At 42.4% G+C, this 135,153-nt stretch overlaps 5 protein-coding genes across 14 annotated transcripts in view; 4 read left to right on the top strand and 1 right to left on the bottom strand.

Annotated features, from left to right (window-relative positions):
- Window positions 1-27,221: 27,221 nt before the first annotated feature.
- palmdb (palmdelphin b) lies at window positions 27,222-68,747 on the top strand. Of its 3 annotated transcripts, XM_031796420.1 has the most exons (9): window positions 27,222-27,757; window positions 41,292-41,343; window positions 43,026-43,106; window positions 44,773-44,903; window positions 54,388-54,502; window positions 55,128-55,152; window positions 55,257-55,394; window positions 55,999-57,147; window positions 58,461-58,998. In XM_031796420.1, the coding sequence occupies exons 2-9, from the start codon at window positions 41,299-41,301 to the stop codon at window positions 58,499-58,501; spliced, it is 1,725 nt and encodes a 574-aa protein (XP_031652280.1). In that variant the 5' UTR covers window positions 27,222-27,757; window positions 41,292-41,298; the 3' UTR covers window positions 58,502-58,998. The 3 variants fall into 3 exon arrangements, with proteins under 3 accessions (XP_031652280.1, XP_020364688.1, XP_020364689.1); XM_020509099.2 differs by lacking the exons at window positions 55,128-55,152; window positions 55,257-55,394; window positions 55,999-57,147; window positions 58,461-58,998 and adding exons at window positions 65,112-67,224; window positions 67,364-67,455; window positions 67,584-68,747 and having other exon boundaries at window positions 27,483-27,757; XM_020509100.2 differs by lacking the exons at window positions 27,222-27,757; window positions 41,292-41,343; window positions 43,026-43,106; ... (3 more) ...; window positions 55,257-55,394; window positions 55,999-57,147 and adding exons at window positions 65,112-67,224; window positions 67,364-67,455; window positions 67,584-68,747 and having other exon boundaries at window positions 58,512-59,542.
- frrs1b (ferric-chelate reductase 1b) lies at window positions 68,748-92,441 on the bottom strand. 7 transcript variants are annotated; one of them, XM_031796423.1, is made up of 17 exons: window positions 92,318-92,441; window positions 92,086-92,145; window positions 74,584-74,779; window positions 74,085-74,239; window positions 73,735-73,829; window positions 73,399-73,555; window positions 73,073-73,255; window positions 72,833-72,931; window positions 72,507-72,657; window positions 71,955-72,068; window positions 71,645-71,760; window positions 71,360-71,446; window positions 70,383-70,480; window positions 70,205-70,263; window positions 69,860-70,003; window positions 69,236-69,303; window positions 68,748-69,125 (listed from the first exon to the last, which is right to left on the bottom strand). In XM_031796423.1, the coding sequence occupies exons 3-17, from the start codon at window positions 74,777-74,779 to the stop codon at window positions 69,033-69,035; spliced, it is 1,815 nt and encodes a 604-aa protein (XP_031652283.1). In that variant the 5' UTR covers window positions 92,086-92,145; window positions 92,318-92,441; the 3' UTR covers window positions 68,748-69,032. The 7 variants fall into 7 exon arrangements, with proteins under 7 accessions (XP_031652283.1, XP_031652281.1, XP_020364692.1 ...); XM_031796421.1 differs by having other exon boundaries at window positions 92,086-92,396; XM_020509103.2 differs by lacking the exons at window positions 92,086-92,145; window positions 92,318-92,441 and adding an exon at window positions 87,874-87,989.
- On the top strand, window positions 86,472-117,805 carry LOC109909980 (glycogen debranching enzyme). Of its 2 annotated transcripts, XM_031796418.1 has the most exons (32): window positions 86,472-86,593; window positions 92,394-92,546; window positions 93,522-93,732; window positions 94,290-94,459; window positions 95,029-95,232; window positions 97,714-97,895; window positions 98,049-98,160; window positions 98,394-98,520; window positions 99,434-99,777; window positions 100,802-100,989; window positions 103,359-103,482; window positions 103,942-104,105; window positions 105,018-105,119; window positions 105,316-105,471; window positions 105,828-105,978; window positions 106,179-106,303; window positions 106,625-106,737; window positions 106,911-107,045; window positions 107,266-107,396; window positions 107,590-107,726; window positions 108,068-108,201; window positions 108,388-108,563; window positions 108,831-108,933; window positions 109,148-109,373; window positions 109,688-109,799; window positions 109,913-110,048; window positions 110,215-110,327; window positions 110,542-110,753; window positions 111,124-111,221; window positions 112,022-112,109; window positions 114,353-114,486; window positions 117,128-117,805. In XM_031796418.1, exons 2-32 carry the CDS (start codon window positions 92,465-92,467, stop codon window positions 117,243-117,245), a joined length of 4,608 nt encoding a protein of 1,535 aa, XP_031652278.1. In that variant the 5' UTR covers window positions 86,472-86,593; window positions 92,394-92,464; the 3' UTR covers window positions 117,246-117,805. The 2 variants fall into 2 exon arrangements, with proteins under 2 accessions (XP_031652278.1, XP_031652279.1); XM_031796419.1 differs by lacking the exons at window positions 86,472-86,593; window positions 103,359-103,482 and adding an exon at window positions 102,715-102,838 and having other exon boundaries at window positions 92,434-92,546.
- Window positions 117,806-122,746: 4,941 nt separating this feature from the next.
- On the top strand, window positions 122,747-131,381 carry LOC109909983 (putative ferric-chelate reductase 1). The gene is made up of 16 exons (XM_020509108.2): window positions 122,747-122,960; window positions 123,403-123,586; window positions 123,770-123,903; window positions 125,230-125,327; window positions 125,485-125,644; window positions 125,812-126,006; window positions 126,261-126,362; window positions 126,582-126,726; window positions 128,143-128,250; window positions 128,373-128,485; window positions 129,863-129,949; window positions 130,151-130,242; window positions 130,335-130,393; window positions 130,519-130,656; window positions 130,890-130,915; window positions 131,038-131,381. Exons 2-16 carry the CDS (start codon window positions 123,403-123,405, stop codon window positions 131,125-131,127), a joined length of 1,731 nt encoding a protein of 576 aa, XP_020364697.1. The 5' UTR covers window positions 122,747-122,960; the 3' UTR covers window positions 131,128-131,381.
- Window positions 131,382-131,504: 123 nt separating this feature from the next.
- eif1b (eukaryotic translation initiation factor 1B) overlaps window positions 131,505-135,153 on the top strand; it is a 4,975-nt gene continuing 1,326 nt past the window's right edge. The window contains exons 1-4 of the mRNA XM_020509109.2: window positions 131,505-131,722; window positions 132,279-132,442; window positions 133,112-133,213; window positions 133,987-135,153. The exon at window positions 133,987-135,153 is cut by the window's right edge and continues 1,326 nt beyond it. Coding sequence (XP_020364698.1) covers window positions 131,692-131,722; window positions 132,279-132,442; window positions 133,112-133,213; window positions 133,987-134,031 — 342 coding nt within the window. The 5' untranslated portion in view covers window positions 131,505-131,691 and the 3' untranslated portion in view covers window positions 134,032-135,153. The remainder of the gene's footprint in view (window positions 131,723-132,278; window positions 132,443-133,111; window positions 133,214-133,986) is intronic.

The following is a 135,153-nucleotide window of genomic DNA, read 5'->3' as shown; positions in this document are numbered from 1 at the left end:
CACACGGTTGTGAATGTGTTATCCAATGAGGATTGTGTCACTAGTTGATTATGTATAAACAGCCTGCCATGCAATGCCCTCTATACCTTGGGCATGCTGTCATGGTCATTCATGGTAAGTAGAAAGAGGATCCTTGTGTGTTGGGTTAGAATGAAACAGGAGCAGGGTTTCCTCTGAAAGACAACCCTAACCCTTGACCATGCTAGTGCTGCGTAGATGTGTTTGTGGTAGTTCTTTGGTCAGTAATCTAATGTACTGTATTTGTGCCATTTCACAGTCCGTTTTACAAAGACACAAAGCCTTGGAAATAAGCAATTCTTTTTCCTGGCTGTATAACTTTTAGATGTGTATTTGGTTCCTTCCATGCTCTGGTTAATGGTGTGATAGTACCCAGTATGGCAGCTTCTTACAAAGCGCCACACAGCCAAGTTCACCCGCCCACTCTCTGGACGCAATATAGGCCAGGAAGTAATGCACTCTTAAATAATTTGGCAAACCACGCATCTTTATGAATGAGATAGTTGATATTTAGAATGTGTACTTTTAAATTATGAATCGTAGCTCTTTGAATAATTTACTGTTCACTTGCCGTCAAGATAAGTCTCGTTTGGGACGCTGTTTGATGTCTTATTCAAATATGTATATTTCTGAGGAACTATTCAATCAAATATATTTGAACTACTTTGATAGAATTAAGTATTAGGACATTGCTTTTATCAGACTCAACTTGGACAGCAGGTTTTTGGCTCTGCTAAACCATCTTACAGACTTATGCAGACGTGCAGAATGTGCTTCACGCAACCTCTTCTGAAGGTACTAGGAATGATAGAATGTCTTTGGAGCCGAATGATTTGACAGACCTCCTGGTTTACTTCCATGACAACGCAACGCAAGTGCAACATTTGCCGAAGGGATTTACATCAACCTTTATCAAATGACCTTATTGAGCCATTAAATGGATGCATCTGATTACACTGTCGCCATCTCTGTATAATGTCATACTACTTTACAACTCGTCTTATTTTGGACTCAATATTTTACCACACAACTGCCTATGGCTGCTGTCAGCGGTTAAAGGTTAAAGCACAATTTGCATCCCAAGAACATCTCGAGTCTCTGCGCTAAATGGACCGGTCAACAGTGGAGGAGTCAAGGAAAATGGTGTGCCAATGATGGCGGAATGTAATTGGTTGTCCTATGCTCCACCAGTGAAGCCAATTTGTCATGCTCCAAGGGTACCAGGTCAGTCCCACAGTGCTGCAGTCACAGATGGCTTCTTCACAGTGTGTTGGACTGAAGGTCTCTCTCTGGAGTCCTAGGCACTGACTGTAGCCTAGCTTGCTTTACGTACACATCAGTGCAGGCTAATTTCACAAAAGCGCAAATGTTTTCAGAGAGGATATGCTCTACACGTAATTTATATCATCACACTTCTGGCCATTGTACTGAGAGGCTTTGTGGCACAGAAGCAGCAGTACAGAGGCATTTGAAGAGTCTTTGAGTGTGTCCAGTGAACTGTATGTTTGTTGCAATGATACTCTGTGGACTTAGCCTATTTAACTATTTCCCCCATCGCTGGAATTGTCTGCTTACATGCTCTGAATCTAAAACAGATTTCTCCAAGGCTAAACAGATGCAAAGGATGACGTAGAAGAGAAGCACAAGCACAGACATGCCACAATGTTTGGCCTTGAGGGACAGTGATTATATAATAGACATAGATAATCATGGAGGGTTCCTGCAGTCCCACTGGGGTGGCTAGGATCAGCCTGATTAGAATGGACAGAGAGCAAAGCACGGGGGCCCAGGTAGATTACCTACTGTTTTATTATAGTAGCTTTGTGTTTTCTGGTCAACATATATGCTTATGGGTGTTTGTTCTACAGATTCAAGTTTTCAGGCAAATTGTCAATGTTGTTTTTATAAGACACTGAAAAGCTTTATAAGCCAGAGCCTCTCTTTGATTCAAATAGGATAGTGGAAACACAAGTGTTCTAATCTAGAACACAATGAAAATCATTGTGTTCTTTTTTAATCATCACCATTATCTTCTCACAAAAACGTTTTAAAAGTCCAGTGATGCACTGTAACTATAGAAACCGGGTTGCTGCCACAACTGTGTGAAAAACTGTCTACAGAAGCTTTGAGGATTTCTGGGCTGGATCACAGATTATATTCATCTCCCTGACCAACTTTATGGATTTCTGGGCTGGATCGCAGATTATATTCAGCTCCCTGACCAACCTCATGGATCGCTGGGCTGGATCGCAGATTATATTCAGCTCACTGACCAACTTTATGGATCGCTGGGCTGGATCACAAATTATATTAATCTCCCTGACCAACTTTATGGATCGCTGGGCTGGATCGCAGGTTATAATCAGCTCCCTAACCAACCTTATGGATCGCTGGGCTGGATCACAGATTATATTCATCTCCCTGACCAACTTTATGGATCGCTGGGCTGGACTGCAGGTTATAATCATCTCCCTGACCAACTTTATGGATCGCTGGGCTGGATCGCAAATTATATTCAGCTCTCTGACCAATTGTATGGATCGCTGGGCTGGATCGCAGATTATATTCAGCTCCCTGACCAACCTTATGGATCTCTGGGCTGGATCGCAGATTATATTCAGCTCCCTGACCAACTTTATGGATCGCTGGGCTGGATCGCAGATTATATTCAGCTCCCTGACCAACTTTATGGATCGCTGGGCTGGATCGCAGGTTATATTCATCTCCCTGACCATCCTTATGGATCGCTGGGCTGGATTGCAGATTATATTAATCTCCCTGACCAACTTTATGGATCGCTGGGCTGGATTGCAGATTATATTCATCTCCCAGACACTTTATGGATCGCTGGGCTGGATTGCAGATTGTATTCATCTCCCTGACCAACTTTATGGATCGATGGGCTGGATTGCAGATTATATTCAGCTCCCTGACCAACTTTATGGATCGCTGGGCTGGATCGCAGGTTATATTCATCTCCCTGACCAACCTTGAGGATCGCTAGGCTGGATCGCAGATTATATTCAGCTCCCTGAACAACCTCGAGGATCGCTAGGCTGGACTGCAGATTATTCTCAGCTCCCTGACCAACTTTATGGATCGCTGGGCTTGATCGCAGATTATTTTCAGCTCCCTAACTGAATATACCTTTTTGGGGGCTGGATTACAGATTATATTCAGCTCCCTGACCTTGGGAAATGTGACAATGACACGGAATATTTGAAGAAATTATCTTCAGAGTTTTAATATAAAGCTGACCTCAATATTACAATTACAGCGTAGAAACTATTTTGAGTTAAGGCTTTTATTGTTAAGGCTTTTATTGTATCCCAATTCATATACAGTGCTTTCGGGAAGTATTCAGAGTGCTTCCCTTTTTCCACATTTTGATACATTACAACCTTATTCTAAAATGGATGAAATAAATTTTTCCTCATCAATTTACACACAATACCCCATAATGAGAAAGCAAACAGTTTTTTTTAAAATGTTGCACCTTCATTTAAAAAAACAACCCAGAAATTCAGACCATTTTCTATGAGGGTGGCAGGTTAGCCTAGCGGTTAGAGCGTAACCAAAAGGTTGCAAGATCGATTCCCCGAGCTGACAAAGTAAGAAATCTGTCGTTCTGCCCCTGAACAAGGCAGTTAACTCACTGTTCCTTGGCCGTCATTGTAAATAATAATGTTTTCTTATTAACTGACTTGCCTAGTTAAATAAGTTGATTTGGAAAGATATACACCTGTCTATATAAGGCCCCACAGTTGACAATACATGTCAGTGCAAAAAATAACCCATGAGGTCAAAGGAATTGTCCGTAGAGCTCTGAGACAGGACTGTGTCAAGGCATAGGGGAAGGGTACCAAAACATGTCTGCAGCATTGAAGGTCCCCAAGAACACAGTGGCCTCCACCATTCTGAAATAGAAGAAGTTTGGAACCACCAAGACTCTTCCTAGAGCTGGCCACCTGGCCAAACTGAGCCGTCGGAGGAGAAGGGACTTGGTCAGGGAGGTGACCAAGTAACCGATGGTCTATCTGACAGAGCTCCAGTGTCCCTCTGTGGAAATGAAAAAACCTTCCAGAAGGACAAGCATCTCTGCAGCACTCCATCAATCAGGCCTTTTATGGTAGAGTGGCCAGACAGAAGCCACTCCTCAGTAAAAGGCATATGACAGCCCCCTTGGAGTTTGCCAAAAGACACTGAAAGGACTCTCAGACCACAAAGATTCTCTGGTCTGATGAAACCAAGATTGAACTCTGGCCTGAATGCCAAGCGTCAAGCCTGGAGGAAACCTGTCACCATCCCTATGGGGAAGCATGGAGGTGGCAGCATCATGATGTGGGGATGTTTTTCAGTGACAGGGACTGGGAGCCAAGTCAGGATCGAGGCAAAGATGAACGGAGTAAAGTACAGAGTGATCCTTGATGAAAATCTGCTCCAGAGCACTCAGGACCTCAGACTGGGCCATAGGTTCACATTCCAACAGGACAAAGACCATAAGCACAGAGCCAAGACAATGCAGGAGTGGCTTTGGGACAAGTCTCTGAGTGGCCCAGCCAGAGCCAGGACTTGAACCCCATCGAGTATTTCTGGAGAGACCTGAAAATAGCTGTGCAGCAAAGCTCCCCATCCAACCTGACAGGGCTTGAGAGGATCTCCAGAGAAGAATGGGAGAAACTCCCAAATACAGGTGTGCCAAGCTTGTAGCGTCATACCCAAGAAGACTCAAGGCTGTCTTCACTGCCGAAGGTGCTTCAACAAAGTACAGAGTAAATGGTCTGAATAAGCAAACATTTATAAAAAACAGTTTTTGCTTTGTCATTATGGGGTATTGTGTGTAGAATAAGGCTGTAAAGTAAAAAAAAAGAAGGAAAAAGTCAAGGGGTCTGAATACTTTCCGAATGCACTGTAGTTTATACTGAATAGGCATCTAGCCTTGAGGATAGGCCTATTTAGAGCTGTCCTTATAATAGACATGACCCCAAAAATGTCATTTAGTTTTTATCCGTTATTCTACCAGATAAGTTGACTGAGAACACATTCTCATTTGCAGCAATGACCTGGGGAATAGTTACAGGGCAGAGGAGGGGGATGAATGAGCCAATTGTAAACTGGGGATTATTAGGTGATCGTGATGGTTTGATGGCCAGACTGGGAATTTAGCCAGGACACCGGAGTTAACACCCTTACTCTTACGATAAGTGCCATGGGATCTTTAATGACCGCAGAGAGTCAGGACACCCATTTAACGTCCCATCCGAAAGACGGCACCCTACACAGGGCAGTGTCCCCAATCACTGCCCTCGGGAATTGGGATATTTTTTAGACAAGAGGAAAGAGTGCCTCCTACTGGCCCTCCGACACCATTTCCAGCAGCATCTGGTCTCCCATCCAGGGACTGACCAGGACCAACCCTGCTTAGCTTCAGAAGCAAGCCAGCAGTGGTATGCAGGGTAGTTTAATGAACCAAAGCAACTGCAGAATTTCTTTCTTCCTCACTCCTCTGGGCGATACAGTAGCTAAACGTGTCTTACTTTTGTGACCAACACCTTCAAAGGCAAATAAACGCTGCTAGAGGATAAGCCCACTTAGAAGAGAAGAGAGGGAGCGATTGTGCTAATTGCAAACCGTCAGTCATGCTGGAGGTTATCTCATTCAGTTAACTACCCCCCAACACCCCCTCAGCTACTGTACTGAAGGCTGTACTGCATGTGTACATGCTGACAATCCACCATTTTTTAAATTTAACTAGGCAAGTCAGTTAAGAACAAATTATTATTTACAATGACGGCCAAGGAATAGTGAGTTAACTGCCTTGTTCAGGGGTAGAACGACAGATTTTTGCCTTGTCAACTCAGGGATTTAATCTAGCAACCTTTCATTTACTGCTCCAACACTCTAACCACTAGGCTACCTGCCACCATACAAACACATTCAAAACCATGCTCTTCTAGGGAACAACAGGACAATACAATAAAATAATCTAAACAGAATTAAAACTATAGAAGAATCATGTAATCACCTATTTAAATGATTTCTGTGGGTGAGAGCAAACTCTGTGATAAACCTGAAAACTATGGTAAATCATGAGCAATTTTTTTTTTTATATAACCCTGTTAGTTTATTTGGTATTAAATAGGCACTTACTATTATTATTTTTTAAACCGCTTGAGATAGGAAATCGTGTTTTTTTAAATTAATATTAACATGTGCAATTCATGACAGAATGCTAATATCAGGTGAAGTATATATATATTTTTTTACCAAGTTACCCTTCTCAAAAGGCACTGAATTGGTGGAATGACCCTCATGCCACACTCTCCTTGACTTAGCGTGAAAGCTAACGTGTGTGCTTTTAACACAAAGAAACTACAAAAACAACAGTGTCCAGAATTCTGATGCCACATCTCTGGCAGTCCAACCTGAGCTGAATTGTTCCAGAAGGATTCTTGTGTGCCCTGTTAAGCTTCAGAAAGCCCGTAAAGGTCGTGGACTTTTGTTAATGAAAACTGTGCCATGTTCATGTGGCTGAAAGAAATCCAAATCCGCTGTGGCTCCGCAAGTCAATCGGTTCCCTAAAAACTAGGTCAGCCAATGGGAGAGCAGTATGAGGATGAGTTTATTATGAATGAGTGGAATATACACACGTCACCCCAGGGACCACTAGTGCCTCAGGTTGTGTCTCAATCCCATTTCCACTGGCAACCAGCATTGCAACCAAAATAACCAGTTTCTCAACATGCACAATAGTGTACAAATGTCATAGTGTATTTTATATATTCAGCACCTGATGTCTGTATTCACATGTAAAGTACGGTTGCCCATTGCTTAACTCATGTAGTCTAATGACTAATCCCGATTTCTAGACTTGCATGAATATGTCATGAATAAGTGGGTTTGTTCAAGGTTAGGCTATGTGTGACGTCATGTTAGATTAGATCCCACACACATCACAGCCACCTAAAATAGTCTGTAACCACAGGCTTTATGGAGATGAAGATGTGCTTTTATCATGGGAAGGACCTCCAGGTCACCATAGGCCACAGTTGTTGATGCCACAGGACAAGTTTCCACATTATTCTAAATCCTGATAGCTTAAAACATCAGGGCCCGTATTCTTAAAGCATCTTAAAGTAGGTTTACTGATCTCGGATCAGGGCCATCTGTCCATGTGATTTTATTCTTCATGATCTAAAAGGTTAAACTGATCCTAAATCGGAAATTCTACTCATAAACGTAATATTATTGTGGATCCTCTGTCACCATAGCTAATATATGGAACGTTAGCATACCTGCTGTTGGCCCAAAAAATAGAACCGATCCCTCAGAAACAGATGCCTCGAGAACAAGGGCTACATCTCAAATGCCACCCTATTCCACATTTGGTGCACTACTTTTGACCAGGGCCCATAGTGATCTGGTTAAAAGTAGTGCACTATATATGAAATAGGGTACCATTTGGAACACAAATCAGGCCTTCAGAAACAGATGCCTCAGCTAACTTCTTTCCCCTAGGGACAGCCTCGCAGGAATGATGTCTAAGCATTTTGGAGAATCACACCCAGAATCAATGTTTATAGGTGGAAGGAGAGCGATGGAAGAGGTTTATATGGAGAGAGGGCCAAGAGGAGGACATATGCATATTTACTGTAGTGGTGGTTTGACCCCTCCCCACAATTGTGCTATGTGTTATCTAAGTTGACATATTACAATATTTGAGATCGGTTGTATCAAATAAATGTTTTATTGGATAGAGAAGAGGGGTAGATTGAACTGCATCTACAGAGAAATTTGATTGGCTGAATAGACCAGAGAGATTCCTTGTCGTTGAAGTCACAGTTGAGTGAACTTCCAGACCTGTCAGATCACATCATGGCTCTAGATGTTTCCACATTAGGGACCGGGGAAATCACAGTCAATGCCAATGAAACCACATCGGCAGGCAACAGAATAGACATGCAGGCACAGACACGCTATCTCACTTGAGTACTGCGGGTCTCATGCACACACAATCTCAGAGATGAGTTCTCACAAACAATTGCTAGTTACCTTACTCACACTGCGAGCACACACGCAGGAACATACAAGGACACACACACACCCGCACACACACACACACTGTACATACAGACAAACTATACTCACACACACTATATGGTGGAAGAGGTATGTTGTTCTATCCTCTATGACAGGTGATCCATGGTGACCTTTCCTGCCTGGTCTCACTTCATGTTTTACTCTGGCCATAACCAAGGAAGATCAGCCAGGACACACAACATCTCATCACTGCTGTGATGGTCACTCTAGTCATGCCGTGGAAGTGTCCTAAATGGCACCCTATTCCCTCTAAAGTGCATGACTTTTGCCCAGACCTGCATTATAGGGCTCTAGTCAAAAGTAGAACACTGTTCAGGAATAGGGTGTCATTTGGGACACAGTCACAATGACATTTATAACAGTCGATAGAGGTGTTTATGTTCTTCCTGTCAATAAATTAGCATGGAGTGACATTTAAATCAACTCAGAAGGAGAGAGAAAGAGAGAGAGAGAGACAGACAGACAGACAGACAGACAGACAGACAGACAGACAGAGCGAGAGAGAGAGAGAGAGAGAGACACTTTCAATAACTTTGTAGAACAGTCCTGCATGCCAAATAGAATCAAATGTTTTTAGGAAGTCGATAATGCAAGCATATATTTTGATGTCATTTTGGTAGACATGTTTATCTATCAGGGTGTGTAGGGTGTAAATATGATCAGTCGTGCAATGTTTTGGTATAAATCCAAGTTTAGAACTCTTACATTTATAATACTACGTAAAACCTTCCCCAGGTTACTGTTCACACAAATGCCTCTGTAATTGTTAGGGTCAAATTTGTCTCCGTTCTTAAAGATTGGGGTTATGAGTCCTTGATTCCAGATGTCTTGGAAATAACCTACACTCAGGATCAAATTAAACCGTTTTAAGGCCAATTTAAATGTTGCACTAGTGAGTTTGAGCATCTCATTTAGGATGCCATCAGGTCCACATGCTTTTTTAAATTTGAGAGCCTGAAGTTTCTTATAGAGCTCCTGGTCAGTAATTGGGGAGTCCAATGGATTTTGATTGTCCTTTATAGCTTTTTCTAATCCCTTCAACTTCTCATGAATTTGGCCTTGCTCTGCATTTGTGTCAATTTGAACGGTGTCATAGAGTGTTTTAAAATGGGTTGTCCATGTCACCATTTTGTATTGCTAATTCCTCGTTTCCATTTTTTTGTGGTTTTTCCAATTTTGCCAGAAGTTGTTTGTGTTTATGGACTCCTCAATTAGCATCAGCTGCTTGCTGTTGTACTGGGCTTTTTTGGTTCTGAGTGTACATTTATAGAGTTTTAAAGTCTCACAGTAATGAAGGTGCAATTCACCATTATTTGGGTCTCTGTGCTTTTGGTTGGATAGTGTTCTATGTTTTGAGTTGAGTATTTTTACTGCTAGATTGATGCCTTCTTCACTGTGAGTGAATGTGGTATCCAGAAAGTTATCTAAGAGTGTTTGGATATTTTGGTTCCAGGTTGCTTTCTGGTATTCTTCTGTGCTGTTTTGGGCCCATCTGTATGAAATTCTGATGTTGTATAGCTTACTGGGCTGTGAATGTGTGGTTGTTTCCATGTCTGTTCTTTTGAGGAACATTGTAATTTTGCTGTGATCAGACGGAGGTGTTAGTGTTAGTGAATGAGTTGAGAGAGAAAGGGTCAATGTCTGTGATCATATAGTCTACTGTGCTGTGACCAAGAGGTGAGCAGTAGGTGAATCTCCCCAAAGAGTCCCCCCGTAACCTCCATTGACAAAGTACAGACCCAGGCTTCTACAGAGCTGCAACAGATCCCTTCCGTTGTTGTTGATGGTGCTGTCACTGTTGTTTCTATGGGGGAGATTAAGGCAGTTAGAAATTTGTGTCCCCACAGATGAGCACATTTCCCTGGGCCTGGAAATGCACGTCTCTTCCTCAAGGGTGGGGAAGATCTCCTCTGAGTAATATGGGGATTCTGAGGGAGGGATATATATTGCACAAAGGAACACATATTTTTCTGTCAGTACAAGTTCTTTTTTCAGTTTTAACCAAATGTGATATTTACCAGTTTTGAGGGGATCAATTAGATTTTGTAGTTTGGATTTGTACCAAATGATCAGTCCTCCAGAGTCTCTGCCTCTATTGACAGAGTTGTGTTTCTGTGATGGCACAATTACTTCTCTGTAGCCTGTGGGACAGTGAGTGACAGTGTCAGCCTTACACCATGTCTCCTGCAGAATGATGACGTCAACATCTTTAAGATTTGTCGCGTCCTGACCTTAGTTCCTTTTTTTATGTCTCTATTTTAGGTTGGTCAGGGCGTGAGTTGGGGTGGGCATTCTATGTATTGTTCTATGTTTGTATTTCCATGTGTTTGGCCTGGTATGGTTCCCAATCAGAGGCAGCTGTCAATCGTTGTCTCTGATTGAGAACCATACTTGGGCAGCCTGTTTTCGCCCTTGAATTGTGGGTAAATGTTTTCTGTCTCTGTCTCTGTACCAGACAGTACTGTTTTGTTTGTTCCGTTTTGTTCTTTTTGTTCTAGTGTTCAGTGTAATTAACACGTACCACTGTGCACTGTGGACCTCTCCTTCTTCCACCAACGACAACCGTTACAAGATTTTTGTTGAACTCCAGTGCTAAACTCTTCAGTCCAAAGGTTGATGAGTTTAGGCAATGAATGTTCCACATGCCAGCTGATAGTGATTTCATGTTGCAAAAAGAAAGAATAGCAGTCAGAAATACAGTAATTACTATTAAGTTGTTAAGAGTGATATACAGTGCCTTGCGAAAGTATTCGGCCCCCTTGAACTTTGCGACCTTTTGCCACATTTCAGGCTTCAAACAAAGATATAAAACTGTATTTTTTTGTGAAGAATCAACAACAAGTGGGACACAATCATGAAGTGGAATGACATTTATTGGATATTTCAAACTTTTTTAACAAATCAAAGACTGAAAAATTGGGCGTGCAAAATTATTCAGCCCCCTTAAGTTAATACTTTGTAGCGCCACCTTTTGCTGCGATTACAGCTGTAAGTCGCTTGGGGTATGTCTCTTTCAGTTTTGCACATCGAGAGACTGAATTTTTTTCCCATTCCTCCTTGCAAAACAGCTCGAGCTCAGTGAGGTTGGATGGAGAGCATTTGTGAACAGCAGTTTTCAGTTCTTTCCACAGATTCTCGATTGGATTCAGGTGTGGACTTTGACATTGGCCATTCTAACAACTGGATATGTTTATTTTTGAACCATTCCATTGTAGATTTTGCTTTATGTTTTGAATCATTGTCTTGTTGGAAGACAAATCTCCCAGTCTCAGGTCTTTTGCAGACTCCATCAGGTTTTCTTCCAGAATGGTCCTGTATTTGGCTCCATCCATCTTCCCATCAATTTTAACCATCTTCCCTGTCCCTGCTGAAGAAAAGCAGGCCCAAACCATGATGCTGCCACCACCATGTTTGACAGTGGAGATGGTGTGTACAGGGTGATGAGCTATGTTGCTTTTATGCCAAACATAACGTTTGCATTGTTGCCAAAAAGTTCAATTTTGGTTTCATCTGACCAGAGCACCTTCTTCCACATGTTTGGTGTGTCTCCCAGGTGGCTTGTGGCAAACTTTAAACAACACTTTTTATGGATATCTTTAAGAAATGGCTTTCTTCTTGCCACTCTTCCATAAAGGCCAGATTTGTGCAATATACGACTGATTGTTGTCCTATGGACAGAGTCTCCCACCTCAGCTGTAGATCTCTGCAGTTCCAGAGTGATCATGGGCCTCTTGGCTGCATCTCTGATCAGTCTTCTCCTTGTATGAGCTGAAAGTTTAGAGGGACGGCCAGGTCTTGGTAGATTTGCAGTGGTCTGATACTCCTTCCATTTCAATATTATCGCTTGCACAGTGCTCCTTGGGATGTTTAAAGCTTGGGAAATCTTTTTGTATCCAAATCCGGCTTTAAACTTCTTCACAGCAGTATCTCGGACCTGCCTGGTGTGTTCCTTGTTCTTCATGATGCTCTCTGCGCTTTTAACGGACCTCTGAGACTATCACAGTGCAGGTGCATTTATACGGAGACTTGATTACACACAGGTGGATTGTATTTATCATCATTAGTCATTTAGGTCAACATTGGATCATTCAGAGATCCCCACTGAACTTCTGGAGAGAGTTTGCTGCACTGAAAGTAAAGGGGCTGAATAATTTTGCACGCCCAATTTTTCAGTTTTTGATTTGTTAAAAAAGTTTGAAATATCCAATAAATATCGTTCCACTTCATGATTGTGTCCCACCTGTTGTTGATTCTTCACAAAAAAATACAGTTTTATATCTTTATGTTTGAAGCCTGAAATGTGGCAAAAGTTCGCAAAGTTCAAGGGGGCCGAATACTTTCGCAAGGCACTGTAAACAGGATAACTGCTAACAATTTTTCTGTTATATATATTCCTATGCATTGAACATGTAAACGTTTAGTACAATATGTGTGTGTGTGTGTGTGTGTGTGTGTGTGTGTGTGTGTGTGTGTGTGTGTGTGCGACCGTGTGAATTGAGAGAGAGGAGTGATAGAGCGAGTAATGTTTATTGCTTATTTAAATTTAGTTTATTATCTATTTCACTTGCTTTGGCAATGTTAACATATGTTTCCCATGCCAATAAAGCCCCAAAATTGTAATTGAAATTGAGAAAAAGAGGAACAGACAGAGAGAGAGAGACAGAGAGACAGAAAAACGCCATAGGATATGCTAAGTGCAACATTCAGCTCTGCTTTACCTACCACGCAGTCATGAGTGAACAGGGAGTACTGGAGGGGGCTGAGCACGCACCCTTATAGGGCCCCAGTGTTGTGGATCAGCGAAGTGGAGGTGGTGTTTCCTACATTCACCACCTAGGGATGGCCCGTCAGGAAGTCCAGGACCCAGTTGCACAGGGCGGGGTTGAGACCCAGGGTCTTGAGCTTAATGATGAGCTTGGAGGGTACTATGGTGTTGAATGCTGAGCTGTAGTCAATGAACAGCATTCGAATATAGGTATTCCTCTTGTCCAGATGGGATAGGGCAGTGTGCAGTGCGATGGCGACGACATCGTCTGTGGTTCTATTGGGGCGGTAAGCAAATTGGAGTGGGTCTAGGGTGTCAGGTAGGGTGGAGGTGATATGATCCTTGACTAGTCTCTCAAAGCATTTCATGATGACAGAAGTGAGTGCTATGGTGTGATAGTCATTTAGTTCAGTTACCTTAGCTTTCTTGGGTACAGGAACAATGGTGGTCATCTTGAAGCATGTGGGGACAGCAGACTGGGATAGGGAGAGATTGAATATGTCCGTAAACACACCAGCCAGCTGGTCTGAGCATGCTCTGAGGACGCGGGCAGGGATGCCGTCTGGGCCGGCAGCCTTGTGAGGGTTAACACGCCTAAATGTCTCACTGCGGAGATGTCTAAATGTCAGCTGCGGAGAAGGAGAGCCCATAGTCCTTAGTAGTGGGTCGCATCGGAGGCACCGTTTTAACATCAAAGTGGACGAAGAAGGTGTTTAGCTTGTCCGGAAGCAAGATGTCAGTGTCCGTGACGTGGCTGGTTTTCCTTTTGTAGTCCGTGATTGCCTGTAGACCCTGTCACATATGTTTCATGTCTGAACCGTTGAATTGTGACTCCACTTTGTCTCTGTACTGACACTTTGCCTGTTTGATTGTCTTATGGAGGGAATAACTACACTGTTTGTACTCGGCCAAATTCCCAGTCACCTTGCCATGGTTAAATGAGGTGGTTCGCGCTTTCAGTTTTGCGCGAATGCTGCCATCTATCCACAGATCTCCAATACACTTCCTTATAAACTCAGTCACTGTATCAGTATATTCATCACTGTTATTCTCGGAGGCTACCCGGAACATATCCCAGTCCGCGTGATCAAAACAATCTTGAAGCGTGGATTCTGACTGGTCAGACCCCTGTTGAATAGTCCTTAGCACGGGTACTTCCCGTTTGAATTTCTGCCTACAGGAAGGGAGGAGCAAAATGGAGTCATGATCAGATTTGCCGAAGGGAAGGCGGGGGAGGGCCTTGTAGGAATCCCGAAAGTTGGAGTGGCAGTGGTCGAATGTTTTAGCAGCGTGAGTACTACAGTTAATATGTTGATTGAACTTTGGTAGCGTTTTCCTCAAATTTGTTTTGAATATGAACACTCACGCACGTGCAGACAAACTAACACACAAACAGACACACAGGTCCCTAATTAATTGTGTTGGCTGTAGCAGGGAGACTGTGCCAGAGCTCTCTATCTGACTCAGCACCAACAGGCCGGAGATGAGATGGCATGAGATGGGATTGGATGAGAGGACAGGACAGAAGGGGGGAGGAGAGGAGGGGATTCCAAATCTGACTGGACCTGTCACACTTCAGTGAGCCTGGCCCCATTACCTTCTCTCTTTCTCTCTCTCACCCCTGACTTTGTCTCTGTCTCTCCCTCCATCTCCCATTCCCTCTCTCCCTTTCCCCCTCTGCCTCTCTCTCTCCATTCCCTCTCTCCCTTTCTCTCTCTGCCTCTCTCTCTCCTATTTCCTCTCTTTCTCATATTATTCTACCTCATCCTTCCAGTTCTCTAAACACTTCTCCCACTCAGTCTCTCTCTCTCTCTCTCTCTCTCTCTCTCTCTCCTTTTCACAGTAGTATGTCACCTGACATTTATTCTGCACTAAACAAACCCACTCTGTTGCAGCAGTGTGCACCTGACATTTCTTTTGTAGAGCAAACCCTTCTCCAATTAGCACACAACACAACACAACAGCCCTTTTGTTTGTGTGAGATGGCTGAAACAAATGCATTTCTGCTGCCACTGACAATGCCTGTCAAGTCTCCTGACTACACCCATCTAGCAGACTGTTCAAGGTAGAATTGCTTTGACACGAGTTCAACCTCACTTGTTGTTCCAACACTCTCTGTCATTTGGGGTTTAGTCTGTGAGAGGTGCGTGAGACAAGAATGCAGAGGTGGGAGATAGATGGGGAGAGAGGAGAGAGGTGGGTGAGAGGAGAGGTGGCAGAGAGAAGAGATGAAAGGAGAGAGTTGGGAGAGATGAGAGGAGAGAGGTGGAAAATAGGAGAGGAGAGAGGTGGAAGAGAGGAGATGAGAGAGGTGGGAGAGAGGAGAGGATAGAGGACAGGAGAGAGGTGGAAGAGATATGAGAGAGGAGAGAAGTGGCAGAGAGGAGAGGAGAGATGAAGTCATCAGTATGTGAAAAACTGCAGCCTCCATACTGTAGCTCTCCTCTCCTCTCCTCTCCTCTCCTCTCCTCTCCTCTCCTCTCCTCTCCTCTCCTCTCCTCTCCTCTCCTCTCCTCTCCTCTCCTCTCCTCTCCTCTCCTCTCCTCATATCTCCTCTCCTCTACTCCCCTTCCCTCCCCTCTTCTCCGCTCCTCCCCTCTTCTCTCCTTTCCTCACTTACTGTAAACTGTTTACATCAGATCAGAGGCTCTGACTGTATCCTTTTGGATATACTGCCATCTGTTGGTTATATTGTATCAGTCCTGAAATGATGCACTGCTGATGTTTTAGCCAATTCCAGGAAACAAGCCCCATGTATTCTGACCGCAATACATTTCTTATCATTGGTTGGAACGGTTCTAGGAATATTCAAGTCCACGTGAAGTTGATTACGTTTTTGAGATTTCTATTTCAATTACTTTTATTGAGCCTATGTACATTAGCAGCTTTATGCTAACATTGATGATATCCACAATCAATGTTATGTCATTTTAAGTGCAAACAGAAGCCACGATTTGCGAGACTTTCGTTCAAAGTTAAGGAATGCAGACCACATACCAGGCCCAAAGAATCCTTTAGTGGGATTGCCAGATTGGGTAGGTTGCCAGGTAATTTCCCCCCTGTGGTCACTCATTCACTCACTGCCAGCGCACATCACAATTAGTCTGTAATGCAACTAGCGTTAGAATCCTGTCTCCATGCCTCTCCAAAGCCCCTCACCCCCCTCTCCCAGGCTGCTGAGGGGAGAACGGCTCATAATAATGGCTGGAACAGATGGAATGGAATGGCATCAAATCATGTTTATGATGTATTTAACACCATTCCACTGATTCCACTCCAGTCATTACCATGAGCCCATCCTCCCCAAATAAGATGCCCCCAACCTCCTGTGCCACACACACCCCTCCCTCCTCTCCCCAAAGCCCAGAGCAGACAGACACAGAGTTAAATAAAGCCCATGTGATTAAAGAGGGCTCAAAGAGAAGATTACATTTTTATTGAATGATATGATGATGATATAGATACATTACAATATCTAAGTCACCTAATAGTCTGATTTAGATTTAGATTTTCCACAAGTGTATTGCATTTCCAAGATGTAATAAAAGGTTTTCTTCTTCCCTTTTTTATGACAGGATTGTGAGTATAAATTAAGATTTAACTCTTATTATCAGAGAAGAACATATTATTTTACATGATAAATATTTGGCTTCGGCACACAATTTTTTTTGAGTAGATAAAGAAATCGAATGGCACCCTATTCCGTACAGAGTGCACTACTTTTGACCAGATTCCCATACTAAAATAGTGCACTTTAAAGGTAATAGGGTACTATTTGGGACACAGACGCAGCGTGGCACCACAGAAACCCATCAGACAAATCTAGGAAAGAATGTCCGACAGAGGAAAAGGAGAAAGGCAACCCTCCCCTTTTATTCACACTCTCCCATTGTATGGTGGTTTACCTCGGGTGCCATGGCAACAGCATGGTACCTTTTAGCATAGCACCTGTGATGACTTGATCCAGCTTTAGTATTGGTCAACATAAATACTGAAATAGCCATTTTAACGCCTTATAAAGCAGGATAAAGTATTTCACCTCTCCTGGGTATATTGCTCTGATTAATAGGCTATTCCCTGTGATCCAAACGCAGTACAGGATCCTCTAATGCATCACCCACAGAGAGTGCGGTCTGTCTGTCCGGCTGTCCATCAACCGTCCGCCCGTCAACTGTTCGTTCATCCGTCCGTCCGTCCTTCTGTCCGTTTGTCTGTCTGTCCATTTGACAATCTGTCCATCCATCAACTGTCCTTCTGTCCGTTTGTCAGTCCGTCCGCCCGTCTGTCTATCCGTCTTTCGGTCCGTCTGTCGGAGAGATGGGGCTCCATTCACATTTCTCTCATATCACTATTGATGAACAGTAGGCTAGATAATAATGGCATCCCCAAACAATACCCCAGGACTAGAATGTGGAATGCCTCTGTACTCGAAAAAAGAGATGGATGGCCTGATTCTGTCACAGTATTCCATTGCTGACCTCAGAGGGATGACAAGCGTCTCAGACAGCATATCAAGTACAATACATTGTTGTACATATTGTACATATCTTGTCAATACATTGCTGTTCAATAGTCCTTCAAACTCTTCCACACACATGCACGCATGCATGTGCACAATGATAATATCTTCATCCTTTCCACTGCAGTCCCCTACAGTGGGCTGTGGACGACTACACTAGAGAGATACTGGGGGCTGTACTGCATTCTTCTTTAAGTAGGTCAGGTGAGCTCACTCATAACTCCACAGCCAGGGTATAATGAGCATGGCGGTGCAGGAACGCCTGACCAGTCAAACACATCACTGACTGGCCAACACCATTTTGTGCAGGGCAATACATTGTGTCAGCCAGGTAAGTAACCCTTTTCCAAGCCAGAACAGCCCGTAGGGCAGGAGACTAACTCCTGCTTCTGTAGTGTGACGCAGCTTGATATACAAGTACTCTCCTTGGACAGGACACTAGTCAACCAGGTAAGTGTGACAATGAAGATAATGTGAAAATGTTATATTTTTTATGTATTGAGTTATTGCCTCTTATTGAATATGCAGAAGAACCTTTTTGTATAAGCCTGCAAGGAGACTCAAGCATTGACTCTAGCAGAGGCAGATCCCCCGATAGCACATACGATGTGAGCGCAGCGGTCAGTCTGCTTGACCAGACTAATGTCACTCTGGATCCAGGACTATAATTGACCAGACTATTGTGACTCTGGATCCAGGACTATAATTGACCGGGCTATTGTGACTCTGGATCCAGGACTATAATTGACCAGACTAATGCGACTCTGGATCCAGGACTATAATTGACCAGACTAATGTGACTCTGGATCCAGGACTATAATTGACTAGACTATTGTGACTCTGAATCCAGGACTATAATTGACCAGACTATTATGACTCTGGATCCAGGACTATAATTGACCAGACTAATGTGACTCTGGATCCAGGACTATAATTGACTAGACTATTGTGACTCTGAATCCAGGACTATAATTGACCAGACTATTATGACTCTGGATCCAGGACTATAATTGACCGGACTATTGTGACTCTGGATCCAGGACTATAATTGACCGGACTATTGTGACTCTGGATCCAGGACTATAATTGACCAGACTAATGTGACTCTGGATCCAGGACTATAATTGACCAGACTATTGTGACTCTGAATCCAGGACTATAATTGACCAGACTATTATGACTCTGGATCCAGGACTATAATTGACCAGACTATTATGACTCTGGATCCAGGACTATAATTGACTGGACTATTGTGACTCTGGATCCAGGACTATAATTGACCGGACTATTGTGACTCTGGATCCAGGACTATAATTGACCAGACTAATGCGACTCTGGATCCAGGACTATAATTGACCAGACTATTGTGACTCTGGATCCAGGACTATAATTGACCAGACTAATGTGACTCTGGATCCAGGACTATAATTGACCAGACTATTGTGACTCTGAATCCAGGACTATAATTGACCAGACTATTATGACTCTGGATCCAGGACTATAATTGACCAGACTATTATGACTCTGGATCCAGGACTATAATTGACTGGACTATTGTGACTCTGGATCCAGGACTATAATTGACCGGACTATTGTGACTCTGGATCCAGGACTATAATTGACCAGACTAATGCGACTCTGGATCCAGGACTATAATTGACCAGACTAATGTGACTCTGGATCCAGGACTATAATTGACCAGACTATTGTGACTCTGAATCCAGGACTATAATTGACCAGACTATTATGACTCTGGATCCAGGACTATAATTGACCGGACTATTGTGACTCTGGATCCAGGACTATAATTGACCAGACTAATGCGACTCTGGATCCAGGACTATAATTGACCAGACTAATGTGACTCTGGATCCAGGACTATAATTGACCAGACTATTGTGACTCTGAATCCAGGACTATAATTGACCAGGCTATTGTGACACTGGATCCAGGACTATAATTGACCAGACTATTGTGACTCTGAATCCAGGACTATAATTGACTGGACTATTGTGACTCTGAATCAAGGACTATAATTGACCGGACTATTATGACTGGATCCAGGACTATAATTGACCAGACTATTGTGGCTCTGGATCCAGGACTATAATTGACCAGACTATTGTGACTCTGGATCCATGACTATTGACAACAGCCCATAGTGGGCACTGTTGATCTGTCTATTCCCCTAGGTCTCGCTCTCTGTGACACCAGGGTGCTTTGATGTGTCTTTGTCTCTGAGATGCTGGAAAACAAACCAGCAGTAGGGGCTGGAGAGCTCTGGAGTGCACTCGCCCATCCCCCATTCCTCTCTCTCGCACATCAACTGAGGAAGTACTATTCTGCTGTAAGTGTGTGGAGTTGGGGGTGTATGTGGGCGAGCATGACTGGGAAGGGTTGTGTGAGTGACTGAGTGCTTTCGTGTTTAAGGGATGGGAAAGAAAGAGGTTGAGCTTTTAAAATACGGTAATAGACCAGAAACTGTAATACAGAAGAACCGGTGTGAATTCATATCTGTTAATATTCAGCCACCGGTTTTTATCCACACTCTAACACATCATTGATAGTAAAAGAGAGGGATGAAGAGGTGAAGGAGAGAAAGAAAATGAAAGAAAATGAGAGAGTGATAGATCTACATGACTCAGGCTGGATCCCAGAGTAGCCCTCTACATGATCGTCACCAGACTCTTCATCAACCATCTCAACGACCACCTTCCTCTGATCAAGCCATGAATCTTCTCTCTCCATCTTTGGAGGATGCATGCACTCAAAGACTTGACCTCTATTGGTTGACCTTTACTATAGCTAGGATACTCGTGAGGATGTATTGGTTGTTTGTTTTCTGCTTTTGAATATAGGAATTGTATAACGTATTATTATTAATTAAATCTGGTTCCCTGGCTGTCTCGCCACTGAGACTTGACTGTATGTGATGTGGTTGATTGTAAAAGAGAGGGACGCAGAGAGGAAGGAGGAAAAGAGAAGGATAGAGTGACATTAGTTCCCCTGGCTCTCTCTCCAGTGTGACTTGGCTGTGTGTGGTGTGGTTGTCAGTGTTCAGCTGTCCTGCTCTCCTCCCATGTGAGATGTCTTTCTCCCGAGGGAGCGGCAGACAACAGAACAGATGACCAGTGTGCTCTCCTTCCGCCCATCTCTCTCTCTACGTAGGTCTCACTCAATTCCTAGCATTTGTTCTCCTTGATCATTTTGTCTGTCCGTCTTTCCGCTTATTGCCGTCTCTGTTGATCTCCCTCCCTCTCTCTTTTTGTCCGCCATGAAAGTGTCTAAGAATCTTATGTGTTTTCCATTTTACTAGCCACATGCACCTGCGCATTGACCGGCCAAAGGGCTTGGCAGCAAACTCATTATTCTCTTTATAGCAAGAAGGTATTAGCAGAGACTGAATGCACTACATGACAGTTATTTATATCAGCTGATGCTTACTCGCTATCAATGTCATTGAAGGCAGGCAAAATGCTATCTCATTGAGAAGCTGTCCAAACCACAGCAAGGCAAAAGGATGATGTGGGTAAGGCCTCTCACAGGTGGAAGGCAAACCACCCCGTAACAAAACACTGGCAATATATTAGAACACAGCTGCGTGACATTTCTACATTTCATTCCCTAACAAGACTTTTCCATTTGTGTTTTGTTTTCCATCTTCAAACAGGAAACAATGTCAGTTCCTCCTTCGAACACAAATGATTGGTTGAGTTGTATCCAGGGTGAATTCAATTATTTCATGGCTCCCCACGACAGACTGTGTGTGGGAGACCCAAATGTGCTGCTGGTGATCCGTCCAGGGAAAAGACAGAGCTCTAGTCAGACCCCGACCACAGATTGTGCATGTATTTCCATTCATTAGAGAGTGAAAGGGGAATATGTCGTGTTGACGAGGGTGGCGTGTTCGGAGGCAAATGTAGTGGTGGAATGTCCCACACTTTCCCCCTTTCTGGTTGTCTGTCTGCCTGTCTGCTTCCTTCTCTGCCTGCCGGTCTCCATCTGCCTGCCTGTCTCTCTCCCTGTTGTTACACTTACTACCTGTCTCTCTGCCTTCCTGAATGTCTGCCCTTTCTCCCTATCTTGCCGTCTCTTTGGCTGTCTCTCCTCCTGCCTGCCTCTCTTCCTGCCTGCCTTTCTCTCTCCCTGACTGCCTGTCTGCCCTCAGCAATGTGTCCTCTCCCTCATCTGTGTGTGTGTGGGTGGTGGTGACCAGCCTGCAACCTGTTAGTGCATTCTGTCCCTCTTAGCTAAGGCCCTCAGGCATGTGAGGCTCTGGTGAGAGCTAGATCAGCAACGACCTCCTCCTAGAGTGTGACATCATCAGAGGGTATGCGGACGCTGTCATCCATCCTTAGTCAACAACTTGTCATAAACCCACACACTGACTTGTTGAAACTTTTGTGTTCAATTTGTGCAGATTTTGTATTGGAAACAAACTACACTTCTGGGTCTCTCGCCTTAGGACACGAAATGCTTACTGTTACATAATAATATATTGCTTACTTATTGTAACACACCATCAAGAGTAAATCCAATAAGCATTTCTCCATGTCAAAATAAGTGGATGATTTACTAGGATAATTTCTTCTCTGTAGTGTTAGCTTGTGGGAGGAGCTAGCTATGTGCAGGACCTATCTTTAGATTAGAGCTAGAAAAGTGAGTTGGAGACGGTTCAGCTGGTTGCCATGGATACGTTTTATATCTGCCTGAGGCTCCCAGAGCTGTAGTTAGTGTGAACGATGTGTGGATGTGGTGTTGAGTATTGCACTCTGTGAACAAGAGTTTATATGTAAAATTGCTCAACTGGTATAACAAGATTATTGGTGAAGGCAGATCAGTTAGCAGTGAACAGTTTGTGTTAACACTGACTGTAGGTGTAGTTGTGGGCAGCGTGTCCAACATTTACTGGCCGATTCAAAAATATTTGACCCTTACAGAAAACCCACATAATTTCACGTGGAAAATCACATGATTTCATGGTGAAATTACCAGATGTTTTGCACATGTAAAATTGTATTTCACATGCAAAATTTCACGTGAAATCATGTGAAACCATGTGGTTTTCGAACACTTCACATGATGATATTTTATATGAAGTTTCACATGTGGATTTTCACTTGTGATCACATAACCTTTCACATCAGCCCCACCTACATATACAGATTGCCTCAACTAGCCTGTACCCCTGTACACTGACTCGGTACAGATTTCATTTGATTTGACATGTGAAATCATGTGAAACCATGTGGTTTTGGAACACTTCAAATGTGATGATATCAAGAGTATATTTTTCACATGAGATTTCACAGGTGATGCCCTGCAAACAAAAATCAGTCATTAGGATGTCCTTGAAACATAACACAGTTTTCAATTTACATATTTGGTTACATTGAGTATGTTCATTTTTACAGTATTCATTATTCAATATGTGAATAGGTTAAAATGGGATGTGAACTCTCAACCTCTTGGTTGACAGCATTCCAATCTTCCTGCTACACCACCATTTCTGTGTCAATAACTGATTTCACATGCCTTCCTACACTTTGGACTTCAAAGTAATTCTCGGATAAAACATGAATATATTCTCCACCATTTGACAATTATACAGAAAACCCTCAAATTGCTGAAATAAGTCAATTAAATCAATGATGAGAGAATAGTCAGATTAGTCAGATTAACTGATAACTAAAATAGCAGTGCAGATGTCACTCTTTTGCTAAGTGCAGAGATGTATTATAGGTAATGAATGTGGAGAGAACTTCTGAGAATGCTATTGACTTTGTGATGCAGCAGGAAGATCAGTTTATCCCAAATCCAGAGGTTGTGAGGTGAAATCCCACGGGGAGTTATATTGTACATGTTCAGCACTAAGGTATCATGTCAAATTGGTTAAAGATTTTTACACTTTTAAAAAAAGCTAAACAGCATATCACTTACCTTAAAATATTGTGGGGAATATTGTATAATGGTGCCGGAGGGGATGGCTGCCGTTTTATGTGTGCCTGTGTTATTGTGCTATTTTGTTTGTTTTTTCGCATTGTCTGTAACTTATTTTGAACTTATTTTGTACATAATGTTAATGCTACCGTCTCTTAATACCGAAATTAACTTCTGGACATCAGAACAGCGATTACTCACCTCAAACTGGATTAAGATTTTTTTCTTTAATGAGTCCACTGTAAAGGATATATTGCTTTCTCAAGGAACCGGCCCAATCCCCGTAATTTGCGTGAAGAAAAGACGGAGAAAGACGAGGGGCGTGGGTGTGTGTCTAATATTATTATTAATAATGTCTAATATTAAAGAAGTCTTGAGGTATTGCTCGCCTGAGGTAGAGTACCTTATGAAAGGCTGTAGACCACACTATCTACCAAGAGAGTACATAATATACTCATCTATATTATTCATAGCCGTCTATTTACCACCACAAAACAATGTTGGCAGTAAGACCGCACTCAACTAGCTGTAGAAGACCATAAGCAAACAAGAAAATGCTCATCCAGAAGTGGCGCTCCTAGTGGCCGGGGACTTTAATGCAGGCAAACTTAAATCTGTTTTACCTCATTTCTAGATGCAACCAGAGGAAAAAACAACTCTAGACCATCTTTACTCCACACACAGAGACACATATAAAGCTCTCCCTCGACCTCCATTTGGCAAATCTGGTCATAATTATATCCTCATGATTCCTGCTGACAAGCAAAAACTAAAGCAGGAAGTAGTGTGACTCGCTTAATACTGAAGTGTTCAGATGACGCGGATACTACGATACAGGACTGTTTTGCTAGCACAGACTGGAATATGTTCCCGGGATTCATTCAATGGCATTGAGGAGCATACCACCTCAGTCATTGGCTTCATCAATAAGTGTGTCAACAACGTAGTCCCTACTGTGACAATACGTACATATCCCAACCAGAAGCCATGGATTACAGGCAACATCCGCATCAAACTAAAGGATAGAGCTGCTGCTTTCAAGAAGCAGGAGACTAATCTGTAAGCTGACAAGAAATCCTGCTACACCCCCCTCAGACGAACCATCAAACAGGCAAAGTGTCAAAACAGGATTAAGACTGAATCGTACTACACCGGCTCTGACACTCGTCAAATGTAGCAGGGCTTGAAAACTATTACGGACTACAGAGGGGAACCCAGCTGCAAGCTACCCAGTGACGCGAGCATACCAGATTAACTAAATGCCTTTTATGCTCACTTTGAGGAAGCAACACTGAAGCATGGATGAGAGCACCAGCTGTTCAGGATGACTGTGTGATAATGCTCTCGGTAGCCGATGTGAGCAAGACCTTTAAACAGGTCAACATTCACAAGGCTGCGGGGCCAGACGGCTTGCCAGGATGTGTGCTCTGAGCATGCGCGGGCCAACTGGCAAGTGTCTTCACTGACATTTTCAAACTCTCCCTGACCGAGTCTGTAATACCCACATGTTTCAAGCAGACCACCATAGTCCCTGTGTCCAAGGAAGAGAAGGTAACCTGGCTAAATGTTTACCTCCCCATTGCACTCACGTCAGTAGCCAGGAAGTGCTTTGAAAGGCTGGTCATGTCTCACATCAATAGCATCATCCCGGATACCGTAGACCCACTCCAATTTGCATACCGCCCCAACAGATCCACTGCCCTTTTCCACCTGGTCAAAAGGAACACCTATGTGAGAATGCTGTTAATTGACTACAGCTCAGCGTTCAACACAATAGTGCCCACAAAGCTAATGACTATGCTAAGGACCCTGTGACTAAACACCTCCATCTGAAACTGGATCCTGGACTTCTTTACGGGCCGCCCCCAGGTGGTAAGGGGAGTCAACAACACGTCTGCCACGCTGATCCTCAACACTGGGGACTCTCAGGGGTGTGTGCTTAGTTCCCTCCTGTACACCATGTTCACCTTACGACTGCATGGCCATCATTAAGTTTGCTGACGACACAACAGTGTTAGGCCTGATCACCCACAGCAATGAGACAGCCTATAGGGAGGACGTCAGAGACCTGGCAGTGTGGTGCCAGGACAACAACTTCTCCCTCAATGTGAGCAAGACAAAGGAGCTGATCATGGACTACCGGAAAAGGTGGGCCGAACAGGCCCACATTAACATCGACGGGGCTGTAGTGGAGCGGGTTGAGTATTTCAACTTCCTTTGTGTCCACATCACCAACGAACTATCATGGTCCAAACACACCAAGTCAGTCGTGAAGAGGGCACGAAAACACATTTTCCCCCTCAGGAGACTGAAAAGATTTGGCATGGGTCCCCAGATCCTCAAAAGGTTCTACAGTGGTACCATTGAGAGCATCCTGACCGGTTACATCACCGCCTGGTATGGCAACTGCTCGGCATCTGACCATAAGGCGCGACAGAGGGTAGTATGTACGGCCCAGTACATCACCGGGGCCAAGCTTCCTGCCATCCGGGACCTATATACTAGGCGGAGTCAGAGAAAAGCCCAAAATATTGTCAAAGACTCCAGTCACCCAAGTCATAGACTGTTTTCTCTGTCTAGGACCAACAGGCTCCCATACTCCCAAGCCATAAGACTGCTGAACAATTAATTAAATGGCCACCCGTACTATTTACATTGACCCCCCCCCCTCCATTCGTTTTTTACACTGCTGCTACTCGCTGTTTATTATCTATGCATAGTCACTTCACCTCCACCTCTATGTACAAATGAACTTGAATAACCTGTACCCCTGCACATTGACTCGGTACCGGTACCCCCTGTATGTAGCCTCTTCATTGTTATTTTATTGTGTTACTTTTATTTAGTAAATATTTTCTTAACTCTCTTGAACTGCACTGTTGGTTAAGGGCTTGTAAGCATTTCACGGTAAGGTCCTACACCTGTTGTATTCGGCGCATGTGACAAATAAAGTTTGATTTGAAAACCCCCATTCCATTTCATTACTCCCCTTACCAAAAACTTGTGAAAGTTTTCACATGTTGAGCTGACATGTTTACATTTGAAACCAAAAGAGAAACATGTGAGGTTAATTGTTCACATGTGAAACCATTAAACACCACCTTTTCACATGTGAGGAGAATAACATGTTTTCATTGTAGTTTCACATGTAGAAAACTTCACATGTGAAAATAACATTTTCACTTTCACATGTGAAAAACTTTTACGTGAAAATGTACCTCTCACATATGAAATTGCATTTTCACAACTGAAGAACATTCACATTTGAAAATGGAAGTTTTCAAATGTTGTCACGTGTCATCTCATGGTATCCCATGTTGAAATGTTGCATCCCCATCTTGTCACATTTATTTCACATGAGATCATGTTTTCACATGCTCAAATGTTTTCACGTATAGCTTCATGTTAACACGTTGCATTCACATGTCACATGTTATCACATTAACTTCACATAAGATCATGTGATCACGTGATATTTATTTGTTTTTCCTTCAGGAGAATTTTTTTTTTTTTTAAATATTTTGCTGTCATTGCTGTAACCGAGTTGAGCTGGTTACACTGACCCCTCTCTCACTTTTATTACAGTTTGTATGTTCTGTTACACTACCATGAGTCTGGTATTTATGTCATTGTAGGAGTGTTACTGATGGAACACCATGTTGTATTGATCCCCCTACTACACTAATGGTAGTCTGGTCAGTGGCCACACTCAGACAGGACTCCTAACAACACAGCAGAGCAGAGTCTTTTGTAGCTCATTTTGTAGTGGAGTAATTTACTAATTGTGTGTCAGCACTGATGTCTGTGGATGTCCATCAGAGGCAGGAACAGCTGATCACTCTAACATAGGGACAGAGGGGTGAGGGACAGACTCACACTGACTGAGGGAAGAGGTTTAACATGTACCATTTATCATTGTGTTGCAGTAGTGTTTTTGAAATTGTATACAGTGTCTGTCTGTCTGTCTGTGTGTCTGTGTGTGTGTGCGCGTGTGTGCGCGTGCATGCGTGTACATGTGTGTATGGAATTGAGCCATTGTTTTGGCTTTGGTATGCTGGCAGGCACATGTTTGAGCAGCTCCACTGTGGCAGGCTCATATGCAGCTGAGGGGGCTGAGAGAGAGAGAGAGAGAGAGAGAGAGAGAGAGAGAGAGAGATAGAGAAGAATGAGTGAGTGAGTGAGAGAATGAGAGGAGTGAGAGAAAGAGAGAGAAAGAGAGAGAGACAGAGAGCTAGCGCGAGCAGCGGCATTCCACTAGTCAGAGCTAACCCTATCTCAACCCCCAGCCTACCTGCTATCTTCTCACAGACACAGTGATGCAGGATTCCAACACGCTGTGCTGAGAGTGAGCTCCTTCTGCTTCAAACACACCACACAACACATCACACAACTCTCTTCTCAGCCAAACACAACCGGTGAGTTTCTACCTTTTCTGTGTTCGTTTTTCTGTGCTTATTGGGCTGTTCATTTCTGGCTTTTTGCTTGTTTCTAGTAGAAGTAGTAGCAGCATGTTTGCTGTGAGTGGACTTTTGGGATGGCTCATACTGTTAGCATCATAGGATTGTAACTGGTTGTATCCTGATTCTGTTCTTCAGTTTGGTTGAAATATAAAGACAACACAGCCTAACTGTTTCTCTGGTTCGTGAGGTGGCTAGCTAACTGCACTGTTGTTGTTCCTGGTATAAAAATATCATGCCAAGGGGTCTTTTGATTGAGTAATCTTTTAATCTGTGTAATCCTGGACATTTGTGCTCCGCTGTCCGATTCTCCCCATGGGGGGTCTGTCAGTCTAATTTAAGGGGTCTGGGCATTATTAAGCAAAAACACTTTCCTTTCTAGACACAATCTGAAAGCCCGAAGAGTCACCCTCTAACTAACTAACTGGACCAGATGTAACTAACATAGTTCCTCTCCACTTTAGTAGTTTAGTAGTTTCTCTATCCATTTACTACTGGATGGGAGTGTCTTTACGTTTTAGTTAATGCTTTGTGGATATTGTCCTTGACATGTACACAGACACAAATACACTAACACCCACGCAAATGTGGCAACCAAACACACAAATCACCTCCTTACTCTGTACACCCACATACTGAATCTCATCACCTTAGAGAGATTCTGTAGTTGAGTGAAGAAAATTACTTCATAGAAACACTATTACATGGATTTTGGTACTGTTCTCATAGCCCAAAGAGCTATGAGGCTGTCATTGTATATAAGAATGTTCTTAACTGACTTGCCTAGTCTACAGCCAGTGGTAAATGTGGTAAATGTATCTTCATACTAGTTAACACGACATGTTGAAGCTGTAATATGCAACTTTTTGGGCAACCCGACCAAATTCACATAGAAATGTGAGTTATAGATATGTCATTCTCGTTGAACGCAAGTCTAAGAAGCGGTAGATCTGTTCTATGTGTGCTATTTTTATGCTACCCATTCTTGAGTTCAGTTTTTGAGTCTTTTACTTTCGTTTTGGTACACCAGCTTCAAACAGCTGAAAATACAATATATTTGGCTTATGGAAAATATATTTCACAGCGGTTTAGATGGTACAATGATTCTCTACACAATGACTGCTGATTTGGTCACATCAACTGAAACTATTCTAATTTTAGCAAACAGAAAATGGCAGAGCGATTTCTGCATATTGCACCTTTAAGTACATTCTTAGAATGATGGTTCCAAAAGGGTTCTTCAGCTGTCCCTATAGGATAATCTTTTTTGGTTCCAGGTAAAACCCTTTTGGGTTCCATGTAGAACCATCTATGGAAAGGGTTCTACATGGAACCCACAGGGGTTCTACCTGGAACCAAAAACGGTTCCTCAAAGGGTTATCCTATGGTGACAACCGAAGAATCCTTTAAAATTCTAGATGACACCTTTTTTCTAAGAGTGTACAGTACGCTACTGTATATGGGTCAGTGTATCGCCAGTGGATCATATAAATATATCTACTGTATGTCCAGTTTCCATGCTAGAGGCAGATGCTAGAGGAGCTAGATTGGGAACCCTAACCCTTAATCCAGTGATCAGATTAGGGATGAGAGATTACAAGGTGTGTCTCTCTGGACTGTGACGGTGGCCCGTCTGAGATAGCTGGGGCTCAGGTTATTGTGGCTAGAACACATAATTAAATAGAACACGCCTATGTCTCTCCTAACATTTATTCCAATTGAATGTATTATTGACCAACATGGTTGACATGATCTGCACATTCTAGAGCTTTGCAGGTCTATGATATCAACCTCTCTAGTGGATTATAGGACCTCTATGAGTCAACTGGCCTCTCACCATGCAGACCCATCTCATTAGAGAATGTCAGTATGTAACTATGGTTATACATCATTATAGAGGCATATAACTATGATTATAGATTATTATAGCGGCAGATAACTTGACATATTCGAATGATCCCATGCTACACTGGACAAAGTGTATGCTCACAATTGGGGTAAAACTCTAATTTAAAGGAACTTATTGTTTAACATTTGACTAGCTGTGTGCTTTGGTTACAGGTTTTCAATGTGATCATATACTGCATAGCTATTGTACAAACAATTAACCATTGTGATATGATTTATAACAATATTTGGAAACTGAGTGGTACCACATTGCCAATATTACTGTATATTAGCCAATTGTAATACATCAGATGTCTCCCTCCCTGTGGTTGCAGTATCTGATTGGCTGAGTAGTGGCCAAGGGGTTAGAGGTTAAAGATCAGTGTGTACATGAGTGACATGTCGCTGGTGCTTTGTCTAGATCCTCTGTGCTCTTAGCAGCTACGTGACCTGCTGGAAACCTTCACCTTAAACAAGCCGCAACATACATATGCTGACATACACACACTCACACACACTGCGACTTGCTGGTAACAGTACAGCTGTGAGAGAGGTCTCTATTTTGAGCCTGGCTGGATCAGGGTAGAGAGGAGCACGCTATAGTGCCAACAGGTGGGGCGACGCTAACCGCCTCGACCTTCTGTAGCCTCCTTCTCTGTCCACGCTAGCTGTCTTGTCTCAGCTCCTGTAGGCTGCGGCTTCAGGTTATGAGGACAATACTGAAGCATGTGTGTGTTTGTGGGTCTCCCCAATTGGTAACGTGCGTGTGCACGTGTGTGTGTAGGTGGGTTGGATGAGTGTGTAGGTGGGAGATGGAGGGATGGGCCAGTGTGTGTATTTGCCAAAGGATGTCCATCTCCAGGTTGTGTGTGTGTATGCTGGAGACATGTCTCTATTTCAGCATACTGTATGTACAGTACAGTGTATGTGAGGTTACAGCTGTGACTAACACTGCACTCCTCTTCAGTCCCATATCGCCACCCACTCCTGCCTTCTCTCCATTTCCCAGTGTGTCTAATTCGCTGGTTATATAAATAAGATACATAGACATTGTGTATGGCAGGTTTTACATAAAGATCCTATAATTCAATAGAATTATTCAACATAATTGTGATTCTAGTTCATTCTATAGGCTTGCATTTCAACTGCTCCCATTACAGGCCTGAGTAGCATCGTCACATACAGATATAGCATTCTATAGAGCACATCTCTGACAGGTCACATGGTCAGGAAGAATTCAATGGCCTAATACCTATATGTGTCAACGCCTGATACCCACTTACACTGTGGGATATGTTTAGTCTGGACTGGTTTTCAGGACATCGATCTGAAAGCTAGTTAGGCTGTTACCGATCTGGTAGCCTAATGGTAACCTAATTACCAATCTAATATCCTACCCAGGCTAGGGCTGCAGATTAGCGGAAAGAACTACACCGTCACTGGATACTGGGGCCCAGAGTTGATCCTGGTCCGGTCACGTGGTCAGGGAAAACAAGTCATGATGGACTCAATCGAACACTGGTCCAGATATGAGTTGTATACTATAGAACAGGCAAATAGACCTGGGACACCAGGTGGATGCAATTAATGATCAGGCAGAACAGCGATACTCCAGACCTCCAAGCATGGATGAAATACCTGCTATAGAGAAGAAACTGTTCCTGATATATGTTGGAAGTTTTTAGGCTACAGAGGGGTCGGCGTCAGAACGTCTGTGTCTGATGTTGCTGCAATTAAGTGTGGAGCATGGCAATAATTACGTTGAGAATACACACACTTTCACACACGTGCATGTGCGCGGACCAAACACTCTCACACACACACACTCACACATACATGTAGGCACACTGGGCAGTACGTGCTGCATTGTTCATGTGTGTATGGAATGCATATGAAGTCTGCAGCCTTGTGGTATCATGGTGTATTATATTTCATAGACATAGTGACAAGGCCCAGATAAAGGTGGACACGGTGACATTTGAGTAATCCAGGTGAACTTCGCTGCCACACAAATAAACTTCCTTGGTCATTTGACATGAGACTCCTCACTTCACCTCATATTTTGGGGATTTCAATCCATATCTGGAATATGTAGATAAAATTCCCTATAATTGTAGATGCTGACATTCACAAAATGCTTCAAAATAGTGAATTTAACTCCTAGAGAAAATACATTTAAGCAATAGTGCATTGTAAAAAGGGTCAACTTAATAGCAATCTGTAATAAACACAAGGGGAGACAGAGCGCTGGTTTCAAGCGCAGGGCACAGCAGGTGGTTATTGCAAAGGACCACAGGAGGAGGCATGTAGCTGGGGCCAGGGGCAGGCAGAAGGTCATACACAGGGGGTCCAAAAGGGCAACAGTACCGGCAGGGAAAAGGCTAGTAAAATAGTCTGCGAGATCAGGTAGATAATTCACAGGAAAACCCAGCACTCTGAAAGACGTGTGTGTGATAATGACATACAGGTGTGTGAACAAGTGATTCGAATTCAGGTGATTGGGATCTGGAGAGTGAGCTGCATTCAGGGGATCTAGGTGTTTGAGGGTGTGAGTTGGAAGCAGACGTTACAGTACCCCCCCCCCCCCCCCCCCCCTCCACTCTTAACAGCCTAGGAAGCTGAGCAGGGGGCCTCCCCCAGGGGCGTGGAGCTGGGCGGTCAGGACAGTTACTTTGGAAAGCCAAGATCATGGCTGGGTCGAGGATGTCCTGGACGGGGACCCAGGACCGTTCTTCGGGTCCGTACCTCTCACCAATCCACCAGGTAGTGGATGTCACCCAGGCACTTGGAGTCAAGGAGGGCTCGGAAGGAATAAGCCGATGCACTGCCGGCGTCAAACGGAGGGGGTGCACCACAGGAGGATGGAGAGCGCTGTACCTCACAAGCTTGGGAAGGGACAGATGGAAGGATAAGGAGATCCGGTAATGGCGGGGCAACTGGAGACAGTAAGTGGCAGGATTGATGCGGTGTGTTATTTTGAAGGGACCAATGAACTGGGGACTGAACTTTTTACAGGGGTCACGAAGCCGGATGTCCCGGGTAGAGAGCCACACCCGTTGCCCAGGGTGGAAGAGTGGAGTAGGTCAGCGACACCGGTCAGTGAACCGCTTCGGGGAAAGGGAAGTGTGATGGAGGTGCCGATTTGCAGTCTCCCAAACCTGCTCACTCTGTCGAAACCACTCATCGATGGCAGGCACGGTTCTGGGCTCTGTCTCCCATGGGAACACGGGGGGTTGGTATCCGAGGACACTGAAAAGAAGTGAGATGGAGTGAGGAATGCACCAGGGAGTTCTGTGCGTATTCAGCCCAGGCTAGATAGCAACTCCACTAGTGTGGTTGGTGGGTGCAGTGTTGGCGAAGGTACTTCTCTATTTCCTGATTCAGGCTTTCAGTCTGCCCATTGGTTTGGGGATGGTATCCCGAGGATAGGCTGATGGGGACCCCCAGTCGGTCGCAGAAGGCTCGCCACACCCTGGAGACAAACTGGGGTCCCAGATCCGAAGCAATGTCTTCCGGGATCCCTTACAGACGAAATACCTGTTGGAACATGGACTATTTCCATTTCCATGGGATTAGGTAGATGCGGAAGGGGAATGAGTCGGCACATCTTCCATTACAACTAAAATAGTCATGAAGCCTGAAGAGTCTGGCAGATCTGTGAGGAAATCCATGGCAATGTGGGACCATGGTCGGTGTGGTGTAAGTAAAGGCTTGAGCTTACCGCTAGGTAGTTGGTGAGGGCTCTTTGCCCAAGCACAGACAGGACAGGAAAGAATGTCATCTCAGACGTCGGCTGTTAGGGACTCCGTGGATCGGGTGATTCCGGGATGGCCAGAGCGAGTTATGGCACCACTGCATTAGTTGGGGTCTGATGGATGCAGGTCTTGCCCGCAGGGGTGTCGGGAGGTGCTGGGTCATGGTGTAGGGCCTCTTGGACAGCTGCTTGGATTTCCCACTGTATGGGTCCCACGACACAAGCAGGATGGGCTCGGGAGCTGGGTTGAGGAAGGGGTGTCAAATAGACAGGATAAGGAATCAGCCTTCACATTTTTCTCGCAGGGCAGGTAGATGCTGGTGAAGTTGAATAGGGTGAAGAGTGCCCAGCGAGCCTGTCTGGGGTTGAGCTCTTAACACTTCACTTCTTTGTGTAAGAGTATTGATAGCCTAGCATAGCATTAAGCCTAGCATTCAGCAGGCAACATTTTCACAAAAACAAGAAAAGCATTCAAATAAAATCATTTACCTTTGAAGAACTTCGTATGTTTTCAATGACGAGACTCTTCGTTAGATAGCAAATATTATTTGTGTAGACGAAATAGCTCCATTTTGTTCATCACGTTTGGCTAAGAAAAAGACCGGAAAATGCAGTCACTTACAATGCCAAACTTTTTTCCAAATTAGCTCCATAATATCGACAGAAACATGCTTCATCAGAAGCAAACTGAAAAATACTGCAGCTGGAGATAATTGCGACGGAGGACACCAAGCGACCACCTGGTAGATGCAATCTCTTATGGTCAATCTTCCAATGATATGCCTACAAATACGTCACAATGCTGTCGACACCTTGGGGAAGCGACAGAAGGCCTAAGCTCATTCATGGCCCATTCACAGCCATATAAGGAGTCATTGGCATGAGGTGGTTTCAAAAAATGCGGCACTTCCTGATTGGATTTTTATCTGTTTTTTTTCTGTAACATCAGTTCTGTGGCACTCACAGACAATATCTTTGCAGTTTTGGAAACGTCAGAGTGTTTTCTTTCCAAAGCTGTCAATTATCTGCATAGTCGAGCATCTTTTCGTGACAAAATATCTTGTTTAAAACGGGAACGTTTTTCATCCAAAAAATAAAATAGCGCCCCCTATATCAAAGAAGTTAAGTACTCCAAATTGCGGTAGTCGGTTAGAACAAGGAATGGGTGACAAGCTCCCTCTAACCAGTGGTGCCACTCTTCAATAGCCAGCTTAATGGCGAGGAGCTCTCGGTTCCCAACATCATAGTTCCTCTCATCGGGTGACAGTTTCTTGGAAAAGAAGCCACGTGGGTGTAATTTGGGAGGTGTCCCGACCCGCTGAGAGAGAACCGCTCCCACGCTGACCTTGGATACATTCACCTCCAGAACAAAAGGAAGGGTAGGATTTGGCTGCCTAAGGGTGGGTGCAGAGGTGAAGAGGCATTTCAAGGTCTCAAATGCATTAAGGGTGGTATCAGTCCATTGGAGGGTACGGGTTTTTTGACTGGTGAGAACTGAGAGGAGCGGTTGTGCTGCTGCAGTTTCGGATGAACTGGCGGTAGTAGTTGGAGAATCCTAGGAAACATTGTAGTTCCTTTACGGTGGTAGGTTTGGGCCAGTTAAGCACGGCCGTGACTATGCCTTTGTCCATGTTGACCCCTCCTGGTGTCAGCACAAACCCTAGGAAGGTTACCGTAGTAACATGAAAGGCGCTCTTCTCAGCCTTGCCTTAAAGATGGTGGTCCTGTAGCCGTTGGAGGACCTGTTGCACATGGACATGTCTTCGCAAGGGAGTGAGTGAGATCAAGATATCAATGTACACGATGAAGAACTGGTTGATCATGTCCTGGAAAACTTCATTCATGAAGACTGGAAGACTGCGGGAGCATTGGTGAGACCGTAGGGCATAACCAGGTATTCACGGTGACCCCTAGCGGTGATGAACGCCGTCTTCCACTCATACCCACTTTGGATACGGAGCAGGTTGTAAGCACTACGTAGGTCCAGTTTGGAGTACATGGTAGCCTGTCCTACTTGTTAGTGCAGCCGGAATCAGAGGAAGAGGGAAGCGATTCTTGATGGTAAAGCCATTGAGGGGTTGGTAATCTAAGCAGGGATGGAGACTACCATGCTTTTTTTTTACAAAAAAAGAAACTGGATGCAGCCGGAGACGTGGATGGACGGATGAATTTTCTGGCGAGAGCCTCTCCTATATAGGTGTCTATAGCCTCATTCTCTGGGATGGACAAGGGGTAGGTCCGACCCATAGGGGGCGATGCCCCAGGAAGGAGGTTGATCGCGCTGTCCTCCGGGTGATGGACGCCTTTTTCTTGCTGAAGACACTCAGGAACTGGGCATATACAGGTGGGATGTGGGTTGGAATGGCAGACCCCGATCCTTCTATAGAGGTGACTTGACAGGGTAGACTGAAGCAGTTCTTAAAACAAGCGGGGGACCATGACAGGAGTTCCCCTTGCTACCAGGAGATGGCAGGGTCGTGAAGGCTAAGCCAGGGGTGACCAAGGATGAGGGGTTCTCTAGGTGAAGACAACACCATTAACTTAATGACCTCTGAGTGAAGGAGGCCAATCTGAAGGGTGGTACTTTCGGTCATGCGATTCACAAGATCAGTTTCCGAGAGGTTGTCCATCCAGCGCATTAATCCTAAAGGGAGGATTAACAGGGATTAGCTTGACCCTTAACTGTTGTGCCAATTGTTCATCAATTCAATTTCCACTAATCCCTCCACAAACTGAGTGACCCCATTAGCAGAAAGAAGAGCCGGGATCCCAAACTGCCTTCAGGTAATGTTCAAACACGTAGAGATGCTTACCCGGGCAGAAGTGGAGCAGTCGTGGTCACCCCTTCGTGGAGGACAAATTGGACAGCTATTGAGTAGGTGGTTACTCTTGCCACAATAGAGGCACAGGTTTTTACTTAACCTCCGGCGTCTCTAGGCAGGCGTGAGAGGGGCACGGCCGAGTTGCATGGGTTCGGGGCTATTGGACCGTGGTGGATGAGAAAAAGGCGTGGAAGACTCGCAGGCCATGGGCAACTGTATAGGTCTGCGGTCCACCAGTAGGTTTGCCAATGGATATGGACATCCGGATGTATTGGTTTAGATCCATTAAATCTCACCTGCAGGCCAGTTCAGTCTATAACTCCCAATTAAGACCCCTCCGGTAGACTGTAAAGAGAGCTGGTTCACTATATCAACTGCGGGCAGCCATGGTATGGAACTCAAGGGCATACTCAGTGGTGGAGCGACGGCCCTGTCGCAGCTCACTTAACATGCCTCCGGTATGACGACCTGAAACTGAATGGTCGAACACCTCCTTGAAGACGGCGTGGAAACGTGATTCAGAGGACAGATCAGAACTTTGAGCGGCCCACAGGGCTGTGACCCAATCCAGAGCTTTGCCTGTGAGTAGGGAGATGACGAAGTCCACCCTGTCTTTGTCAGAGGTGAAGTCAGCAGGGTGACGGTCTATGTACAGGTTTTTCTGCATGAGAAATCCTTGATATTTCCCTGGGGAGGTGTTGTATTTATTAGGCATGGATATGGGGGTAGATGAACGAGAGGAAGCTGTGGCACCTGAAATGGGTGAAACAGGAATGGACTGGCGAAGGATGTTGCAGAGTTCATCGATTCGTTCCTCCTGTCGGGCCAGACGCAGCTGCAGCTCCATCTTACTTTTTTGGTGAGGTATTCTGTAATGAACACGAGGGGAGACAGAGAGCTGGTTTCAAACACAGGGCGTAGAAGGTTATACATAGGGGATCCAAAAGGGCAAAGGTACCGGCAGGGAAAAGGCTAGTAACGTAGTCCGGGAGATCAGGCAATAGGTAGATCATTCACAGGAAAACCGGCGCTCTGAAAGACGTGTGTCACAAAACAAACAATAGCTCATGGGGTGCACAGAACTGAACTAAATAGTGTGTGATAATGACATACAGGTGTGTGAACAGGTGATTAGAATTCAGGTGGATGGGATCTGGAGCATGAGCTGCGTTCAGGGAATCTAGGTGTTTGAGAGTGTGAGCTGGAAAGTGAGATGCGTTCAGTGAATCTATGCGTTTGAGGGTGTGAATTGGAAGCAGACGTTACACAATAAGACACTTTTGGATGTTGGATACTGCAGACTGACAGACAGACAGACAGACAGACAGACAGACAGACAGACAGACAGACAGACAGACAGACAGACAGACAGACAGACAGACAGACAGACAGACAGACAGATAGACAGATAGATAGATAGATAGATAGATAGATAGATAGATAGATAGATAGATAGATAGATAGATAGATAGATAGATAGATAGATAGATAGATAGATAGATAGATAGATAGATAGATAGATAGATAGATAGATAGATAGATAGATAGATAGATAGATAGATAGATAGATAGATAGATTGCCTTCAGAAAGTATTCAGACCCCTTGACTTTTTCCACATATTGTTAAATTACAGCCTTATTCTAAATAAATAAATAAAAGCAATCTACACACAATAACCCATAATGACAAAGTGAAAAACAAAAATACCTTATTTACATAAGTATTGAGACCCTTGCTATGAGACACAAAATTGAGCTCAGGTGCATCCTGTTTAAATTGATCATCCTTGAGATGGCAGTGCATGTTAGAGCAAAAGCCAAGCCATGGGGTTGTCCGTAGAGCTCCGAGACAGGATTGTGTCGAGGAACAGATCTGAAGAAGTGTACCAAAACATTTCTGCAGAATTAAAGGTCTCCAAGGACACAGTGGCCTCCATCATTCTTAAATAGAAGAAGTTTGGAACCACCAAGACATCCTAGAGCTGGCTGCCCGGCCAAACTGAGCAATCAGGGGAGAAGGGCCTTTTCAGAGAGGTGACCAATAACCCGATGGTCACTCTGACAGAGCTCCAGAGTTCCTCTGTGGAGATGGGAGAACCTTCCAGAAGGACAACCATCTCTGCAGCACTCCACCAATCAGGCCTTTATGGTAGAGTGGCCGGACGGAAGCCTCTGTTAAAGGAACATTACATCCAAAAGGCACCTAAAGACTCTCAGACCATCAGAAACAAGATTCTCTGGTCTGATGAAACCAAGATTGAACACTTTGTTCTGATTGCCAAGCTTCACATCTGATGAAAACCTGGCACCATCCCTATGGTGAAGCATGGTGGTGGCAGCATCATGCTGTGGGGATGTTTTTCAGCAGCAGGGACTAGGAGACTAGTCAGGATCGAAGCAAAGATGAACGGAGCAAAGTACAGAGAGATCCTTGATGAAAACCTGCTCCAGAGCACTCAGGACCTCTGACTGGGGCAAAGGTTCACCTTCCAACAGAACAAAGACAATATGCACACAGCAAAGACAATGCAGGAGTGGCTTTGGGACAAGTCTCTGAATGTCCTTGAGTGGCCCAGCCAGAGCCCAGATTTGAACCCGATCGAACATCTCTAGAGAGACCTGAAAATAACTGTGCAGCAATGCTCCCAATCTAACCTGTCAGAGCTTGAGAGGATCTGCAGAGAAGAATGGGAGAAACTCCCCAAATACAGGTGTGCCAAGCTTGTAGCGTCATACTCAAGAAGACTCGAGGCTGTAATCGCTGCCAAAGGTGCTTCAGCAAAGTACTGAGTAAAGGGTCTGAATACTTATGTAAATGTGATATTTTAGTTTTTACTTTCTATAAATTAGCCACATTTTTTAAAGTGGTTTTGTCAGTATGGGGTATTGTGTGTAGACTGAAGAGGATTTTTTTTTCCTTATCCATTTAGGATAAGGCTGTAACGTTAAAAAAATAATTACAAAATGCGCTGTAGATAGATAGATAGATAGATAGATAGATAGATCTAGGAATGGTTTTAAATGAATGGAGCCCTGCCATAGACATGTGGGAGAGGAAATCTGTCCTTCAGCCTGTGAGAATATCTGGCCAGATACTTGGCCATCTAGCCATCTGTCTTCAGACAGAGATAGAAATTAAGCCAAGGCCTCCACACACCTTATAAATCACACATCATATTTTCCCGGTTTCAACACAACTCTCAGCACCCGTCATTCCTATCATAAGTTTCTGTGGTTTCAGAGGGAGCTTGCTACTAATGTGCCTTTTGAATACTGGGACACTATTTTCAGTTCCTCTGTATACATGAGACTAAACCAGTTCAGTTCAGCTCTAATTTCTGCACAGTTTATTATGACCGTCATATTGAACATTGTCTATTGTTACCAAATGATGCAACAGTAGGTATAATACAACAATAACTATATGTGCTCTCCTTTTCTTATACAGTAGTAATGGCTGGAAATAAAATAGCTATGTTTGGCCTGTGAGAAAGTCACTCAGTGTTGATTCTATTTAAATCTCTTCAAGGACACTAAACGATTGTTTTAACATCCCTTCCCTTTGGGGGGGGGATGTCAATTAATGTATTTCTAGTATATTTTATTATTCTGTCATTGTTTGTTTGGAACTCAATGTCATTGGAGGCTGCTGCCCTGCCTTTCCATGGGGCATATTGTCAGGCAGCCATGCTATCTGATCCTGGCTGGGTCCATAGCTCAGGGATGTTATTTGAATGCCCCCTAACCTTGGAGTCCTGCCCTGACCTGCTTGCGGAAAGATATATCCTCCCTCCTGATGTGTTTATTTGAAGAGGGGACAGTGAGCTGACTCCGCACAATTAGTAACAGATCAACCTTAAATCACATGTGATAAACCCAGAGCTGAGCTGACTCACAATAGACAGCATGCAGGTAGAGCTCACAGCTCACTTTATCTTGAGGGGGATACTTTAGCAATAAGGTAGGAGGGGCTGTAGTACATGACGCAAAGAGATGTGCCTGGAAACAGCTGATCCATATTACACTTTTGCAGTTATCTCTTTAAACACCCTATGGGCCCGTTTCCCAGACACAGATTAAGCCTAGTCCTTAGGACTAAACCCAGAGGTGCCGTATTGCTTTTATAAAACGGTTACCAAATATGACTCAAGTTTTTCCTGGTCAGGTGACATGGTGAACTCTGGGATCTTGCTATAGTTGATCATACAATGATGTCACGTCTCGGCACAACATACTTACTTTACAAGTTATTATCATCAATCCAACTTCAATTCAGATTGAAGTGTCACATGGACTAAAGCTATATTTTCCCCCTTTCGTTTACTACATAACAGCACATCAGCCTTGGGGTCAAGTCAAAATCCTCATAGGTCATAGTACAACCTGTCAGTTCTGTCAGTTCCTGTCAGTTCCTCTCTCTGTTTGCATGGTGGGTGCCATGTCCTCTTTATCTGCAGTTATTTACCGTGATCACATCACGGTGCATGTAAAAAATCTAGTAACGCTATGTCAGATTCCATACACAGCCCAGAGAGGCAAGTGTGTCTGCCTAACTGCCTGCCCCATCCCTTTATAAACCAACCCCTCGCCTGGATAACTCTGCCATGTGACGTGTCACAGAGACATGCCTGTTATCCCAGTTGGCCTTGGTTTGGGCTTAGCCCTCGAACCCTTCCTGGTGACACACACCCTCCTTCACAGGCTGCCTCACACATACTCCCTCCCTCCCTTCCTCCCCAGACCCAGGCCCAAGCAGATACACTCCTGTCACATGCTTCCAGGCCAACTCTGTCCTGTTCTCTCCAGCCTGCTGTCACCATCACATCACTGCCTCCTGTCTCTGTCACAGACCCTGCCAGGCCAAGCCTACTAACTCTCTCTGTCTTTCTCTTTGTTTATGCCCCCCCCCTCTCTCTTAACAATACATACACACAGACACATGCACACAAATGCGCTCTCACAAATTATATTTCTCTCACACTCTCATATACACTTCCGGGTAACTCTCTCGCTCCTCTCTGTGTTTCAGGGTCAGTATGGAGGAGGCCGACCTGTTGAAGGAGCGGCTCCAGGCCATAACGGTAAAGCTACAAAACAATACATCTTTATTGTTCCATTACACAGAGACAACAGACATTTGATCCTTTTTTTGCTGTCGCAGTACCCAAATTATTCTATTCATGTGAAAGAAAGAGCGGTGTTTCTGAAAGCTACACATTTAAATAGGTCAGAGGCATTTATGAAGCTATTTGTGTTGTGATGATTCTGCAAATGAGAATGGACGGCAACGGTATCTAGTAGCTGTGAAAGAGAGCTAGGAAATCATCAGGATATCTTGTTTTAGAAATGAAGGTCAAACACTTTAGTGTCAGGAAGTGAGAGTGAGCTCATCACTTCAGTTCAGTATGTAGCCTAAGAGATCTATAGACCTGATCTCTTTCCTCGTCTGATTTTCCTGTCTAGCTGTCTTCACGCTTCCCTGATTTCAGTAAACTTGCTTCGCTCTAGCTGTGCATCCACAGAGCTAGCTGTCAGTAGACTAGACTTCATCTGGGATATCCATTCTCCCTGGGGCTTAGTAATACAAGGATCAAACATGGGACTATTAATAGACAACAATATGTCTGACCACCACACTTTACATGACAGATATGTCTATGTAGTTATAACTTTTCCACAAAAATGAAGACAGACAGGCATTATTTCTCTTTGGGAATGCTAGCAACCATTAGAAAATAAGCATTACATCTTCTGATCTAATGTATGAAGTATTGTGTGGTTCTACACACACACCAAAATGGTGGGTTAAAAACAACCCAATTTGGGTTTTTTGGTAACACAGCGTTGGATGAATATTGGACAGAACACACAGTGAATTATTTTGACTGAGCTAGTTGGAATTCCTGAATAACCCAATATGTTGGGTTTTGGGGATTAAGTAAACATTGGTTAATTTAAGCATCAGTTGGGTATTTTTTTGTTTCATGCTTGGTTCACATAGCAGCTGGGTCTATTTTAATGTAATCCTTAGGTTATTTTCAGGAGACCTGGCTTATTTGGGGTGTTGTTATGGCTGTGTAAGGGAGGCGAAGTCAGGTGCAGGAGAGCAGAGTAGAGTAAACAGGCGCACTTTTACTCCGTTCAACAATAGGCACAAAAAATTACGCAAGTGCCCAAAAACACGGAACATAATCTATAAAAGTATTGCGCGTGAACATACACCGTTAACAATGAACAATTACACACAAAGACATGATGTGGAACAGAGGACTAAATACCTCCAGTCTTCTGATCTCAATAAACCAGCACCAATAACCCAGCATCAACAACCCAACCCTGCTCTTTTTAAAGAATAGATCGCAACGAAGTGACCCAAAGCCTGAACCCAGCAGTTGGGTCAACCTAATAATCCAACCATACAGGGTAGGCCTATACGCATAGGGCATTTCCTAGACAGAGCCATTGAAATAGTGTTTAAGTCCAGGACTAGGCTTAATCTGTGTCTTGGAAACCAACCCAAAGGGTATTTATAGAGAGAAACTGCTAAACTGTTATATTGAGCAGATGGACACTGTGGACAGGTTGTATCTGACTTGCTATGATGTCACAGGCACCTCTCTGCTTGATTGGACACAGTGGGGAGCTGGGGCATTCCCATTGGTTGGAATAGCCATGAATAGCTGTAGATTAATTTAAATCTATGAAACGACAAAAACAGGTGGAATCTCTCCATTGACAAAGCCACGCTTGAATGTCTTCACAGGAGAAAAGAAGAGTCCAGGACGACATCGCAAAAAAAAGGAGACAAATTGAGGAGGAAAAATTAAAACTCCAATGTTTGAAGGTACGTTTTAGTACAAACTATAATTTACAGTGCACTCGGAAAGTATTCAGACCCCTTGACTTTTTCCACATTTTGTTAAGTTACAGCCTTATTTTAAATTTTCCACATCAATCTACACACAATACCCCATAATGACAAAGTGAAAACAGGTTTTTAGAAATTTGGGCAAATGTATTAAAAACAATAAACATAAATACCTTATTTACATAAGTATTCAGACCCTTTGCTATGAGACTCACAATTGAGCTCAGGTGCATCCTGTTTCCATTGATAATCATTGAGATATTTCTAGAAACTGGATTGGAGTCCACCTGTGGTAAATTCAATTGATTGGGCATGATTTGGAAAGGCACACACCTGTCTATATAAGGTTCCACAGTTGACAGTGCATGTCAGAGCAAAAACCAAGCCATGAGGTCAAAGGAATTGTCTGTAGAGCTCCAAGACAGGATTGTGTCGAGGCACAGATCTGGAGAAGGGTCCCAAAAATGTTTTGCAGCATTGAAGGTCCCCAAGAACGTAATGGCCTCCATCATTCTTTAATGGAAAAAGTTTGGAACCACCAAGACTCTTCCTAGAGGTAGCTGCCCAGCCAAACTGAACAATCAGGGGAGGAGGGCCTTTTCAGGGAGGTGACCAAGAACCTGATGGTCACTCTGACAGAGCTCCAGAGTTCCTCTGTGGAGATGGGAGAACCTTCCAGAAGGACAACCATCTCTGCAGCACTCCACCAATCAGTCCTTTATGGTAGAGTAGCCAGACAGAAGCCACTCCTCAGTAAAAGGCATATGACAGCCCGCTTAGAGTTTGCCAACAGACACCCAAATGACTCTCAGACCATGAAGATTCTCTGGCCTGAATGAACTCTTTGGCCTGAATGCCAAGTGCCACGTCTGGAGGAATCCTGGCACCATCCCTACGGTGAAGCATGGTGGTGGCAGCATCATGCTGTGGGCATGTTTTTCAGCGGCCTGGACTGGCCGACTAGTCAGGATCGATCGAAAGATGAAAGGAGCAAAGTACAGAGAGAAATTTGATGAAAACCTGCTCCAGAGCACTCAGGACCTCAGACTGGGGTGAAGGTTCATCTTCCAACAGGACAATGACCCTAAGCACACAGGCATTTCTGGAGAGACCTGAAAAAACCTGTGGAGCAACATTCCCCATCCAACCTGACAGAGCTTGAGAGTATTTGCAGAGAGGAATGGGAGAAACTCCCCAAATACAAGTGTGCCAAACTTGTAGCGTCATACCCAAGAGGCTGCAATCACTGCCAAAGGCGCTTCAACAAAGTACTCAGTAAAGGGTCTGAATACTTACGTAAAAATGATATTTAATTAATTTTTTATACATTTGCAAAAATGTCTAAAAACCTGTTTTTGCATTGTCATTATGGGGTATTTTGTTTAGATTGATGAGATCTTAAAAAAAATCAATTTTAGAATAAGGCTGTAATGTAATGTGGAAAAGGACAAGGGTTCTGAACACTTTCCGAATGCACTGTACATTGTTAAAAATCTAGTGCATGTGCATTTTATCTGAAGTCAAAAAGAATGGAATGGAATTTAAATATCTACGCAGTCATTGGGGACACACACAACAGTTGTTGAGTTACAACACTATAGTTCATGGTGTAACATAGTCTATTGATGGTTTCCCCAAATAGAAAAAAGCCCTTCGAGAGCAATGGCTGATGGATGGGCTAAGCCCTCAGAGTGAGGAGGACCAGGAGGCCACCAAACTACAGGCCCAGGGCGACCAGGAGCAAACCCTATTACTGCAGAGTAACATTGACAGGTACATCTTAGAATGGGATGTGTGTGTGTGTGTGTGTGTGTGTGTGTGTGTGTGTGTGTGTGTGTGTGTGTGTGTGTGTGTGTGTGTGTGTGTGTGTGTGTGTGTGTGTGTGTGTGTGTGTGTGTGTGTGTGTGTTAGTGCTGTGATTAACCAAAATGTCGTACTTTTTTTCAGTTATTAAACAACTAATTGACTGACATCGGTTTAATTACTTGAGAGAAATTCCATAGAGAGAAATCATGTCAAGCACGTGAAACATCGCATCAAGAACGAACTCTGGCACGCTGTAGGGTGTTTTTAATAGGGAAATATTCAACCTATTAATACGTGGTAAAACCTCTTAGCGAGTTTTAACCAATAAGTTAGGTAACAATCTGATTCCTTAAAGTAGTGGAAGACTATAGCACACTCACAGGAAAAAAGGGTTCCAAAAGGGTTATTCGGCTGTCACCATAGGAGAACCCTTTTCGGTTCCAGGTAGAACCCTTTTTGGTTCCAGGTAGAACACTTTTTGGTTCCAGGTAGAAGTCTTTTGGGTTCCATGTAAAACCGTCTGGAACCAAAAGGGGTTATTCAAAGGGTTCTTCTATGGGGACAGCCAAAGAACCTTTATAGGTTCTAGATAGCACCTTTTTTTCGAAGAGTGTACAGGAGCCACGTGTACCATGTGTGTGCCTTCCAAAATGTTCTTTGGGTGATTGAACGTGGTACAAGTGAGACGTTGTATGATGTCTTTATATTCAAAAGCATGTCATCTAGATGTTGAGTTGATCAACCTACAGTGGGGCAAAAAAGTATTTAGTCAGCCACCAATTGTGCAAGTTCTCCCACTTAAAAAGATGAGAGAGGCCTGTAATGTTCATCATAGGTACACTTCAACTATGACAGACAAAATGAGGAAAGAAAATCCAGAAAATCACATTGTAGGATTTTTAATTTATTTATTTGCAAATTATGGTGGAAAATAAGTATTTGGTCACCTACAAACAAGCAAGATTTCTGGCTCTCACAGACCTGTAACTTCTTCTTTAAGAGGCTCCTCTGTCCTCCACTCGTTACCTGTATTAATGGCACCTGTTTGAACTTATCAGTATAAAAGACACCTGTCCACAACCTCAAACAGTCACACTCCAAACTCCACTATAGCCAAGACCAAAGAGCTGTCAAAGGACACAAGAAACAAAATTGTAGACCTGCGCCAGGCTGGGAAGACTGAATCTGCAATAGGTAAGCAGCTTGGTTTGAAGAAATCAACTGTGGGAGCAATTATTAGGAAATGGAAGACATACAAGACCACTGATAATCTCCCTCGATCTGGGGCTCCACGCAAGATCTCACCCCATGGGGTCAAAATGATCACAAGAACGGTGAGCAAAAATCCCAGAACCACACGGGGGGACCTAATGAATGACCTGCAGAGAGCTGGGACCAAAGTAACAAAGCCTACCATCAGTAACACAGTATGCCGCCAGGGACTCAAATCCTGCAGTGCCAGACGTGTCTCCCTGCTTAAGCCAGTACATGTCCAGGCCCGTCTGAAGTTTGCTAGAGAGCATTTGGATGATCCAGAAGAAGATTGGGAGAATGTCATATGGTCAGATGAAACCAAAATATAACTTTTTGGTAAAAACTCAACTCGTCGTGTTTGGAGGACAAAGAATGCTGAGTTGTATCCAAAGAACACCATACCTACTGTGAAGCACGGGGGTGGAAACATCATGCTTTGGGGCTGTTTTTCTGCAAAGGGACCAGGACGACTGATCCGTGTAAAGGAAAGAATGAGTGGGGCCATGTATCGTGATGCAAGGGCATTGAAGATGAAACGTGGCTGCGTCTTTCAGAATGAGAATGATCCTAAACCCACCACCCGGGCAACGAAGGAGTGGCTTCGTAAGAAGCATTTCAAGGTCCTGGAGTGGCCTAGCCAGTCTCCAGATCTCAACCCCATAGAAAATCTTTGGAGGGAGTTGAAAGTCCGTGTTGCCCAGCAACAGCCCCAAAACATCACTGCTTTAGAGGAGATCTGCATGGAGGAATGGGCCAAAATACCAGCAACAGTGTGTGAAAACCTCTCTTGTCTTTTTAAGAGGGAGTACTTGCACAATTGGTGGCTGACTAAATACTTTTTTGCCCCACTGTATATACCATGACATCTCATGATTTTGTCTGTTTAACCATAAACGGGTCATGCTTCTGGCAATCCCCAATAGCACATTGTGCATATAATCTGGGATAGGTCCCACTATTATGTCAAAATGTTCAAGCTCAGATAAAATACTGGGGCCTTAAATTCATTTTACAGCTATCCCAGACTACTTTGCTAAATCTATAAATAAATACTCCAAGACTGATTTCTGAGTTGACAGTTTTCCTCAAAAGGATATGCCTTCTTCCCTTTGCTATTACAGTACCTTTATGGAGACAAAAAGAGCAGCCAAATTCCCCATTAAACTGTTTAAAGTTTTGAAGAAGAGGTCTGGCAGCTGTGTAACTGACTAAAATTAAATAAAAGTTTTGTTAGTCATAATTTCACCTTCAGGATTTTTCCATTTGACACCTTGATCTTGCAAAGTAATACATTCAGCTACAAAATGTTTCAAGCACGTGTTCATGTGTGGCTTTTGGGGCCCAAACCATAAACTGCAGAGGAGGACGTGTTTGTTCTCAGATGTACAGGAAGCTCATTAACAGTACGAAGATGTGGTCAAATGCTAAAAAAGACGAGGATTTAAAAATTGGAACTCACAACTGAAGGAACAGATTATCGGGAGAATTTAGAGGCGACAGTTCCTTATACATCTTCCCATCATATATATATATATATATATACAGTGCCTTGCGAAAGTATTCGGCCCCCTTGAACTTTGCGACCTTTTGCCACATTTCAGGCTTCAAACATAAAGATATAAAACTGTATTTTTTTGTGAAGAATCAACAACAAGTGGGACACAATCATGAAGTGGAACGACATTTATTGGATATTGCAAACTTTTTTAACAAATCAAAAACTGAAAAATTGGGCGTGCAATATTATTCAGCCCCCTTAAGTTAATACTTTGTAGCGCCACCTTTTGCTGCGATTACAGCTGTAAGTCGCTTGGGGTATGTCTCTATCAGTTTTGCACATCGAGAGACTGACATTGTTTTCCCATTCCTACTTGCAAAACAGCTCGAGCTCAGTGAGGTTGGATGGAGAGCATTTGTGAACAGCAGTTTTCAGTTCTTTCCACAGATTCTCTATTGGATTCAGGTCTGGACTTTGACTTGGCCATTCTAACACCTGGATATGTTTATTTTTGAACCATTCCATTGTAGATTTTGCTTTATGTTTTGGATCATTGTCTTGTTGGAAGACAAATCTCCATCCCAGTCTCAGGTCTTTTGCAGACTCCATCAGGTTTTCTTCCAGAATGGTCCTGTATTTGGCTCCATCCATATTCCCATCAATTTTAACCATCTTCCCTGTCCCTGCTGAAGAAAAGCAGGCCCAAACCATGATGCTGCAACCACCATGTTTGACAGTGGGGATAGTGTGTTCAGGGTGATGAGCTGTGTTGCTTTTACGCCAAACATAACGTTTTGCAATGTTGCCCAAAAGTTCAATTTTGGTTTCATCTGACCAGAGCACCTTCTTCCACATGTTTGGTGTGTCTCCCAGGTGGCTTGTGGCAAACTTAAATGACACTTTTTATGGATATCTTTAAGAAATGGCTTTCTTCTTGCCACTCTTCCATAAAGGCCAGATTTGTGCAATATACGACTGATTGTTGTCCTATGGACAGAGTCTCCCACCTCAGCTGTAGATCTCTGCAGTTCATCCAGAGTGATCATGGGCCTCTTGGCTGCATCTCTGATCAGTCTTCTCCTTGTATGAGCTGAAAGTTTAGAGGGACGGCCAGGTCTTGGTAGATTTGCAGTGGTCTGATACTCCTTCCATTTCAATATTATCGCTTGCACAGTGCTCTTTGGGATGTTAAAGCTTGGGAAATCTTTTTGTATCCAAATCCGGCTTTAAACTTCTTCACAGCAGTATCTCGGACCTGCCTGGTGTGTTCCTTGTTCTTCATGATGCTCTCTGCGCTTTTAACGGACCTCTGAGACTATCACAGTGCAGGTGCATTTATACGGAGACTTGATTACACACAGGTGGATTGTATTTATCATCATTAGTCATTTAGGTCAACATTGGATCATTCAGAGATCCTCACTGAACTTCTGGAGAGAGTTTGCTGCACTGAAAGTAAAGGGGCTGAATAATTTTGCACGCCCAATTTTTCAGTTTTTAATTTGTTAAAAAAGTTTGAAATATCCAATAAATGTCGTTCCACTTCATGATTGTGTCCCACTTGTTGTTGATTCTTCACAAAAAAATACAGTTTTATATCTTTATGTTTGAAGCCTGAAATGTGGCAAAAGGTCGCAAAGTTCAGGGGGCCGAATACTTTCGCAAGGCACTGTATATATTATCTATAGAAGATTGGTTCTCTTTAACTATCAAATCTATGCTTTAGATCGTTTACAATCTCAGGTTCCTGCAACATATTCTTTATTTGCTCTTCCAAAGGCAAATATATATTTTTTAGATACGTCTTTGTCTTTCCGGTTTTTCGATTGCCCTCTCACAGCTCCTGCAATGCACCTTCACATCAGAATGTTCCACCAAGACAACAATTCTCACACGTAGTGAATTTCCATGTACTGTTTCATGTCATCAAAACACTTGTAAAATACATTTGAGACACTAATGGAATTACTCCCACCCACAAGATTCATGATGATGTCCTCTTGGCAATCAGTGGTCAAACTATACTTAAAATTTACAGACAGACGCAGAAGTTCATTTAGTTCTTAAGTCTGTTTGGGCTCCGTGTCTGTCTCAGCCATCTGGGACTAGATCATCTTCTGAGTTGTATTGAAGACCATCTGCCTCAGAACAAAGATCGGGATGAGGACGAAGGCCATCCACATGGGTCGGTCCAGCACAGCCCGATTGATGTCCACCCAAATTGTTTTGTCCAGTGCTGAGAGGCAGTACTTGAATTTAATTGAAATGTCTTGAACTGTCCACACAAACACTTTTGACCAGCAAGAGGATAAAACCTATCATGTGCTACAATATATTTAGTACCCTCTCTCTGATCATATAGTAACAGTGTTTAGAAAGTTCATGTTTGTTCTCTTGTGGATTCCTATAACAACAGTGTTCGGGCAGATGTTGTTTCAGGTACCTGTGAATTTCTACAGTAACAGTGTTAGTGCTGTTGAAAACATACGGTGGTGTGCCAGTCCAAATAAAACACACGCCCCTGTCCTAAATGACTACTGGTCTGTCGAATTGATTTCACATTATGAAAAATAACTCACTAGCTAACCTAAACTCAGTTGGTAGATTCTCTGTTCTCTCTTCCCTGTCTCTCCTAGGTATGTAGATTATGCATTTCTGTCATCATAACTATGTTACTGTTCATCCATTAAGGCATCCATGTAACACAGGGGGGGCATAACAATTACGTTCTCTGAAAAATGTTGTTTCATCTCCCATTCATATCATCGCATATTCTGTTTACTTTTTTATTTATTTTATTTGATTTATTTTACCTTTATTTAACCAGGTAGGCAAGTTGAGAACAAGTTCTCATTTACAATTGCGACCTGGCCAAGATAAAGCAAAGCAGTTCGACAGATACAACGACACAGAGTCACACATGGAGTAAAACAAACATACAGTCAATAATACAGTATAAACAAGTCTATATACAATGTGAGCAAATGAGGTGAGAAGGGAGGTAAAGGCAAAAAAGGCCATGGTGGCAAAGTAAATACAATATAGCAAGTAAAACACTGGAATGGTAGTTTTGCAATGGAAGAATGTACAAAGTAGAAATAAAAATAATGGGGTGCAAAGGAGCAAAATAAATAAATTAATTAAATACAGTTGGGAAAGATGTAGTTGTTTGGGCTAAATTATAGGTGGGCTATGTACAGGTGCAGTAATCTGCTCTGACAGTTGGTGCTTAAAGCTAGTGAGGGAGATAAGTGTTTCCAGTTTCAGAGATTTTTGTAGTTCGTTCCAGTCATTGGCAGCAGAGAACTGGAAGGAGAGGCGGCCAAAGAAAGAATTGGTTTTGGGGGTGACTAGAGAGATATACTTGCTGGAGCGTGTGCTACAGGTGGGAGATGCTATGGTGACCAGCGAGCTGAGATAAGCGGGGACTTTACCTAGCAGGGTCTTGTAGATGACATGGAGCCAGTGGGTTTGGCGACGAGTATGAAGCGAGGGCCAGCCAACGAGAGCGTACAGGTCGCAATGGTGGGTAGTATATGGGGCTTTGGTGACAAAACGGATTGCACTGTGATAGACTGCATCCAATTTGTTGAGTAGGGTATTGGAGGCTATTTTGTAAATGACATCGCCAAAGTCGAGGTTGATACTTGATGTGACTGATTTAAACTTACTTCTTTCATTGTGGTCATCTTCCTTCAATGTGATGTCAGAATAGTGTCCCCAAAGAGAGAGTCATTTAATATAATATTGAAATGAGCCATTATAATATCAGATATAGCTAACGTTACTTACAACCATAATTGTCACTAACAATAATGACTAATTCCACAAAATTTGTAGGCCACCATAACTTATCTGCCAAGCTGTAGCCTTAAATAGAAGCCTATTGCAATGAGATATTTACCACTTAAAATATAGATAGCTAAATATCTTGGTATTAAATCCTACCAGCATCTATAAGGGGACAAGGCGAGACTCAGATGCAGACACAGGAGGCAGCTGGTTTGAGTCTTGATATTTATTAAACAAGCCTAAAGGGATAGGCAAGAGAATGGTCGTAGACAGGCAAAATTGTCAAAACCAGTTCAGAGTCCAGGAGGTACAAAGTGGCAGGCAGGCTCAAGGTCAGACAGGCAGGTACAGAGTCCCGAAAACAGTCAAGGGTCAAAAACCGGGAGGACTAGGAGTACGGGAAACCGGGAGGACCAGGAGTACGGAAAACCACTGAAAAGCATACATGACAAACTGGCACAGAGAGACAGGAAACACAGGGATATATACACCAGGGATAATAAGTGACACCTGGAGGGTGTGGAGACAATCACAAGACAGGTGAAACAGATCAGGGTGTGACAAGAATCAACAGTTTAGTGTGGTTGAACAGCTTCCCGCACACAAAATGTACGCCATGGGAGAGGAATGTACACAACACAGCGACAAGAGGGATAGAGACAGTTTGTGAGGTAGCTTTTGATAGTTGTAGCAGTCTTGAAAATGCCTTATCTACTTTGAAGAACTAATAAAATAGTGATTTTGTCAGAAAGCTCTGCAGCATGGGCAACTGTGGCAACCCAACAATCATGGGCCAACCTTTTCGCTAGCCAAGAGGAACTTGGCTCGTTGGGGAGCACAGAGATAGCGTTAGATGGTTGTCTGGTAGTCTTGCTGCTACTGCCTCAGAAGAGATGAGATGTGAAGAAATGAAATAATAAAGTACTTATATGAAAAATAAATAATATACACAACAAAAATATTTGATTTAAGTAATGTGAATAAATGATGGTAAGTAAGTGCTAAGGAGTGATGGTAGTCACTACATCATGGGTAGTCACTACATCATGGGGTCCTTTTCATTTCTTTATTATGTGTTGGTAAGCGACAATGGAGTGTTTTCAATGTTTTGGCAATTGAATGTTCTAAATATTTGGCTTTGGAATTTCAATTTTAAAAAGCTACAAAAATAATTCCAAGGTCATATTTCAGAATGCATTTAATGTAAAAAATAATCATAATAATCGAAAACAGTGATTATTTTTTTTAAACCGAACCGAAACTGAACTGACCTCAAAAAGCACAAATCGCTTGGCGATAGTGCGCTTGTGCGTTCGTCCATGTTTGCTTGTGTGTGGCTGAGTGCAGTGCACACATTCACGCGTTAGTGAGTCAAGAGCATACGTTTCTAAGTCAAAGGGCAACACATGAGATTTTCAAACGCTTTCCCTTTCTAGCCTGAGCTACTATGAGTGGGAAACGATTGGAAGGATTATACAGAGATGGCGCTCCTTAACCCACTGCTTAACCCCTGTGAGAGGCTTTGTGTGTCAGCCAACGGTCGTACAGACAGTCTTCCCACCCCAACCATTGTTACGTAACAACCTGTCTACTGTTCTTATAGCCCTGCCTGCTTAAACCAACCCCCTTAGAGAGGATTACTCCCTCAGAGTCAATGCAGATATATTTAAGCAATAAGGCCCGAGGGGGTGTGGTATATGGCCAATATACCACGGCTAATATACCACGATGCAATGTAGAGTGCCTGCAACACAGCCCTTATCCGTGGTATATTGGCCATATTTCACAAAGCCCCGAGGTGCCTTATTGCTATTAGAAACGTGTTACCAATGTAATTAGAGCATAAAAAATACATGTTTGGTCATACCCATGGTATACTGTCTGATATACCATGGCTTTCAGCCAATCAGCATTCAGGGCTCGAACCACCCAGTCTATAATAAGTACTTTAAGAGAGTAATAGTACCATTATGCAATAACAATACTAACTTCTTGAGAGTATAGAGTGTTACTCTCTAGTGTTATAGTGTTAGTGTATATAGCTTTTAGTATAGCTCTCAGAGTATAGCTGTAAGTGATAATATGTTCTATCAGAGAGAGGCACTGTTATATTTTCTGATGGTAGAACATTAATAGAGAGACGAGTGAACTGGAGGGACCCGTCTGTTGTCTCTCCTGCCATGCTGCCAGCAGTGATGTGATGAGATGGGCTCTGTTCACTGGACAGTATCAGAGTTGTGTGATAAAGCTATGTCCTAAATGGCACTCTATTCCCACCCTTTGCGTCCCGGTCAAGAGTAGTGCACTATTCAAAAGTAGTGCACTATATAGGGAATAGGGTGGCATTTGGGCGCAGACAAAAGCGCCAAACCAATCTAGAGAGAAATCCTCCTCATCACCTGGACAAAACAACCTATCAAGGATCCGGATGAGGGTTCAGAAATAGACTTTGACCCCTGACCAAAACGACCACATTTAGAAAAACACATAAACATCCTATCAATTTTCACCTTAATGAGAGTATGATTGAATGTAAAATATTTAAATATTGGATGCAAGTAAAATAGTCATGTTTTTCTATTTGATATGAGCCAAATACGGTACATATTCAGTGTTGTTTTGATTGACATCCAATACTGACAGCAGCATACTGATAGACACAAATTCAATCAAGCAATCTATCTCCATCAAAGAACAAGCATAGTCATTGCATATGCTAATTTACATGCTAAGCTATAAGTGACCGACTACCAATGATTACGGTTGCAATGGATAAGGTCATTTCCATGCAAATGTCAATTTGTTTTTCCGATTTCCATATGAATACCACTGCTTGCTGAGTGATTACTGTCTGTTTGGGCTGATTGCGGCTGCTAAACTGCTCTATGTTTCTCAACCACTTTACAGAATGGAGACGGAAATAGAGGCTCTGGAAACACAGGAGCTGCAGATTTCAGCCAACGAGGAAGTGATTCTGAAGAGACTGAAGGAGGTGGAAAGGACTGCAGAGGACATCATCAAGGTATTGCTCGTCTAATACTAACATTAGACCATTACTTTGTGCTTATAATGTGGGACTTGTATTTATATCCATTATTCTGGTTCTTTGGGAGAACAACAAGGGTTCCTGGGTATTAAGCCTAATGCTTGAATCTTGAGTGTACTTGGATTATCATTCTCACCGTCAGCCTTACACTAACAGCAAATGGGGTGATGGATAATGTCTAATAATCTGTGTCTATGTTCTTTATATCTATGGGGCATGGCTTCATTCCAATGAAATGGAGGATATTAATTGAATATGCAGGTAGTGATTTGTGTTAAAGTTGTTGTTTTTACTGTGGTTACTGGTTACTGTGAAATGACTGTGTGGGTGTGTGGCGGTTAGCAAAGGTCTGCTTTCAGAGGAAAAGGTGATGCGAAATGGAAGGCAATTATATTGATGGAGGGCAGAAGGTGCCACTGTTCTAGTTGCATGTTTTCTGATTCCTTGGATATGGTGTCTAATCACTAAGTGGAAACAAACCTCGAGACGTTTGGAAATCATCACTAATTACTAACATCCTTCCTTTTTCACCTGGCTTGTTGTGATTTTCACATCATCCTTTCAGTCGCTTTTGATTGTGAACACCTGTATCTCCACACAGGAGTTAAATGCAGAGTACCAGGCAGGTAAATACATTTTCCTAACATTATATTCCTATATTTATTCCATGTTAACATCTTCTGGTGGACCTGTTGGCATATGTGAACTGACTGGGATGTTATCTTTACAGACCCGATACAATACATTTACGCACCGATTCCAAATATGCCAGATTTCCAGATGCAAAGGTCCATCACACCTACCAGTAGACCACTGAGGAAAATCCAAAATCCACAGGAAGGACTTGATGGCGAAGAACCAAAGCAGGGTATATAAACAATATACAGTATGCGATATCTGGCCTATGTTATGTTAGAGTGAATATTTGTGTACACACAATGAGTGGCCATCTGCACTCTTTTATAGTGCGTAATACAACATTGCGTCATGTCAAAGGCCCGTAGGTCTCAGCAAGCAGGATAATGGAATGAATAGAGACCTGTCGAAAACAGAAAAAGCTGGATGATATCTGGAATTATTCTTCATTATTCTGCACTTCACCTGTACATCACAGAGTATTTTTATGTGATATGGGCCTTTATATGATCGTTCTCTGTCGGTGACTCATTTGGATTCCTAGAACATGGACTCAGCTTGAATCAGGCCTTGACACCTGCTGTTCCAATTTCAAAGCCTGTAATTGAATGTTTTTAGCATGGCGGAAATTGGATAAAAATCTTTTTTCATTTGTCAAGGATCTATACTTTGATTATTGATTGAACACATAACTACATGAAAACAGTTTACAGACAGGAGTTATAACCTACTGTACATATTTGTGGTACATTCAAAATACATTCAGGATGTTATATGAATCATAAACATTGTGTTCTAGTTGTTGTCCATCCTATGTCCTCTCTCTCTCTCCGTAGCTATGTTCGCCATGGAGATCAGTGTAGAGAAGGACATAAGAACAGGAGAGAGCCAAGTCGTGTCCATGACCACCCTAACCTCTGAAGAGTTCCAACAGAAGGGTGTGAAGGTCTACGATGATGGGAAGAAGTCTGTCTATGCCCTACGCCCGGAGGGACAGGTGACCCAGAATGGGGTGGGGGTGGGCGAACTGAGTAACGTTGAGGTGGAGGCGCTCCTGCGCCAGGCTGGGGATGCAAAGGTCCCCACCGAGGTCCAGTACCACAGGCCTGTCTACGCTGCTCCTTACACCAGCAGGCCTTCAACCCCTGCATGGAAGCCTGAGCAGGGACACGTCAGCCCCAGTCCTGGTGAGCCCAATGGCCATCGGACGTCCATTACAACCCGCCATCCTCAAGCCAGCCCTTTTCAGATGCTTCCAGAAGCTCTGCCCAGAGATGGAGCCCAGAGCAGGGAAGAAGTAGCCAGCTCTGCCCCCTCTCACATTCCAAACATCCACGCCGACAAGCATCTAGTGCAGCCTCAATCACCCCCCCATCAAGATTTCAAAACTGGCCAGAGCCTCACCAATGGTAGCAGTGGAAAAGGCCCACACCCAGATAAAAGCAGACCAGCTATCATCGCAGTCCTGAGTTCAGGAGAAAGCCGCACTCCCATACCGCTGATAGAGAATACTGTGACAGATTGGGACAGGCAGTCACCAATCTACCCCAACTGTCGTCAGTCTCCATTCAACCCAAGCAGTCGACAGTCACCATTTTACACCAGTGACAGTGGTGAGTCCTCCTTCAACATCATGAACACCTTGCCACCTGATCTGGACTCTGAACCAGTGACAATGATCTTCATGGGCTACCAGAACGCAGCAGAGGAGGAAGATGAGGAGAATATCCAGGCCGAGCTGGTCGTCATCGGAAACGGCGATGATGATGAAGAAGATGACAACAACGTACCCTCATACCACCCCGAGGGATACCGAAGCAAAATCTTCCAACCCACAGCTATATGCAACAACAACACAGACTATACTGCAGATTCCACAAACTCTGAGAGTCTGCTACACCGACCCACGTTCACCCACAAACCTGGCAAGCGCAGTTCTGACCCAGACCAGCAGCCCCTGGCCATGGAAGTGCCCATGAGCGCAGGTATCAAGACGGACAAAAATAATTGCTGCTGTTTAGGGGGCTGGGGCTCTTCAATCCCTCTCATCAAATGCTAACCTAGCCTCTCATCTACTCTAACAGCCTAACACTCTCTCTATGATCTCGTGAGCCTTTGAGATCACACGCAACACTGTGGCATCTGCACCAACCTACCCACAGCCCAAGCATGTACAGCATCCTCTAACCCGTGGTCCCTACGTTCACCCTCTTTTGTCTTCCTTTAACAAGATAATAAGGCACAGTTTTAGAGCGGTTACCACACCTGGCATTACGTTATGTGGCCTTATTTGAACTATAGTCAGCTTTGACAACTGAATGAAAGCTTTTAACTGTTTTGAATGGAAACAATATCGGAGAGATGTTGTCATGTAAATCAGTGTATTACTAACTTGTTTTTTTGAGACTTTAGCTCCATCTAGTGGCCATACTGCTGAACACATCAACATTTGCTTGGTCATGTTCTGGGTACAGGTGTACTGAATGCCAAAGATGATGCTGCTGCTTGTAAGGAAAGGCATTACATTTCTTGAAGGAGATGTTTATTTTATTTTATATAAGATTAAGTGCTTGGTCATTTCTAATGTATGTGTGTGCTATCTAACTTAACTGTTCTGCATAATGTCTGCTTTTGAATCTAAACTAATTAAAACTAATTTGTCATACTATCCACTGGTTGCAGTTTTCTCTTTGTCAATTCAGACTACAATTTCACAGCATGCATGGCTAAACTGCTGACTAACTGACTTATACCGCCAATCCTACAATACTCTTTCAATATAATGATTTACCTGACTTCAAAGGGTGATCATTTATACATCACCATTTAGTCATGTTTTGTGTTTTTCCTCCTCCCTGAAACTCCATTGTTGTGTTGCATTGGTACAGATGTTGAACTGTGTTCCATGTTCAAGGTAATGCTCTGTCTATGTCGTTGGGTATTTTATCCTAATCCATCTGAAAAGCCCAGACTTACGCTGAGGAACATGAAGTGGCATTTGCTTGAGAAATACTTACATAAGCATTTTCTTACCATTATATAAGCTACAATTTCGATGGAAAAAATCCCTTCCACCCTAATTTTTTTTTTCCTAAAGAAGAAATCTTAGAGACAGCAAGACAATGCACAAGTATTACATATGGATATTCACACAGGTTGTTCTTCTTATACCATGGAAACCTTCAGGATAACATTTTATATTACTGGGTTTGTGGGATGATTGACTTTAATTAGGTGAAAATCAAGATTCAGTCCAAAAATATTGAACTTAAACATTTTCCATTTTTCTTATCCACAGCTTTGAAAATGAGAATGGCAAAGCTAGGGGGAAAAGTGTAACCGGCAAAGTGATTGATACCCGTCCCTGACGTTACTATTCTGTGAAGAATAAGGAACAGAAAAGAGTGGTCCTATGAAACAGACCTTTTCTACACACTATTTTGCTCATCAGATACAGGACGTCTTCTAAGAGACAGACCACTGACAAGACAGATGATCAGAATTGTATTTATATTATCATGGAAGTGCCAAGATGGTCTATGAATGTGTGAAATTGAAAATGTCTGTATGTCAATCATGCATTTATGGTATGCCTGTGTTAAATTTATTAGGTGTAGTATTCAATCAGCAACAATATTTATTCAAAGACATTTGCTGATCATTTCTAAAATGGCTGTGAAGGTGTTTTAACTCCAAAGTGACCGAACTTCTTCTGCTGTCAGTGCTTTTACCAAATCTACAATGAGGAATTAATTCCTGAATTATTAATGCCATTGGTAATATTATGCATACTAAATTGGAAAATAAAAATGTGTTATCTGAATAACCAAAGAAAATGAATAAGAAAGACTTTTATCAACATGTTATTTCTATGGTTGAGAGTTTGTACATTGATTGACCATACATTCAGTGAAGGGATTGTTATCAATTGAAATAGTCAAAAAAAGCATATCTGAACTCGAAATACACGCAATCATCAGTTCAAGTTACAGCACACTGAAAACCCGAGAAGGTTGGAAAGATTAGAACTTGAACAGTAAGTTCCTGGTTTTGACTTAAATGCGTCACAGGGTTATCATAGTACAAAACATCAGCATTCTCAACGTTACTCACAGCAGAGAAGTCTTGGGTACGCTCTTTATGAATATGCGACAGTGTGTGTGTGTGTGTGTGTGTGTGTGTGTGTGTGTGTGTGTGTGCAAGGGAAAAGGAGAGAGAGACCATCTCTTTGCACCATCCACACTGCTCTGCTATTGGTTGCTTCCCCTCTACACACATTCATAATCAGAGTTCTAGTCTCTGAGGCTACAGAGAGACAGAGCGCCAGCTTAACACTGCTAGCCAAAACCAGTCTACAATCACCTGCTGGACTGGCATAAGGTAGGACCGCAGCAACAATAACACAGACAGAAGAGTTTTTCCTTTGTACGGAGTACTGACAGGGACTAGAAATACCAGCTGGTTTTATAGACCAGAACTGTTATTGCATGATGTAACTTGTATCGGTTTGCTGCGATTGTCTCTTGTAAAAGTCTAAAAGGATTATGATGGTGAAAGGGCATCATATAGATAGTGGACTAGAAGTGGGTGTTGAATTGGAGTGTGCTACAGTGTGTGAATGTGTGATGGTGCGTTAGATTAGGTATAGATCCACTGAGGTTGGTCAAAGACGGTATAATTGTTGTAATACAGAAAAACAACACAGCCACAGGTACAACGGAAATATATTATTACATTCTGAACAAAATGAAGGTGTTCTGACAATATATTTGGATTATATTCAAATGCTCATATTTTATTTTATTTCACTTTGGACTGTATTAGCCAAAAACTAAATCCTTGCTGAATGTATTGATGTATTCAGGTCATTTGAGAGGTTTTGTGGGGGTTACATTTAAGTGTGTAGAAAGAGATTGCAAATGTTTTCATTTGATCTTTTACTAAAACTTCTTCGATCATAAAACCTCTGAATGGAAAGATCCTCCTTTCTATTCATTTATTTTCTGTATTTGCAAATAATTATTTGATGGATGCTTATAATTGTCCTATTTCACACATGTACAAGTGTTTATTAATACTTGTGTAAATTGGAAATGTGATTTTTGCATATACCAACTCTCCCTGTGTCACGGCCAGGGTCTGCAATTATCAACGGCGACCCTGGAGCAATTAGGGTTAAGTGTCTTACTTAAGGGCACGTCGACAGATTATTCATCTTGTCGGCTCAGGAATAAAAACAACCAACCTTTCGGTTACTGGCCCAACGCTCTAACTGCTACAGGTACATCAGCAAGATCGAAATGAAGGAATTTGTTTGTCAATTTCATAAAAGTCACATGCACACAAGTGCACTGCAAATGACAAAGGTAAAAGAATAAGAACTCATCTCTCTGTGTTTTCCTGAAAGCAGCAGCAGGTGTCCTTGCATGTACGGCATGCATTTCATTACACATGCATTACATTGTGCTGTCTGGGAGTCAGGTAGAGATAAGAGTTTTAGGTACTTGACTATGCAGATAGCGAGTTGCTGAAGAGGCCTCCATCATCACCACTCCATCTAGTCATTCCAGCCCGGGGAGATAGCCAGGTGCGCACACGCACACACACACACACACACACACACACACACACACACACACACACACACACACACACACACACACACACACACACACACACACACACACGCACACACACACACACACACACACACACACACACACACACTTTCTAACCTCCTACTATAGAGTCTGTGACTCTTACAGCTCTATCAAGTCCCGTTGATAAATTAAAATGATAATGACATCACCCTCACTAGCTAGCAGTGCATAGCAACACAAGCTCCAAATGTAGTTCCATCCAATTAGAACGTCACTACTATTGACGTTTGTAATGGTGAACAAGCTAGCAGTGTAGAGTGTTCTCAAAAGTGCAGGAACACACCACATGTATTAGTTACACAATCTCCGGCAAAAAATCACTACACCATATTTTTCCGTCAAATTAAAATGTCACTACTATTGACGTTTGTAATCATGAGAATTTGACCTATCAACACCAGAGGACAGACTTCATGTTCTTATTGTCAATGTTGGGTGTTTCATTATGTTAACCTCGGACGAGATGAACATGTAAACCTTGCAGGGCTCAAGGTTTCTTAGAAATATTCTATCACACTAGTTTCCTTCAGGTCGTCCTCAATGATTTCCATACACTAGATGACTCATAGGGGGGCACTGTGTTGAAGCCCCGTCATTGTACAAATATTTTGGAAGCTAAATGCATTTATTAATGTCTACATTAGTTTTTGCCACATTTATTCTATTACACACATTAATGCATACTTTTAAATTATATTATATGAGTTAAACCTGAAAACTAAATGTTACTGTCCCCACTAAAACAACAAAATACTTAAAGACACTTACAATTTTGACTTTAAACATTTAATCAAAATACTGTAGAATTCCAGTGACAATATATCCGACCGGTCAGTTCAAAGCCTCTTAATGGCCAATACATAGCATGAGCAATTCAGGGTTTATATACATCATTGGTCATACTCCATGTTTCCAACCCACCCACGTACACCATGTCTCTTTTCACCGAGCCTGTTCTGTTCCTGAACTTCACAGCTACTGTTCCTTTTGTATAGAGAACAGCCTTGAAACTAATAAGCAGAGTGTACAACAGCTTTCTTGCCAAGCATCCTGCCTCCTGCAGGCACTTACGAATGACGCACATGCAAGCGACTTCAGAATTCAACGTGGCATTTAGTTGATGTGTAATTTGTATGATGCTTCGCAAGCTGGGAACACACAACAACAACAGAAACACATCACAAATGTCACATGGAGCTTTCTATCTCATTCCCTGCAGAAAATATCTCCATGATGCCACCATTCAGGCTAAAATCAATCCCATCATGACCTTGGTCACCTATTGAGTGGCTTGCTAAAAGTCCATGGATTACACAGGGGCACTCAATGGCCACTCAGTGACTGGGAGTGCACTAGGACACCACCATAACATGTAGCCACATCCGTGATTAGGAAGTAGCCTGAGGAACAACCATCTCCAGCATCAACCTCATCACAATGACATTTCTGCCAATAGAGTGCCCCTCTATCTAGTTCTTTCAACATGGGTACCATTCACTGATCAACACCTCTGATCAGTTATCAATAAGGCTGGGTATTTCTCCCATCGCACCACACACAGTCACTCAGAGTCCATGTTGGGTGTTTGTTGTGAAGAGTGCATTTTGATTTGTCTGGACCAGTAAGATCAAGATGATCTCCTTCTGGCTTATCTGTTGGAAGCTTCTGGTAGGTACCATAGGGTCATGTGCATTTGATTATATTTCTACGGCTATGATGTTCTGTTCCGTTCTAACACATCAGTTCTGTCTCTCTTTCTGTGTGCTTGATGCTAATCTCACATTGACGCTGCATGTTTTATTGCATACAGATACTTAGGACACGACAGCTCATGCCTGAGAGCCTGTGAGACTGTGGTGGAAGTTTGTGCACTCAAACTGTGTGCTAAGTGGTATGACTACTGGGGGTTGCCATGGTGCTCAGCACTTCTGTCTTATTTTTGATTGGACTTAATGGCTTTTTGTGTTTGGCTTGATGATGTGTCTATTTCAGACCTTGGACAGAAGGAAACTTTGTTTTATCCATCTTTGCCCCGTTGTATTGTCGCAGAGGAATGTTTGTGTAGCATTTGTGTGGGATTAGATGGTTCAAAATGATGACGGAGACAGAAAGAAAAGAGAGGAAGGTTAGTGGTGCTGTCAACCAGCGGAAATACCTTAAGCCCTGTATCACCTCTGTTGTTTGTAGCTACACAATACGGACTGCATTGAACTAGCTATCTGGTTCTGATAAAGCAGGGATAGAGAAATATCTGGGAGATGTTGCTGAGCTGACAATGGAGGTAGGATATCATATTGTTGTGCCTTGCCAAATTATTCCACCTAAGAAATATTTTGAATGACTAAACTATTATCTCAACACATTCACAGGGAGAAGAAATATAAAGTTATAAATATGTTATGCTATTTCACAAAATATGTTTTGATTTGATTTGTCTGACACATTGTCAAAACATCCAAACAAAACAATCCTGACAATAACAGCTAATAACAGTCACAATTAAAATCTTGTTTCACAGTGTTTTTTTGTAGCAACAGCTCTATAACAACACAAAGGAATTTGCCTACAGTGACAGTTGTAAAGAAAGTCATAGGATAGATGAGGATTATGGTCTCATTATGAATGACTGTTGGCAGTCCTTGCTGTTTGGAGCTGTTAAATACTGCGAGCTTTGGTGTGAAAGAAGCCACAGCTCAGTGCTTGATGTGAGCCTTTCTCTGGAGTTGGGCTTGGCAAAGACCCAGGTTGAACATTTAGGTGGCAGTTGCCCGGATAGTCTCCATTGAATGTGCTTTTCAGTCCAGGATTACGCTTAATCTTTGTCTGGGAAACAGCCTCACGATGTACAACACATTTTACACAACGGATAGGATACAAGAGATGCTTTTGATTAGCTTGTCCGGTCATAGATGCAGAACCGTGGGTGGAATGATGGAGTTAAGATGAGAAGGAAAACACTGTTTCCCTGATCAAATCAAAGCAAGACACCTGAATTGCGTGGCGTCATGGAGACGCTGTATATTCCACTGAAACAGTCAGTTTTGGTGTTGGCATCTAATCAATCCCTGTGTGGTGTGTGAAAAGTAGGTGATAATGAATCACCATCCGTAGAAAAAAAAAGTCTAAATGATACACAGTAAAGTGTGGATAGCATAAATCACAAATGTGACATGTAAATACTGTTTGAGAAAATAGTTTTATTTTCACAGTAATTTCAGAGCACAGAACAAATTTCAAATTCACCATGAACAGTTCCAACTATGACATTTTTAAGAATCATTACATTTCTAAAAGCAAATTAATTCATTTCCTCAGGTTAATTGACTGGAAATGCATGTGTTGTGTGTTCTGCTCAGCCTGTCACGGTTTTTCTATCTAAGTTTTTCCCTCGTTATGACACCAATCAGCAGTCAGTTTCCTGTCTCTCCCATGGTGGTGGTGCTGAGCGGCGACATGGGGACACCACTACCCCTGGGCATGCTGGGGGGGGTCTGCGGGTGTACACACACAGAACAGAAGTAGTGTATAATAACACACACACACACACACACACACACACACACACACACAGCGTGGGTGATAGTCAATCCTGCAGTCTTATATAAGCCGGAGCCAGAGCCATCTAATTCAGCTGGTACGACTGGTGTTCTTGTTCAGCCTCATTGTGGATTAACCCAATTTGTCAATTCACTGCAATAGTAAACAAACAACTTTGATGAGTCCACCCCTCTGCAATTACATGTGATCCTCTGTTTTGTTTTCAATGTGTTTGGTACAAATTGTAATAGATGGGAAAAGACAAAGATAGGATTTGCTTGGATTGGTTTCTTATGTGTTCCACAGGATTCAGATAGACTCTATATAATGTGTTTTTTTTGCCATTTTATTAACATATTTCTGAGTGAATACCAAACCCTTTTTACCTAGATCTAGAATCAAGCAAAACCTCTTCACAAATGATCTGCTGTCTGTTCTGTGTAATATACAGGTCACTGTAATAAGGTCTATTGTTTGGCTGAGCTGTGTAGAAAAGGCTTTACCTATCACTTGGGAAATAAGGGGACAATATAACAGAGACATTTCAACTAAGTAAGAAGGGGGAAAGAAGGAGAGGAAGAACAAACCAATCTAAAGCCTAGAGAAAGGCTACAGAGGGAAAAGAGAAAATGATTTTCATATACAAAGTGCCAAACTCAGCGATACTGCACTCAGTGAGGGAATAACATGTAACACTGTAACAATTCCCAATCTCCCTTACTGACGGGTGAATACCTTTTCATTTCTTTCAGAGAGCTACCGCTGTGGCAAGTGTGACGGATGGTAAAGAACTGAACGAAGGTTGCAGTAACCCTCAGAATCACAATCCAAACGAACCCAGATCCTTCTCGAAGGCGGTAACCATGGAGACAAGTGAACAAACGGAGATGACCAGCGTAATTGCCTATGAAAAGGAACTCTCGCTCACTGACTCAACTGAAAACAAAAAGGGCTTAGGAGGAACAGAAGAGGAACAAGTCTGTTTAGAGGCTGACTCACTAGAATCCATAGGAAAGAAAGCGTTGCTAGAAATTCTAGCAGATTTACCGGCTAGTATGATCGATGAGCTTGACGGCTTAGGAAACGGGCTCTGCACAGGTAACCCATTTCGAAAGGAGGCTTTGTCTAGCCATGAAGAACTCAACCGAAACGAATCCATCACTTCGTCTGTCTCTGACACACCGTCAAGTGTTGACAGTGTGTATGAGAACGAAGCTCATCGTAAGAGACAGGACACCCAAGAACTAGAACAGCCTGAAGATACTGTGTCCAACCCAGAGGATGATGAAGATGGTGAGGATAAAGACACAAAAGAGATTCAATATGGCCCATTAGAAAACTACATCAGTGATGTCCCAGAGGAGTCTTTACTAGAACAGTACATCAGGGAGGAGGTTCTGTCGGATGTCTCCAACGAGTCCTGTCATGGTCTGGACCCAGACGAAGTGGATGAATGCCTGCGTGTTGAGATAGCAGAGGCCTCTTCAGACGATGAGAGTGAAGATGGAGCAAATAAATGGAGGGCAATATTTTCCTCCTCGATCAACCATGAGGACGATGATGACTATCTGGATAGCCTCCAACTGAGTGCACAGGATCTCTTCGTCCAAAAGGTTGAAGTGCAAAACGTTGACAACCATGACGATAACGAGGAGGAAGTTCAAGTGAAGATACCAAAGGAAGAGGAACTGGAAGTGTTGGAGCAACCAGATTACCTCACTGGTATTGCACAGGAAGTGACATATAACCCTGCAGCACTGCTCCAAAGCCTGTCCAAAATCTCTGAAGACGAAGAGGGAAATGGCAATGGTTCAAGGCACAATACATCTTGCAAGGCAGATCCCAACAAGAAGCTTCCAAAGGACTTCTGCGTTATCCAGGAGACCAAGAGTGAGAACGTCAGCACAGAGCATGTGGACTTCCAGCTGGCCCGGAAACAGTGGAGGGAGATGGAAGAGCAGACTAAGAACTTGGTGCTGTCACCCACCACAAAGCAGTGTGGGCCCCTCATGGGCAGCCACAGCTTCATGTACACTCCAGTCAGGAACATTGACAGGCCCAAGACGAGAGATACGAGCCTAGAGAATTTGGCTATGGGTGGAGCTGAGTATCCCCACACCCAGTTTAGCCCCTGCTCAGAGGACTCAGGCCTGGGCGATTCCAGCTACAGGTCCCCTTATGAAGAATTCCCAGAGACCTCCATTGAGAGGGAGATCCGCCTGGCCATGGAGAGAGAAGACAGCTTTAAGCGGGACAGGGGTTTCTCCAATGGGACGAAACCTACAGAATGTGCTCAGACAAATGCCAAGCCAGTCATCTTGCTCCCAGCGAAGCTATGTCAGGAGGTTGACGAAAAGAGGAAGACGTTTGAGAGTATGGAGGACGGCAGCTGCAACATACCCAGATCCAAAACTACTCCATCATTCATTATTACGTCTTCGCCGGCAAAGGGGCCACTGAAACACGATCTGCCCGCCAACAGCATCATTATACTAGAACCGGAAGGAAGTCCAAGACATGGCGCCAGAGACACCTCCAGAGCTAACGAGTGGCACTCGGATGAAACCTCCAATGCCAACTTCATCATCCTAGAGACATCCAACCTGATCATCAGGAGCGCCTCAGAGTTCTGCCTGAACACGGCCTGTGAGCAGCAAGGCCAGGAATGCTCCTCAACGTTCCTCAACAACCCCTTTTTCAAGCTGCGCTCCAGGAGCCAGCTGTCATTGGTGGACGAGGAGATCAAGATGGTGAAACAGCGCGAAGAGGAGCTGAAGAAAGAAAGAGCGAACATCTATCCGAAAGGGATGTACAACAACACAGGCCTAGTGGCCGAGAATCTCATGGACAGCTTGTCGTTTGAAGGTAAGTTTATACAAAGTTTGTCTCATATATTTGGTCAGGAAGAACTTCTGACCCTACTCTTAAACTAAGCCGGAACATATTGTGCTTTTGTCTATGAATATCAACCAATTGAAAACATTGTGTCTTGACCATATTTCAGCTGATGCGCCACTGAAGTGTAAGTCTTCGCCATCATCACCAATGAAAACTGCATACAAGATGGATCGCTCAGCCCTATCCTGTGATCACAGAGTAAGTGAACCAAAATGCTGTTGTGTTATCATACAATTACCGTAGTCGAGTGTCATCGCATTTGATGTAAAGCATGAATATAATTGAAAGAAAGCCACAGGAGCTCAAATCAGGTGATTGTCTCTCAGTTTCCTGAGGTGTATGGAGCCGGAGGAAGGCGTAAGAGCGCCTTGGCGCTGCGCTGGGAGGCTGGGGAGTTTGCCGAGTGAAGAACAGAGTACAACCCGCAGTCACTGGTGAAAATATTGTCTGTCCACTTTCAGCTGAGTTAGACTTAATGCAGTGCTGCAAACTCATGTTTGTTTCATGTTGCGACATTTAACCACATTTGCTGCTTCTGTAATGTTATGGATTCTCTGGTCCAAGTGCCAGGAAATAGTATTGTGTGTTCGCCCGCCAAGATGCCTGAATGTAAATGAATGTAATGTTTAGTCCACAGAAGCTAACATTTTATGAAATTTTAATGTGAGCAAATCTGAAAACATATTTTGGTGTATTGTCTTGCTAAAAGGAAAGAAGCTTATATTTATTGTACTTTCGTACTGTGTTTTCCAGAAATATTGGTGTGGGCATATAACATACTGTATGATACAACACTATAACATGTAACTTGTATCAAAAAATATATTCAATCAGTTGCTGAAATCTGAGATATGTTGAACGGACATTATACACCATGTGAAATCATGTTTGATTGAAATACATTTAACATTCCCTTAAAAGCTGGAATCCTTAATGGTGAAACCACCACATCCTTTTGCGATACTTTAAAAACAATAACGGCGATTGGCAGCCAGTGGCGCCGTTTCCCTTATTACGGATTCCATGTTTAAAATAAAATACTATTTCCAGAATCAAAAAGGAAAAGAGTAAAAAAAAAAATGCTTATTAAAAATACAAATAAACTTTTCTATATTGTGCATTTCCCTACAAATGTCAGATGTTTACAATTTTCAAAGGAGGAAAATGTTTCTGCTTTTAAATAATTATTGAGGCAGAGTATTAAACAAGCTCCATTTTTTGAGAATTGCCATTTAACGCTGATAATAGAGTTCATGAAACAAAAAAGAATTGACATTGTTTCATTAAGTATGTTTGTATGCTTACTTGTTACTGTTTTGCTTATACAAAAATCACCAGTATTGCTTGCTAGCATTTTAAATTGTGTAAGGAAATTACCTAAAATAAGAGAGAGGCCACTTTATTACATTATTTTTCAGGTGATTTTCCTTTTATTCTTACTGCAAGTGTTCAATAGATTAGTGCAACAATAAATACCACGTATGAATACATTTGTTCAAAAGTCTTTATTTTAATGATGGGGGGGAATGATTTATAGAGTATCTTAAGATGATGTAACATATTTATTCAAATAAGCAGACAGATTTAGTTCTTAAATACAAATGTTGTTCATCCATTTACCATTTTTTAAGGACACGTTTTAATATGTTCAGTGGAATCTTAAAAAGGAAATGGCACTAGTGTGTAAAAAAGAGCAACATGGCTTAATTAAGTAATACATAATCTATACTATTATTGTCTACAATGACCCCTAACAAGGAGCATGTGATTCCCAGTCACACATTTCTTATTGTGTTTAGGAGAACAGACAAAAACCCAACATTTCCCACGAGGAACACAGCCAAGACAATCTTTTTGAATCGAGATACCTGAAAGAAAGAGTAAAAATAAAACCAGTGTGGACAAACTTATTATAAAAGAATACTTCTCAAAAATATATCCAAAATATATGTAGTTTATACATTTATTTCAAGCTTACCTTTCTCTGTCCCTCACTATCTGAGTGAGTACCCAGAATCTTTTCTTCGTCCTCAGCAAGAGTCCTCCCTGTACAGAGGTTAGAGATTTACCACAAAGTTCCAGTATTCAGAATACATAGAGACATTTGGCTTTCTGTGAGACTACTACATCCCTGAAAATAACTATTCAATATATATTTAAACCTTATATACACATTACTGTAAGAGAAATACGTATTACTGTAATCAAGGAAGACATCTCAACAAGTGAAAAAGGATTTTACATACTCAAGTCTGTCGTTATGAAGACTAGTGTTTTTTTGTTGTTGACATTTAAACCTGCTTAGCATTCCTGCCCACGCACCAAACAATTTGTTTTCAATTCTCTTCTATGCTTAATGGAATCAGACTGTGTAATTGATTTGTTCCCTCCAAGCAAAACAACATTGATTATTAAACAGTCAAATAATTACATTGTTATAAGGTCTAATTCAGCAGTTCCAGAACCAGGGACATATTAAAAGTTAACAATTGTTGGAAAGAATAGGAAGTGGGAAAGGAAAGAACAGCATGGAGAAGGTTGTCATTGTCAATAATAATTCATTCTTAAAAAGATTTACCTGAATAAATCAAAAGAAACCAACCTGTTACGATGACTACTTTACTGTGGAACTCAAGTAGCAGGTCTACCAGGACTCCCCAGACAACGCAGCCTGCCAGGACACCAGTGGACCAGGGGCCAGGGAGAAGCAAGGCCTGCTGCTGAATACCCAGGAAGATGGCCACAACTACAACAGGAGAGATACTGGGGTTATGATTGACAGGGTAGAGAAGGTTGTTGCAATCACTAGGTTTGGGTACACCATTGTTGCTGTTGCAGTCATTGTACTAAACATTGCTTTTATTGTTGGCATCATTATCCGTATATCAAGATAATAATCATCTTCATCATCATGTCAACATTGTTAAGATTAAGATGAATCTCTAACCTGCAAGTACCCGTGCAATAGTGCCTGTTCCCAAATGCATCCAGTTGAATATGTACCTTCTGTGGAAAGACCGTAAAATACAGCATAGTTGATTCCTGGATCCTGCTACACAATATAGATAGCTAACATGTTTGACGGATCTCAGAAACGGATCACTGTAGGGGGATTTAGGTTGTACCGTGAGGAGTCTGTGGCGGGTCTGAGGAGGGCCATGATAGGCTGGATAAAAGATAGAGCCATGACAGTACAGCCCAGGTAAGGGTGGGAGCCGGCATGCTGATGGAGACAGCGCAGAGCAACAGTATTACAGTACAGAATTAGACACAGGAGAGGTGAACAACAATATAGGTATCTGGGCAAACACTATATAGGTATCTGAGCAAACACTAGAACAACACTACAGGAACCTCTGAACAACAGTGGAAGATAAGAGAGGAGAGGATCAACTCAATGGATACAGGGTACAGAAGTCCCTGTAAATAACAGGAATTGACTTGGCACACAAGATACAGTCAACCTCAAAATAAAATAAATATCTTAGAATTTTTGGCAGTTATACTAAATTGGTCTTCCAGCTGACTCTGTAGCACTTGAAGGGAAGGGTGACCTCTAAATGGTCACTGGGGGGAATAGCACCAAAATGTTAATATATATTTTGGCAGGACGCAAAGTGGACAAATGTTTGAAAAAGCCTTCCTTAAAAAGATAAACAGATGCAGATAATTTCAACCATCGATCAATGTCACTCCAACAAATTATTGTTCTCCCATACATGCTTACGCTGAAGTAATGCTAGTTATTCAGCTTTGTAAGTCAGTGATAATTGGTTACTTGGCTCAACTACAGCACTCAACATTCTCACTCTTGTCCTTCTCTGTCCAGCAGGGCCAGAATGACTAAGGCAGACAGACAGCTTGGTGGAGGAGGCAGCATGAGAGAAAAGGGAGAACATGACACACAGCTGAGTGGTGATGATTCAGTTCTAAGACAGACATTCAAATAAATTTGATTCTAAGACACACAGGCACTCAAGCAGCAAAATTATAATGACACAATATATGGCCAGCCAGCCAGAAATACTGACAGACAGATGGAGTGACTGACTGTCAGATGTGTAGCATGTGGTGATGACCGAGGGAGGTATTCCAGTCTTACCCTGCTCCAACCGCCTCGGTAGATGAAGGGTAGTGAGAATCCCACACAGGTAAGGAGCACGGTCAGGGTCATCAAGGCTCGGTGCACCTATAGAGACATTCACAAAATCCTACATCATCACCACCATGGTGAAAATAGGGTTGAAATAACACTCGTTTTCAGGAGGAAATTCAGAAATATGGTGGTTTGAGCATTATCCTTCACTAACTCATCTCTGATAACAAGCCTTTAGAATTAACCAAATATATTAATCAAGACAAAACACTTTAAACAAACCGCCTTTACCTGAAACCATAGTCTGCGTCCAAATAGTCTTGTTTCTGGCCAGTCGTGTTTGAAGTAGCGTGCAATGATGACCCCTGTGGTCACTGTCGTCATCCAGGCCACAAGCATAAACACACCTGGGGATACAGAGGGATACACACTTAGTTCTCTGTGTTTGTATGAGCCAGACATATACTGAAACAAGTGTATGGAACTTAAGTGTTAAACGAGTGTTATATTAAGTAATGAAATGTGTGTCTTTGTTGCAACTCTTCCTATTCAAACAAGGCAGGTCATAAAAGGCTCATCTTTCTGTAAACTACAGGCTTACCATGGAACTTAATGAGCAGGGGAGACCTGGAGCCAGCTAGATTCTCGGGGAGACCTGTGATGACTGTCTGATGAGTGGATATCAGAGGCTGCCGGTCATGTCTATAGATCACACCTTAAGATGGATGGATGGATGGATGAAGATAATGTCTATGTCTGGGACCATCACTAGATCCAGCACTGCCAGTTAAGCACTGTGGTAAATAGATGTTGGAACTATTTACCAATGTTTTATTATTGGCACGTGATTCACACATATGGCGGGTATGACTACTGTACTAGATAATCACAGCTTAAACCAGAAATCTCACGTACAAAACAGCAGTGAGCTCGTTCAAAACACTTGGCACAGCCTAGCCCACACCTGAGTCAACAATGAGGGGTTGAGGTCAGGAATGTTTAATCTAGCCACAGTAGATGTCAAGTTCAGTACCAGCATCTACAATATATCTGGCACAATAGGAATAATCAATAATATGTATGAGACTATAGTATAACACCAAAAGTTGGTAAACAAATAGGAAAAGCATTACATAAAGACACATGGTCATACCATCTTCAGCCCTCCCGTGGGCTATGAACAGGAAGTAGCTCTGGTCCAGGCTGAACCTGCTCTCAATCTGACGGGGGAGGAGTATGTCTCTACGGAAACGACACTGAATGACCCCATCTGCCAGCTGCCAAGCTGTGTCTGAAAGAACATTCTGGAGAGAACACAAAAGGTCATAGGTCAAAGATCAGTGAGGTACTATAGAGGTCAATCTATGAAACAACCATCTAAAACAAACAAGCAACACACAAATAACACAAAGAAAAACATTTCACAAAACTATTATTTCATATTTTATCAGAACTTTGCAAAACATAAATTGTGTATACCTCAGAGGCCAATTGAGGATGAGCTCGGCCAGAGACATATGCAGCATTGATGTCCACACTGTCCCCATCTCTCACACACAGGTATACATCATCATTCCCCTACACATAAATACAAAACTCAAATGAGTTACAATTATATTGTAAGGCTTCATAAAATGATTTGGCATATCATTTAAGTCCACACAAGCTCCAAGTGGTTATAGAATACTTCTTTGGTAGTCTTTCTGGGGTCATACCAACCATCCATTTGTCCAGCGACAAGGCGAAGGACAGGTATCCATGAGCTGGTCCACTGAGCTCAAACAGCACAGTCCGCGCCTCTGGAGTGAAGGAGAGGAAAAAGCACAGGGGGTCTCTGCCTGGGTCGCATCCCACAGGGTCACGCAGACAGGACTTACTCCTACCACAACCCTCTGAGCTGAACTGAGGAAGAGAGGGTTAAATTCTCCATCACCACCACACATAATCATCATCCACAGCCTGTCGGTCAGCGTAAACATTATGCTGATTCATCCTCAGTCTCTTCTCTCTATACTTAGAGACAATCCTGGTGGTTAGTGACTCACAGGTCTGGTCAGCGCAGACAGAGTTGTGGTCACAACAGCAGTAGTGGTGGTGGTGGGGGTGGGGTTTGGTGGTGGAACCCTAGTCGCCCCATTCAGAGACACCACCGGCCCTGGGATCTGCACCCAGTAGACTTTATACTTCTGCACCACTGTGGCCCTGAAAGAACAATGTAATGATATTATTAAGTCATTTAGCAGAAGATTGTTTTTATCCACAGCAACTTACATAGCTGTCAGCATTGATTCAGTACAGCATCAACAACACCTTAGCAATAGAATGGAAGAATATCACATTTAGCGACTGGCATAATGAGAATAAAGGAGATAATTACGCACATAAATTGGACACCGGATGGGGGGTTTTTTGGAGCCTCCCACACGGCCTGTATCTCTGTCTTCTTGGATTTGCTGGTGTGGCTTACTGCAGATCCCTTCAAAATGACAGGGTTGCTTATCATACAATAAACTTCTCTTACACAGTACTAACTCCATTGGAGGTGTGTGGCTGAGACAAGTAGCATCTTGTCTGTTTTACTAATGATATGGCTGGTGAAGGTTGTTGAGGACAGCATGATATTCAAACGCAACCGAATAGTAATTCCAGACAGCCAGAGCTTTACAATACTTAGCTTGTGTTTCCAGCAATCATGTAGTATATAATTGAGGTCGGGTAACATCATCTCTACCTGTGTGTGGCCACAATGTAGGAGCTGTGACTCAGAAGGGTTGAGGAGGCTGAATGATCCAACAGCCGGACCGTCCGGGTTCCCAGCATCCCTCGCTTCAATCAGGAAACCTTTGAAGGAGATGCTCCCAGATGTGGGAACAACCCGTAAGGTCACTGTTAATAGAAAGCAAAAAACTCAAGACATTTTCATTTTTCCATTGTCCCAACCCCCCCAAGACACACAAATACACACACACCCAAAGAGGTAGGAGGAATGGGTAAGACACAGTGCAGCACCCCGGGGAGCAGTTTTGGGGTTCATTTACTTGCTCAACGGCACACTGGCAGGAGATGGTTTCTAGAATACTAAACTTTTTCAGTTAAATATGCTCTTTGAAATATTCCAGGGAATATGGATGAGAATGAGCTATTTTGCGAACTCGGACACATTTACACCAATGTGAACACTAATGTTGATATCCCTATATAAAACCAGAAACAAATATATAGTAGGCTACCTGTGATATGGTCACCAGGGCTGAATGTGGGTTTGTCCAGGGTGATGTTATAAGGGGCAGGTTTAGAGCTGGAGTCATGGCCATGCTGTGGTGTCATATCTCCGCACGCAGGAGACACTTTTCCATTGGCGAAGCCAGAGGCCGTCTTTATTAAACACACAGCCACCACCACTAACAGGAGATGTGGACCCGGCATCTGGAAAGACAAGACAATACAGAGGTTATAATGAAGGTTATGAAGATCGAGTTTGTATGAGAGTTCAGGGTCATACAACATACTGTAACTGACTAATGGCATTTTTGGTCATGGGTAGACCTATGCTTATTCTGGTTCTCAGCTAGCTTGCAATTTTAAAAACATTTAAAAAAAAAATTTTTTCCAAAAGACAAAATGATTCTTAGGCTACTCAATAGCTTACACATAGGCCTACAGTATGGCGCCAGAGAGGATGGAAAACCATATTGACTTTATTTGAAGGCACTTCATAAAGAAAGAGTGGGAAGAGGAAAATGTTAGTTGACTTCCGATTTACAGTTGTGTGAGGATGTGGCCTATCGCCATCCTTCCATTAGGCCTAATTGGGCTAATGTCTCCCCTTATATTCCTGCTATTGCACTGATTTGATTGTCTACATGTTACTTCATCTAAGCCCAAATGTTACCTATTATGCTGGAGGATTACCCCAGTATTTATAACATCACAATAGCCATTGTGGTTGGAGATATGCAAGGAGTCTTTCACCTTCCTTTGTTTGGTCCACGCTCACAGTCATATCAATAATTACACTAGCATTTACACTAGCATTTACACTAGCATTTGATTTAAGGTCAGCCAATTATGCCTTTTGCAGTCTTTAAAAGCCAAGGAATTTCTAACTGTATAAATTCAAATGGATTGCTCATTGTGAAAAAATGTTTGGTGTGTCCAATAGAGAGCAATAGTAATGGAGTCTTTTTGCAGGCACTAGCTCTGCCATGGTTCGTTTTAGTGATGCACTAATGCCATTTTTGGCCGATACCGATATTTAACATATTTAGCATTCTAGTACAGTTAAATAGTTACACACACACACACACACACAGCGGTCTAAGGCACTGCATCTCAGTGCAAGAGGCGTCACTACAGTCCCTGGTTCGAATCCAGGCTGTATCACATCCGGCCGTGATCGGGAGTCCCATAGGACGGCGCACAATTGGCCCAGCGTCGTCTGGGGTATACCGGCATTGTAAATAGGAATTCGTTCTTAACTGACTTGCCTAGTTAAATAAAAATGTCACTCACACACACACAGAGAGAACTAAAATATATTTTCTTGGCATTTACGTATATCCCCATTACCAGTAAAACATAATCAAAACCTATATTTCTTTCATTTACTTGCTGTGCTGTTTCATTGTTCATTTGTTCAGTCGTTTCATTCTCAACCAGGATTTCTCATTCTATGGAACGCCGTTTGGGTCTTTGCGTGTCAAATAACATTTCACGTGTCAATTAAGCTTGTTGACCAATCAGGACCTGGATATGACTGCATGTCACATTTTAACATTTAAATTTAACGCGTTCATACTTTTAGGTAGTTGTTACACATTGATTACACTGCATATGTCATAACGATTCATCGATACGTATGCTATGATGCTGGTAAAGTTGTCTCGCGCACCCACAGTGCTGGTCAATAAAAAAAACCTTGCTAGCGCATGGATGCAAACAATGTTCTTCCCCAAAAACATAGCAAAACAACAATCTGTTTTAGTAGCTATAGTTTGCTAACTATATAGCTAGGTGTAATCATCTAAAATAACCATAATTTATACTGGATGTATTATACTTTAGAATTGCATTGGGGGCATACTTATTCCACTGTACAGCCTTACCTATGGATTGTGTATCAATGACATGGGGTATCAGTCTACTCAGTGACACCCAGAGAACATTAGTGTCGTAGCTCTTATTGCGGGACTCTGAAACAACTGAATTGAGCCACATTTTTTGTCAACCTGTGTATTGTCAACCTATGTGTACAGATGATGGTGCCGGAGGGTAGGGTTGCGGTCTTATTGGCTCTCAACCAATCCTGCTATTTTGTTAGTTTTTTCACGTTGTTCGTAACTTGTTTTGTACATAATGTTGCTACTACCGTCTCTTATGACTGAAAATAGCTTCTGGCCATCAGAACTGGGATTATTCACCTTAAAATTGGACGAGGAGTTCTTCTTTAAGGAGTCGGACATGAGGGATATACTGCAGACACCCGACCAGGCTCAAACCCCGTGATTCGCTGGAGAAGGAAACTGAGATTGAGGCAAAAGATCAGGGTGCCTTGTGAGGATCAGGCGACGAGTGACTTAATCTGCCCTTGCCTTCCGTTCTGCTAGTGAACGTTCAATCGCCGGAAAATAAATATGGCGAACTGAAAGCACGTATATCCTTCAAAATGGGACATTAAAAAACGGTAATATCTTGTGTTTCACCGAGTCGTGGCTGAACGACGACATTAGCATACAACTGGCATATTATACACTATCTGCAAGACAGAACAGCAGCCTCTGGTAAGACATGGGGCAGGGGCCTATGCATTTGCATAAACAACTGCTGGTGCACGATATCTAAGGAAGTCTCAAGGTTTTGCTTGCCTGAGGTAGAGTATCTCATGATAAGCTGTAGACCACACTAACTACCTAGAGAGTTTCTGTATTTTTCGTAGCCGTCTACATTTCACCACAGAGCGAGATTGGAACTAAAACCACATTAAATGAGCTATATTCCACCATAAGCAAAAAGGAAAATGCTCATCCAGGGGCGGCGCTCCTAGTGGCCGGTGACTTTAATGCAGGGAAACTTAAATCAGTTTAACCAAATTACTATTAGCATGTTAAATGTGCAACCTGAATGAAAATATTCTAGACCAACTTTACTCCACAAACAGACGTGTACAAAGCTCTCCCTCGCCCTCCATTTGGCACATCTGAAAATAACTCTGTCCTCCTGATTCCTGCTTACAAGCAAAAATGTAAGCAGAAAGCACCAGTGACTCAGTATATAAAAACAGTGGTCAGATGAAGCAGATGCTAAACTACAGGACTGTTTTTCTAGCACAGACTGAAATATGTTCTGGGATTCTTCCGATGGCATTGAGGAGTACACATCAGTCACTGGCTTTATCAATAAGTGCATCGAGGACGTCGTCCCCAGTGACCATACGTACAGACCCCAACCAGAAGCCATGGATTACAGGCAAAATTCACACAAAGCGAAATGGTAGAGCTGCCGCTTTCTAGGAGCTTATAAAAAAATCCCGCTATGCCCTCCGACGAACCATCAAAAAAGGCAAAGCATCAATACAGGACTAAGATCGAATCCTACTACACAGGCTCCGATGCTCGTCAGATGTGTCAGGGCTGGCAAACTATTACACACTACAAAAGGGAAGCACAGCAGAGAGCTGCTCAGTGACACAAGCCTACCAGACGAGCTAAATAACTTCTATGCTCGGTTTGAGGCAAGTTACACTGAAGCATGCATAAGAGCATCAGCTTTTCCGGATGACTATGTGATCATGCTCTCCGCAGCCAATATGAGTAAGACCTTTAAACAGGACAACATTCACAAGGCCACTGGGCCAGACTGATTACCAGAACATTTCATCCGAGCATACGCTGACCAACTGTCAAGTGTCTTCACTGACATTTTCAAATCTCTCCCTGTTGGAGTCTGTAATACCAACATGTTTCAAGCAGACCACCATAGTCCCTGTCCCCAAGAATACTAAGGTAACCTGCGCAAATGACTACCGACCCGTAAGCACTCACGTCTGTAGCCATGAAATGCTTTGAAAGGCTGGTCATGGCTCACAACACCATTATCCCAGAGACCCTACTAGAACCACTCCAATTTGCAAAATGCACCAACAGGTCATGCAATCTCGATTGCACTCCACACTGCCCTTTCCCACCTGAACAAAAGGAACACCTATGTGAGAATGCTATTCATTGACTACAGCTCAGCGTTCAACACCATATTGTCCTCAAAGCGCATCACTAAGCTTAGGACCCTGGGACTAAACTCCTCCCTCTGCAACTGGATCCTAGACTTCCTGACCTGCCACCCCCAGGTTGTAAGGGTAGGTAAAAACACATCCGCCACACTGATCCTCAACATGAGGGCCCCTCAGGGTGCTTGCTCAGTCCCCTCCTGGACTCCCTGTTCACTCATGACTGCATGGCCAGGCTCAACGCCAACACCATCATTAAGTTTGCTGATGACAACAGTGGAATAAAGAGATGATTGTGGAATACAGGAAAAGGAGGACCGAGCACACCCCCATTCTCATCGATGGGGATGTAGTGGAGCAGGTTGAGAGCTGCTCCACCAAGTTCCTTGGTGTCCACATCACCAACAAACTCTTCCCACTATCATCCAAGCACACCAAGACAGTCGTGAAGAGGAAACGACAAAACCTATTCCCCCTCAGGAGACTGAAAAGATTTGGCAATGGTTCTCAGATCCCAAAAATGTTTTACAGCTGCACCATCGAGAGCATCCTGACGCTGTAGTCACCGCCAAAAGGTCCTTCTACAAAGTACCGACTCAGCGGTGCGAATACTTATTTAAAATGACATATTTCTGCATTTCATTTTCTATATATGTGCAAAAAATTCAATACAATTCCCAACATTTCTAAAAGCATGTTTTCACTTGATCATTATTGCGTATTGTGTGTAGATGGGTAGATGGGTAAAAAAAAAAAAAAATGAATTCAGGCTGTAACAAAGTACAAAATAAAGAAAAACAATTACGGGTCAACATCTAAATATTGCTCCCAGCGTTGAGCAAAGCTCAGAATGCTCATATTTTTGATCTGACTGAGTTCTAATCGCACCTGCCTCTTTGCAAAAGAGTGGAATCATGAACAGTGGTTTGTTTGTTTGTTATGTTCGCCTGCGTCCCCTAATTTGCCTTTTTAGCAGCACATTCACCACTCTTTTAAACGGCTAACTACGCACTCTCGCAGCACAGGTCGAGGGAAACGCGGAACGAACTACCCAAGATCACAGTCGGCTCAATAGGCAAATAGTCTAGAAGTGACTATGTTTTGCAAGATGCCAGACAAAAGGCCATTTTAAAACCGTCCCACGACTCCTAATGTGTCTACAGACATCCCAAACAAACAAAAAATTACTCTCGGAGAATGAGTGCACAAGTAGTAAATAGTCACTTATAGATATTTCAGTCAGGTGGGTATCTGACGACAGACCTCTATTACAGTAATGTTGAAGGGCTCTGGCTAGTATTACTTAGCCAGCTAGAAGGATGAATTAAGAAGCTAACTTTACAGAGAGTATGCTACTGAGACAGACGGTGATGTGGAGCTCAGTGGAGAGGCTGAGGCAGGCTGCGATGCATGCAGGAGGAAGCAGATATAGCCCTTGGTTCACCCCAGACTTGACTACCCTTGACCAGCCCAAAAACATCCTGTGGCGTTCTGCATTAGCATCGAATAGCCCCCGCGATATGCAACTTTTCAGGGAACTCAGTCTGTTAGGAAAGCTAAGGCTAGCTTTTTCAAACAGAAATGTGCATCCTGTACTACCCTCTGGAGAGCCTTACGGTTATGGGCGGAGCAGTTGTCATACCAGGAGGTGATACAGCCCGACTGGATGCTCTCGATTGTGCATCTGTAAAAGTTTGTTTTAGGTGACAAGCCAAATTTCTTCAGACTCCTGAGGTTGAAGAGGCGTTGTTGCGCTTTCTTCACCATGCTGTCTGAGTGGGTGGACCATTTCAGTTTGTCCATGATGTGTACGCCGAGGAACTTAAAACTTTCCATCTTCACTACTGTCCCGTCGATGTGAATAGGGTGGTGCTCCCTCTGCTGTTTCCTGAAGTCTACGATCATCTCCTTTGTTTTGTTGACGTTGAGTGTGAAGTTATTTTCCTGACACCACACTCCGAGGGCCCTGACATCCGCCCTGTAGGCCGTCTTGTCATTGTTGGTAATCAAGCCTACCACTGTAGTGTCGGCTGCAAACTCGATGATTGAGTTCCAGGTGTTCATGGCCACGCAGTTATGGGTGAACATCACATCTGCTAACCATGTGTATATGACCAATAAAATTTGCTTTGATTATTATTAATTTTTGATTCAACCTCTCTTTCGTATTGTCTGAGATCTCCAAAGATTGGAAAGCTGCCACGGTCATCCCCCTCTTCAAAGGGGGATATACGCTAGACCCAAACTGTTATAGACCTACAGTATATCCATCCTGCCCTGCCTTTCTAAAATCTTCGAAAGCCAAGTTAACAAAACAGATCACCGACCACTTCGAACCCCACCGTACCTTCTCCACTATGTAATCTGGTTTCCGAGCTGGTCATGGGTGCACCTCAGCCACGCTCAAGGTCCTAAACGATATCATAACCGCCATCGATAAAAGACAGTACTGTGCAGCAGTCTTCATCGACCTGGCCAAGGCTTTCAAATCTGTCAATCACCGCATTCTTATTGGCAGACTCAAAAGCCTTCGCTTCTCAAATGACTGCTTCGCCAACTACTTCTCAGCTAGAGATCAGTGTGTCAAATCGGAGGGCCTGTTGTCCGGACCTCTGGCAGTCTATGGGGGTGCCACAGGGTTAAATTCTTGGGCCGGCTCTTTTCTCTGTGTATATCAATGTCGCTCTTGCTGCTGGTAATTCTCTGATCCACCTCTACGCAGACGACACCACATTCTGTATACATCTGGTCCTTCTTTGGACACTGTGTTAACAAACCTCCAAACAAGCTTCAATGCCATACAACAGTCTTTCCGAGGCCTCCAACTGCTCTCAAATGCAAGTAAAACTAAATGCATGCTCTTCAACCGATTGCTGCCTGCACCCTCCCACCCGTCTAGCATCACTACTCTGGACGGTTCTGACTTGTAGACAACTACAAATACCTAGGTGTCTGGTTATACTGTAAACTCTCCTTCGACTCACAAATCTAGAATCGACATCCTATTTCGCAACAAAACCTCCTTCACTCATGCTGCCAAACATACCCTCGTAAAACTGACTATCCTACCGATCCTTGACTTCAGCAATGTCATTTACAAAATAGCCTCCAACACTCTACTCAGCAAATTGGATGTAGTCTATCACAATGCCATCCGCTTTGTCCGCTCTATCACAAGCCCCATATACTACTGCGACATGTATGCTCTCGATGGCTGGCCCTCACTACATATTCGTCGCCAAACCCAATGGCTCCAGTTCATCTATAAGTCTAGGCTAGGTAAAGCCCCGCCTTATCTCAGCTCACTGGTCGCCATAGCAACACCCACCCATAGCATGCGCTCCAGCAGGTATATTTCACTGGTCATCCCCAAAGCCAAACACTTCCTTTGGCCGCATTTCCTTCCAGTTCTCTGCTGCCAATGACTGGAACGAATTGCAAAAATCACTGAAGCCTTATATCTCCCTCTCTAACTTTAAGCACCAGCTGTCAGAGCAGACACAGCTAGTCTGTAAATAGCACACCCAACTACCTCATCCCCATATGGTTACTTATCCTCTTGCTCTTTTACACCCCAGTATCTCTACTTGCACATCATCATCTGCACATCGACAACTCCAGTGTTAACGCTAAATTGTAATTATTTCACCTCCATGGCCTTACCTCCCTACTCTTCTACATTTGCACACACTGTACATAGATTTTTCTATTGTGTTATTGACTGTACATTCGTTTATGTGTAACTCTGTTTTTGTCGCACTGCTTTGCTTTATCTTGGCCAGGTCGCAGTTGTAAATGAGAACTTGTTCTCAACTGGCCTACCTGGTTAAATAAACGGTGAAATAAATATTTTAATTTTTTTTAAAGCAGAGAGAGAGAGGAAGCAAGCACAGAGAGCGAGGTTGGTACAGTGGTTCCCAAACTTGGGGTCTGGGCCCCATTTGTGGTCCCCTGAGAAATTCTGCACTAATCTCATCAAACATGTTAGGAACATAAAAAATATATGTTTCAGTATGAACATCTTCCCTATAGGACTACATTAAAATGCAATCAAAATGCAAACAATAGAGACCTAAAAATGTCATGTTTTTGTTTCGTCGCTGATGCTACATGTCAGTGTGAATCATTTATCATATTTCCCCCTTTCAAGGGTATAACATTACAATTGTATAGATAGGCTTTGTGTTTTTTTTGTAAATCGACTGAAGTGAATGAATCTAGAGCAGCCAAGGTGATAATGGCTGGGGTGATTTTTTCTTGTGTTTGCTGTTCTCCAAATAGCATTGTAACGTGTTTTTTTGTTGTTGTGTAGCAATGCAGTAAATTAACTTCAAACAAATATTTTTTAAAGTTATTCTTTCCGGATCTCACTAAAACTCAAACCCTAGTTATGGCCCTCGCAAGAAACCAGTGTCTACATATCTGAAAACAGAGCATTTCTATGAGAAGAAAGATCCTATAAAATGCTTCTCTGCGTCATCACGGGGTAGGATTAAGAGCAAAAAGTGTTTTCAAAACCTGCAATGAGTTTCTAGAAAGAGGGTTCTGGCTTCGCATGATGTAGAACTTTTTTTCTTTTTACACAAAACATAGAAAATGTGCAGTTTTCAAATATGTAGACATTTGTTTTGTGATGGAGATAACCATTAAGGTTGAAAAGTGATGGAATTGCCCTTTAAAAAGGAAAAATCTACAAAATAATTATCTTTTAATATTTTTTTCATTAGTCTACTATTGAGACAGTTAAAAAATGTTTTGCAATTCAGCAGTCAAGTTTTCAAAATATAGGACATTCAAGAAGCAAAGGGAAATTTACCTCATCAGTCTGCTACAGATAAAGAAAAACTGAGCTGGTTGTCACAGATAACAACAAGGAGTATTCTCATGACTTGCCCAAGAATGTTATCTCGAGGAGCCTACTCTTACTCCTTAAGGTCCAATGACCTTATATGTTCGTTTCAGAGGTAGACTGACTCTGACACCCAAAAACTCTTTCTAAACTCGAATTGATTCTCAATTGCAATATGGTTCTAGAAACAAAGCCCTTTACTTTCATATTACATCAAAATAACTTCACAAATGCAAAATATACACTGTTCTAACAGGCTTTATCACAGTTGCAGCCGACATTATTTATCCATTTACAATATGCTTCTGGTGACCTTCTTCCATTACGGTGTGAATACCTTCAGAAAGTATTCTCACCCCTTGACTTTTTCCACATTTTGTTGTGTTACAGCCTGAATTGAAAATAGATTCAATTGAAATTTTGTCATTGCTGGCCTACACACAATACCCCATAATGTCAAAGTGGAACTGTTTTTAGAAATGTGTATAAATGAATACAAAATGACGAGCTGAAATGTCTTGAGTCAATAAGTATTCAACCCCATTGTTATGGCAAGCATAAATAAGTTCAGGAGTAAAAATGTCACAAAATAAGTTGCATGGACTCACTCTGTGTGAAATAATAGTGCTTAACATGTTGTTTGAATGACTACCTCATCTCTGAACCCCACAAAGAAAAGCATAAATGGGATATCCATTTGAGAATGTTGAAGTTATTATTTACACTTTGGATGGTGTATCAATACACCTAGTCAAATCAAATCAAATGTTGTGTCAGATGTGCCAAATACAACAGGTGTAAACATTACTGTGAAATGCTTAATTACAAACCCTTAACCAAAGATGCAGTTCAAGAAAGAGTTTTAGAAAATATTTACTAAATAAACTAAAGTAAACATTTTATTAAAAGTAACAACAAAATAACAATAACGAGGCTATATACAGGAGGTACCGGTACCGAGTCAATATGTGGTGGTACAGGTTAGTTGAGGTAATTTGTAGGTAGGGGTAAAGTGACTATGCATAGATAATAACAGTGAGTAGCAGCAGTGTAAAAACAAAGGGGGGGGGGGGGGGATTTTATGAATTGTTCAGCAGTCTTATGGCCTGGGGGTAGAAGCTGATAATGAGCCTTTTGGACCTAGACATGGCACTCCAGTACCGACTGCCGTGCAGTAGCAGAGAGAACAGTCTATGACTTGGGTGACTGGAGTCTGACAATTTTTTGGGCCTTCCTCTGACACTGCCTAGTATACAGGTCCTGGATGGCAGGAACCTTGACCCCAGTGAAGTCCTGGGTGCAATGCACTACCCTCTGTAGTGCCTTGCGGATGGATGCCGAGCAGTTGCCATACCAGGCGGTGATGCAACCGGCCAGGATGCTCTCGATGGTGCAGCTGTAGAACTTTGAGGATCTGGGGATCCATGCCAAATCTTTTCAGTTTCCTTAGGGGGAAAAGCTGTTGTCATGCCCTCTTCACGACTGTCTTGGTGTGTTTGGACCGCAATAGTTTGTTGGTGATGTGGACACCAAGGAACTTGAATCTCTCGACCCGCTTCACTACAGCCCCATCGATGTTAATGGGAGCCTTTTCCTGTATTCCACGATCAGCTCCTTTGTCTTGCTCACATTGAGGGAGAGGTTGTTGTCCTGGCACCACACTACCAAGTCTCTGACCTCCCTATAGGCTGTTGGAGTTGTGCCTGGCCATGCAGTCGTCAGTGAACAGGGAGTACCGGAGGGGACTAAGCACGCACCCCTGAGGGGTCCCGTGTTGAGGATCAGCAGAGCAGATGTGTTGATGCCTACCCTTACCACCTGGGGGCAGTCCGTCAGGAGGTCCAGGATCCAGTTGCAGAGGGAGGTGTTTAGTCCCAGGGTCCTTAGCTTAGTGCTGAGCTTTGTGGGCACTATTTGTGTTCCTTTTGTCCATGTGGAAAGGGCAGTGTAGAGTGTGATTGAGATTACGTAATCTGTGGATCATTTGGGGCAGTAAGCGAATTAGAGTGGGTCTACTATCACTACAAAGTGTATCACTACAGAAATACAGGCGTCCTTCCTAACGCAATTGCCCGGGAGAAGAAGGAAACCGCTCAGGGATTTCACCATGAGGCCAATGGTGACTTTAAAACAGTTACAGAGTTTAATGGCTGTGGTAGGAGAAAACTGAGGATGGATCAATAACATTGTAGTTACTCCACAATACTAAATGAACAGACAGAGTGAAAAGGAGGAAGCCTGTACATAATAAAAATATTCCAAAACAAGCATCCTGTTTGCAACAAGGCACTAAAAAACTACTGCAAAAAATTTTGCAAACAATTACATTTCTTTTTTTCTTGAATAAAAAGTGTTATGTCTGGGGCAAATCCAATACAAAACATTACTGAGAACAACTCTCCATATTATCAAGCGTAGTGGTGGCTGCATCCTGTTATGGGTATACTTGTAATCGTTAAGGACTGCAGAGGCAAAATTCCAAAGAAAAAGCTGGTTCAGTCTGCTTTCCACAAGACACTGAGATGAATTCACCTTCAGCAGGACAATAACATAAAAATACAAGGCCAAATCTGAACTGGAGTTTCTTACCAAGAAGACAGCGAATATGAACAAGTTATAGTTTTGAAATAAATCTGAGTGAAAATCTATGGCAAGACCTAAAAATGGTTGTCTAGCAATGACCAACAACCAATTTGACAGAGTTTGTAGAATGATGCACAAGCCAGGTGTGGAAAGCTCGTATTAAGACACTTACTCTGAAAAACACAGCTGTAATCGCTGCCAAAGGTGATTCTGACATGAATTGATTCCCCTTACTACTTATGTAATCAAGATAAATAAAACACTAGTCATATATATATATATATACACACACACACACACACACATAAAATGTTTTTTTATATATATATTTTTTACAAATGTTACAATTTTATTCCACTTTTACATGAGTATGTTGTGTAGTTCATTGACAAAAAAAATACAATTAAATCAATATTAAACCCACTTTGTAAAACAACAAAATGTGGAAAAGTAATGGGGTGTGAATACTTTCTGACACTGTAGCTAATTAGCACAGGTGTTCGCGTGTCTTCCGGTTGTTTGTCTTTCGTAAACGTGCGCTGTAACGTGGAGATATGGCCATGTGGGAACACTAACCCTAAATAAGGTGTGTAGTAATTTAACCTTTTTTTAATGCATTATTATTTTTCGATGATATGAAAGATACGTTCCCAAAACCGAACGCAAGCGATCTGTTTTATTGTTCAGTACAAGCATCCGAGCTCTTAACAAAACTTCCCGCGCAAGATACTATACTGTGCGTTAAAGGTAGTTAGCGTCTTGCTTACCATTTAACTTTTTATTGTTATTTTAAGACAAAACCCCAAAAGAATACTGCTCACACTAACAACAGTAATATCTTATGGTGTTTTCTTAAGACGGTGGGAAGAGAAATGTTAATCGACGTCCCATTTACAGTTAGTTGGTTCTATCAGTCTGCTGTAGATAAAGAATAACTGAACTATGGTTGTTACAAAAACGAGTAGTCTCATGACCAACTGTAGTGGCTGCTTGAAACACGAGTTTACTGTTGTTATAGTTATAGCCTACAGGTCCCAGTAGGGTACATGTAACAATTTATTCAAACATAATATAAATTGTTAGACAAATACATAATGCGTAGAGCAGTAGCCTACAATATGTAGGAATGGGACCGATTTTGCCTTAGTTATTGAACCTTTTTTACATCTATACATTTAACTCACTGCCAATGATAGGCCTAATTCTAACAAAGCTACATTTGGCATTGAAAATTTCAGAAAATCTCATTCTTTAACATAATTGTTGATCAGTGAATCCATTGTATTCTAAATATGCTCGTCATTGACAGCCCAAACAATATTGGCAAATAAGACCAAAGCAATGATTCCTTTGGGTAAAATCTGAATGTGGAGGATGGGTCATAATAACCGACTGTGCTTACCTGCACACACACCACTGTCAAAACAAATATTTTCTTCTTGAGTGTGTTCTGTAAACTAAAGAAACCAAAACAATTCGCAATGCTCTCTTTTATATACGATTGTGTGAAGAACGGTAGGCTATATTACCTATTGCAGGACAGTAAGAATGTTTATCTATTTCACTCTTTAAAATAAAAAAATGTAATTGAGCATACCTTACCTTGTCTCACTCAACTCTTGAAACCAAATTCAAGTCCGTCGGCAAATAGCCAACGAAAAGGGGGGCTGTCCTTACTCAGTGAGTGTTGATTGGTTGATTTGATGTAAAGGCAAAGAGTATCTATTATATTGACAAGAGAGCCGAGTGACCGCTTGTGATCAATGAATGACGGCAGGCGAGATCAGGTAGGACCATTCTAGCCAATGAGAGGGCAGATAACCATATGAACAACAGGCACAACCTAAGTAAGACTGTGTCTCTTACCAGTTCATTCTGGTTTTGTATTCTGATCATGAAGTATAGTAGTCTGTCTGGCTAACTTGTGCTCGCAGGTCAGCTTCGCTGAGCAGTGCAGAGCTGTTGGGAAGGAAGTTGTTAAGGAAGTGAATTTGTGTTTATACAGGACCCCCCGCCCTCACCTACCGTTAACCAATCATGTCAATATGGCGCCCTCCGCATTGTTACAACATTTGAGAGACGCATAGCTATGAAGTAAAGAGCTCAATTTGGCCTGGCGTGCCTCGATGCTCCGCGATTGCGTCACACCATCCATACGGCGTATCCGACCACATGTCATATGTATTCTGTAATTTGTTGTACCTCCTATCATATGTTATCATTGTCTATTTATGTACTTATTGTATGTATACAGATTTTTCTTCATTGGTAATAAAAATAAAAAATATAAATAATTTAAATTTAAAAAATATATTAATTATTTAATTACAAAATACAAAGACCTTAAAAGAAACACACATATTGATTGTTTTAACAACTTTCATATTAGATGAATATACACTGCTCAAAAATATAAAGGGAACACTTAAACAACACAATGTAACTCCAAGTCAATCACACTTCTGTGAAATCAAACTGTCCACTTAGGAAGCAACACTGATTGACAATAAATTTCACATCCTGTTGTGCAAATGTAATAGACAACAGGTGGAAATTATAGGCAATTAGCAAGACACCCCCAATAAAGGAGTGGTTCTGCAGGTGATAACCACAGACCACTTCTCAGTTCCTATGCTTCCTGGTTGATGTTTTGGTCACTTTTGAATGCTGGCTGTGCTTTCACTCTAGTGGTAACATGAAACGGAGTCTACAACACACACAAGTGGCTCAGGTAGTGCAGCTCAACCAAGATGGCAAGCAGCAATTTCAGCAAATTGCAAATCATTGTTGGCTGACTGCAGCAGCAGTAGTACGGGTTCCACAAGCCAAACCCAATATAGTTGGTTACGAATGTTTGATCTTGAACAGAACTTACAACATAAATCAACATGTCTCAATCAAAATTGTACAGAAAAGAGTTGGACTCTGTACCTGAACAAATGTCAAATCATATTTTTTGCAGAGATGGCCAGTCAATTTGAGTATTTTTTTATTTAATTTATTATTATTTTTTGGCATACAGTGCCAAAAAAGATGCAACACTGTTTCTGGGTGGTCATTACAATAGCAATTTGAGTTGATGTTTTCCTTAAACTTCTTCATATAGTGGTTGGCAGGATAATATTTATGAATAATTTTTAAGGAAACTTCCTTAATTTTGTTACCAAGTAGGTATGTGTGTGGCAACATCCAAACTTTTTTCCAACAGATATTATCAATAAATCCATTCCAATAAGGCATGACATAATGTATAGATACAATATCCTGCTGAAGCAAGGATCGTATCGCTCTGTTGTTGAATGGACCAAAAGAGAAACAAATCTTTCCTACTGATGAGTCAACAGGGTCAATAGAAGGTAGGCTCTGAGGGTCAGGTCTTGACACGTTCCTGAATAACATAGCAACACCTGAGGGAATGGCATCTAAAACAATTGCAAAATCTTTAGGTGTTACAGGGACCTTGTAAAGTGATAAGAATTCTTTATAACTGAGTAAAAGACCCTCTGCATTTACCTGTTGGCTCACCAATAGGATATTATTTCGGAACCAATATAAGGTATATATGAGGTATTTTTATACAATATATCCCGATTATTCCATATATAATATCTGTTTGGAGAAAAATTGTGTTTATAAATTAAGGACCATGACAAGAGAACCTGCCGATGAAAAGCCGAAAGTTTCACTTGAACTTTGTCAATATTATAATTGCAAAACAACATGAAGTTAAGGCCACCAAAAGTAGAGAAGACATGATGAGGAATAACATTCCAGATAGAAGTGGGTCTTCTTAGGAATTGTTTTATCCAATTGATCTTAAAAGTATTATTTAAAGTAGTAAAGTCCAGAATATTCAGTCCACCATTCTCATAAGTGCTCATTACAACAGTTTTCCTAATGTAATGGGTACGGTTTCTCCAAAGAAAGTTGAAAAGCATCTGGTCTATCTCCTTGCTTATTTTACTGTCAATATATAAAGATAGAGCACCATATGTTAGTCTAGAGATATCTTCAGCCTTGGTTATTAGGACTCTACCTTTTAAAGATAAGTCCCTCTGTAGCCATTGATTTAGTTTCTTCTGGGTTTTTTTAATAAGAGGGTTAAAATTTAGTAAGCCTCTAGACTTCTGATCCTTTGTAATGGTTATGCCTAAATATTTAAGTTCTTCTTTTACTGGAATACCATAATATGAAGGTGTCACACAATCTTTGACAGCTATGAGTTCACATTTATTAATGTTAAGATATAGACCAGACGCGTTGGAAAAGGATTGTAGTATCACATTGATCGATATGGGAATTTGGTTAGCGTCATTCAGAAAAAGTGTAGTATCGTCAGCCAGCTGGCTTATAATAATTTCTTTACCAGCTATGGAAATACCTTGTACAGGAATATTATTTAAAGATTTTGCAAGAAGTTGGGTGATTAATAAAAACAGGTACGGAGAGATAGGACAACCTTGCCTAATTCCTCTCTTTAACTCAAATCTAGGTGAGGTGCCATGTTTCAATTTGATAGAGCTGTTACCATTTGCATAGAGCGTCTTAATAGCCTTGCAGAAAAATTCCCCAAAGCCAAGTCTCTCAAGGGAGTGGAAGAGGAACTGATGCTCTACTGTGTCAAATGCTTTATAAAAATCAAAAAAATAATATGAAGCTATCCTCAGTTATTAGGTCTGAGTATTCAAGTATGTCTAATACTAGTCTGACATTGTTAGAAATATGTCTGTTCCTCATGAAGCCAGGCTGTGTTTCATCAATGATTGCATCCAGGACTTCTTTAATTATTTTTGCAAGTAGTAAGGCTAATATCTTATAGTCATTATTAAGAAGACAAATTGGACACCAGTTATCGATGAGCAGCACTTCTTTTTTAGGCATAGGTATCGGTGTTATTAACCCCTGACTCATTGTAGGAGGGAGAACATTGTCTTTAATACTCTCTAAAAAAGACTTCAAATAGGAAGGGAGCTACTTGTTCAGAAAATAATTTGTAAAATTCTGATGTAATTCCATCAACACCTGGTGATTTATTGTTCTTTAGATGTTTGATAGACTATAATCTCTTCAACTTTGATGGGTTAATCACACTGTGTAGATTCTTTATCACTGATAGAGTGAACATTATTCAGTGAGTTAAAAAAACATATCTGTGGATTCCTGACAGTACGTAGAGCTATACAATTTTCTGTAAAAATTGCTACAGTATTTAGCTATTAATTTTTGGTCATCTGTAATAACACCATCAATGTTTAACTTATGGATAGTGTTATTTTTAGAGTGAAATTTCTCAAGTCTAAAGAAATAGGATGAATTCTGTTCTCCCTCCTCAATCCATTTTTTCCTAGATCTAATAAAGGCTCCTTCTGCTTTTAATTGATATATACTGTATTATCCCGTTTATTTTGTAACTCAATTAGTTCCATCTTCTCCTCCCCCAAGAGGTCGGCTGGGGACCTCTGAGAAAGGGAAGTTATCTTAATGATCACCTTTTCCTCCTCAGCTCTTCTGGTCTTAGCAAGATTACTACCATACTTTCTAATGTATTTGGACACCTCAAATTTAAAGAGCTCCCAGTTCTTGCAACAAGATTTTTCTTCACAAGCCCTTTCCCAAAAAGTGTGAGAGCAGATCTTTAACCTCAAATTTAACTATATCATTATTTAATAATGAGCTATTTAGCTTCCAGTAGGATGCTCTACCAAGGTTCGTATCAGGGGTCAATATTTAGATATCAATGTAGTCAATTTGAGTAACGTTAATGTGTATTCCACGTAATGACACCGTTTTACGTTATCACGCAATGACATCACAACGTCATTTAGCAACAAATCAACCTGCCCTGAAAATGAGTTGGCAACACTGGCAGTGAGCACACGGAAAAACAAGATGATTCACCTCTAGCAAAGAAACATGTTACTATTATGTTGCAACTATTGTAACATTTAAAATCGTTCATAGTTGCAATGTGTCGTTTCTTCTACCAGGGCTGAAGATATAAATAGAAATCTATATTTCAATACAGCCAAACAGTATTGGTGTTGTTTTTAGTAAGAGATCAACTATTATTTAACTTACTTTTGATGATTGTGGTCCCCAGGAAGAATTTCTCCGCCTTCTTGAACAGCTAATGGGGATCTGAATAAAAATCATGAACGTGTGTGAACAGCAATAAAAGCGACATGTATAGGCCTATGCTGTTCCTTACGTTTAGAGAGAGACATTTATGAATAGGCTACCGTGGCCAGTTACGTACATATGAAACCCATGGACACACATACATGCACGTAGGCTAGCCTAATGTATTTACGTTGTGCTGCAGGATAGCGTGTTCTTTCACACGGTGGCGTTATCTCTCATAACTTCGGTCTCTCCCCCTATTGAAGTGAGTGTCATGTAGGAATCTGGGGGCACCGCTTCCTGCTTGAAAAGGACACCCTAAAAAAGGAACGTCAAAATGGTTCGAAGCAGACAGACCAGAGTACTGTTCCTGAATGACATGGAGCGACTAGAGAGGACTCTGTTCCGACTAGAGCAAGGTATGTAAGGCAATGGCCATTCAAATCCTGGGCAACTTCACATTTGCACTTGCGAATAATACAAACAAAAACTACTGGGTATAATTTGTGGAACGTTCCAACAGGAATCTGTTCCAAAAACGTCGTACAAGGATGCCAACAAACAACGCATACAAAGTAGCATGACCAATTCACCTAGCTAACTAGCTGCAGAATATGCTTCAACTAACCACGTAGTTTATTCTTAACGTTTTAATTAACGTGGTGAGTGAAAAACATAATTAAATTGCCAACTGCAGTATCTTATTCTGCCGCTATACAACTTTGTATGCGTTGTTTGTTGGCAACCTTGTTATTTACGAAGTTTTTGGAACAGACCCCCCCCCCCCCCCCCCCCCAAAAAAAAAACAGTCCTGCGAATTATAGGCTATTTGAAGTTTGTCATTATTAGACAATTGTTTTTTTGTATGGTGCTATCTTGCTTTTATTTTACCCCCAGGATGGATATTATTCCTGCTGTTGAAAATATAGGCATTGAAATGCACATTTAGTTAATGGGGGAGTGGTAGGCTAGGCATGGGCTGAACATTGCTATGCATTTGACACTTGAGTGAAGTAGCCTATCTTGAAATATTCTAGTGAAAAGTTTGCAGTTATAAATAGCAAGGTAAAAGGCCTTGTGTTCTCTGTGGCTTAGCTGTACTGTTTCTACTGTTTGGCAAGATCAATTGCTTGGGCGGGCATCACTTCAGACATTGGATTTGTTTTTAAACTGAGTTTTAATGCACATTTGATTGGCAGGACACCATAACAGCTGCCTATGTGTTTTCCAAGTTTACATTTTCCCATTAGGACATTATTAGTTCCAGTCATTGTCCAGGGTGAACCTTTCTGATTTCACTGTAGCCTCCAGCAGTGCTTTTAGCACATATCCTGCTTGTGTATTACTTGTTATTATGTAATGATAATGACATACTATTATTATTCTACCATCAGGCTTTGAGCTCCAGTTCCGGTTGGGGCCCACTCTGCAGGGGAGGCATGTGCAGGTCCACACTAACTACCCTGCGGAGGGAGAGAAGTTTGACCGGGTTAAGTTCTGGCCTCTGAACTGGATAAACCCAACGGGGAGAGAGGATGACTCGGACAAGTACTGCAAACTGGACCTGCAGGTGGCAGGGTCCTACCAGTATTACTTTTGTGCTGGGTAAGAAAGCACTGTTTCTTGTTCAGAAGGAGTGTACACACATCTAGTTATTTGCAGGGTACAAGATAGATTCCCGTTCACTGTTCTGTGTGCAGTACTTCCACATTGAATCAAAATGTACTAGATATGTGGTGGTGGTGGTAAGCCAGCACTGTTTATGCACTGTTCTTTTTGATTTCTGACATCTAATCATGATGTGTTCGATTGAAAACAAGACATAAGAGTCACAATGTAAACTGGTGAATCACAGTTAAATCCCTGTCTGTGACACCAGTCTCCGAGAGTGTCTCAGGGGGAGTGAGAGATGCAAAAAACGTATTTCCATTTCACGCCTCACACTTGTACAGGTTACCCACTTGCACATGCAGGGAAACAGGACTATATAAGTACCCTATAACCCTAATAATAATTCTAATAATAAATATTATTATTTAACAAACCTACAGGTGATTTTGGGGCTCAACCTCAATAGTCAATCCTTTTATCCCATACACGTTATGCTGTTGATTGATCTCGTTGCCTGTTGTATTGCCTGATGTGGTCTGTGTGATTCCCAGGACTGAAGAGAAGACTGGTAGTGGCTACATAGTGGTGGACCCAGTGCTGCGTGTGGGTGCTGATAACCATGTTCTACCCCTGGACTGTATTGCCATTCAGACATACCTGGCCAAGTGCCTGGGGCCTCTGGACGAATGGCAGGACAGGCTCAGGGTTGCCAAGGAGACCGGTGAGGGGCAGAATGGGATACCATAGTCAGCTGGCCAACAATCAGAAGCATGGCTATTGTCTTCGTCAGTATAAATGGGTTTTTCTCCTGCTCGGGTTACGTGGTCAGGAAAAATTCCTGTCCTCACTCATAAGTGTCACACTGTCACATATTTAATTTGGTTTAAATTGCTGAAGTAAATAATTATTTTTGAAATCACAGCAATTGTTTTTGCTTGTTCTTAATCATGTGCCTGCAGTTCAAAAGTACAGATACTAACAAATACAGAGTTCATCTTTATTGGTTCATCGTATAGATTGTGCTGTACAAAGAGTTGTGGTTTGGGGGATAATCACACAGTGGTTGAGATCTGTTTGGTTATACTGGTGGGCATTGACCCATTCTAATATCTGCAAAAAATATCTGCAGTGTTTGCCGTTTCTTAATATCTGTCTGTCCAGACACGCATTGGGTTCATTGCAAAACATGTAACGTACCTATAGCATAATTGTTACTGTGGGTTCATAGATTCACATTTCTCATTCATAATATATTTTTTATCTAAACTCTCTCTTTCTCTCTCTCCCTAGGTTATAACATGATCCACTTCACCCCGCTGCAGAAGTTAGGGATGTCTCGCTCCTGCTATTCTCTGGCCGACCAACTGGAGCTCAACCCAGAGTTCTCTACTGAAGGGAAGAACTACACCTGGATGGATGTGGGCAACCTGGTGGAGAAACTGAAGAAAGAGTGGAACATGGTCTGCATCACTGACGTGGTCTACAACCATACAGGTATTGTTTTAGTATATAGTGCACTACTATAGTCCCTGGTCAAAAGTCATGAACTATTAAAGGAATAGGGCATCATTTGGTGCACTCTACACATGAGCATCGGCTCACACTGTCTCGACACAGTAGGATGAATGCATTCCCATTTTGTGAATGGTGGTGTGGTAGGCTACGTAACGTACCACATGGATATGTAACATACCTATCAATGCTGCCATTTATAGAGGCAGGGGATCTCATCTCTAAGCTCTTCAGAAGATAGTGTTTCATGAAGAGTTATGACTGTGACCTTCTGGGTACTATTCCCAAGCCACAGGGAAGGCTTGCAGGACTGACTGATAGTAAAATATGGGTTAGCAAAGTCTCTTCTCAGATAACCTGGGTTTGATATAACTTTGCAGAGGTGATATGTCGTAGCTCCCTTTTTAAAATAGCCTTAATACTCTTCATAATCTTCAGGACAGCAAGTGGCTTTAGTGTCCAGAATGTTCCGATCTTTGAAAAGGACAAGTGCATACTTCACAAGTTTAGAATCCAACACAAAACATAAATATTTGCCTGTAAAACTTTCATAGTCATGGTGTGAACCCATCATAAAATGCAATGGGGTAAATATCAAGAGCTCAATACCTGACTGAAAATTTCCCATGTTTCTTACCCCCAATCACTTTCAAATATACCAAATACAGTGTGTTATTTTTTGGGGGGTGTTTTACCCCCTTTTTTTCTCCTCAATTTCGATCTTGTCTCATCGCTGCAACTCTCCAGCGTGTTCAGGAAGCGAAGGTCAAGTCATGCGTCCTTGGAAACATGACCCGCCAAACAGCGGTTCTTAACACCCGCCTGCTTAACCCGGAAGGCAGCAGCACCAATGTGTTCGGAGGAAACGCCTTTCAACTGACGACTGAGGTCAGCCTGCAGGTGCCTGGCCTGCCACAAGAGCGCGATGAGCCTAGTAAAGCCCACCCTGAAAAACCCTCCCCTAACCCGGACAACGCTGGGACAATTGTGCGCCTCCCTATGGGACTCCCGATCATGGCTGGTTGTGATACAACCCGGGATCGAACCCGGGTCTGTAGTGACTCCTCTAGCACTGCGATGCAGTGCCTTAGACCGCTGCGCCACTCAGGAGGCCCAATACAGGGTGTTTTTATACAGCAAAACAAACAATGTTACCCAAGAGTCCAGCTTAAAAGGAAATGCATGTATATTTATCAAAATTGTATCATGAATATATTGCAGGGTCATGGTGACTCATGCCCTTCTAGTAGTTTAAAGGCTATGACAGAGAAACTGGTGCCAGGTTGTAGTGGACTTTGGCATCCACTCAAGTATGGTCAGCAGGACTACTGCCAATGCATTAGCCAGTATGCAAGGAGAGATTTGCAACCTTTACATCACATGTTAATGGACAGAGGAAGATGGTATGTGAACAGCAGGTTATCCTATATCCTTACTAGAAGTACACAATGAAAATACTGATTTAATAAACATGTTTGACTTCTTGTCACCAAACATACATTTGATCAATTCAATGGTAACAACCATTGTGATAACACTAACAGTACAAATTAATAGAACAATCATGTGTTGGATGTCCATAGCAACGGTGAAAGTTGAAGCACTTAGTCATAAATTGAAACAATCATGTCACAGAGAGCGCACAGTCAAACAACCACATTTATTACAATTCACTATTAGGCAAAAATGTAATCAGAAGCTCAGCTTCACACATTGTGCTGCAGACATGGGGGAGCCATGGTTATCTTTCCACCCCTATCATAAGCACCAATAACTAATGAAGGTGTGAACATGGTGTGGCAGTGTGGCAACATTTTAAACCCCCCCTCACTCAGTTGCCTTTGAAGACACAGGATGCATCCCAAATGGCATCATATTCCCTATTCCGTGCACTACTTTCTGGTCAAAAGTAGTGTACTATATAGGAGATGGGGTGCCATTTGGGACACAGACAGTGTCATGGAGTGATTGGCTGGTTCATTGCAAAGGGGAATACTTCAATCTGACCTTCAATGTGAAGAGGCTAAATGCTGACCGCGGAAACTGAGACCATGATGCAAGAGCCACAGCTGCCTCTGCAATGTTTGTCCTATGTAAAGGGCAACGGTGTTAGGGTGCACTGCACAACTCCTACCCCTTTAGTGTTTTTAAGTTTATTGATCTCTTAAGTACGACCCGCAAATGACCATTCAAGCAATGTTGAATGTGTTCCAAATATGTCTTATTCCATGACATTGGAGAGAATTCCCTACTGGGGTTAGATCCATTCTTCCTCTGTCATTTTTAACAACTGTTACCTTCTTTCCCTACTAGCTGTGAGTAAGTGGTTGTGGCTGCACCTACTGTGCACACACTGGTTGAATCAACGTTGTTTCTGCGTCATTTCAATGAAGTGACGTCTGTGCCCAGTGGGTATGGCTACAACCTAGTAACAGTTAGTAACAGCTCCCTCTCTCTCCTTAGCTGCTAACAGTAGGTGGTTATGTCTACACCCTGAGTGTGGCTATAATCTGGTGAACTCGCCCCACCTGAAGCCAGCCTGGGTGCTGGACAGGGCTCTGTGGCACCTCACCTGTGACATCGCAGACGGGAAGTACAGTGGCCATGGTGTTCCTGCTCACATCGAGAATGAACACCAACTCCACGTGAGTTGGTTGGGTTACCCTTCTGTTTTGTACTGTATTGAAATGGGAAAATTGTCAATCCAATTAATGAAGAGATATTTTGAGTAACCCTACTTTCAACCCAAGTGTCCCTCTTAGGACAAAGTTGGATTGATTGATTGCCTCCTCTTGTAGATGCTGCGAGGTGTCCTCTGGGATGAGATCTACCCCAGGACCAAGCTGTGGGAGTTCTACCAGGTGAACGTGGAGAAGGCTGTGGAACAGTTCAGGAAGCTGCTTCAGGCAGGTAAGGGCTACCAACCACTCAGGACTTGTATTTCAGTGTCATTACATTGAATTATGTTGAATGGGATGAATGATGTTTTTAATATCTCTTGAGCCACCCCAGGAAATCATTTGAAACAAGTTATTTGTGTTCCAGATATTGTGCTTCCACTGTTGAAGTAGCAATCAGCTCACACTAAACATCTGGTGCACTAATCTTCTTCAGTATTTTTGTGTTTGATGTTTTCTACCCAGGAGGCAAAGCAGTGAGATTAGAGAATGAGGATAAGAAGCGTCTGAGGATCCTCCCGGACCCCCATGGTCGACGCTTCGGTAACACCGTGGACATGACCTCAGCCTTGGAGACCTTCATACCCAATGGGTGGGTTCGCTTTAGGATACACCATTACAGAGAGCACGGAGGGCTAACATTAATAATATGCATGTCAATCTCTCCTGGTCCAAAGTGGAGGAGCGATTAACTTCCCTACTACTTGTATTTGTGAGAGGTATTGACATGTTGAATGCACCAAGCTGTCTGTTTGAACTACTGGCACACAGCTCGGACAACCATGCATACCCCACAAGACATGTCACCAGAGGTCTCTTCACAGTCCCCAAGTCCAGAACAGACTATGGGAGGCTCACAGTACTACATAGAGCCATGACTACATGGAACTCTATTCCACATCAAGTAACTCATGCAAGCAGTAAAATTTGATTTAAAAATACACCTTAGGGAACAGCAACTGTGAAGCAACACAAACATAGACACATGTATACGAACACACAATACTATACGCACATGTGCACATGGATTTTGTGTAGTAGATATATAGTAGTAGAGTAAAGGCCCGAGTTCACACACATAATGTTGTGAAATCTGTTATGAATGTACTATAATGTATAACTGTACCACTGGAAGACTAGCTGATGCCTTGGCAGGAACTAATGGGGATCTATAATAAATTCAGCAGCAGACCTGCTCATAGTCACTGCTATGCCGATCACCTTTCTTGTAGCGTATTCCACCTTCTATAAGACAATTACTTTGCTTGTTAACCCATCTTTGCATCCGCTAAGACACTTTGCAAGGGTGCTTTAAACCCATTTGAGATAAACAGGAATTCTTTGAAGCAATGATCCCGATTTATCTTAAGATGGTATTTGCTTTGTCACCACTGTTGGGTCTACAAATGCCTCTGTGCCACTCATATAGTTACATATTGCTACACCCGACATAACATCTGCTAAATATGTGGATGTGACCAATAAAATTAGATTTTGATTTCCAGCAATGAGCCCTCATCCATCCAGGAGTGTTGTAACTGGTTGAGGAACAGACTGGAGGAGCTGAATGTGGAGAGCTATAAGGAGATGCACTACCATGAGGAACAGGCCACCAACTGCATTGTGGGAAATGTAGTGTACGAACGCCTTGCAGACCACGGGCCTAAGTTGGGACCTATTACCAGGAATCATCCAGTGGTGTGTGGATATTTCACCTTCCCGTTTGAGGACAACTTGACCTTTGACCAGGAAATGCAGCTGATGAGCCAGACAGACAAAGCGTGTCACTTCCTGGCCCACAACGGCTGGGTGATGTCAGACGACCCCCTGAGGAACTTTGCTGAGCCAGGTCAGCTGATAGTTCTGTTCTAACTATTTCTACAGACCGGTCGAGTTAAACAGATAGAACATGCTCAGTATTCACATACTTCTCTTTGAAAGGTTTGTAAGGACCTTGGGTATTTACTGACCACTTGTCATGAAAACATGTAGTGCCCGAGTGGCGCAGCGGTCTAAGGCCACCAGCGGTCTAAGGCACTGCATCTCAGTCATAGAGACGTCACTACAAACACCCTGGTTCGAATCCAAGCTGAATCACGATGGGTCGTGACTGGGAGTCCCATAGGGCGGCGCACAATTGGCCCAGCGTCGTCCGGATTTGGCTGGTGTAGGCCGTCATTGTAAATAAGAATTTGTTCTTAACTGACTTGCCTACTTAAATAAAGGTGAAATAAAAACATTTGATTTATGGTACATTAGGATTGTTATATCCATCCTATGCCAGAAGATGATAATGTACTTTTCCTTTAGAAATGTGACTATTTTCTAATAAGGTTTAGATATCATTGATTTCAACCCGACTCAACTCCAGCCACTTTAATAATGGGAATTGATGGGAAATGATGTAAAATATATCACTAGCCAATGCTACCTAATATAATGTTTACATACCCTACATTATTCATCTCATATGTATACGTATATACTGTACTCTATATCATCTACTGCATCTTTATGTAATACATGTATCACTAGCCACTTTAACTATGCCACTTTGTTTACATACTCATCTCGTATGTATATACTGTACTCGATACCATCTACTGTATCTTGCCTATGCTGCTCTGTACCATCACTCATTCATATATCCTTATGTACATATTCTCTATCCCCTTACACTGTGTATAAGACAGTTTTGGAATTGTTAGTTAGATTACTTGTTGGTTATTACTGCATTGTTGGAACTAGAAGCACAAGCATTTCGCTACACTCGCATTAACATCTGCTAACCATGTGTATGTGACAAATAACATTTGATTTGATTTGAACTAGTGTGATGGTGTGCAACTCCCCTGTGTCCTCCATGTCTCTAGGCTCTAACGTGTACCTGAGGAGGGAGCTGATCTGCTGGGGAGACAGTGTGAAGCTGCGTTACGGTGAGAAACCAGCGGACTGTCCCTACCTGTGGGCCCACATGAAGAAGTATACAGAGATCACAGCCCAACACTTTGCGGGCGTGCGCTTGGACAACTGTCACTCCACTCCTCTACATGTGGCCGAGGTACAGTATGCTGATCTGACTGTAGATGCACCATTCGTAGCTACATATCCTGGTGAATATTTTCAGTGATACACTTAGGGTGCGTTTGTAAATTCACTTTGGCTATCCTCCGATTTCAGAGCACTCTCATCTGAGAGTGCGAGAGCGCAGAATAACTGATGAATTTACAAACACGCAACACCCTCTGAATATGACCGGTGTCAGTAAACGTTGGCAATTTCTTTTTTAAATCTGTGAGCTTGTGTGGCCTACCACTTGTTGCTCCTAGACTTTCCACTTAACAATAACAGCACTTACAGTTGACCGGGGCAGCTCTAGCAGGGGAGAAATTTGACAAACTGACTCGTTGGAAAGGTGGCATCCTATGACGGTGCCACATTGGAAGTCATAAGTCATAGTATGCTGAGCACGTGATAACTATAAAGCTCCACTCCACATTTAATTCTAAATGTCTACTGCTTACTTGATCAAATTTTTCAACTAGGCTATAAAAATAATGTTGCATTCTATCTGTGCTGGCTACCTGAGACATTAAACAAATAGGTAGGAGGACATTCAGCCTACATTAATAAATTGCTGACAATCAGCCTAAATGGGTAATGGAAGCACTAACTTTTGGTTTTTATTCGACACTTGGGTTTTGCAAAAAAAACAAAAAAATAGTTACGTCGTTATGTCAAGCTGTTTTTACTAAGGCAAGATAGTTAAATGGAAATACACCCTAGCAGGAAATTGTTGCATCTATACTAAACAAAAATATAAATGAAACATGTAAAGTGTTGGTCCCATGTTTCCTGAGCTGTTGCCGAAGAATAGAATGTTCCTTTCTCTAACATAAGCCACCTCCAACGTCGTTTTAGAGAATTTAGCAGTACATCCAACCGGCCTCACAACCGCAGACAACGTGTATCCACGCTAGCCCAGGACCTCCATCTGTCTTCTTCACCTGCTTGATTGTCTGAGACCAGGCCCATGGCTGCACCCCTACCCAGTCATGTGAAATCAATAAATTAGGGTCTAATAAATGGATTTAAAGGCTCCCGAGTGGCGCAGTGGTCTAAGGCACTGCATCTCAGTGCAAGAGGCATCACTACAGTCCCTGGTTCGATTCTAGGCCCACAATTGGCCCAGTGTCGTCTGGGTTTGGCCGGAGTAGTCCGTCATTGTAAATTCTAATTTGTTCTTAACTGACATGCCTAGTTAAATAAAGGTTTTAAAAAATGATCTTATTTTTATTGTTCGGGGGAAAAACTTTCTGAAGATATTTAAAAGTTTTCTAGATTCAAAATTGGGTTCCCCTAGTCTCAGAATGTGTGATTCTATTGACTGTTCCTGCCCTTGTGTATTCAGACCCCTTGACTTTTTCCACATCTTGTTACGTTACAGCCTTATTCTAATATGGATTACATTTAATTTCTTCATCAGTCTACACACACTATCCCATAAGGACAAAGTGAAAAACGTATTTATTTTTTATTTTATTTTTGCAAATGTGTATATATCTTTAAAAAAAAAAAACGGCAATACTTTATTTACATAGGTATTCAGAATGTTAAAATAGCTAGTGTCAAATAAATATGTACGTAGTATTCAACAAAACAATTGAACCCCATGTAGCCCTTAATGTTATTATGTAGGGAATTATGACACTTCATCATGCATATTAAGGCTTTATGAATGCTACATGTCACCACTCTAAGTGAAGTTTTACCTTGTGCTCTGTAGGCGATGCTGGCAACAGCCAGGGGGGTCAGCCCTAACCTCTATGTGATAGCTGAACTCTTTACGGGCAGCGAGCTGATTGACAATGTGTTTGTAAACCGCCTGGGGATTACCAGTCTGGTCAGAGGTACTGCTTCTGCCTTATCGTACTATAGGACTGTGGGAACTGGACTGATGCATTCTGACTGAGCATGATGCTAAATGTTGTTTCTTTCTTTCTTTCCTTCTCTTTCTTTCGATAATCTTATTCCCTTCTGCCACGGGCTTACTTTGAATCTGACATTTTCATCATACTTATCCTGATCAAATTCTCCTTCATTAATGTATATCTTTACTACCTTTCCCAACACCACTCTCTCCTCCTTTCCCACTATTAACTTTTTGTTGCATGGTAATTGACACTTTGCATGTCCCCCCCCCACCCCCTGTGTGAGTTTTCATATTTTCCCTCTTTCTTGCCTGTCCCCCTTCACATCTCTCCTCCTCTCTTGTCTCATATCTAATCTCACTTTCTAAATCCCCTCCTTTCCTCTGTTCCTCCTATCTTTTCTCATCTCTGTCTGATTTACCCCCCCCCCCCCACATGCCTTTCTTGCATTGCATGCCATGGCTTTGGCCTGTGGTGTGGGTGGCTGTGCTGTGTGTAGTACATGCTGGAGAGAGCTCGCGAGCTGAAGCCTGACCTGTATGTGGTGGCTGAGCTGTTCACAGGCAGCGAGGAGCTGGACAATGTCTTTGTCACTAGACTGGCCATAACCTCCCTCATCAGAGGTAAGAGCCTGGGTAATGCACAAATGGCACTTAATCTATAGCCTGTCTGCCAGTCTATTTGTGCAGTCTCGCCAACTCTTTGACAATGAGCAATGGAGTTGACGATCACAAACAGATCTGAGACCAGTCTACACATCTGATAGAAATAGAAGAATACATGTTTTCTGTTTTGCTTCAACATGTGGCATGGATATGTATTAGTGAAGTTGGCTATTGGCTTTGTTCATGGTATGAAATACCTTTTTTATCAAATATTGATACACGGGAAACTGAATAAATCTGCAATTGATCGCCTCTTGGCTAAAAAAGGACCGTTGGCGGTAATATTTGAAGTTAACTGAATTCATTCACTATTTAAATCAGCCTGGGTTATTTGTTTTCTTATAAATGACTGCAATGACCATATTGGCTATAACCATTTGCCTGTTCTACAATAACAATATTCTCTGTCTTCCTCAGAGGCTATGAGTGCAGGGGACAGTCATGAGGAGGGCAGGCTGGTCTACAGGTTTGGTGGAGAGCCTGTGGGCTCTTTCGTCCAGCCCAGCCTCAGACCTCTGGTGCCCTCTATCGCCCATGCCATGTTCCTGGATGTTACCCATGACAACGAGTGCCCTGTCCAGGTAGTTTGCAGTATGTAGCTGGGGTTACCCATGACAAGTCCCCTATTCAGGTAGTGTACAGTATGTTGTTACCCATGACAATGAGTGTCCTAATTAGGTAGTATACAATGTCACTGGAATTTGTCAACATCCCTATTTTATACCGAATTAAAATATAAACACAACATGTAAAGGATTTGTTTCAGGAACTGACTTAAAATATCCAATTTTTTTTCCATAAGCACAAAAAGCTTATTTCTCTCAGATTTTCGGCACAAATTTGTTTACATCTCTGTTAGTGAGAATTTCTCCTTTGCCAAGATAATCCATCCACCTGACAGGTGTGGCATATCAAGAAGCTGAATAAACATGATCATTCCACAGGTGCACCTTGTGCTGGGGACAAAAGGTCACTCTCTAAAATGTGCAGTTTCATTACACAACACAATGCCACAGATGTCTCAAGTTTTGAGGAAGCATGCAATTGGCATGCTTACTGCAGGAATGTCCACCAGAGATGTTGCCAGATAAATGAATGTTGAGTAAAGTCTTTGCAGATGAGCAGGGACCCTGAGCATTTCTCATCTGGTGTTTTTCAGAGTCAATAGAAAGGCCTCTTTAGTGTCCTAAGTCTTCATAACTGTGACCTTAATTGCCTACCGTCTGTAAGCTGTTGGTGTCTTAACGACCGTTCCACAGGTGCATGTTCATTAATTGTTTATGGCTCATTGAACAAGCATGGGAAACGGTGTTTAAACCCTTTACAATGAAGATCTGTGAAGTTATTTGGATTTTTACTAATTATCTTTGAAAGACCGGGTCCTGAAAATGGGACGTTTCTTTTTTTGCTGAGTTTGTAGTAGTGTTATTGTTGATCGATGTTGTGACTGTTTGTTGGTGTTATTTATTTACTATTCCTCTTCTGTGTTGTAGATTCGCTCTGCGTACGACTCCCTCCCGAGCTCTGCTATTGTCTCCATGGCCAGTTGTGCTACAGGCAGTACTAGAGGATATGACGAGCTGGTCCCTCACCAGGTACGAAAAAGGGCCATGATTATCAAAAGTGTGTGTTTTGTGAGCGTGCTGTAAAGTGAGTTCACTTCAAAGACAAAACTGTAAGCTAAAATCTCTTCTATATTTATCTCGTCTATATTGAAACTGCTGACAATGTATGAAACGGACAGTATTTAGTTCTACGTTTGATTCCAACTTCCTGTGTGTTCTTGTGCAGATCTCTGTTGTGAAGGAGGAGCGCTTCTATCCAAAGTGGAACTCAGAGGCCAAGCCCTCCTCTGCAGGGGAGGTGAACTCCCAGAGTGGTATCATCGCTGGGAAACTGGCCCTCAACATGCTGCACCAAGAACTGGCCTCTAAGGGCTTCTCGCAGGTTAGATGGACTTCTAAGATCCACTCTGAGACATGCACTGGGCACATAGCCATGGGTACGGATGGACAGCCAGCAAATGTCTTTTGACTATTTTCCCAGATCCAGATTTAGCCTAAACCTGGACTATAAAGCATGCTCAATACAGAATCTCTATGGAAAGTGCTTTCTAGTCCAGGACCAGGCTTATTGAAAATGGCCATCCAGAAACTGGACATGGGGAACTAAACTGAATTGCTCAGCAAGGGACTTAACCTGAGAGAAGCGGAAACACTTTTGAGGGAATATTGAATTGTAGAGTTGCAGAGTAAGTGCTTCTACTGAAGAACACAACAAAGAAGAGTGTGTGTGTTTTGCAGGTCTATGTGGACCAGGTGGATGAGGACATAGTGGCAGTAACCAGACATTGCCCCAGCACACACCAGTCTGTGGTAGCTGTGTGTCACACTGCCTTCAGGAACCCCAAGACCTATCAATATAGACAGGAGGTTCCCCCCATGTGCATCCCAGGTACAGTACCCCAGTTTCCCTCAATCCTACTCCTGGAGAGCCACAGCCAAAAGAACAAAAGCCAGAACTACTGTGGCTCTCCAGGAGCCAGATTGAGTATCACCGCAGCAGGCTATCTATCACTAATTATATGTATCACTTCCTTTAGTAGTTTCCATGAAAACCCAGATCAGGTCAGTGTCGACTGTGTTCTCCTGCAGGTAAAATAGAGGAGGTGGTACTGGAGGCCAGGACTGTGGAGAGGATAGCTGGGTCGTACCAGAAAGACCGGAAGAGCATCAACGGTCTCCCTGACCACACATTAGAGATCAGAGAACACATCCAGGTAACACGAGAACAGCACCATGGAATTACTACTTTACACCCTGGTTTAGAATACTAGTTGCAAGCTTATCCCTCTAGTCTATCATTCCTTTCTATTGAAAGAAGTGGGCCAGGATTTGCTCAGTTCGCAGAGTTGGCAATGTTTGTTTTCTTGTTGAATGGTTATGGTAGTCTCATACACACTTGGTAAATTACAGAGTGTAGTGTAGCACAAAACAGGTTTTGTTCTTGGGTCTCTTCATTCCAACCACCTGTATATGAATTCGACTTAATTTGAAAGACACTGATGGTGTGAACACTTTCTACTCCAACTGTCTTGCAGCTACATGACAGCAAGATTGTGAAACAGGATGATGTCATGTGTAAGGGCCGCAGTGAATTTGTCCAGGAGATTGAATTCGAACACCTCAGCCCTGGTAGTGTGATAGTGTTCAGGTAAGAATACACTGTCATATTGAGGTCATTTCACGTGCTGTATATATCAAGTGTCTCCCCCGTGTCCATATCATATGCATTTATGATCGGAAAAACCAAAACTGATCCTAAATCAGCACTCCTACTCTTGAGTCATGCCTTACGAGTCTGTAACCCGTGGTCTTTGTCCCCAGGGTGAGTCTGGACCCCAGGTCCCAGGAGCTGGTGGGGGTTCTGAGGAGACACCTGGTCCAGTTCAGTGACCATTACAAGACGGGCAGTATGCCTGACAACAACGCCCCAGCCATACTCACTACTCCTCTGGCAGCGTACGTATACTCTAGATAATTCTTTCACTTGGTAAATTGATGGTTACTTTTGTAAGGAATCTCAGCCCATATCTCTGCTAATATCTGACCCATTCATTGCAACATAAGACATGTTGACTAATTTAAGCAACTGCTGTAAGACTTTTTCATAGGCTGTCTTCCACTGGTAAATGTTAATCCAGCCTACTGTTAATCTTCCTACCTGTCTGCTCCCTCCCAGTATTATGTCCAAGGTGACCCTGGCGGACATGAACGTGTTGCTGTTCCGTTGTGACGCTGAAGAGCAGGAGGACGGTGGAGGCTGCTACAACATCCCTTCCTGGATGAGTCTCAAGTACGGAGGCCTGCAAGGTACAAAACAGGGCGGGGGGGGCTTTCTGGAAAATCATGACTCCTACTGCATGCATATTGCAGTGTTAACCGTAAAACTATGATCTTCCATTTACCAGTCAGGACCGCCAAGCTACCCTTCCTCCTTTTAGGGACTAATTACATTGAAATGGATATGTATGTCAGATGGAGTAACCTCTTTTGACACTCACAGGTCTGATGTCGGTGATGGGGGACATTCGTCCCAAAAATGACCTGGGACACCCCTTCTGTGACAACTTGAGACGGGGAGATTGGATGATCGACTACGTCAGCAACCGGCTGGTCATCAAGGGAGGAGCACTGGGCGAGGTAAAACATGACAAACCTCACCATGGTGGCATCCCAAATGGCACTCTGTTCCCTAAGTAGTGCACCTCTCAAAAGTAGTGCACTAGTGCATAGGGAGTAGGCTGCTATTTGGCACGCTGATCTGGTCAAGATGATGTCTATTCCTTTGGGTCCACTCAAATGTTTTTGAGAGCCATGGTGATTCTTCAATTGGAACTTTACAGATCCTTACCAAGCCTTACCACTCATACACTCAGCATCATTGTTGTATTGCATTGATTATGTCTATTTAGCCTGCTAACTGGCCGTAGACACACACAGTTTTGCCGTTTTAATTAATATGTCTCTTGATGTCCCTTCAGGTAGGCAAGTGGTTCCAGGCCATGTTTACCTATCTGAAGCACATCCCTCGCTACCTGGTGCCATGCTACTTCGACTCCATCATTGTTGGGGCTTATACCACCGCCTTGGATATTGTGTTCAATAAAATGTCAAAGTAGGTTGAATAAAAACCAGCTATTCCTATTCATAAATGAAATAGAAACATCTGAATTTGTAGTACTTAAAAATAAAATTGTACAAAAATAATTATGTTCTGAATGAAAGGTGAAACTTGAAATCATTCCTCAAACTTCTAAATTCAGCTTGTCATCTCTGTGTGTTTGTCCTCTGGTTCTCTAAGCTTCATCCAGACCGGTTCCACCCTGGTGAAGCAGTTAGCTCTGGGCTCAGTACAGATGTGTGGAGTTGGCCTGCACCCCGCCCTTCCCCCCCTGGCACCCACGCTGCTTGACGTGCCCTACCGTCTCAATGGGGTTACCAACGAGAAAGAGCAGTGCTGTGTGTCACTGGCTGCAGGTAAGGCATTTCATTCAATTCAATACAACTCTATTCTGGGCAATCCCTACTGGGGACCAGCCAATCAGTCTATATACTTACAGATACATCCACACACTTTAGCTCCCTCTCTCTTTTTCTTTCTCTCTCTCTTTCTCTCTGTCTCTCTGTCTGTCTGTCTGTCTCTGTCTGTCTGTCTCTGTCTGTCTGTCTCTCTGTCTGTCTCTCTCTCTCTCTGTCTCTGTGTGTGTTACCGGTTGGCTAATGGTTGTCTGTCTGATGTCACAGGTCTTCCTCATTTTGCGGCTGGGATGGTCCGTTGCTGGGGCCGGGACACTTTCATGGCACTGCGAGGTCTGATGCTGGTGACAGGAAGACACCTGGAGGCCAGGTACGTGTCACATTCTCCAGTAGAACATCGGTGTCCTATCTGATGAATGGGTATATATTTCAATTAAAGTATATATTTTTTTAAAGTAACAAACTCCAGTACACCTGTGGTCTTGGATGCTGCCAAACAATTGAATGGATTTCACACCAGTGTTTTGTTTGCCCTTCATCAGAGTTGATCAGAATCCTTTAATTTCTGTCACTGTTTTCCATAGAAACATAATCCTGGCGTTCGCTGGCACCCTGAGGTATGGCCTGATCCCCAACCTGCTGGGACAGGGGACTGGCGCCCGCTATAACTGCCGTGACGCAGTATGGTGGTGGCTGCAGTGCATCCAGGACTACTGCAACATGGTGCCTGACGGAGTCAACATCCTCATGTGCCCTGTGTCAAGGATGTATCCCACCAATGTGTCCCAGCCACAGCCCGCTGGAGCCTGGGTGGGTTCACACAAACACACACACACACACACACTCTACAGCCCGCCAGCGCATGAGTAAGGGGCATGGTGGTCTCGCTTCGTCACCGCAAGACTTTAAGTCTGGCTCATGAGACTAGGGCATGTCTGGGGTCAAACAGCTTGGTTATAGCAGCCTATTGATATGTCATACTCTGTAGATCTGACGATGCAGTCCAAAAAAATGTGCTTATTGTTAGAAGTTCAAACAAGCACTTTTAGACAGGACCGTTAGTCATTTAGTCATTCCTTAATGTCTGCCCATATTAAATTGTATCTGTGATGTTAACTCTGCAGATCCAGCCCCTGTATGATGTCATTCATGAGGCGATGACGCGTCATATGCAGGGGACGGAGTTCAGGGAGAGGAACGCTGGACCACAGATAGATCGCAACATGACCGATGAAGGCAAGATAAACACGCGCACACACACATTACACACACACACATGCAAATCTAGAGGCGTGGTTGATCAGCTATTTGCGTGTTTTATCATACCGATTTTTGTCTTTCCCTACCAGGGTTTAATGTTGAGGCCAAGGTGAATGAAGACACTGGGTTTGTCTATGGAGGAAATCGCTTCAACTGTGGGACATGGATGGACAAGATGGGAGAGAGTGACAAGGCTCATAACAAAGGAATCCCAGCTACACCTAGGTACTGTTTTCCTCTCCTTTGGTAAAGAGTTGCTTGTCTTCACTCAGTCTAGGACAAGCCTACATATCCATAGTAATCTATTGTAGTATGTGCAGTGCTTGTTCTTTTCCCCTTGAGTTAAGTGTTTTCACAAGGGTGTGCATGTTTGTGCCTGCGTGTCTTCCAGGGATGGCTCTGCAGTGGAGATAGTGGGTCTCTGTAAGTCCACAGTGCGCTGGTTAGTGGACCTTCATACGCACGGCTTCTTCCCTTACGCAACCCTAACCATCCTTAGTGATGGTACGTTCTGGAATAAACCCAAATCTTCATGTTTTTCCCAGCTTTTTCACATCCTCAAATGTTAAAAAATTAGACCATTATGACAATTGGGATACTACTACATAGTAATTTCAGATGTTGAAATTTGTATTTTAAACATTAACCTCACTAAAATTGTAAAATTGCTGGGGGGTTTTTCTCCATAGTGAAGCTAGACATATCTGTTCTCTTCTAGGTCGTAACATCTCTGTGCCCTATGAAGAGTGGAACAGAAAGATCCAGGAGAACTTTGAGAAGATGTTTTACGTGTCTCACAACCTTCAGGACCCCAATGAGAAACACCCAGACCTGGTTCACAAGAGAGGCATCTACAAGGACAGCTATGGGGCCTCCAGTCCCTGGTGTGACTACCAGCTCAGGCCCAACTTTGCTATCACCATGGTGGTGGTAAGCACGGCTCATTTTAACTGCCTCATTAGCCTTGTAACTAATGTCCTATCGTCCTGTCCAAGGAATGGACAACATCAAACTGCCTCATGCTAAAGAAACGGGAAGATGGGCCCCTACTATATGGGCCGATCTGGCACTGATGAGGCTTACCTACTTACCTCATCGGTGTTGTAAAGACTAGGCTAGTCAGTGCTCTGGTTAACCCTAACCCTCTCAATGTGGGTGTACTGAGGTTACCAATGTATTTGTGCTGAACATTATTTGAGTCTTGCAAACCCAATTTACAAAGATGTATCACTTTTACAAGTTGTCGTCTTAGGTCAAGTATCTCACCTCTGTGTGTACCTTCTCTCTCTGTGTTCTCCAGGCTCCGGAGCTGTTCACAGTGGAAAGGGCCTGGGAGGCACTAGAGATGGCAGAGACTAAGCTGCTCGGCCCCCTGGGAATGAAGACCTTAGATCCAGAGTGAGTGGGATGCTTCATCCATACCCCCATTTACAGTAACGCATTCACTCTGTTGCTTTATTTAGACAGCTCGGAACTGCAGAGAGGGTAGAGGACAGATCAAGAGGATCAACAGTTACGAAATTGGTGGCGTATCAGGAATTCGCTACAAAGTAGTCTGGAGACCTACTAGACTAGACCAATGGTGTATACAAACCCTGGATTTCTGATGCTACGTATTGGCCAATGAGGGTCTTTGAAGCCACCGCATTGTTACTCCTCCCAAGAAGCAGTCCTCCGTAGGAAAGAATGGTATTCTATAGTATCCTAATTAATTATTTAATATATTTATTGTAGTGGGGACATGCAGTAATGGTAGTACTCAAAAAATACACCTTTTAAGGTAAATGTTATATTTATAATTTTTATGTTCAGTTCACATAATATAATTTAAAAATATTTCTTAAGGTGTCTGTAATATATTTAGCAAAAATGAATGTAGATATTAGTAAATGCATTTTTATAGCTTCTCAAATATTTTTTTACAACGTTGGAAGATTAGAAAAATGGGTGTGCAGGGCTTCAAAACAGCGCCCCCTGTCCGTCATGTAGGGTTTACACACATTAGACTAGACCAGGTTTTCCCAAACTCTGTGTAGTGTTAGGGCAAAAACCATAACGTGCACGTCTTGTGGTCCCGAGGACTGAGTTTGGGAAAAGCTGGACTAGACCCAGTTCTGGCACCACTGTCATTCTTTATCTCATTCCTGTCCTCCGTGTCCCACAGTTAACATTTTCTCTCTTTCTTTCGCCTCATAAAGTGACATGAAGTACTGTGGTGTCTACGATAATACTCTGGATAGTGAGAATTTCAATGTTGCTAAGGGCTTCAACTACCATCAAGGACCTGTAAGTACATTTATTGCAGCCCACATAAACATTAGTCAGTAGACAGGAACTTAATGGTGATTGTATGGTACCAAACTAGGGTTCGTGTTCCCATGTGGGGTCACCTGATTTATGAACTTGGTTCATAGAACCGCGGTTACGTGAGTAACCTCTAACATCTGCTAAATGCTGTTGTGGCAAACAGAATGGTTTCTGTTTTCTTCCAACAAATTTATCTCTGACTTTTGAACGGTTGGTGCTGTCATGACCACAATCTTGAAAGCTTAGACTCTCATGAATATGGATGTTCTGTATTCCTCCACGATCCTCAGAAGCCACGCAGGACTCGTTAGAAGAGTTGACAGGACCAGGCACCAAATCAAACTGGGCAAAAAAGAACATTGAAAGCAATGATGACAGGGATTGACATTAAGGTCTGAAAGGCACTTGCCCATCATGCAAGACAAGAGTATTTTGGGGTTTCCCCCAAAAATATGATCACTTGCCCGAAAATGAAATTTAGACATGGGCACCATGACCAGTGGAAGCAAAAATAGCCCCATAGCATCAAATATCCACCATATTTTACAGTATATATTCTGCATATGCTTCTGTTTTTCAACACCAAACCCACCACTGTGTGGCCAAAGAGCTCTATTTTCATGTCATCTGACCATAGCACCGGTTCCAATCCAAGTGCCAATGCCGTTTATCAAACTCCAGGCGGCGCTGTGGTCAGATGACATGAAGAAAAAAAGCTCTTTGGATACACGCACACGAGTTGTGTGTTTGGCGTCTGAAAAAGGAAGCATATACAGAAAAGTACCTCAAACCTACAGTAAAATATGGTGGTGCATCATTGATGTTATGGGGCTATTTTGCTTCCACTTGTCCTGTGGCCCTTGTTAAAGTCAACAGCATCATGAGGGTGCTGGAGTATTAAACTAGATTTTTTTTAGATTTTGTTTTACTACTTGTTAAAGAAAATCTCTTTCTCTGAGCAATTGTATTAGTATGACATAATATAAGGGGGAACCAAGAAGATCAGTACTGGAATTATTTGTATTTTGATTGTTGTCAGTAAAATAATTCTCACTGCATGCTGACTGCCATGAATTCCATAAATGATCTGTCGATGTGGAGGAACCACAAAGATCAGTAATGGGTCAACCCTTAATGTCAATACCTGGATGTTCTTTTCTACACAGAAAGTCATCAGGTCGACACTGGAAAGTGATGTTTTCAACTAAAATTATGGAAGCGGGGTACAGAAGAAATGTTTCCCTATTGAAACCAGTTAAGCCAAGCCTGAATTCAAGCGATAATGACACAAAGTTAAAAAAAATAAAAAGGTTTTGTATTGTAAATGGATTATAGCTCCTGTCTAAATGTGGTGAATTATATATATTCATGTCATAGTCACCAGTAAACTCTAACTCAAAAGTTACTTCAACAAATGAATGCTAACAATGGCTAGCTATTCTACCAGTCTGTTTTAATGAGTGTTATCATGCTAATAGCACACCATGTACACAAAAATATATATTTTTAAGGGGTATGCAGTAGGTTGATAACGATATCACCAGAGTATGTTGTATCAGACATTTCAAATAAAATGTCAAACTAATGAGAAAATAATCATGGTATTTCATTTTAAGAGAACTAACTAGATTTAGCAAGGCAATGTTGGGGCTAATTTGAATGGGCTCCAACAGCAGATTTAGGGGATCCCAGTACCACCCACGTGACTGCAGTGAAACATCACTCTGTGGGGGCTCCTAAACAACTATTGCCTGATGATCTTTTGAATTTCCCAATAGGTTTCTGATGCATTTTAGCCACTTCAAGCCGTACTTCCTTCAGATGAAGATTTTCAACGTAATCTGACTGATTTGTAATACTGTCAAGGCCCCAAATAAAAAAGTTACATTGGCTGCTGATTGCATCACTGTTTTTGCACGGTGGGGTCGCGCTTTAAAAAATATATCTATATATATTTTTATATATCACTTTAATATTTTTATATAAAAAAAATGTTTTTACATTTCACCTTTTTATTTAACTTAGCAAGTCCGTTAACAAATTCTTATTTACAATGACGGCCTACACCGGCCAAACCTGGACAACGCTGGGCAAATTATGCACCACCCTATGGGACTCCCAATCCCGGCCGGTTGTGATACAGCCTGGATGGGGCCATGGGCCAATAAAATTTGGGAGCCCCTGCACTATGGTAACCGTAAATGTGTGTTTCCCTCTCTTAGGAGTGGCTCTGGCCAGTCGGCTATTTCCTAAGAGCCAAACTGTACTTTGCCAAGAAGATGGGGCCAGAGATATACGACAAGACTGTGTACCTGGTGAAGAATGTCCTCTCTAGGCATAACATCCACTTCGAGAGGTAAGACACAAGCACAAAGACTTGTTAGGTGACTTCAAATGCTATAATGTTCTCAATTGTTTTAACAACAATTCAGGTGAAAGGTACCCTCTTGAGGATAGTGAGAGGCTAGCGTCTCAAGTGGCCAATTGCCTGGGGAAATGCAGAGCGCAAGATTCAAATAAAATTCTATAACATTCAAACTTTCATTAAATCACACATGCAAGATACTCAATTAAAGCTACACTCGTGAATCCAGCCAACATGTCAGATTTAAAAAATGCTTTTCGGCGAAAGTATGAGAAGCTATTATCTGATAGCATGCACCCATCAACCAGTAGTAAACAAAAGAACTAGCGTAGCAGGCGCTACACAAAACGCTGAAATAAAATATAAAACATGCATTACCTTTGACAAGCTTCTTTTTTTGTCACTCCAATATGTCCCATAAACATCACAATTGGTCCTTTTTTTCGATTAATTCTGTCCATGTATACCCAAAATGTCCATTTATATAAAGCAAGTTTGATCCGGAAAAAAACAGCTTGCCAAAACACAACGTCACTACAAAACATTTCAAAAGTTGCCAAAATATTTCAAACTACTTTTGTAATACAACTTTAGGTATTTTTAAACGTTAATAATCGATCAAATTGTAGACGGGGCAATCTGTATTCAATAGAGCAAGTAAACAAACCATGCACCTTTTTTTCATCTTGCGTAACTCTCAACAGTGTATCAAATCAAATGTATTTATATAGCCCTCGTACATCAGCTGATATCTCAAAGTGCTGTACAGAAACCCAGCCTAAAACCCCAAACAGCAAGCAATGCAGGTGTAGAGGCACGGTGGCTAGGAAAAACTCCCTAGAAAGGCCAAAACCTAGGAAGAAACCTAGAGAGGAACCAGGCTATGTGGGGTGGCCAGTCCTCTTCTGGCTGTGCCGGGTGGAGATTATAACAGAACATGGCCAAGATGTTCAAATGTTCATAAATGACCAGCATGGTCGTATAATAATAAGGCAGAACAGTTGAAACTGGAGCAGCAGCACGGTCAGATGGACTGGGGACAGCAAGGAGTCATCATGTCAGGTAATCCTGGGGCATGGTCCTAGGGCTCAGGTCCTACGAGAGAGAGAGAAGGAGAGAATTAGAGAAGGCACACTTAGATTCACACAGGAAACCGAATAGGACAGGAGAAGTACTCCAGATGTAACAAACTGACCCTAGCCCCCCGACACATAAACTACTGCAGCATAAATACTGGAGGCTGAGACAGGAGGGGTCAGGAGACACTGTGGACCCATCCGAGGACACCCCCGGACAGGGCCAAACAGGAAGGATATAACCCCACCCACTTTGCCAAAGCACAGCCCCCACACCACTAGAGGGATATCTTCAACCACCAACTTACCATCCTGTGACAGGGCCGAGTATAGCCCACAAAGATCTCCGCCATGGCACAACCCAGGGGGGGGCGCCAACCCAGACAGGATGACCACATCAGTGAATCAACCCACACAGGTGACGCACCCCTTCCAGGGACAGCATGAGAGGGCCCCAGTAAGCCAGTGACTCAGCCCCTGTAATAGGGTTAGAGGCAGAGAATCCCAGTGGAAAGAGGGGAACCGGCCAGGCAGAGACAGCAAGGGCGGTTCGTTGTTCCAGAGCCTTTCCGTTCACCTTCCCACTCCTGGGCCAGACTACACTCAATCATATGACCCACTGAAGAGATTCAGTGAAGACTTAAAGGTTGAGACCGAGTTTGCGTCTCTGACATGGGTAGGCAGACCGTTCCATAAAAATTGAGCTCTATAGGAGAAAGCCCTGCCTCCAGCTGTTTGCTTAGAAATTCTAGGGACAATTAGGAGGCCTGCGTCTTGTGACCGTAGCGTACGTGTAGGTATGTACGGCAGGACCAAATCAGAGAGATAGGTAGGAGCAAGCCCATGTAATGCTTTGTAGGTTAGCAGTAAAACCTTGAAATCAGCCCTTGCTTTGACAGGAAGCCAGTGTAGAGAGGCTAGCACTGAAGTAATATGATCAAATTTTTTGGTTCTAGTCAGGATTCTAGCAGCCGCATTTAGCACCAACTGAAGTTTATTTAGTGCTTTATCCGGGTAGCCGGAAAGTAGAGCATTGCAGTAGTCTAACCTAGAAGTGACAAAAGCATGGATTAATTAAGTGTAACGTTGTTCCAGGATGTGCTTCTTCGTTGCACCAATGATTAACTTCAACCCAATTCCAAAGACTGGTGACATCCTGTGGAAGTTGTAGGAACTGTAAAATGGTCGCTATCAAATATCCCTTGGCAAAGACAACTGAGGGAACGGTCAGAGGCAAAAAAAAATAATAAAAAAATAAAAAATTCTGAACAGTTTTTCCTCTGGGTTTTGCCTGCTACATAAGTTCTGTTATAGTCACAGACATGATTGAAACAGTTTTAGAAACTTCAGAGTGTTTTCTATCCACACCTACTAATCATATGCATTTAATATATTCCTGGCATGAGTAGCAGGAAGTTGAAATTGTGCACGCTATTTATCCACAAGTGAAAAGGCTGCCCCCTATCCTTAAGAAGGTGTACATTACTTTTTTTTATTGTTTCACTCAATCGATTATAATTGTCACATAATCAATATTGTCTTTTATCACCCACCAGATCATCTTGGAAGGGTCTACCTGAGCTGACTAATGAGAATGGCCAGTACTGTCCCTTCAGCTGTGAGACTCAGGCCTGGTCTATCGCCACCATACTGGAGGTCCTGCATGATCTGTAGATGGAGAATATCTTATTTTCTTTTGCAGTTTTCAAAAATATTTCCTTTATGCAATATTTTCGTGAAGCCCTTTTAACCATTATCACATACCATAGCTAGAACCATGTGGCTATCTCTACAAAACTGCCTTAAACAACAAACAACAAACCCCTAAACCTCTTTGTTACATGTTGATATCAATGTCAATGTATGCTTTCATAAATGTGGCTTGCATGTTCATTGTAGTCAATACATATTTAATTGCTTTAAAATCGGTTAGACTATTCAGTACATTCAGAAGTACTTTTTTCTTAATTCTGCATTCTCATCGCTGCAGGGATGAATTGTCCCTTCTTTCCATTCTAAATGCTGTCTCATACTATATATATATTATTTTGTCCTTGTGACTGATGAGACGTTAAACTGTGAATCAGAAATATGAATCAGATCCACCGCAAGAATATGCTTCACATGCTACACCACCATAATAAAAAAATATTTTTAAAAAATCTAATTTTTGTTCCAATCCAAACTTGTGTGGATAACACCAGTAGAAATAAATCATGAAGTAATCCTCTCTTGCTGTTTTGTGCATTGTCATGATTCACCCCCTCTTTTCTGCAAAGTCATGGTTCACTTATCCCCTATTACTGGAAGACCTCACCCCCTACGGATTCTTACTGTACATACTGGAAGTGGCATTGCCCAACGTAGTGACATTTTTACCAATTAGCTGTGTAGAAACAAAGGAGACTCAACCAACAGCACAGTTTCAGTGCCACTCACATCCTGTCATGTTCAATTATCCTGTCAATATCAATCATTACAAAAAGGAAAACACTCTTGTATAATTCCAGTCATCGTCCTTGGTACCTTTGTCCATAGATTGGTGGTAGATTGTATTCAGTCATTTCAGTGAAATTATTATAATGTTCTACCTATTGTTGGGAATAGCAAGGGTCCCACTTGGCACAGATGTCTGTTCAACGTCTAGTTTTGATTTACATTTGGTTGAGTTGTCAACTTCCATGTATTCAATGTGAAATCAAAGAAATATCACCCTGCCGTTGGATTTTGGTTATTTATTTAAGAAATTACGTGAAACAACATTGATTCAAACAGTTCTTGCCATACAAAGTTCCATCTTCTGTGGACACAGTTCGTTTTTCTAAAGCCTCAGCTCCAGGCTTCGTTCACGTTGTCTTTTATTGTCACTAATGGGAAGGGTGGGTGTTTCAGCACATACAGTGAATTCAGAAAGTATTCAGACTCCTTTTTTCCACATTCTGTTACGTTACAGCCTTATTCTAAAATTGATTGAATTGTTTATTTTCCTCATCAATCTACACACAATACCCCATGATGACAAGCAAAAACTGAAATCAAATGTACATAAGTATTCAGACCATTTACTCAGTACTTTGTTGAAGCACCTTTTGCAGCGATTACAGCCTAGAGTCTTCTTGGGTAGGACGCTACATGCTTGGCACACCTGTTTTTGGGGATTTTCTCCCATTCCTCTCTGTAGGTCCTAGCAAGCACTGTCGGGTTGGATGGGGAGCATCGCTGCACAGCTATTTTCAGGTCTCTCCAGAGATGTTAGATCTGTTTCAAGTCCGGGCTCTGGCTGGGCCACTCAAGGACATTCAGAGACTTGTCCCAAAGACACTCTTGCATTGTCTTGGCTGTGTGCTTAGGGTCATTGTCCTGTTGAAGGTGAACCTTCGCCCCAGTCTGAGGTCCTGAGTGCTCTGGAGCAGGTTTTCATCAAGGATCTCTCTATATTTTGCTCCATTCATCTTTGCCTCGAACCTGACTAGTCTCCCAGTCCCTGCCGCTGAAAAACATCCCCACAGCATGATCCTGCCACCACCATGCTTCACCCTAGGAATGGTGCCAGGTTTCCTCCAGATGTGACGCTTGGCATTCAGTCAGTCCAATGAAGTTCAATCTTGGTTTCATCAGACCAGAGAATCTTGTTTCTCATGGTCTGAGCGTGTTTAGGTGCCTTTTGGCAAACTCGAAGCGGGCTGTCATCTGCCTTTTTACTGAGGGTCTTCCGTCTGGCCACTCTACCATAAGGGCCTGATTGTGGGAGTGCTGCAGAGATAGTTGTCCTTCTGGAACATTCTCCCGTTTCCACAGAGGAACTCTAGAGCTCTGTCAGAGTGACCGAGTTCTTGGTCACCTCCCTGACCAAGGCCCTTCTCCCCCGATTGCTCAGTTTGGCCAGGCAGCCAGCTCTAGGAAGAGTCTTGGTGCTTCCAAACTGTACTTGGGGGCCTTCAATACTGCAGAAATGTTTTGGTACCCTTCCCCAGATCTGTGCCTCGACACAATCTTGTCTCTGCGCTCTAGGGACAATTTCTTAGACCTCGTGGCTTGGTTTTTGCTCAGACATGCACTGTCAACTGTGGGACCTTATATAGATATGAGTGTACGTTTCCAATCAATTTAATTTACAACAGGTGGACTCCAAGTTGTTGTAGAAAGATCAAGGATGATCAATGGAAACAGGATGCACCTGAGCTCAATTAGAGTCTTACAGCAAAGGGTCAGAATACTTACATAAGGTATTGCCGTTTTTAATTTTTAAAACTTATGCACACATTTTTAAAAGTCTGTTTTTGCCTTGTCATGGGGTATTGTGTGTAGATTTGAGGTAATGTTTGTATTTAAACAATTTTAGGATAAGGCTGTAGCATAACAAAATGTGGAAAAGTCAAGGGGTCTGAATACTTTCTGACGGTGCTGTATGTCCTAGGGAGAATCTCAATTGCATACTCCTCACGCCCTCTCCTCACCTCCTCAAAACCCATTGGATGAGAACGCAAGAGGTCCCTCCCCTCATGGATTTTGAGAAAGATGCGATCAGAGGGGACACAAGAAGTAGGCAATTTAGATTCTCCCCAGTCTTGTTCACCAGACACTTCCTTTTTAATTGTGTCCAGGACAGAATCCAAGTAAGTCTGCAGCGCAGAGTGAGGAGTAGCCTTCCACCTAGTGAAATAACATCACTTACCAATGGTAACATAGGCCTGCTATTGGAAGTTGGTATAAAGTGAACAATAACGTTATTACAACTATTTATTCTCAATGCCCTTTAGTGTTATATTATGAGCTGATAGTAGATACATTTACATGTAAGCTTTAACAAATACTGTATATAAATATGTAACATGTCCATCTAAAAAGTTAAGTATTGTATATATTTAAAATCCTTTTGACTGTATTCTTGTAATAAAGTCCTTCTGAAGTTCTTTAAGTTGGGATTATGTCATGTAGGCTAGCTTTGAAGGAGAGGCTCCTTCACTAGAGACATCATTGTATTCTTTTTAAATGTGTATGAAAGTTATTAATTTAGAGCAAGTATATTTTGTATTCATTCATCAACATTCAAATCCATCCATAAACAGTGCTTACTACACTGCTCAAAAAAAAAGGGAACACTAAAATAACACATCCTACATCTGAATGAAATATTCTTAAATACTTTTTTCTTTACATAGATGAATGTGCTGAAAACAAAATATCACAAATGATCAATGGAAATCAAATTGATCAACCCATGGAGGTCTGGATTTGGAGTCACACTCAAAATTAAAGTGGAAAACCACACAACAGGCTGATCCAACTTTGATGTAATGTCCTTAAAACAAGTCAAAATGAGGCTCAGTAGTGTGTGTGGCCTCCACGTGCCTGTATGACCTCCCTACAATGCCTGGGCATGCTCCTGATAAGGTGGCGGATGGTCTCCTGAGGGATCTCCTCCCAGACCTGGACTAAAGCATCCGCCAACTCCTGGACAGTCTGTGGTGCAACGTGGTGTTGGTGGATGGAGCGAGACATGATGTCCCAGATGTGCTCAATTGGATTCAGGTCTGGGGAATGGGCGGGCCAGTCCATAGCATCAATGCCTTCCTCTGTCAGCAGTTCCTGCAACACTCCAGCCACATGAGGTCTAGCATTTTCTTGCATTAGGAGGAACTCGGGGCCAACTTCACCAGCATATGGTCTCACAAGGGGTCTGAGGATCTTATCTCGGTACCTAATGGCAGTCAGGCTACCTCTGGCGAGCACATGGAGGGCTGTGCGGCCCCATGAAATGCCACCCCACACCATGACTGACCCACCGCCAAACCGGTCATGCTGGAGGATGTTGCAGGCAGCAGAACGTTCTCCACGGCGTCTGCAGACTCTTGTCACATGTGCTCAGTGGGAACCATGCCTTCATCGGTGAAGAGCACAGGGCGAATTTGCCAATCTTGGTGTTCTCTGGCAAATGCCAAACGTCCTGCACAGTGTTGGGCTGTAAGCAAAACCCCCACCTGTGGACGTCGGGCCCTCATACCACCCTCATGGAGTCTGTTTCTGACCGTTTGAACAGACACATGCACATTTGTGGCCTGCTGGAGGTCATTTTGCAGGCCTCTGGCAGTGCTCCTCCTTGCACAAAGGTGGAGGTAGCGGTCCTGCTGCTGGGTTGTTGCCCTCCTATGGCCTCCTCCACGTCTCCTGATGTACTGGCCTGTCTCCTGGTAGCGCCTCCATGCTCTGGACACTACGCTGACAGACACAGCAAACTTTCTTGCCACAGCTCGCATTGATGTATCATCCTGGATGAGCTGCACTACCTGAGCCACTTGTGTGGGTTGTAGACTCCGTCTCATGCTACCACTAGAGTGAAAGCACCGCCAGCATTCAAAAGTGACCAAAACATCAGCCAGGAAGCATAGGAACTGAGAAGTGGTCTGTGGTCACCACCTGCAGAACCACTTCTTTATTGGGGGTGTCTTGCTAATTGCCTATAATTTCCGCCTGTTGTCTATTCCATTTGCACAACAGCATGTGAAAATAATTGTCAATCAGTGTTGCTTCCTAAGTGGACAGTTTGATTTCACAGAAGTATGATTGACTTGGAGTTACATTCTGTGTGTGTTCCCTTTCTTTTTTTGAGCAGTGTATAAGTCCCAACTACCAACAGTTAAATTAAAATAAATGTCCAGTTAAAATGTCACTGTCAAAATGTTGTATATAACTCATACCCAAATAAAGTTGTTGACTTGTCCTATTGTTGTATTTGTGGCAAAAGCATACATCAGAGAAAAAACACTTATAAAACCACACCTCAATCCAAACAGTTTTAAAACTGCTTGCTATTTCCTCAAAGAACATGTCATATTGGCTGAGCTGGCTAATCAGCGGTCCACTCACATCTATATTTTTAATGATGGTATAATTCCATGCCATTCTGTTGTTGGGGTACGCCTACACCATTCCAACACAGAAAAGCGGCGTTTTAACATAATTACCATTTTCTGGAAAAGAAACTATCTCACTCATATTGTAATTAATTATAGGTAATATATTTCATAGAAATCTGGAAAAAATGGACAGTTACTTTAAGTATTTAAATTGTATTCATTTGTATTGGCTTAATTTTGCATGGTAGGTAACACTTCAGGTGTGCCTGATTATTTAATTGCTCAAGCCAGATAGAGCAACAATGGTGTTTTCAGATTGTTCTATATCAGGGCTCTCCAACCTTCTTCCTGGAGAGCTACCATGCAGTACGTTTTTGCTCCAACCCTAATCTACCGCACCTGATTCTAATAATGACCTGGTTGATCAGATGAATCAGGTTATTTACAACTGGGGTTGGAGTGAAAACCTACAGAAGGGTAACTTTCCAGGGACAGGGTTGGAGACTCCCTGTGTAGTGTGTCTGTCTGAAAGGCGAGCTTTTGTTTTATCACCTAATACCAATCTATTTTGTGCAATGAAGTATTTCTATTAGGTTGCATCCTCAGTTTACTTGTATTACATAATTAATGTCCTTTACCCAGATGTATAGTAGCAACTGTTGTCTTCTATAAGATGTAGTGTTTATGTAGAAAATAAATAGTAATGAAACGAACTGTTCTGAGCCAGAACTAGCTGTATTTTTGTGTTTTAAAAACACTTTGGTCTCACAGGGTTAAGTGCTTAAGGCAACGGCCGTACTTGTCACACTAGTATCCAGAAGGGAGGTAGTCTATCTGTCTTAACGTTAACCTCACACAAGGCACTAAACTAGAAATTCTGCCCTCACCCAAACTCCCTAACTTGTCGACTCTGGTACGCCACGCTCTCCATCAGTAGCCTGTTTTTAATTATTTTTCGGTTTCATTTAATCTAGATGGATCGATACATATTGATCATTGCGAGTGTTCTGCGGGTCGTGCGGTGCTACAGCTCCGGAGAGGTGACTGAGGCGTGTGAGGATATGGCACCGCAACACTTCGTAACCGCACAGCAGAGCCCTGCGCCATTCTCTGTCACCGCTGACCGGTCCAGCTTCAAGGAGGGCGATGAAATCACAGGTGAGAAGTCTTGTCATATTTTTCATGCAGTGATCTTGAACACTCATCACTATAGTTTTTATTAATGTTATGGTTTGGCTGTTGCAGGGTTTCTTTTAAAAGTAGATATGGACTGAATCTCTGTCTCCATTTTCTATGGTGATGCAACTGGTGTTTTAAATCATCTACACACTGTGTTAACAGTCTGGCTCCTGGCAGATTCCACTCCATTCATTGGGTTTATGTTACAAGCCAGAGCAGTTAATGGAAGCAGTCCTCTGGGAGTCTTCACTGTAACAGGTGGAGAGGCCCAGCTCCTCACCTGCAACGGACAACCTGTGAGTCTTTTCCCATAAATGTAATTATGTCTTCCCACATGGCCTATAGCCTGTTTTGCTGTTATGAGAGCTACAGTATTACATGACATTGAAAGGGTAGTTTTTTTTAAATTGTATTTGAGATGTAAAACACTCTATTTACAAAGTGATCAAATATCCTGTTCCCACATGGTTCTTCCTGCTACCCCAAACCCACTAGCCTACATTATGTAGTTTGCTCATGAAATATGTTTTGGTCCATTTGACCCCAGGAAGGTAATTTCTTTTTTGGGGGGGGGGGGGGCGGCATCTGATTGGCCTGGACATTTTCACATAGGAACTTAATTTGGGAGGATGTATTTATTACAATCTTTTGGGGGGAAAATCATTATGCTTCCTGTAAGACCCTTACATCGGTGAACCATACATGATGCAGCTATCTTGGTGTCATTATACTCTTAATAGTGATCTAAATATGGATTTAAAATAAGATTCAAATCTTTTTTTCATATTGAATAAATTAACTTAAAATAATCTGAATCTCAAGTTCCCTTTTAATATATAAATAATATTTTTTTTTAAACATTATTCTCTTCAAATTGCTCAAATTTCCAGTGGGCTCTTTCTTTTGAAGATGATGCCAGTTTTATAGATATAAATTGACATTGGTTGTTAACCACAGCCCTCCTTTAAGATCGCACATTCAGCAAATCACTAGCAGAGGGAGTTTCCTTTTAACCAGTGCTTCCATTAACTGTTGGTGGTGCTCATAATTTAGAGGTTGCACCACAAGTCTGAGGTGTGTGTGTGTGTGGAGACCAGGTTAAACTCTGAGACCTAGTAGTAGCAGGGACCTTTAAACTATTTTTATTTTTTTATAAAAAAAATAACTCTAGGCTTACTGAATTCCAGTAAGCCTAAAACTGAGCTCTTGTTCATCCACGTTGGTGAAAGATGGACAAAGAATGGGAGCCGGGCAAGTTGAACCTGCTGTGGTTGTCCCATGGAAAGTGTGCTCTGTTTTCTTTAGACATGCATCTTTTGGTATATATTTAATGTTAAATAAATTCATATTAATGTAAAAAAATGACACCATGTCTATGTAATGTACGATTCATAGGGTCTTACAGGAGGCATGTATAGGTCTAAAATGGCCACTTTCATCATGGTTTGAGACAAATGTAAAAATAATATAAAACATCCTTTCTAGAAAGTCTTCTGGTAATTCTCACATAGAAAATCTGCGATACCAGACATATTTTTAGGCCTTCCTGGTGTGGAATCACCCTGCTGCGTCGGAATAAAGCCTAACTAAATGTTCATGGATCATTTTGTTCCTGTTCCCAGACGTCTGCAGTTTCTCACACATCAGCATCAGCTAAATTATCCATCCAGGGAACATGGAGGGCCCCCACATCATATGGCTTTAACTCTATCCAATTCAGGTGATTCATCCATCCTGTAGCTCCTGAACCAGAATGTTCAGTACTTATACCCTCCGATCAATGACTGGAGAACCACCATTGAACATGATTTTTAGTGTAATACTGAGTCTGGGAAAACAGCCCTTGATGCTATTACATTAACTATTTGTTCTGCCAGTGCATCCTTTGTAATAGATTTCTCCACCTTCTGGGTTGGCGTGACAAGTTATCCAGTCACGTTCAGTGGCACTGCTGCAACACCAGCTAACAGCACATCCATACCCATCACCTCGACCACCTCCGCCTCATCTACAGCAGTATTTCCATCGCAATCCTCAGTACGTATGGTGTTGGATAATAGTATTTGAAACATCTGTCTTAATGTATCACAAGTAACTCACTCTGACAATATTGCCATATTAGATTTTCAAAAGTATATATTTCTAAGCACTTTACATCAGTTGTCCCAAGTGCTTTACAGTAAGATTGATTTTGTTTGCAACAGTTGTCCATCTCGAGTGCTGGATGTGGCAGCAGTAAGGTCTGTTTCAGGCAACCTCTGAACTGTGACCCTGGGGTCAGCCCAGACTGTTACTTCCTATCTGCTATGACCTCTATCAGGGATACAGCCATCCATTTGGAAATGACCGGCCCTTCAGATGGCTACATCGCCATCGGCTTCTCAGATGACCAGATGATGGTAACGCTCACTGCCTTCAACCTGCCCTCATCTAGCCTGGTACTCCTAATGGTCAAACATGTTTGGCATGACAATGCCCATTAGGAGTTGCCAAGACTGGGCTAGCAGATCTGTAACCAGGCTATCCCTTAAACAATTTTCAAACTAAACTTGTTCCTTTTTCATTTATATAAAAGTAACTGGACTGAATGTCACTACAATTTGAATGAGAAAATTCAACAGATGTGACTGTGTTCCTCTCATCTTCCCATAAGGGAGATGATGACATCTTTATTTGTGGCCGGGACAGTAACGGGATCATCCAGTTGCAACATGCCTATTCAACAGGAAGAAGGCGGCCGGACATAGTTCCTCTGGTATTGCACTCCTCTCACGCTCGCTTGTTATTATGACATGAATAGCGTAGGTGTTTACATAAAGCTTAATAGGGTTGGGGTCCATTCCAATGATTGGGACTGAAATTTCAGTTTACTTCCTGACTTGACTGAATCTAAATGGAATTGACCACAACCCTGATGCTTAATAAATCCTAAAACAATCGGTATTGATGCAAATGTTTCTTTGTCATTTTGTAGGGAAATGTTTCTGATGTTAAATCCTCAATGAAGGATGATATCATTAGCTGTTCCTTCACGACTAGGAACCCCATCTCAATTCCGCGATCGGTACGGTCCAGTTCCCCCTACTACCTCATGTTTGCTCACGGACCAACCAGTAATGGTAGAGTATGAGACCAAATCTTACACTAAGGTAGCACCAGTAATGGTAGGGTAAGAGGGGAGAGGACATGGTTGTATCCCTCTTCCATTTGATTTTCAGAATACTATAACTGAGATTTGTTATCTAACAAGGAATATGAACTAGTTGGTTCGAACAATGAGTGCTGATTGGCTGAAAGCCGTGGTATATCAGGCTGTATACCACGGGTATGACTATTTTCACTTCTAATTACATTGGTAACCATTTTATAATACCAATAAGGTGCTTTGCGAATATGTCCAATATACCAAGGCTAAGGGCTATCCAAGACTTGTCGTGCAGAAGACCAGCCTTTAGCCCTGGTACAGTACATTCGGAAAGTATTCAGACCCCTTCCATCACATTTTGTAACGTTACAGCCTAATTCGAAAATGTATTTAATTATCAATCTACACACTAACCCATAATAACAGAGCGAAAACAGGTTTTTAGAAATGTTAGCAAATGTATTAAGTAAAAAACATAAGTATTCCGACCCTTTGCTATGAGACTTGAAATTGAGCTCCGGTGCATCCTGTTTCTATTGCTCATCCTTGATGTTTTTGCAACTTGATTGGAGGCCACTTGTGGTAAATTCAGTTGCTTGGACATGATTTAGAAAGCAACACACCTGTCTATATAAGGTCCCACAGTTGACAGTGCATGCTGGTGCAAAACCCAAACCATGAGTAAGAAGGAATTGTCCGTCGCGCTTCTAGACAGGATTGTGTCGAGACACAGATCTGAGGAAGGGTACTAAAAAATGTCTGCAGCACTGAAGGTCCCCAAGAACACAGTGGTTGCCATCATTCTGAAATGGAAGAAGTTTGGAACCACCAAGATTCTTCCTAGAGCTGGCCGCCCGGCCAAACTGAGCAACCGGGTGAGAAGGGCCTTGGTCAGGGAGGTGACCAAGATCCCTATGGTCACTCTGACAGAGCTCTAGAGTTCCTCTGTAGAGATGGGAGAACCTTCCAGAAGGACAACCATCTCTGCAGCACTTCACCAATCAGGCCTTTATGGTAGCGTGACCAGACGGAAGCCACTCCAGTAAAAGGCAGATAACAGACCACTTGGAGTTTGCCAAAACGCACCTAAAAGACTCAGGCCATGAGAAACAAGATTCTCTGGTGTGATGAAACCAAGATTGAACTCTTTGGACTGAATGCCATGTGTCACATTGGGGGGGGAACAAATTAATACGTTTTAGAGTAAGGCTGGAACCTGAGTCAAGGTGTCTGAATACTTTCCCGAAGGCACATGTACCACAACCCCCTAAGGCCTTATTGCTTAATTCTAATATTTTGGGCGTGGTACCGATGACGTCAAGCCAACATACGACACACATGAATGCTGAACTAAGATTATCCTATTTCTCTTTTTGGATGACTTTTACAGGGGAAATTGGGCATCATACAAGCACCTTCCTCAGTGACACTAAGATGGATATTTCAAGACCTCAGGGCATCACCAATGCAACCCAGCCTCTTATTATCAAAGCACATGGTAATGTTACTGTTGTCCTATTGAGCAGACTTTGCATGCATAACTTCAAACGTTATTGTAATATACTGATTATAACTACAGATACTAGTGTATTGATGACTGGTTATCCTGTTGCGCTTCAGGTGCCCTGATGTTGATAGCATGGATGACCACAGGTAGTCTAGGAATGATCACAGCCAGGTATCTCAAAGATGTGGCCAATGGGGAGGAATGTTGGCACGATGTTTGGTTCCTGGTGAGTTTCTGTTACACTAACATATTGGGTACAGTACAACGGCGTTCGATTGTAATCTCCCGCCTTAGATTGAAATGTCTCCACCCCACTGCTATCGAATTGGTACCTTTTACTATAGCATGATTGGCTAAGTGTGTCAAGCGGGCTGTCATGTGTGTTTGCGAGGCTGAGATCCTGGAACTCCCAGTCGCAGACATCTGAAGCTATATTAAGCCAGCACATTGACATCTATCACATTGGCACGTCTAGATAACGGTTTCTTTGCCTATGGGTCAGGATGTGGGCCCTAGGCATGTGAGGTGTGTCGTAGTTATGAGAATACATCTATAATCAAACACTTTGTTTTTAAGGCGAGGCACCACACCCTGGTGGGGGGCAGGATAGGATAAAGGAGGCAATTAAGACGTGGATTGTGTGCCATTCAGGAGGTGAATGGGTAAGGCAAGTGCCTTTGAACAGGGTATGGTAGTAGATGGCAGGTGCATCGGTGTGTCAAGAACTGCTACACTGCTGGGTTTTTCACGCTCAACAGTTTCCCGTGTGTATCAAGAATGAGCCACCATCCAGACAACTATGGGAAGCATTGTAGTCAACATGGGCCAGCATCCCTGTGGAACACTTTCGACACTTTGTAAGAGTCCATGCCCTGATGAACTGGGGCCATATTGAGACAAAAAGCACAACTCCATATTAGGAAGGTGTTCCTAATGTTTGGTATACTTGGTGTAACTTAATCTTTCAATGCAAAATACTAAACACATGTACGTGAAGTGCATTCTTTAAAATTAAAATGTTATCTAGAATTTAAAAAATTGCCACATCAGTATATTCTCAACGTGTACAAAGATGATCTAATATAACCACACTTTGAATGACGATAGATGAGAAATTAGTTGAACAGTCCAACTTTCGGGGAAAATGGCAATTAAAGACGACTGACGAATTTAGCCAATCAATCACACGTATGTCTGTATAACCGTCACAACAAAGTAAGTTACTACGTAGATATTAGTTTGTAACGTTCTCTATGTAATGGGCTTTTAGATTGTGATTTAATGTAGTGAGCTTTGAAATTATAGATGTCAATTTGAATGTGGTTCAAATTCCTAACATTGACAGTATGATAAAACAGAAAGAGTTTGCATCAAGTTTGATTTGATTTTCTAATATTAAAGGACCAATGCAAAATGTAATTTCACCCTGTCGCGCCTTGCCTTAATTTGGCTTGTTGGAAGACTATTTGCATCACGGGAGGATGGTACATTTCTCATTGGAGTTCAAGTTTAAGAACTCCTGGTCTAGATTGTATTAGGTGGAAAGTTCTTAGTACTAAATAATGATGCCACATTATGTCCTCTTGGCTTTTATGTTCATCAGGTACACGTGTTTCTTATGACACTAACTGTTGCTGCCACCATCATTGCCATCATTTTGTCCTTCTCACAAGTTGGAGGCTGGAGTGGGGTATGTAATCAAACCTTTTTATTGCGCCTATACATTTATTATTAAAACAAACGTCAGTCTTAATAGCCAATTTCTTCTGAATGAAGTTGACTAATGCTGGCTAGCCTACAGTTTTCTTACTCAAACAAACCTACTTCATTATGGAAGGCTCAGATAATTGAAATGGTTACGAGAGACTTTATGAGGCCAGTGTGTTCATAGGGAGCCCATCCTGTGTTGGGCTGGGTCGTGATGATTCTGGCCTTCTTCCAGCTGATCGTTGCCATGTTCCGATGTGGACCTCACCATCGCTGGTAAGGTATAATCATACCTCCTGTATGGGCGTTTGCGTATGTGTAATTGTCTATAAACAATGTGCCATATTTTATCAATGTGTTTTTCACAGGCGATTCCTCTTTAATTGGTCGCATGCTTTAAATGCAGTGGCGATAAAAGTTGTAGCTGGTAAGGAATTGTGATCAATATATTTTTATTTGCGTAGTACAAAGTGTTTATTTTCTCAGTCAGTATTTGTCAGATGTTTGTTGCTCTATGGACATGTTAGTAATTGTGTTCACATTTTCTTCCAGTGGTGGCCATATTCACTGGGTTGTCGTTGATTGACAGCTCTGAGGATAAGTGGCTTCTGAAGGTGATGGGTGGTTTTGTTGGATGGGAGGCAACACTGTACATCCTGCTAGATGTTCACATGCGCTGCAAGTGCAGTGGTGAGCGAAAACAAATATACATTTTCATTTTGTTAAATTGCGTTTAATGCTATCCACAATACTAGGTTGCTCAATAAAAAATATGACTCTTGGCCTTTGTCTAAAGCTCTGATGAAGGACGATAGGCGACGCATAAGCTTGAATAAACAAACTAATACCAGCAACAGCAGTGTACAGGTTTCACTTTTCTTTAAAAATACTACATAAACTAACTTTTTTTTCTTTTTTTCTAGATAACGAAGAGGGTGCTTCTGAATCGGTAAGCTGAATCCCACCATTGAATCACATTTTCAATATACTTACTGTATTAGTGATTTGTAAAGTGATACATTCTTAACTATTCTGTTAAGGTGTGATTTTACTTTTCATTTCTCCCCACAGGCATGCAAGGCTTTGTTACTACTGGTCCTGTTTTTCCTAGGAAATATGGCATTTTTGGTAGCACTACTTGTTGGAATTGCCATGTCATGAAGAGCTGCTGAGCAATGGGCAGATTTCTATAATATAGCTCACTTTGACTGTATATTTGAGAATTTTATAACATTATGCTCTGAATCATACCGAAAATGGTTGTGATACCTTGTTTACACTGGATGATAAAACTATTTTAAATTGACTTCAACTATAATGTTTAAATTACATTACATGTATATCATTATTAATACTGTCAGTGATTTATAATAAAGTAATTGTTCAAAATGTGTAATAAACAATTGTGCAAACTATGCATTTCCTATTTATCTTAACCAAAGTTACTGGTTAGGCAACGTCCCTCCAACAAGGTGGATGGCAGTATTGAGTCCAAAGATTCATTGTGGTGGATGTCTTGCTAGCACCAACGATGAAGTCGAACAAAAGCAAACGGATTCGAATACTTTTTTTTCGAAGCCATTTTGTCAAGGATACGAGGCGTGCGCTGAGGTTGCTTTTGTCCTTTTTATTTGATCTACTTTGTTAAATAATACTCGTATAAATAGGCACGGCATTACATCGCCGAGATATTTCATCTCCACAAAGTTATCGTCCTAATATCGCATGTCCTCTATTCAGAACCTCCAATCTTTTGGTAAGTTAAAGCGCAAATTCTAGCCAACTAGAAAGGCTGACGTTAATTGACAGTAGCAAGTAACGTTAGCAAATGTACATTTAGACCATTCTTGACTTCATGGTACAATTTAGCCACGGCTGTTTTGAAAAACAGCTTAATGAAATACGAGGGCCCGGCGAAATTATTGTAAGCTAGTTGTATAGTTAAAAGCTGGCGCTGACGTTGGCTGGCGAACTTCCCATGGCAACTGCTGAACTGTTAGCTACGGTCTGTCATTAACTTACGCGTTAACGTTGGTTAGGGATGTTATCCATGTTTAAGCTTCTATCGTGTTGGGTGTCTAAACGGGGCAAGACGACCAGTCACCTAGTAAACGTTGAATCCAAGCTAGCTAACCATCTAATAGATTACAGTAGCCAGCCAGGACGAGAAAGTGGTATTTCTAGGTAAAACATTTTTTAGAGCTATTAACAGTGCATATTTGATATGACACCCGTCACCGAATTTAGCCTTGCATGAGTAGCTAAATAAACGCGTAGGATCTCCCCCCCCCCCCCCCCCCTTCGCTTTTCAGATCCCTTTGCTGATGCAACCAAGGGTGACGATTTACTCCCGGCAGGGACAGAAGATAAAATCCACATAAGGATACAGCAACGAAACGGACGCAAGACCCTAACCACTGTTCAAGGGATCGCGGCCGATTACGACAAGAAGAAGCTTGTGAAGGCCTTCAAGAAGGTGATGATGCGGTCTAGACGTATTCAAGTTGTATTTTTTTATGTACAAGAATCTTAACTTGCAAGCCCTAGCCTAGTGAAATATTCAACATTAAAGTCTAAGAAAACAAACGAAACTATATACACTGTCAGTACCAAATGTGCAGAGATACTGGAGTATTGAGGTATGTGTAGGTAGGGATTAGCTTGAGGACTTTTTGTTTACATCCATTTGTAATGACAAGCAACACTCAAAGTGCATGATGCTGAACCGCTTTGGCCTATGGCTATTACCCTTTGCAGAGTGGAAAATCTATTTGCAGCATCAATGGGTCCGTTTTATTCCATAAGCCACCAGTTATCACTGGGGCATTTACTGGGGTTCCCCCCCACATACATACATATACACACACACACACGAGGATGTAGCTAGCTAGTGCTTGAAAGGGGCTTTGGGCTTGTCCTGCACTGAATGCTAATGGGAAGGTTACTTGGCCATATGCCCCTCTCAACCTCTCCTTGTGTCTTCTATTATTTAACTGGTCATGTTTTCAGATGTCTCTAATTGGAATGTGTTACAAAACAAATACCTAAGACCGTGTGTGTTTACTATTTCAACTTTTCATGCCAATGTCAGCTAATTTACACAAAGCTAATCATGTGATTTCGTGGGGTTGTCTCTGCCTGACAGAAATTTGCCTGCAATGGTACTGTGATTGAACACCCTGAGTACGGTGAGGTCATCCAGCTGCAGGGAGACCAGAGAAAAAACATCTGCCAGTTCCTCATGGAGGTAAGCTTCTTTCAGATGTGTGGTTGTTTTACCTACACTTGTTGAATGCACTGATTGTAAGTCTCTCTGGATAAGTAAATGCCTTCAAGTAATTAGATGTTACATACTTTGCTGCATTTCACACAACTTGGTCACACACATACTCTGTAGTACTTAAGCATAGTCTAAAATGAATACTTAACAGAAAACCAATAGAAAAACCAAACTGTAGTGGAGCATTATCAAAGTTGTGACAATGTTTTGATTCTGAGGTAGAACTTCACCTAGAAAGAATCTGGTAGCCTCTTAAAAAAAAAACTGGGTTGTCAGTGGTGCAGAAACTTAATGCTGGAATCCTTAAAGGGGTAATTCACCCAAATGATAAAATCATTAATTGGTTTTCTTACCCTGTAAGCAGTCTACGGACAAGGTATGACAGCAATCCAAGATTTGGTTTATTTTCCCTGGCACTGTTTCCACCTGCTAAAGTTTTAGCATTTGTGACACAAATCCCACTCAAGTCATTGGACCGATATTTAAATTTTTCGTGTATCATTGTCCAAATCATCTGGAAGTATCGAAAAATTGATTTGTGAAGCTCGGTCATGTATAGATGTTTTTACCATGATGTTTGAAAAATGCTAATATTGGCTTTTTTCCCCACATACTCTTGGCTCTGTAGTCACATCGACTGTAACCTACTGGCTGTTTGTATTGTTAGTGTGTCCTGTGGACTTACTGTTACTGTGTAGCCTAATTTGTGTCTACCCCCCCCCCCCCCCCCCCACACACAGATCGGCATTGTCAGGGAGGAGCAGTTGAAGGTCCACGGATTTTAAAGTAATGCTGTTGCTTCAAGACCAGGACCTCATCAGCTTTTAGACTTTTCTGTTATGTATTGACCAATAAAGTTCAGCCGCATGTCTGATGTAAAACTCTGAGGCAATAAAAACACAATGTCACATTTTTTTAAAGCGCATAACACAATCTCGCCTCTTATTCACACCTTATCCTCCATCTCTGATCTGATTATAGAAACATGTACAATTGTTGAAAATGTAAATGAACTCCCAATGTCCTGTATGTATGCAACATTACCTTCAGCACACCCAAGCATGCAGTGTTTGCCCATTGTGGCCTGTAACAGATGGGTATTGGGTCTGACAGGAGTCCAGTGTTGGACTGTAACCTGGCTGATGTTTTTCTTAACATCACTGCCCAGTGAAACATCTGCATGTAAAATGGTGCTGTCAGGAAGCGGTCTTATCAGAGGTACAAAATTCCACTGAGCCACTTCCTGTCATCTATGCAATATCCTAGATTATCAGACCTTCTGCACAGCTGTAGAGTAATGGATGGATACTCTTGGTCATGTTATTCGTCAGTCAGAGCTTGATGTGTTGTCTGCTTTTTCTGGATACCCTGGTTAAACCAGATTAAACGCTGCAGCGTTAACCAGCCTATATTGGGGAGTCTGCAGCAGAACAGAAGGGCCCTAGCTGCACTATTAATTTCTACAAATCCCACACGTAGCTAGAGCCACAGGGTAATCAGATTCTGTGTTCGGTGTACGAACAAGCAAAGGAAAAGTGAGTGACTGAATCGATGCCTCCCTGATGTCTCTTCCATGGACAAACCTAACAAGTGCAATTGCGTTCATATTTGGCCAAAAAATGTAATCCGTTTAAACTGTATTTATGATATTAGGGAGATCATAGTGTTTTTTTTGCCTCAAAGAAAATACTTATCTAAACTATCACTCCCAAGATGGAGAACTATGCACAGGTGATCATCTGAATAGGGACCAAGTTGTATGGATTTGGTGATGGGAAGTTAGTGGTAGTGATTGGCGTTTCAGGTCTTTTCAGTGAGCCTGCTTATTTGGCTCTGTTCATCTAAAAGAGCATTTCAATTGGCTCCCAAATGGCTCTTTGTTCAGTAGTGCTTAAAACTAACTGAAA

This window comes from Oncorhynchus kisutch, linkage group LG18, assembly GCF_002021735.2.
Source record: "Oncorhynchus kisutch isolate 150728-3 linkage group LG18, Okis_V2, whole genome shotgun sequence".
Taxonomy (NCBI): domain Eukaryota; kingdom Metazoa; phylum Chordata; class Actinopteri; order Salmoniformes; family Salmonidae; genus Oncorhynchus; species Oncorhynchus kisutch.
Note: the sequence above shows the minus strand (reverse complement) of the source record. Positions and strands in the feature narration are given on the sequence as shown.

Bases quoted from the DNA above. Each gene is read 5' to 3' on its own strand.
- LOC109909980 (XM_031796418.1), top strand. From the start codon at position 92,465: ATGGTTCGAAGCAGACAGACCAGAGTACTGTTCCTGAATGACATGGAG. The intron at 107,046-107,265 runs GTACGTATACTC...GCTCCCTCCCAG, and splicing joins CTCACTACTCCTCTGGCAGC to TATTATGTCCAAGGTGACCC. The intron at 110,049-110,214 runs GTACTGTTTTCC...CGTGTCTTCCAG, and splicing joins GGAATCCCAGCTACACCTAG to GGATGGCTCTGCAGTGGAGA.
- LOC109909983 (XM_020509108.2), top strand. From the start codon at position 123,403: ATGGATCGATACATATTGATCATTGCGAGTGTTCTGCGGGTCGTGCGG. The intron at 128,486-129,862 runs GTGAGTTTCTGT...TATGTTCATCAG, and splicing joins GGCACGATGTTTGGTTCCTG to GTACACGTGTTTCTTATGAC. The intron at 130,243-130,334 runs GTAAGGTATAAT...TGTTTTTCACAG, and splicing joins TGTGGACCTCACCATCGCTG to GCGATTCCTCTTTAATTGGT.
- palmdb (XM_020509099.2), top strand. From the start codon at position 41,299: ATGGAGGAGGCCGACCTGTTGAAGGAGCGGCTCCAGGCCATAACG. The intron at 44,904-54,387 runs GTACATCTTAGA...ACCACTTTACAG, and splicing joins CTGCAGAGTAACATTGACAG to AATGGAGACGGAAATAGAGG. The intron at 67,456-67,583 runs GTAAGTGAACCA...ATTGTCTCTCAG, and splicing joins CCCTATCCTGTGATCACAGA to TTTCCTGAGGTGTATGGAGC.
- frrs1b (XM_031796421.1), bottom strand. From the start codon at position 92,160: ATGATTTTTATTCAGATCCCCATTAGCTGTTCAAGAAGGCGGAGAAAT. The intron at 72,658-72,832 runs GTATACACAATT...TGTTCTCTCCAG, and splicing joins ATCCTCAATTGGCCTCTGAG to AATGTTCTTTCAGACACAGC. The intron at 72,069-72,506 runs GTATGACCATGT...ATCCATCTTAAG, and splicing joins CCACGGGAGGGCTGAAGATG to GTGTGATCTATAGACATGAC.